The 144,179-nt window shown below is 43.3% G+C and overlaps 3 protein-coding genes and 11 non-coding genes across 14 annotated transcripts; 3 read left to right on the forward strand and 11 right to left on the reverse strand.

Moving 5' to 3' along the window:
• Positions 1-19,510: 19,510 nt before the first annotated feature.
• LOC133442072 (zinc finger protein OZF-like) lies at positions 19,511-29,462 on the reverse strand. The gene is made up of 2 exons (XM_061719982.1): positions 29,274-29,462; positions 19,511-21,200 (listed from the first exon to the last, which is right to left on the reverse strand). The coding sequence occupies exons 1-2, from the start codon at positions 29,436-29,438 to the stop codon at positions 19,992-19,994; spliced, it is 1,374 nt and encodes a 457-aa protein (XP_061575966.1). The 5' UTR covers positions 29,439-29,462; the 3' UTR covers positions 19,511-19,991.
• Positions 29,463-33,504: 4,042 nt separating this feature from the next.
• On the forward strand, positions 33,505-52,075 carry LOC133442067 (gastrula zinc finger protein XlCGF26.1-like). Its single transcript, XM_061719976.1, has 2 exons — positions 33,505-33,761; positions 49,733-52,075. The coding sequence occupies exons 1-2, from the start codon at positions 33,597-33,599 to the stop codon at positions 51,107-51,109; spliced, it is 1,542 nt and encodes a 513-aa protein (XP_061575960.1). The 5' UTR covers positions 33,505-33,596; the 3' UTR covers positions 51,110-52,075.
• An 8,006-nt stretch (positions 52,076-60,081) lies between these two features.
• Positions 60,082-60,155, reverse strand: trnan-guu (transfer RNA asparagine (anticodon GUU)). Its single transcript has one exon. It is a non-coding gene; the product is annotated as a tRNA-Asn (tRNA).
• A 766-nt stretch (positions 60,156-60,921) lies between these two features.
• trnan-guu (transfer RNA asparagine (anticodon GUU)) lies at positions 60,922-60,995 on the reverse strand. Its single transcript has one exon. It is a non-coding gene; the product is annotated as a tRNA-Asn (tRNA).
• A 766-nt stretch (positions 60,996-61,761) lies between these two features.
• On the reverse strand, positions 61,762-61,835 carry trnan-guu (transfer RNA asparagine (anticodon GUU)). Its single transcript has one exon. It is a non-coding gene; the product is annotated as a tRNA-Asn (tRNA).
• Positions 61,836-62,601: 766 nt separating this feature from the next.
• trnan-guu (transfer RNA asparagine (anticodon GUU)) lies at positions 62,602-62,675 on the reverse strand. Its single transcript has one exon. It is a non-coding gene; the product is annotated as a tRNA-Asn (tRNA).
• Positions 62,676-63,441: 766 nt separating this feature from the next.
• On the reverse strand, positions 63,442-63,515 carry trnan-guu (transfer RNA asparagine (anticodon GUU)). Its single transcript has one exon. It is a non-coding gene; the product is annotated as a tRNA-Asn (tRNA).
• A 766-nt stretch (positions 63,516-64,281) lies between these two features.
• Positions 64,282-64,355, reverse strand: trnan-guu (transfer RNA asparagine (anticodon GUU)). Its single transcript has one exon. It is a non-coding gene; the product is annotated as a tRNA-Asn (tRNA).
• Positions 64,356-65,122: 767 nt separating this feature from the next.
• Positions 65,123-65,196, reverse strand: trnan-guu (transfer RNA asparagine (anticodon GUU)). Its single transcript has one exon. It is a non-coding gene; the product is annotated as a tRNA-Asn (tRNA).
• Positions 65,197-65,962: 766 nt separating this feature from the next.
• Positions 65,963-66,036, reverse strand: trnan-guu (transfer RNA asparagine (anticodon GUU)). Its single transcript has one exon. It is a non-coding gene; the product is annotated as a tRNA-Asn (tRNA).
• Positions 66,037-66,802: 766 nt separating this feature from the next.
• Positions 66,803-66,876, reverse strand: trnan-guu (transfer RNA asparagine (anticodon GUU)). The gene has a single exon. It is a non-coding gene; the product is annotated as a tRNA-Asn (tRNA).
• Positions 66,877-74,518: 7,642 nt separating this feature from the next.
• Positions 74,519-92,879, forward strand: LOC133442585 (zinc finger protein 431-like). Its single transcript, XM_061720592.1, has 2 exons — positions 74,519-75,034; positions 91,167-92,879. The coding sequence occupies exons 1-2, from the start codon at positions 74,519-74,521 to the stop codon at positions 92,709-92,711; spliced, it is 2,061 nt and encodes a 686-aa protein (XP_061576576.1). The 3' UTR covers positions 92,712-92,879.
• A 14,507-nt stretch (positions 92,880-107,386) lies between these two features.
• Positions 107,387-107,459, reverse strand: trnat-cgu (transfer RNA threonine (anticodon CGU)). Its single transcript has one exon. It is a non-coding gene; the product is annotated as a tRNA-Thr (tRNA).
• A 3,181-nt stretch (positions 107,460-110,640) lies between these two features.
• trnal-uaa (transfer RNA leucine (anticodon UAA)) lies at positions 110,641-110,742 on the forward strand. Its single transcript is given in 2 exon segments — positions 110,641-110,678; positions 110,697-110,742. It is a non-coding gene; the product is annotated as a tRNA-Leu (tRNA).
• The last annotated feature ends 33,437 nt before the right edge of the window (positions 110,743-144,179 follow it).

A 144,179-nucleotide genomic window follows, 5' to 3' on the forward strand; every position in this document is an offset into this window, starting at 1 on the left:
CGCTCCTGCACCGCACTGAGGAAAAATATTCTACAGAGCGAGTTGGGATGCAGCGGCGCAGTCAGAAGAGCAGTGAAATACGAGCCAGTCACAATTTGTCTTACTGAACTTATTGTATTTTTTTTCATAATCATTTTTCATTTTCTCCTGTTCAAATCCAATTACTCGGGTCGCGGTGGGGCAGGGCTGATCTCCGCAATTTGAAGCCCGATATAGAGGGAATGCGCAGGATGTCACAGATGCAACTTCACAGCGGGTTTCGCCAACTGAGTGGCAGAAAGACTGAGTGGCAGAAAGACTGAGTGTCAGCGTAAACTTTCAGTTTGAGCAACTGGAAAACATCTAAAATGGGAAAGAGCTGCTGTGCGATCGACTGTACTCATAGATTTAGCAAGAAATCTGAGTTATCGTTTTACAGACTGCTGAAAAATAAGCTTAAGAGAGACAAATGGATCGCTGCAATTCACAGAAACAACTGGATTCCAGGCACCGAAACGTGGATTTGTGTTTCCCATTTTGTATCAGGTAATGTTGGATTTTTGGGTAGCTAACATTAAACGGTCATATCATAGAGTTCGGTGTCCTCATCACTTTAATTTCGCCAACAAATCCTGCCTTGAAGTAGGTCAAGCGTCAAGACTTTTGTATGCCTTCAAGCTTTGCTTCGTGTGTTTTCCCAGCGTAGAAATTAAGTACATATAAATATCAGGAAACTCGATTCGTGGCCAAATATTAATGTCCATGGACCACTGGTTCTTAGGGTAACTGTCCGGGTCACTGTCAAGTCCAACTGCCCTTAATTTAAGCCGATAATCGGCTGTTATCCCGTCTTTTCCACAGTTTCCCCTACTAGTTGCAGCTGATTTTGCCACTGCGAGTAAGGGGGCGTGGTCCAGTGAGGAAATTACGTCAATGCAGACCCTCTATAATAATTGTTAAAAAAAAAAAAAAAAAAAAAGGTTGCTACTTCGCGGATTTCACTTATCACAGGTTCTTTTTGGAATGTAACCTCCGCGAAAAATGAGGGATCACTGTACTGGATGAATCAAGCTGAATGGGATTTCACAGCAAACCATGTGACCTCACCACTCCAGACCAGGCCGGTGCAGAGTGAGGTCCATGGGTGATGCCCATGGGGGTTCCTCAGGGTTGCTAGTCTGATACTGTACCAACGGACCACCATGGTCAGGTCCAGGTTGGTCTAGAGCAGGGGTCTTCAACCCGGGGTCCGCGACCCCTAGGGGGGCTGCGGAGGTATTGCAGGGGGTCCTCCAACTTAAAAAGAAATAAAGGCAATTATAACCAAAATAATTGCTGAGAGTTAAAAATAATATATAGTTTCATCAACCATAAAAACATGTAGGCTAATAACCCAGTCAGGAATTGGTTAATAAGGTGATATAATCAGAATAAAACACATTCAAAAGTTATTATAAGCCAGTCTTAAAACTTGACACATTAAAAAAAGGGAAAAAAATAAGAATTACAAGCAGGGGTCCCTGCTCTGTTTTTCTCTCATCCAAGGTTCCCTGGAGTAAAAAACATTGAAGACCCCTGAGATCCATCTAGGGATCCAAGTATAAAGTTTAGCCAGGCCACAAGCAGTAGCTACCTCTGTGTATGGAAGAAGCGTGCTACATGGGCTCACCTGTACACAGCCTCAAGCCTTTTATTATTTTAATATTGCTGATCATGGCTTACAGTTTAAGAAAACTCAAATATCCTATCTCAAAAAATGTGAATATTCTGGGAATATTAATCTTAAACTGTAAGCCATAATCAACAATATTAAAATAATAAAAGGCTTGCAATATTTCAGTTGATTTGTAATGAATCCAGAATGTATGACATTTTTGTTTTTTTAATTGCATTACAGAAAATAAAGAACTTCATCACAATATTCTAATTTTCTGAGACAGTCCTGTATTTTCAATTAAAACAAATTCACTTCAACCAAAAGAAAGTTTTTTCAATCAAAGAAAAGAAGTGTTTGAATGCAAAGAAATACTTGAGACTGAAAAAAATGCATTTGAAAACTTTTTTTCTTTAATTGGAAATGTTTTCTTTGATAGAAGTGAAGTTTTTTTTAGTTTGAAGGAACTTTTTTGATTGAAGTAGTGTTGTTTTGTGTTTGGGCCATATTATGGGTAGGACATTTGTGTCTCTATCATTTAATCAAAAAAGAAGTTGCTTAAAAAAGAACATTTTCACTCAAAAAAAATCACTTCAATCAAAAAAACTTTCAATAAAAAGTGTTCAAATATTTTTTTGCATTCAAACACTTTTTTTCTTTGATTGAAAGTTTTTTTTATTGAATTGATTTTTTTTTTATTGAAAATATTTTATTTGATTGAAGCCATCTATTTTTTTTTATTGAATTATGAAGACATAACTCTACCTCCATAGGAGACTGACTCACTTGTGGAGTCGGCCCCTGGTGGTCTGTGGAGGAACTGCACCTGTCTTTACCTCCTGGACTGAGTCAGACCAGCAGATTGAAGGTTTCTCCTAGAAAAGTCTCTCAGAAAGCCGTTAATCTGGGATGTGTTTACTTTAAATCCTACATGAAGACAAGAGTTTGCTTTTTAGTTATTTTTCAGACTGGGAGAAATTATAAAATGTTAACTTTCATGTGTTTCTGTAATTCAAATCTTTTACTGTGACATCTACACAAAAGCTGTGTTCAAACCTTTCCACATAAATTAATTTGAATTTCAAATAAAAAAAAAAAAAATGAAAAACCTCCTGATGAAGTTCTGTTCCTGCAGGAAACGCCTCGCATTGAGGGCGCCTCTCTGCCGCCACCGTGTGGAGGAAGTCTGTCACTACACGTAATTCTTTGTAGTAACCCTCTATGGCCTCTGGAGGGCAGTGTAGAGAAACGATTATAGGTTTGTTTTGTTCACTTCATCGTTTGTGACTCATTTCAAACATTAAGCACTTAAAAGACAGTTTATGACTGTTAAATGTTCCACAGAAAGACAATTAAGCTAAGGATCAGTAAATCCTCCACATTTCATCACATGAATGAGCACCTTTGTGACTCAAACACTTAGTGTTGTAGCCAATTTAGAGTTCTGCTGTGTGTGTATGTATGTGTGGGTGGAGGTTGTCATTACATCACCTGCGCACCTGTGGGCATGGGAGGTAATTGCCAATCAGAGGTTAAGTAAGGGAGACACAGGTGATCAGATGGGGAATTAGGAGCTGGAAGCCACACAGTTTTTCAACCGTGCACAGAGTTTGTGTGGGTCCGTATTGTTGTGCTATCACCAGCAGCTTATTAGTTTGTTGTTTTTGATACTACACCGGCTCGTCAGCACCCAGGTTTTTGTAGGTGTTTTTTGAGGCTTCACATGCAAAATAAAGTGTTGAACGCAGCTCCCTGTCGGACCACTTCTTTCAGAACCAGCATGAGTTGGAAATGGCTTCAAATTCCCTGTTATGGCATTTTTTGTGGATAGATTGCCATAACATTTTGTTGAAAAACTCAGCTTCATTTAGTTTTTTGATCCGCTACACCCAAGGAAAGCTCTGCGCTCAGGTGCGTGCCAGCTGATTCCACTCAATTGGAGACGGAGACAAGAGACAGCCTGTGCAAACCAACGCCGAAGACTCATGGTAGGACAAAATCTGAATTGTTAAAGGCTGTGTGGAAGAGATTGGCCTTCTCACAAAAAGGATACAGGTAAATCCTGCTACACATCTGAATAAAATCTTCGACAGTTCTGCTAAATCAAAGCAAAATGAGTAACGTGGGCGCAGCTGTCAATCAAAGTGTACCGGAAAATGAACACGGTAAAAGACCTGTCAAACTCTCAGTTAAAGCGTTGGAAACAAAAATTATATCATACCAAAAGGAAAGGTACGGAAGAGTATTAGGGCCACTTAAAAAAAATAAAAAGAATTCTGAGAAAAAAGTCAGAATTCTGACTTTAATCTCAGAATTCTGACTTTAATCTCAGAATTCTGACTTTTTTTTTTTTTTTACTTTTTTTTTTTTTTTTTGGGGCAGGGCCACATATAAACACACAAACCATGCTCACAACCACACTCACGCTCACACTTACGGGCAATTTAGAATCACCAATTAACCTAATATGCATGTTTTTGGACTGTGGGAGGAAGCCGGAGTACCCGGAGAGAACCCACGCAAGCACGGGGAGAACATGCAAACTCCACACAGAAAGGCCCCTGCCGGGCCTGGGAGTCGAACCGGGGACCTTCTTGCTGTGAGGCAACAGTGCTAACCACTAAGCCACCGTGCTGCCCCAAAAAAAAAAAAAAAAAAGTAAAAAAAAAAAAAAAAAAGTCAGAATTCTGACTTTAATCTCAGAATTCTGAGATTAAAGTCAGAATTCTGAGATTAAAGTCAGAATTCTGACTTTTTTCTCAGAATTCTGACTTTTTTTTTTTTTTTTTTTTCTGAGAAAAAAGTCAGAATTCTGACTTTAATCTCAGAATTCTGAGAAAAAAGTCAGAATTCTGACTTTTTTCTCAGAATTCTGACTTTTTTTTTTTTTTTTTTTCTTCTGAGAAAAAAGTCAGAATTCTGACTTTTTTCTCAGAATTCTGACTTTTTTCTCAGAATTCTGAGATTAAAGTCAGAATTCTGAGATTAAAGTCAGAATTCTGAGAATAAAGTCAGAATTCTGACTTTTTTCTCGGAATTATTTTTATTATTTTTTAAGTGGCCCAGAATTCTGACTTTTTTCTCAGAATTCTGAGATTAAAGTCAGAATTCTGACTTTTTTCTCAGAATTCTTTTTTTTTTTTTTTTAAGTGGCCCTAATACTCTTCCGTAGAAAGGAATTCCAGATTAAAGAAACTCTGCAAAATAGCAAACGAAGTTGAGCAACTAATGCTTTCAAAGCAAAATGTGTCGGAGGTGCACACTAAGTGTGAAATGTTTTTAACTTTGTGTGTGGAAACCAAAGAACTGCATGAATCATTGAAACCATTGCTACCTGAGGATGAAGTGTTAAAACAAGATAAATGGTTTCAAGCAAGAATGAACAGCATAAAGAAATAGTACAAAAAATGGAAGACTGGTTGCTAGATAAAAAGGAACAATATGATGATGACGATGGGGGTGATGATGATGATGGTGATGATGGTGGAGGTGATGATGATGATGTACAAAATCTAAATGTGGTCAATGATGATGCTGTACCAAAAAGCTATGTGGTCACTGATGATATTGGTCCAAATGACAGCATTTCTAATGTTGGTGGTAAAACATGCACATCAGCTGGCCGCTCCAGCCACAGGTCGTCAAGGTCTTCAACCTCTTCTGCATGTTTAAAGGCTGAGGCTGAGAGGGCTGCTCTCTGTGCTAAGGCAGCTGCCCTCAAAGACAAACATGAGCTGGAGGCGCAGGAGGAGCAAATCAGACAGAAAAAGGAACTGCTTGAATTGCAAAGCCAAATTGCTGCTCAGACTGCAAAGGTTACTGTTCTTAAGTACAGATGTTCTGATGTCCAGAGCTCCAGAGCACATTCGGATGGAATGAACTCGTATCTGGAAGGTTCAAAATGTAAATCTTCTCTCAGACCCTCTGCTGTGGAATTTGTTCCACATATTACAAAGTATCAATTCAATCATCCACCAACAGGAGGCACCAACACCGCAGTGCTAATGGAGGCACAGCCTAAAGTCTCCAAGTATCAATTCCATCATCCACCAACAGGAGGCACCAACACTGCAGTGCTAATGGAGGCACAGCCTAAAGTTTCAAACTATCAGTTCGATCAATCACCTATAGATGGCAACAAAGCAGCCACAACACTGGGTGCACGACCCAAGGAAACCTTTTCTCAACATGTTGGACCAAAAGCTAACACTTTGAATCCCAAATCAAGCATGCTTCAAGGATTTCAGGAAAATTATCATGCCACGCATCCTAAACAAGAACCTATGCAGTGCACTGGCTTGATGCAAGCTAACGTGGACCAAGGAGATCTTTTTACAATCATGCAACAGCAAAATTATATAACAGCTCTGTTAGTGCAGCAACAGTCTTCATTATCCTCACCTCCAAGAGGTTTACCAACTTTTGATGGAGACCCTCTTGAGTACAACACATTTATCAGAGCATTTGAGCATGGAGTGGAAGGAAAGGCTGCTAGCAGCATAGACTGCTTATACTTTTTGGAGCAGTACACCAAAGGACAACCTAAAGAGCTGGTCAAGAGCTGTCAACACATGCCACCTGACAGGGGATATCAAAGAGCAAAGACCCTTTTACAAGAACGCTTTGGAAATGAGCAAAAAATAGCCACTGCATATATGGATAAAGCTCTTGGATGGCCACTGATAAAATCAGAGGACGTCAAGGCTTTGCAAGCTTATGCCTTATTTCTACGCGTTTGCTGTAATGCTATGGAGGATATAAGCTACATGTCAGAGATGAATATGCCATCAAACATGCGTGCTATAATCCTCAAACTACCATACAAACTGAGGGAAAATGGAGAAGCACTGCTTATGAGCTACAGGAGAGGCATCGTCCAGCAGGTTTCAGTGATATTGTCAACTTCATTGAGAGACAAGTGGCTATTGTTTCTCATCCACTGTTTGGAAACATTCAGGACACAGGTATCTCACCACCAAGGCATAAAGGTGGAAACAAGGTCTTTCAGATTCACACTAAGGGAAAGGGAAGCAGTTTTGCTACCACCGTGGCACCTGTCAATTCTGAAACTGTGACTCAAATGCAAAGGGAGAAAAACTCACCTGATAAGCTAACAAAGTGTTTTGTTTGCTGTGTGAAGAGGATCACAAACTGGAGTCGTGTCCCAGAATGGAAAATAAGTTGCATCGAGAGAAAATTGACTTCTTAAGAGAGAAAGGTGTGTGCTTTGGGTGTTTATCAGTTGGACATATGAGCAAAGACTGTCAAAGGCGTCTGTCTTGCAAAGTGTGTAACCTGAAGCATCCTACCATTCTCCACATCCATTCAAAGGAAAGAAAACACAAATTAGAGGACACACAGCAAGAAACATCAGTGAAGAGCCATGCAGTTTCTCCAAAGACATGTGGCCATATAAGGGCCGGAGCACAGGATTGTGTCTTGGCAATTGTGCCCGTACACATCAAGGCTAAGAAAGGCAGCAAAATGCTAACCACCTATGCATTCTTAGATCCTGGCAGCAACGCCACTTTCTGCTCCGAGCGACTCATGAGGGAGCTAAAGGTCAGAGGAAGGAATGCCAAATTTCTGTTGAGAACAATGAACCAAGAAAAATTTGTTGGCAGTCATGTCATCTCAGGACTGGAGATAGCTGCACTCAATAGCAACAACTACTTTGACGTGTACACACAGTATAAGATGCCTGTGACCCGTGACAACATTCCATGGCAAGAAGAGTTAAGTGCTTGGCCACATTTAAACTCTGTAGAGATTCCTGTTATCGATGCTGATGTGGAATTATTAATTGGGACTAATGCTCCAAAACTAATGGAACCATGGCAAGTGGTAAACAGCAATGGTGAAGGACCATATGCTGTCAAAACTACTGGGCTGGGTTATCAATGGACCACTCAGAGGAGTCAGTTTTGAGAGTGCTAACAGCATCGAAGAAAGAAAAGAAAAGAAACGACAGGAACAACAAGAGGTGCTGAAAAAGGCCAAGCAGCAGTATGAGAGAAAAAAGAACAGAGAGGAGCTGAAGAGGCAGAGAGGGGAAGATACTTGGATTCTCCCTGAAGTCAACCAGAGGTTGAAGCAGATAGAGGATGAGGGATCTATTAAGAAGAAAAAGAAGAAAGAGAAGAAATCAAAAAAGAAAAAGGAGAAGAGGAAGGCCAAGAAGAAGAAAACGACAGGAGAGGCCATAAATGGCTCGAGTGACATTTCAGAAGACTCTGCAGAGGAATGGGTTGAGGCTCAGCCTCAGACACAGTCAACTAAAGCATGGCAAATTCCAGAGGCGTCCAAACCTTCAGCAAACCCCCTCACCACAGCCCAGAATCAGCAGAGGGACGAATGAATGACTTTTGACTTCCTTGTTATGAAAACCACTTCAACTGCAGAGAAGCGGGCTGAGAAAGAACGACAGAAAGAGGAAGAGAGAGCCAAGGCTCAGGCCATTGATCAGGCTGAGTTGCACAAACTGGAGCTTAACCCATACTGGAAAGATGGAGGAGCAACAACGGTGACCAAAGGACAAGAGGAGCTTTGTCGCAGGGGACATTGTTCTTGTTGTGGACTCTACTGCCCCTCGTGGATCCTGGTTGTTGGGGAAGGTATTGCGGACCTTTCCTGACACACAAGGACTGGTGCGGTCTGTTATGACCAAATTCAACATTCTGGAGCGACCGGTCACGAAGATCTGTCTTCTGCTGGAAGCTGACTAGAGACTGATGTAAAAGAATTATCCCAACCTTGGGGTTACCTCTGACTATGGGAACATACTGTACCTGGCATTACCATTATTGATTGAATTACGCTTGCGCTATTGATTTGTCATTGGCTCCAGTATATCTATGATATTGAATTGTTATGTTATTATACAGTAACAATTCAATATTATTTACTTAGTTTGATATTTTATTTCACTTTTCACATCAATCAAACCCTTCAAAGTCTTCATCTTCTTTTAAAGAATTTAAAAAAAAAACACCGGGTCGCCGCACATAAACCTGCCTCAGCCACTCGATCATCTCTTCATCCATCCAGCCCTTTTCATTTGCCTTTATAATGACTCCGGCTGGAAAAGTCTCTTTAGGCAACGTTTTTCTTTTAAAAATCACCATAGGCTCCAATTTCTGTCCATCAGCGTGGCAGGCAAGCACAACAGTAAATGACGACTTCTCATACCCCGTTGTGTGGATCCCGACCGCGGTGGTCCCGGTCCGCTCCCCGTCCGCTCCCCCGCGCTGGACCCGGTCCGCTCCCCGTCCGCTCCCGGTCCGCTCCCCGTCCGCTCCCGGTCCGCTCCCCCGCGCTGGACCCGGTCCGCTCCCCCGCGCTGGACCCGGTCCGCTCCCCATCCGCTCCCGGTCCGCTCCCCGTCTGCTCCCCCGCACTGGACCCGGTCCGCTCCCCCGTGGTGATCCCCGTTAACTCCACCGTGTGATTCCGGGATGTGGAACGTGAGCGGCACCTCGTCCATGTCGGGGATGTGTCGGCTGCAGAATGAGCGAAAGCTCTCCATCTTTTTTCTCCATCTTGGTGCTGCTGCTGCGCTGGCGCCGTTTCATGAAGCAAAAGCACCAGGACAGACCTCCAAATGAAAATGTTCAATTTTCATTTCTTCCGCCAGCGCTACTGCTTTCAGTCGGACTCAGCCGCAACTCACGGGTGCTTCACACGCCCCCTTCTCCCTTTACCGTTCTGATGGTGACTCCGCCTCACATTACCGTAATACAGGTAATAGAAACGGCGCACCGTTTCATAGGGCGCGCGGCACATTTTAGAAAAAAAAAAAGAATTTTATGTGCGCCTTATGGTCGCAAAAATACGGTAATCCCAGACTGTCCACAACACAATCCCAGATTCCCCAATTTAAATAGTACCATAAATGAGTCCATGGCAATTGAAAAGAGGAAAAAATGATTGAGTCTCACCAGCGTGATTCTGTCCCTAAAGCAGGTACAACACTGAAGAGCTTCTGTATTATATATGTATTATTATATATTATATATGTCGACCTACGGAGTGAAACTGTGGAACAGCCTGAACATGGAGCTAAAACAAAGTCAAAACATATCACAATTTAAAAAAAAGATACAAAGAAACTTTTTATTCAAAATACAGATGCAAATAAACATGTAGATATGAACATTTATTAATATATGTAGATATATAGACTTATATTATGGATATTGTAAAGAACCCAGTTACATTTTGGATTGCCTTTTTATATATTGAGTGTTCAGATCTTGTTATTGAGAGCTTATTTTGAAACTTGCATGTTTTAAGTTGGTTTCCTGCTATTTTGTGTGTTGAGTCAAATACTTTTATTTTGAAAGGGCTGCGCGACGCAGTTGCAAAGGGTGACGCAATAGGATGTGCGAGCACCAGAGAGAGAAACGGCGCGTGCTTTCACAGTTACAAAGCAAAACCACGCATTTGTTATTGTTTGTCTTTGAGACTCAATATAGTTTAACACCCCCCGAAGAGGCATAAGGTTAGTAACTTTGGTTGTGTTTTTTTTGTTTATAAAATGAACACGTTTTTGGAGAAGAAAGCTTTTTATAATTGAATGGTTTGTTTTGTTTACACTCCTCTTACTCCTTTTTGTGTGCAAACGAATTGATAATTATTATGAGCATATTCTTACAGTATGGACAAACGTGTTTCATGATAGTGTATTTACATTATTTAAAAGGTTAAAAGAAGGTATTTCATTACTTGATTTAAAAACAGCTGTTATGGTAAATTTAATTCAGTATATAAGATGATGTTGTATAATTCATGTGCCTTAATTGTTTGACCTTTAACTGCAGTAATTAATAATGGTTTTGGAATTTAAAAATACTGTAAAAGACTTTCAAATACTTTTTGTTTTATTATTTACCTGTGGAGCCTATGTGATTGAGTGACAGTATTGCTCTTTATAAGTATGTCAAATAGTAACTGAGCTTGTGGTTTGTTTCACTTTTTCTGACAGTTCTCACGTTGGTTTATGGGTTTAAATAAATTCATTACCATCAGTCAAAGACTTGACCATCTTTCGGCGGGGACCGTTACAGTGAGAACTTCACCTTCATCTGCTGCAACACACTGCCTACGGATTCTACGGCACGGCACACAAGACAGTGAGTTGCAAAGGCTGAGTGTTGGTCAAAAGAACTATTAAAGAATGTTACACTCAAGATGGATGACATAACGGAACAAATAAAAGAGCTACAAATGGAAGTAGAAGAGAGCAGAGACTTACTGGCTAACGCAAATGATGAATGTATCACAACTCAAGAATTAAAGGGCACAATTGAGTGTAACGAAAAGCAACTGGCCGAGCTCCAACTTAATGTGGATGGAACAGATCAGTTGACAATACCAATATCAACTCAAGAATTAAAGGGCACAATGGAGTGCCCACTTCATTTGGATGAAACACATGATTTGCCAATGACACTGCAGCGTTCTGTACGTCCTAAAGTCCTTACGGAGAAAATGCTCGCCTATCAAACAGAGGACCTGAAAAAAAAGGAGAACAAACTGCTTAGCACCTATGAACAGTGGAAAATGCTAATAAGAACGGCCAGAGAAAATTTGAAAAATGATATGCCAGAAGAGGATTTGACTACATTAGCAGACCTACTTGACAAAAGAAAAGAACTCATGAGAAAATATGATGAGATCAGAGCACGTGTCAGTCCATCTACTAATCTGAGGTGCAAAATAGATGCGTGTGAAGCTGTAACCAGAGACATTATAAAAATCATCTTTGAACGGATAACAGAAGTGAATGGCGATTTTGATGCACAGCGTGAAAGAGAAGCTCTTCATCAGCTTCTTATTCCCACCTACGCTTACTCCATATATGGTACTGCCTCACTGCAAAGTACCTCCCCGTCACACCCAGAATCCACCTTATCTGCCAAAAGAGCAGAAGCAGCCGCAGAGCTTGCAGCAAATGAGACTAAATTTAAATTAATGCAAGAAGAAAGAAAGCAAAAAGAAAAGATCAGAATATTGGAAGAACAACACCAGAGGGAGTTGGAGATACAAAAATCTCAATTGGAGAGTCTTCAGGTAGAAAGAGACATTGAAACCTCTCGTGCCAGACTGGAAGTCTACGAGCGAGAAATGAAGCAGGACATGGTTAGACTGCCTATGCAACAGAGCAACACACAGGTGTCGTCTACCCCCCTTGTAAGAAACAGAAAGCCCTCTGCTATCACCCCATCGCCCCTTAGTGATGTGTACCTTTTACCCCGAGCAGTCCAGGAAACGGTTAGACTGCCTATGCAACAGAGCAACACACAGGCGTCATCTACTCCCCCTGTGCAAAACAGAAACCCCTCCACTGCTACCCCATTGCCTGCCATTAGTACCTCATCGCCTCTTAGTGATGTTTATTATTTAGCCCAAGCAGTCCAAGACAGCATAGCTACTAACAGACTACCAATGCCAGAACCCACCGTGTTTAATGGAGACCCCATTCTCTTCATTGAATGGAAAGCATCATTCATCTCACTGATAGACCGAAAAGCTCTCGCTGCAGCAGATAAACTTTATTATTTAAAGAAATATGTCACTGGCCCTGCTCACAAATGCCTTGAAGGTACCTTTTTTAGAAATGATGATGAGGCATACAGAGATGCATGGAAGAAGCTCAACCAACGATACGGTCAGCCATTTGTTGTCCAAAGAGCTTTCAGAGATAAGCTATCGCAATGGCCCAAAATACAGTCTAAGGATGTTGAAGGGTTAAGAGCATTTGCTGACTTCTTAAACGCCTGTCTACAAGCCATGCCCCATGTGAAGGGCCTAGAAATATTAAGTGACTGCGAAGAAAATCAGAAATTGCTGCAGAAGGTTCCTGAATGGGTTGCAGTACGTTGGAATCGCCAGGTCTCAGAAGCTCTTATGGAGGGCCAAGAGTTTCCCACCTTTGAAGAATTCACAAAGTTTGTGTCCAGAGAAGCCGAAATAGTTTGCAACCCAGTAACATCCCTACATGCGCTCCACTCAATTGACTCTCCTCATGAGAAAAGAACCTCAAAGGAAATAAAAGGAAGCAAGTCTGTTTTCAACACCCAAACCGCAGTGACTAGTGATAATGAACAAACAGCAAACATTGAAAACCCAAGGCAACCTTTCCCCTGCAGATGGTGCAAAAGTGATGATCATCAACTTCACAATTGCTCAGAATTCATAAAAGTCTCCCTTGATGACAGACGGAAGTACATGAAGGATAATGGATTGTGTTACGGATGTGTAAAGTCAGGCCACAGCGTAAAGGCATGCCGTTACCGGCACACTTGTGACGTGTGTAAGGGAAGACACCCTACTTGTCTCCACGACGAAAACTTCAGAAAGGGTGAAAATAGAGAAAGGCCTACATTCACTTCTACTGCAGCTAGCTGTGCTTCAAATGAGACCACGTCAGCTATGGCACTCAATGTCACCAGAGTGGGTAAGTCACACAGCACTTCTATGATAGTCCCTGTATGGGTGTCCTCTGCTAAAAATCCACAGAATGAACAGTTGGTCTACGCATTATTAGACACTCAAAGTGACAGCACTTTCATTGACAAAGACGTAAGCAACAAGTTACAAGCGGACACTTACCCTGTAAAACTGAAACTTACCACTATGCTTGGAGAGAGCAAGGTCATGAAATGTGAGAGTGTATCTGGTCTCCGTGTGAGGGGCTACACTTCATCTGTGCACATTGATCTTCCTCCTTCATACACCAAGGATTGCATTCCTGTAAACCGCGATCACATACCCATTCATGACACAGCAATGCAATGGCCACACCTAACAGCTATCGCAGATCAGATGCCACCTCTTCTCGGATGTGATGTAGGACTCTTAATTGGATACAACTGTCCAAGAACGCTGGCACCCAGACAAGTGTTGTCAGGAAAAGACAACGAGCCCTATGCCATTTTAACTGATTTGGGATGGAGTATTGTGGGCTGCTCAACGCCATGCCTTGACGAGACAGCTTCTCGTTTGTGTCACAGAGTCACTGTGAAAGAACTTCCCCCACTGACACCGATGGATGTGTTAAGCGTCCTAGAGTCAGACTTCAAGGATATCAAAACGGATGACAAGACTGTTTCACAAGAAGATCTCGTTTTCCTGCACAAACTCGAAAATGGTATTAAGAAAAACGAAACGGGACATTATGAGATGCCGTTACCATTTAAACAATGGCCCCACTTACCTGATAGCAAAAAGCTAGCTGAAATCAGACTTGATCACCTGCAACGGAAGTTCTGCAAAAACGAGAAATATAAGAAAGATTACACTGCTTACATGAGAGAGATCATAGACAGAGGAGATGTTGAAGAAGTATATGAGGAGGAAATCAAGCTGTTAAACAAAGGAATGCAGTTACCACAGTGCAACAAACTACGCCACCTCAATGTCTTTCTTGACGGAGACCGTATCCTCAAGGTGGGAGGAAGACTTCACTATGCATCCCTCCCTGATTCATTCAAGCACCCAATAATTATCCCTAAAGATCATCATGTGACAAAGTTGATAATAGCTCACAACCATGAAAAGACAAAGCATCTAGGAAGAAAACAGCACAAACGTTATGGCCTACTCTTTACCTGTTTCTGCTCACGGGCTGTCCACATAGAAATGCTGGAGGATATGACCACTGATGCCTTCATTAACAGCCTACAATGCTTCATTTCCTTACGAGGTGCAGTCCGTCAAATCCAGTGTGATCAAGGCACCAATTTTGTTGGTGCAAAGAATGAATTCAAAGCAGCTCTACGAGAACTTGACACACAGAGACTGAGTACATTTCTGTCACAATCCCAGTGTGACTTTGTCATGAATGGCATCCACTCCAGTCATGCAGGTGGTGTGTGGGAGCGCCAAATAAGAACAATCAGAAGTGTTCTGGACTCCACTCTATCACTTGCCCACGACAGACTCAACGACGCTTCATTACGGACTCTACTCTATGAAGCCATGGCCATAATCAACAGCCGACCCCTCACCATCGACAACCTGAACAGTCCCGACAGTCTACAATCACTTACCCCCAATCATCTGATCCACATGAAGTCCAACATCGCTTTACCTCCACCTGGTACCATCCCCAGAGAAGACCTTTACGCAACAAAAAGATGGCGCAGGGTACAGTACCTAGCAGAGCAGTTCTGGGGCCGCTGGAAGCGTGAGTATCTACAGAACATTATCGCCAGACAGCGCTGGCACTCTCCAGTGAGGAACTTACAAATAGGTGATATATTGATGGATGCAGATGAATTGTCACCTAGAAGCGAATGGAAACTCGCAAGGGTCTTAGAGACTGTTATCAGTAAAGATGGACTGATAAGGAAAGTGAAAATCTCGGTAGGAGATAAGGGACTAAATAAGAATGGTGAACGTCTAGGAAACTACACCGTGTTGGAACGTCCAGTGCAGAAATTAGTTCTGTTGTTAGAAGCTTCTTAAGCCCATCACAGTGAAAGGACACTATTGCTTCAGTGTAAAAATTATTCATGTTTACTTTGTTATGAAAACTTTGATAATTTTGGTGGGAGTGTAAAGAACCCAGTTACATTTTGGATTGCCTTTTTATATATTGAGTGTTCAGATCTTGTTATTGAGAGCTTATTTTGAAACTTGCATGTTTTAAGTTGGTTTCCTGCTATTTTGTGTGTTGAGTCAAATACTTTTATTTTGAAAGGGCTGCGCGACGCAGTTGCAAAGGGTGACGCAATAGGATGTGCGAGCACCAGAGAGAGAAACGGCGCGTGCTTTCACAGTTACAAAGCAAAACCACGCATTTGTTATTGTTTGTCTTTGAGACTCAATATAGTTTAACACCCCCCGAAGAGGCATAAGGTTAGTAACTTTGGTTGTGTTTTTTTTGTTTATAAAATGAACACGTTTTTGGAGAAGAAAGCTTTTTATAATTGAATGGTTTGTTTTGTTTACACTCCTCTTACTCCTTTTTGTGTGCAAACGAATTGATAATTATTATGAGCATATTCTTACAGTATGGACAAACGTGTTTCATGATAGTGTATTTACATTATTTAAAAGGTTAAAAGAAGGTATTTCATTACTTGATTTAAAAACAGCTGTTATGGTAAATTTAATTCAGTATATAAGATGATGTTGTATAATTCATGTGCCTTAATTGTTTGACCTTTAACTGCAGTAATTAATAATGGTTTTGGAATTTAAAAATACTGTAAAAGACTTTCAAATACTTTTTGTTTTATTATTTACCTGTGGAGCCTATGTGATTGAGTGACAGTATTGCTCTTTATAAGTATGTCAAATAGTAACTGAGCTTGTGGTTTGTTTCACTTTTTCTGACAGTTCTCACGTTGGTTTATGGGTTTAAATAAATTCATTACCATCAGTCAAAGACTTGACCATCTTTCGGCGGGGACCGTTACAGATATAGATATGTTAGTATGGAAGCAATTATTAGAAACTAGAAGACATACAAGACACTGATAATCTCCCTCGATCTGGGGCTCCGTGCAAGATCTCACCCCGTGGGGTAAAAATGATCACAAGAACGGTAAGTAAAGATCCCAGAACCACACGGGGACCTAGTGAATGACCTGCAGAGAGCTGGGACCAGAGTAACAAAGGAACCATCAGTAACCAGGGGTGGAAAGTAACGAATTACATTTACTCACGTTACTGTAATTGAGTACTTTTTATAAGTAATTTGTAATTTTCTAAGTAGTTTTTGAAATGTGTAATTTTTACTTTTACTCAAGTACATTTTGACCCAAGTATTTTACTTCGCTACATTTGAACCCCCTCACGTTACTGAGTACAAAATGTATGGTGAAAAAATTAAATGCGGGCGGAAACCCCTGTGTTCCGGAAGTGAACGTGAAAGTGCGTGGCCTTGCCTTCTGCGCACTCTGTTGGATCTACGCGTTTGAAGATGGATGTTGCTGATATGGAGATCAAGGAGGAGGAAGGGCCCGACGAGAATTCAAATTCTGGAGCGGAAAGCCACAAAAACCCTTGGCCAAACTTGGAAGACTTATTCGCGTTCAAACACACAAATGGCAACATTATAATGCAGTGTAAAATGTGCCTGCCCGGCAGAACAGAGCTTTCAGCATTCAAGACATCTACATCTAATACGAAATCATGTGGTGGTAAGTGAGCGCATGTGTTTTTGTTTCTTAGATCCCAAACGGTTTATTTGTTGTTTTGTTTTAAAATCCCAGATAACACAGTGCTGCCAACTATCCCAGAAACGTATGCGTGAGATTTGGCGGGGGCGGGTGGGCTGTTTTATTAATTATTAATTGTTTATTCATTTCATTAAATTAATTTTTTGCCTTCCATCAACACATGACCAGATGTCTTTTTCATCACCTGGTAACTTCACAACTTCGTTGAGCATTGTCGCGCATAACGGGACCTGTCACAGACGTCATGCTCATCAAACCGCTGCTTCACCAGCTGACCGAGAGGTCCGAGTTAATGAGAACCGAGCCGCGGCTTCACAAGGCTCAGCCAGCCTCTGTAGCACTGGTAGCTGTTAGCACAGAGCTCAGAGCTTCTGTGAGCTAAGATGCTTTCACCACACGTGAAAATGATCCGTCGTTTGAGTTTTCACTCAGGTCCAAACAGTTGATCAGTGAGTGTCACGTTGTCATGGCAGCTGACCGGAAAAAGAGGCGTTTCTCAGATAAGGAGAGAGAGAGAGAGAGAGAGATTTTTTTTTTTGATTTTTACAAAAACACTATTTACATTCGGAAACTTACAGACGTTTCACATTAAAGTGTTTATGCATAAAACGTTTAAAATAGATTAAAATAAATAAATAAATAAATAATAAAATAAAAACTGTGCAAGTAGCAGCTCATTGTTCGTCACAGAACATAAAACATCCTCCCAACACCAACAATCTCTAAAATCATCAGAGAGATCTGTTACCTATACGTAGGGCTCCATCAGTCAATGTTAGGGGCAGGGTAGGGTGTTAGGGTAGTATAATTATAGTATAATTAGTATTGAGATGAACTTTTGTTATTAACCAAATACTTATTTTCCACTATAATTTGCAAATATATTCTTTAAAAATCAGACAATGTGATTTTCAGTTGTTTTTTTTTCATCATTCTTACTCTGTGATGAAAATTACAGGTCTCTTTTATCTTTTTAAGTGGGAGAATTTGCACAACTGGGGCCTCATATACAGAGTGCGTGGATTTCAACGTTGGTCCGTGCGTGGAATTCTTGCATATGCAAAAAAGAATTCAGATGTTCAAAACTGTGCATACGCCCAAATCCATGCACGTTTCTTTGAACATCACAATCAACGTGGAGTCGAGTGCACATGCAGTTCTGTGAAGAGTTGTGGGTTTATTATGTCCATAAAGTTTTGTGAATGTTAATATTTAGCGTTAGTGCATCATTACACTCTTTTTTTTTTCTTGTTTGTAATTTAAGAACCGACACCAGAACTTAAGTTGGTGGGACGAAAAACAGCTCCTTGTTCCGTTTTACTGTCATGCATATGATAAACTAACGGGTTAAGCCCAATGTACACGTGTATTGAGTCTCATAGTTTGCATTGTGGATGTTCGTGATCACCTCTGTATAACAGTGTGATCAACATAAACTCATATTTAAAACATGAAGCATCACGATCGGATTCCTCCACTCGGATTGTTGCAGCCGCAGGAGGAGAGACCGGAAACACTTTCTATAGTCCTGCAGCCGACTCCATATAAGACTCTGAAAAGTAGCCCAAACAATCAATAAAAACTTTATTCATATATTGCTGATTAACATCAGTTTGTACCAACCAACCTTTCAGTGACATGTTAGTTTTATTTTAAAAAGACAGCTTTAGAGAACCGGTTCTTTTTTTTTTACCTTGTCTGCACACATATTAATGGTTGATACCATGACGTGTGTGTGTGTGTGTGTGTGTGTGTGTGTGTGTGTGTGTGTGTGTGTGTGTGTGTGTATACGTGCGTGTGTGTGTGTGTGTGTGTGTGTGTAGGAGCCAAAACAGCATTTATGTTTTTGTTAAAGGAATATTTATGATTTCACCACTTCCCATATTTTTGGTTCTAGTTTATTGATTTGTTTTGGCAGTTTGGCTACTGATTGGCAGTCTGGCCACTGAGTGACAGCTTGGCCACACCCATGGTAATTGTGGGTGTGGTGCCAGTTGACAAAGGGAAGTGGAAAATGTTTGTCAGACAATGGAGTCTGAGCTTAAGTTGAGAAGCAAACACAGTTTCTTAACCACAACTCACCGTAGAATCTCACCATTGCATTCCCATACATTTTCTTTCTTTCCCATAAACAAGAACATACACTTTGTGCTGGCTTAAGAATTTTTGTAGGGTATTTTTTTTAGTTTATTTTTACACAATGACTGGCTGCATGGTAGATCTGGATCTACAACCAAGGTGGCTATATTAAAGAAAATAGCCAGAACAGTGTGTATGTATTTGTGTGTGTGTGTACGTATATGTTTGTGTGGCTGTGTATGTGTGTGTGTGTATATGAATATGACTTAAGTGGCTGTATGTGTGCGTGTACACGTGTATGTGTGTGTGTGTATGTGTAGCTATGTGTGCGTATGTGTACATGTATGAATACATATATATATATATATATATATGTGTGTGTGTGTATGTGTGCTTGAGAGAGTGTGTGTGTATATATCTATGTGGCTATGTGTATGTATGTGTGTGGGTATGGGAGTGTGTGTGTGGGTATGAGTGTGCGTGTGTGTGTGTGTGTGTGTGTGTGTGTGTGTGTGTGTGTGTGTGTGTGTGTGTGTAAAAATCCTATCAAATTTCCACCTGAAGTGTATCTATAGTGGGGGAGCAACCCCGCCACCCGCGAAACCAGGGGCCGACCAGGAAGAACCCGGAACCCAGGCCACCGGCCACCCCACAGAGGGGAGAAGTAGGACGGAGGCAACCCACCGCCAGCGAGGTCCCCCATTCTGTATCTCAATATGGTGTAACAATAAATTTGTGCTTTTTGCAGATATATGGATTTTGTCCATCCATCCATTTCCATCCACTTGATGTGGGACTGGTTAGCGGGGGCAGCAGTCTGAGCAGAGATGTCCAGACTTCCCTCACCCCACACATTTCCTCCAGCTCTTCTGGAGGGATCCAGAGACGTTCCCAGGTCAGCCAAAAGACATTCCCTCCGGTGTGTCCTGGATCTTCTCCTGGTGGGACATGCCAGGAACACCTTCCCAGGAGGTGTTCAGGGGGCATCATATGTTAGTCTTTCAAGTTTTGGTATGATGATGTCTGATTATTTTGCTTTTTGTGCTGAGGTGTTTTTTGCAATTCCACACTTCATACTGATCACATCTTTAGAGTTTATCACTCGTGTGAGTATGTTGGTGCTTCTTTAGCTGACTTGATGTGGTAAAAGCTGCATCACACTGTTCACATCTGAACGGTTTATCTCCAGTGTGAATACGTTGGTGAGTCCTTAGACTATCTCGTCTGGTAAAAGCTGCCCAACACTGATCACATCTGAACGGTTTATCTCCAGTGTGAATACGTTGGTGAGTCATTAGATTACCTGATGTGGTAAAAGCTGCTCCACACTGATCACATCTGAACGGTTTATCTCCAGTGTGAATACGTTGGTGAGTAATTAGATGACCTGATGTGGTAAAAGCTGCTCCACACTGATCACATCTGAACGGTTTATCTCCAGTGTGAATACGTTGGTGAGTAATTAGATGACCTGATGTGGTAAAAGCTGCCTCACACTGATCACATCTGAACGGTTTATCTCCTCTGTGAATACGTTGGTGAGTAATTAGATGACCTGATGTGGTAAAAGCTGCTCCACACTGATCACATCTGAACGGCTTATCTCCAGTGTGAATACGTTGGTGAGTCCTTAAATCACTTGATGTGGTAAAAGCTGCTCCACACTGTTCACATCTGAACGGTTTATCTCCAGTGTGAATACGTTGGTGAGTCCTTAGATTACCTTGTTGGGTAAAAGCTGCTCCACACTGATCACAAGTGAACGGTTTATCTCCAGTGTGAATACGTTGGTGTATCTTTAGCTTTCCTGACTCAGTAAAAGCTGCTCCACACTGATCACAAGTGAACGGTTTATCTCCATTGTGAATACGTTGGTGAATTTTTAGATGATCTTGTCTGGTAAAAGCTGCTCCACACTGATCACATCTGAACGGTTTATCTCCAGTGTGAATACGTTGGTGAATCTTTAGTTTACTTTTAGTGATAAAAGCTGCTCCACACAGATCACAAGTGAACGGTTTATCTCCAGTGTGAATACGTTGGTGAATCTTTAGTTTACTTTTAGTGATAAAAGCTGCTCCACACAGATCACAAGTGAACGGTTTATCTCCAGTGTGAATACGTTGGTGAATCTTTAGTTTACTTTTAGTGATAAAAGCTGCTCCACACAGATCACAAGTGAACGGTTTATCTCCAGTGTGAATCATCTTATGTATTCTCAGACCTGATGAAGTGGTGAGGACTTTCTTGCAGTGATCACAGCGATAACTTGTGGGTCTCTCTTTGCCTTTATGTTTCTGTAAGGACAGAGAAGAAGAATTAAATCATCTTGTTGGCTCACTCTCAAAAGCTTTTCAGTTTCTATAAAATGCTGTATGTCTAAAGTGCTGTTCTTGACAGCCAGAGACCTTCAGATGAAACATCTCAGTACGTCAAATCAAGTGTAAATGGTTAAAGCTACTAACACGGAAACCATCAAAATATTTCATTAATAGGGATGGGTATTGATAAGATCTTCCAACCATTTTTCATTCTGCTTAACGATTCGGTTTTTATCGATTTCCTTATCAATTCTCATTTGGGAAAAAAGAGACAACAAAATTTGATTAGCATCAACAATATAAAATAAATATTCTCCTATAGAAATGAACAAATACAACATGCATCATTATCTGGCAATCCCACGATTCCAAAATGTTTCTAAAAGAAAAAATAAATAAATAAATAAAATTGTCCTTTTGGCAGTGCTGTTCTTGACAGCCAGAGACCTTCCTGCACTGTGTAGTGTTGCTGTAGCTTTTGCAGGATGGGTAAAATCTCACCATAGGTCGCACTTTTGTCACTGGAGACTGCCAGTGTAAAGGTGTAATGCTTTTGCATGAGCAGCACAAACTCCTCTGCTCTTCTTAAGTCCTCATTTTATCAAGGAGCGGCATGTGTTTGGGTGGCTCTGAGGGGTAACATACACAACTTCAATGCTTATTTACTATTGTGCTTTTCATTTGATCATGATCTAATAATTTACATGCAAACATTTCTAAGTTGTCTGCAATATGAAGTATCTTACTGAGCATGTTTTGCTTCTCCTTAAGGACCACTTTTGCCAGTCCCACACTTTTGCCAGTGTGGGACGTCTTCATCCATACAAATCATCAAGCGAATTCTTGCTTGCCAGTTGGAAATTGCAGTGCAGTTATACAGCTCCCTGTCCTCGTATAGATTTAATGTTGACCAGTTTAATGTTTTTTTGGTTTTTTATTAAGTTACTAAATTACTTTATTAAAGGAGCTTGAGGCCCGATTGTGGCAGGATTTATGAAAAAAAATCTGTATACATTTTAAGTTTTCTAGTAATAATTTCAGATGAAGCGTTCCAAACCCAAAAGAATGAGCCCTCTAGTGTATCTCTCCTTTGCCTTGAACAGGCTGTGTGCTGCAAAATGTGCTGCAATTCGGTCCCAAATTTCCCGCGCTGGGCTGCGGATGTGACGTCACATGACGCTGCATGTGCGTTCTCCCCGTTCTCCCGTGCCGGCTTCACTGTTGGCTGCAGTACCCCCAACGGCCGTCGTGGTGAAGGGTGGCGCTAGAGAGTCTCAATTCTTAAAAGGAGCCCCAAGCTCCTTTAAGTAATATTTGTTCTCTAGACTTGTAAAGTCTAGAACTATTTCTTCAAATTTTTGACCGTCACTGCCAAGCTTAAAAAAAAACCACTGAAGGAAGTCATGAGGAACCTTTTGGGGTGAAGTTTGCCAGAAACTTTGGAATTTCAAGATTCCACCAACAGGGCAAGGAAAGAAAACACCCTACGGTCAGCGTTTTTAGATACAACCCCATTATTATCACTGGATGATTAATGTTTGTTTAACCCTTTTTGACGTAGCATATAACAAGTCCATCTAAGCATATTTTTACATTTTTGCATAGGATACTGCCATTTTATTGAGTATTTTTATTTCCTATACATCAAAACAACCCATATAAGCCAATCTTTAATAATCTGTATGTTACAAGTCCATACTAACTAAATAAATTGTCAAAAAGTGCAAACAAATACCAAAAAAACTTTAATCGTTTTTTAATTTTACACATATTTTTCTAAATACAGAAATCCCATAGCTAGATCCTTCAAAATTGTCAATGGAAAAAAGTAACACAGAAGCCTTTCAAACCACAGGAAATTTATTTGGAATGAATTCATACTTTAGTTTCTGAGATATATCATTTTACATATCGCGTTTAGATATCGCGTCTTCATCTGGCACTGAATTCAGCTTCGCTCACTGTAAACCGTTTTGCGCACACAGACTTTGGTGGATCCATAATATGTTTGTTTGTGGGCTTGTATAGTGAGTATATAGTGCGTGTATGGTGTGTGTGGGTTGTAGCTGAATAATCTTTCGTGAAAATCTCTGATAAAAAGCATGAACAAGAACGCAAATTCAAACCAACTAGTTTCCCAGGGGAATGACGTCACCTCCCTTTTCGTGGAAAGTGGCGCTAAAAAAATGCTGTGAAAAAATACAACCTGGTAAAACGCTCACAACGTGATGATGTACTGTATGTGTTAACTTATGTCAACGTAGGACGTGCTGTGAACACGGCATGTTATTTCCTCCCTGGTCCCCGAGGAGGAGTTATGGGGAGGGAAAAGGACTCGGGAGGTATTGTCGAGGGGTCCTACCTAACGTGACAGCCCAATGTCTGTTTGGTTGGTCTTGCTGGCTTCACCACCATCAGAAGAGTTGACTGATGCAGGAGATGGAGCAGGTGGCAGATCAATGCTGAATAACAGGATTTACATAGCGACTTTGCCCTAAATCATGTTTCACAAATATAACCAGCAGACTCCTTTGCCACTCCTGCTGTTGTGTTTGTTGAACGCAAATAACTTCTTTATGTGTTTCTTAAGTTGTGACCCGAGTGTCATGTTATACAAAGGTCTGTCATTTTAGTAGGCAGTTGCAGTTGACAGCTCTGCAATATGCTGATTTATGACTTTGTGGATGAGAACCTACATTAGACCTGACGTGGGGTTAAAGGTATTCATCACTCACTCACTCACTCACTCATCTTCTTCCGCTTATCCGTTCTCGGGTCGCGGGGGCAGCAGCCTCAGCAGGGATGCCCAGACTTCCTTCACCCCAGACACTTCCTCCAGCTCTTCCGGGGGGAGTCCGAGGCGTTCCCAGGCCAGCCGAGAGACATAGTCTCTCTAGCGTGTCCTGGGTCTTCCCCGGGGTCTCCTCCCGGTGGGACATGCCCGGAACACCTCCCTAGGGAGGCGTCCGGAAGGCATCCGGTACAGATGCCCAAGCCACCTCAGCTGACTCCTCTCAATGTGAAGGAGCAGCGGCTCGACTCCGAGCTCCTCCCGGGTGACCGAACTCCTCACCCTATCTCTAAGGGAGCGTCCAGCCACCCTGCGGAGGAAACTCATCTTGGCCGCTTGTATCCGCGATCTTGTCCTTTCGGTCACTACCCAAAGTTCATGACCATAGTTGAGGGTAGGTGCGTAGATTGACCGGTAAATCGAGAGCTTCGCCTTTCGACTCAGCTCCCTCTTCACCACGACGGTCCGGTACATCGGCCACATAACTGCGGACGCTGCACCAATCCGTCTGTCAATCTCACGCTCCATCGTTCCCTCACTCGTGAACAAGATCCCGAGATACTTGAACTCCTCCACCTGAGACAGGACTTCTCCACCCACCCACAAAGTCGATCATTGACCTCCGGCCTAGGGTGTCCTGGTGCCACGTGCACTGATGGACACCCTTATGCCTGAACATGGTGTTCGTTATGGACAAGCTGCGACTAGCACAGAAGTCCAACAACAAAACACCGCTCAGGTTCAGATCGGGGAGGCGGTTCCTCCCAATCACGCCTCTCCAGGTATCACTGTCATTGCCCACGTGAGCGTTGAAGTCCCCCAGTAGAACCATGGAGTCCCCAGTTGGAGCACTATCAAGTACTCCTCACAGGGACCCCAAGAAGGCCGGGTACTCCGCACTGCTGTTCGGCCCGTAGGCACAAACAACAGTGAGAGACCTTTTCCCGACCCGAAGGCGCAGGGAAGCGACCCTCTCGTTCACCGGGGTGAACTCCAACACATGGCGACTGAGCTGAGGGGCTATTAATAAGCCCACACCAGCCCGCCGCCTCTCACCCTGGGCAACTCCAGAGTAGTGGAGGGTCCAGCCCCCTTCAAGGAGCTGGGTTCCAGAGCCCAAGCCATGTGTGGAGGTGAGCCCGACTATCTCTAGCCGGTATCTCTCAACCTCCCGCACAAGCTCCGGCTCCTTCCCCCCCAGCAGGGTGACATTCCATGTCCCCACTGTGAGGGTTTTGGTCCAGGGACTGGGTCGTTGAGGCACCCCGCCACGACTGCTACCCAGCCCACATTGCACCAGCCTCTCACGGCCCTTCCTGCGGCTGGTGGGCCTACAGGAAGGCGGGCCCACGTCGCCGTTTCGGGCTGAGCCCGGCCGGGTCCCACGGGCAAAGACCCGGCCACCAGGCGCTCGCCAACGAGCCCCAACCCCAGGCCTGGCTTCAGGGCGAGGCCCCCGGTGACGCCGATCTGGGCGACGTTACGGTCCTTGATTTAACTTTATCCATGTTTGGCTTGTGAACCGCTCTTAGTCTGGCCCGTCACCCAGGACCTGTTTGCCATGGGAGACCCTACCAGGGGCGTAAGTGCCCCCGACAACATAGCTCCTAGGATCACTCGGGCACAAAAACCCCTCCACCACAGTAAGGTGGTGGTTCAAGGAGGGGGGGGTTAAAGGTTAAAGGTATTATCCATGATTTTGGAGAGCTAGCAAGATTTGAAAGTGTCACCTCCTCTAAGCCCCGCCCCCTCCTCCCTCTCCCAGCTTTAATCCTGTAAAAACTCTAACCAATCCGTTTCATTCGGTCCGAATGAAACGGATTGGTCCAGGACCAGAGGCTTGGCAGTGGGGGGGGGGGACCAATCAGATGCTCGCTTCCAGCCTGACGTGTCCACTTCCCACGGGTCCTCCTGGGCTCACAGTGTCCCAGTGTATGCCACGGACCCCCAGTATGTAGTTATTATGTAGTTATTTCCAGAGCGGTTCGGTCCCGCTGTGTGTGAGAGTGGGGTGCAGAGCGTCGGTCCGGGCTGCTGCTGCAGGACTCTCCGCCCAGCAGCAGCAGCCCGCGGGGACACGTGAAGCCGCACTGAAGAGCCGCAGCAGCTCCGACTCGGAAGCAGTATGGGGGTCCGTGTGGATGGAGGGGTCTCCATCCCGGCGAGAGTGGAGAGCGCCGGTGCGGCTGGCGGAGCGCTGCGGTGCCGTGCAGGCTCTGTTGCCACAGCTACGCCGTAGGGCTACGCCGTAGGGTACGCCGTAGGGTACGCCGTAGCCTACGCCGTAGGGTACGCCGTAGCCTACGCCGTAGGGTACGCCGTAGCCGTGGCTCTAGAGCCTGCAGCGCACCGCCAGCCGCTCTCCGCTCTCTGCTCTCCACTCTCGCCGGGATGGAGACACCGGTGGGCAGGATGCACGTTTGGGTGGGCACAGCCCCCCCCCTGCCCCCCCTAAAACCGGCCTCGCTTACAGGTGAAGGAGACATGGGGTAGTTTTGTTGAAAATGTGCTGTCCAAAATGTCCTGGAAAACTGGACTCCTGCAAATGCGCGTTGCCCAAAGTTTGTGGGGGCGTGGCTTTGGACGGAGCGCTGATGGGAGGGGGAGGAGGGGGCGGGGCTTAGAGGAGGTGCCACTTTCAAATCTTGCTAGCTCTCCAAAATCAGTGATAATACCTTTCAGTGTAACCTCAGAGTTTTTTTCAGGGCAGCCCAACAGCCCACCCCACACCATTCAGTGTAAAAAGGACAGGTGACAACATAGATTCCAGCATTAAAAGTAGGATATTTACCAATTTAAGAAGAATTATAAATGGTAATGGCTTTACTTTTACTTGGTATATTAATAGTAGTAGGTGGCCTTTGAATAGTGAAATAAATGTGTAATGCCTTATTGAGGATTCATGTACTCATTATTATCTGTCAAGTATGATGGAAATTTACTAATGCGCTTTATGAAAATAAGTCAATTTACTTGTATTAGTTTACAGCGCAGTCTTGCCACATCCAATATGGCGGCGACGTTGACGTACGGCTCAGGCTCGATGGGGCGGATAGTATATATGTCTATGCTCTTGTCGGCAGCGCATTCATTCAACAGGGTTTTTCCTGCATACAAAATTAGGAGGCGGCTGCCTCCGCCTAATTTCGTGCCGCCCCCAGCTCTCAAAACTCTCGTCATGAAAACTGTTATTTTCTGGCAGGCGTTGGATTCACTGGATGGATGTTATTTTGACTGCAGTTGCAGCATTGCGCCGCTATGGGGGCGCTGTATCAACGACACAGCACCAGCAGAAGAAGACGAAATCTCCAGAATTATTTGCTGTGTTTTTCCGCTATTTGTTGTATTAAAAATCGTCGTCCTGGTTTTCCCTGGCTGTTCAAACAGGTAAATATTGTTTCTTTTGCATCCTAGCATGTCTTGTTCTTATATTCTGTATATATATACACAGTACTTTTAAAGGCGACCTCGCGACCAGGAGAAGCAAGAGTGCAGGTGAAACAGGTCCGACAATTAACGTTACAGGCAGTTAAAAAGTAATAAATCATGTTACTGACGAGATGCAGCAATTTTGTCAGGGCTGAAAGTAGTGCACAAATATGTGTTGAAGGTGATAGCGAGGGTCAGAGTGCAGGACGGGACGAGCTGGAGAGGCGAGGGGAACATTAAGGCTGATTTATGGTTCTGCGTTAAATCGACGCAGAGCCTACGGCGTACGGTACGCTGCGTCGCGCACCGTACGCCGTAGGCTCTGCGTTGGTGTCACGCAGAACCATAAATCAGCTTTCAGTCAGTTTCCAAGTCATTAGGAGCATCTCAACGCGAAGCCAACGTGTACGTGATTTAAACATGACTTTTTAATCATCTTTATAGATTTTCTCAAAAACACAGAGCCAGTGTGTTTGACAAACTGTGGCTGAACCAAATTACCTGCTCAGGCAAACTGAGGAAGGTTTGGTCTGTTATTTATGCCAAAAGCACTGTGACCCCCATGCAGCAGGCAATATCATTATTTATGTCTGTATCAAAATAAATACAAAAATACTTAATGCATGAATTGTTTTGTTTAAGGTGAAGACACCTCTGCACAGCAGACTGAAGGAGAGACACTTGGATGTCTGTTGTAAGGAGGCCATGGATGGACCAGACCAGGACCAGGACTAGACCAGGACCATCCATGGACCAGACCAGGACCAGGACCATCCATGGACCAGACCAGGACCAGACCAGGACCAGGACCAGGACCAGACCAGGACCATTCATGGACCAGACCAAAGTTGTACAATTGGCAGTTTGTTTGTTTTTTTTACTTTTTAATTTTGGTAAGATTGAGTTCTTATATTTGTATTTATATTTTTATGTTAATAAAATAATGCTTTAACATGATAATTGTCATTTGTTTTTTTACATATAATTTACATTCTTTGTAAATTGATTTCTTGGGAAAAAGGGGCAGATTGAATAAGATGCTTCTTCTTTCTGCTCTCTTTCGTTCAGAATTTAGGAAGGTTTTTGTTTATATTAAATTGTTTGTTTTATTTTATCAATTAATGAAATAAAGAATAAATAAATACATTTTTTATCATATTAGAACTCCCAAAATACAAAATATCTTGTAAAAAGTGTTTGCTTGAGCCAGTTGAAGGCACGGTATACCCGCACGCGTGTGCACGTGACCAGGATGGTGCCACCTCTGCCTCAATTAGAGCTGGAAAAACCCTGTCCAAGCCCGGTTTTTGGCCCTTATTGATTGCCATACATTTTAACGGCGTTCACGGACAGCAGAAAACGAAGGTTTTTACGCAACAAAAGTGTGCTTTTAACTTTAGATTGTGTGTTTTAACTTTAGATTGTGTGTTTTAACTTTAGATTGTGTGTTTTAACTTTAGTTTGTAGATTGTATGTTTTAACTTTAGTTTGTGTGTTTTAACTTTAGATTGTGTGTTTTAACTTTAGATTGTGTGTTTTAACTTTAGATTATGTGTTTTAACTTTAGATTGTGTGTTTTAAATTTAGATTGTGTGTTTTAACTTTAGATTGTGTGTTCCAACACCATAAAACTCCACCAGAACCAGCAGCATCTCCAACTGCTGCGTCCGTCTCGCCGCCACATTCACATATTCAGACGGAAACACGTTTAAAAGTCTCCGAGGAAGATCACGTGTTTGTGTTTTCTGCGGTTCCGTTCAAAGTTACGGACACGGAATCAAATAAAGTGTTTGGATCAGAATTAGCAGAACCTGGACCTGAACACTGACCTGCAGACCAGCAGAGGAAGATCCCGCTTTGGTCCTGATGCTGGACTCCTGGTCCTGGTTCTGATCCCGGTCCATCTCCGAGTCCTGGTTCTGATCCCGGTCCATCTCCTGGTCCTGGTTCTGATCCCGGTCCATCTCCGAGTCCTGGTTCTGATCCCGGTCCATCTCCGAGTCCTGGTTCTGATCCTGGTCCATCTCCGAGTCCTGGTTCTGCTTCGTTCTCGTTTAGTTCTGATCCTGCAGATCTTCAATCTAAAAGTTCGGCCCAATCCCAATCTCCACCCTCGCAGACTCGTAGATTTACGTGCGCGCTCCCGCACCTTGCGTAAGGGCTTAAGGCTGTCCCATTCCTCAAGTGGTTAAGTGCGCGAGGGCTCCCGGCAGCCATTTTGAGCCCTTACTGCCCCCTTCCCGCAAGTCAGCATCCCAGCACACTCTGGGAAAGGGAATTACCCACAGTTCATTGCGTTGTGACATGAAAGGAGGTTACCAGGGAGAATGTAAACAAAACAGGGGGCGGAGGAAAAGGAACCATGTGCGACTGCGAGAAGAAAGTTCACCTGTAAATATAAATACATATCACTGGTGATTTAAATTCAGAAACTGTTGTCCCGTGATGATTTTTCAACGGCCCTATTATTTCCTTTACAAACAAGGAGCGACCAACAAACATATTATTTAACTATTGTTCTTTGGTTTAAATATATATATATATATATATATATATATATATATATATATATATATTTATATATATATATATATATATATATATATATATATATATATATATTTATATATATATATATATATATATATATATATATATATATATATATATATATATAAAAATTTTAAAAAAAATATATATATATATATATTTTTTATTTTTTATTTTTTTTTCTCTTTTCTTTTTTTTGAGCATGTTCGAAATAAAGTTTTTCATTCACTCATTCATTCATTCAAACGGAGGAAAGAAATCCAAAAAAAGGACAAATGACGTTTTGGACTTTCTTCAACACTAAAGACAGGAAAAGAGGCTGAGGGAGCTGGATGAAAAGGAGGAGGAGAGGGAAAGGAAGAGGGATGACCAGTTATCTAAGTTAATTGACATTTGTGGGAAGATGGAGGACAAAATGTTGTTTTCTTCATCATTTTTTTATTCATAATTTGAGGTTCAATTTCATTTGTTTTCATTTTATATTAGACCAGTGTTTCTCAATCCTGGTCCTCGAGTACCACTGTCCTGCATGTTTTAGATGCTACCCTGCTTCAGCACACCGTGATAAAAGTACCTGTGTCATCAACAGAGCTGTGCAGACCTTGGTGACAAGCTGATGAGGACCTTTAATTAGAATCAGGTGTGTTGGTGCAGGGAAACATCTAAAACATGCAGGACAGGGAACACGAGGACCAGGATTGAGAAGCACTGTATTAGACAAATCCTCAGTTGACCTGCTGGTGTTGAATAAACAAGACTTGCTTTTCTTTGATCTGAGTACAGTGTTTGAATTAAGATTTCCTTTGTTAACAGAAATGCATACATGTAAATACTAGCAAGATAGTTTTAGATCCAACACAAACAAGTCAGGCAGTAATTTGGTTATTCATTTATTTATGACCACAAAATTTAAACAATTTCAGCAAGTTGAACAAAAACGTTGCAGTAAATAGTAATAATATAACCGAAATATTTAGCTCAGGTTACCATCAATTTATACGCTCTCTTACAAAAATGAAATGACATCATGCTGAAAAATGGAAAGTAATATTAGATGGTCATAACCAGAGGTGGCAAATCCGGCTTCAGAAAGTAAAAGTCCTGCCATATATTTGTTCTGTCCATTCACTAAAACCAGGTGAGTTCACTAATTAGCTCATCTACCTGGCTGAAGAGCTGTGCTGATTAGAATCAGCTGGTTGAGTGAATGTGCAGAACAAATACATGGTAGGACTTTTACTTTCTGAAGCCGGATTTGCCACCTCTGGTCATAACACAGCTGGAATATTTAACTCAGTTTACACGCACTTACAAAAAAGAAATTACTCTGCGATTGATCCTGGCATACTGGATGTGCTGGTATGGGTAGATTGAAAGAAAGACAATGTTAACAAGGAAATACATATTGTACTGTGCGCATGTTTAAATTGTGTTCTTTGTTGAATTTTATGCTCCTTTATATAGGCTACCACTTTGTTTTCAAACATCCGGATGATCATTCCCAAACTTATAATACTGGTAGGTAACATTTTGATCTGACTAGGAATTTTGTAAATTGAAATTTTAAATAAAGTTTATTGAAAAAAAACCCCCAAAAAACAGACGTTTTTATCTGACTTGTTTCCGGTTTCTGCTAAGTGTGTCCCATTCCTATTTATAGCATTTGGAGCCCTCACACCCTCGCACACTTGATCATGTGACGCTGACGTCACTGAAAGTCTGTGAGGGCTCAGGGTTTGAGGGTTTAGGGTGGAGTTTGGGATTGGGCCTTCGTCTGCAAAAACTGTGATGACGCAACCCGGAACCACGTGACCTCTTTTAAAAACTTTATTAGCAAATGTTGCTAAACAAACACCAACAAGGTTTACAATAGTGTGGAACAAACATACAATGATGGAGTAAATTATACAAATATCTAGAATGAATAAAATGTAACGTCATTACATTTGATTCAAACCTATTAAGTGGATTCCTCTCCCTTTCAGGCGCTGGGCTCCGCCGGCAGCTGCAGGAGAGCCGTCACAGCGACACCAAGTGGCAGGAAAGTGACACTACATCAACAACAAAAAACTCTTTCTTTTTATTTCAGTTCAAGACAAAAGATAATCAAAGCAGAAAAAACATTTCTTCAGCAACGCTATCACTCACATGCACTTAATTTAAATACAGAGGCTCTAAGCAGAACTAAAGAACCCAGAGCGTCTTCATGTGGCGGGCGGCCGATTCGGAGAAATGTCGCCATCTGCTGGACAAATAAATGAACCGCAAAAACAAACGGAGGATGAAGGAGTGTATTACAATAGAAATATGTATGGAACAAAAGAAAAATGTCATTGTGAGCTGTATATACAGAACACCAGGGTCTAATATAGACACATTTAAAGACTGGATAGAAGAACATTTAACAAAAACAAGACATATAGTCATGTTTATCTGTGGAGATCTCAATATTGATCTTCTAAATCCAAATAATTATAGAATGACCGAGGAATTTATTAATACATTATATAGTATTAGTATATATCCCAAAATCACCAGACCAAGCCCGATCACGTCCCATTGTGCCACATTAATTGATAATATATTTACAAATGACATAGACAATAATACAGTGGGAGGAATATTAATAAATGACAACAGTGATCACCTTCCGGTCTTTATAGTTTATAACAGCAACTATGGGAGAAACAAGCAGAACAACAAACCACAACATAGAAGAGTTAGGACAGAAGAGTCTATGGTTGCACTTAAAAACGATCTAATAGCACATCATTGGGAATTAATATATAAAGAAAATGATATTTATAAAGCATATGATGAATATTTAAGAACATTTAAATCACTATATGATACAAATTGTCCAATTAAACAATATAGTAGAAAGCTAAAGTATAACGATAATCAGTGGATGTCAAAGGGACTGCAAAAGAACTGCAAAAAGAAAAATACATTATAGAGAGAATTCCTAAAACACAGAACAATTGAAGCAGAAAATAAATATAAGAAATATAAAAATAAGCTAACTAATATTATGAAAAATCGTAAGAAAGAATATTATAACACCCGCCACATGAAGACGCTCTGGGTTCTTTAGTTCTGCTTAGAGCCTCTGTATTTAAATTAAGTGCATGTGAGTGATAGCGTTGCTGAAGAAATGTTTTTTCTGCTTTGATTATCTTTTGTCTTAAACTGACATAAAAAGAAAGAGTTTTTGTTGTTGATGTAATGTCACTTTCCTGCCACTTGATGTCGCTGTGACGGCTCTCCTGCAGCTGCCGGCGGAGCCCAGCGCCTGAAAGGGAGAGGAATCCACTTAATAGGTTTGAATCAAATGTAATGACGTTACATTTTATTCATACTAGATATTTGTATAATTTACTCCATCATTGTATGTTTGTTCCACACTATTGTAAACCTTGTTGGTGTTTGTTTAGCAACATTTGCTAATAAAGTTTTTAAAAGAGGTCACGTGGTTCCGGGTTGCGTCATCACAGTTTTTGCAGACGAACTTTTAGATTGAAGATCTGCAGGATCAGAATTAAACGAGAACGAAGCAGAACCAGGACTCGGAGATGGACCGGGATCAGAACCAGGACTAGGAGATGGACCGGGATCAGAACCAGGACTCGGAGATGAACCGGGATCAGAACCAGGACTCGGAGATGGACCGGGATCAGAACCAGGACTCGGAGATGGACCGGGATCAGAACCAGGACCAGGAGTCCAGCATCAGGACCAAAGCGGGATCTTCCTCTGCTGGTCTGCAGGTCAGTGTTCAGGTCCAGGTTCTGCTGATTCTGATCCAAACACTTTATTTGATTCCGTGTCCGTAACTTTGAACGGAACCGCAGAAAACACAAACACGTGATCTTCCTCGGAGACTTTTAAACGTGTTTCTGTCTGAATATGTGAATGTGGCGGCGACACGGACGCAGCAGTTGGAGATGCTGCTGGTTCTGGTGGAGTTTTATTGTGGTGTTGGAACACACAATCTAAAGTTAAAACACACAATCTAAAGTTAAAACACATAATCTAAAGTTAAAACACACGATCTAAAGTTAAAACACATGATCTAAAGTTAAAACACACAATCTAAAGTTAAAACACACAATCTAAAGTTAAAACACATAATCTAAAGTCTCCACCAACTCGTGAGTGTCTGCAGTTCTGGAAACATCTGGTTGGTTCTACAACCGAGTAGCAGCAACATCTCCAGAGCAGCGGGGTTTGTTGGAGCTCCTATCCCGGGAGGGAGACGCCGCCGGCGGGTTAAAGTGGGATGGAGACGCCATTATGAGCAGAAAACCCGCCGTAAAAGGCCGCGTTTTAAACGAGTGGCTTAAAAACCGGGTTTCTGCTGTCCATGAACGCCGCTAAAAGTATGGCGAGCCATAACGGCCAAAAACTGAATGAACGCGCTGCCGACATAAGCATAGACATATAAACGTAGACGCCCCATGGAGCTGCTGCGATACGTCAATGTCGCCGCCATATTGGATGTGGCAAGACTGCACTGTAAACTAATACAAGTAAATTGACTTATTTTCATAAAGCGCCTTTCTACAAAGAAATGTATGTTTTACGTCTCATTTATTCATTCACACACGCACTAATATACTTGAGAAACAGTTAAGACACCAAATATAATATATTTAATTTTTTCAGATGGCAAAAATAAGAACTTTATTGATCCCACATAGGAGTAATTCATGTTATATCAGCTATAGAGAACAAGGTAGTGCCGAAAAACAATATATATCCCCCCTCATAAAAATAATAACAAATATTACAATAACAAATAACACATTTTCAAATTTTCAAATGACAAAATAACTTATTTGAACCATTTTTCATACAATAAAATAACTGAAAAAATCTTAAAAATGGTTCAAATATGTTGTTGATGAGAAAATCTGTTTCTCTTTTTTTCTTATTTTTACGAGGGGGGATATATAGGCTATATATTGTTTTTCGGCACTACCTTGTTCTCTACAGCTGATATAACATGAATTACTCCTATGTGGGATCAATAAAGTTCTTATTTTTGCCATTGAGAAAATTAAATATATTATATTTGGTGTCTAACTGTTTCCCAAGTATATTAGTGCGTATGTGAATGAATAAATGAGACGTAAAGCGTAAATTTCTCTGTAGAAAGGCTTTATGAAAATGAGTCCATTTACTTGTATTAGTTTACAGCGCAGTCTTGCCACATTCAATATGGCGACGTCGTTGACGTACGGCTCAGCGCTCGATTGGGCGTCTACGTATATATGTTTATGTACAAAAGGGTGTAAAAAGCGCCGTTTTGAGCACAAAAAACGCTGTAAAAAGCGCAGTTTTCTACGAGTGGCTTAAAAAGCAGCGTTCATGAACGCGTGTAAAAAAACTGCATTTTGTACAACTATGACGTGCGTAAAATACACTGTTTTTGTTCAAACTTAAGATCCCTCCCCCTCTGTATTTTCCAGCCACTAACAGTGAACTGTTAGGAGCCAATGAGAACGAATCAGAGCAGACCACACCAATGTCTGTGTGGTTGGTTGAGGGAGAGATACGGCGGTACAGAACTCTGCTCTGTCAGTTCAGTAACCTGGTGGTGGAGGGAAACTTATCACACCTGGCAACCAGGTATCTGTGTGTCCAAGCTTCACTTATCAGACCTGGCAACCAGGTATCTGTGTGTCCAAGCTTCACTTATCAGACCTGGCAACCAGGTATATGTGTGTCCAAGCTTCACTTATCACACCTGGCAACCAGGTATCTGTGTGTCCAAGCTTCACTTATCACACCTGGCAACCAGGTATCTGTGTGTCCAAGCTTCACTTATCACACCTGGCAACCAGGTATCTGTGTGTCCAAGCGTCATCCACATCGTCAGATCGTAGGTTTTCTATGTAGGTAAGGTCTGTCTAGGTAATGTGTTATGACATTTTTTACTCTTTACAATTAATTTCATAAAATTGGTATTAAAAAAAGTATAGTTAAGTAACCGGTCTCAGGAGACCAGAGCTCAGTGCAGGGCCCTCCCGGGGTTGGTAGAGGATGGCAATGCCCAGGACTGTCACTTAGGTAGGAGCACGGGGTGGTAAAAATGGGAAAAAAACCGGGATAAAAATATTATTTAAAAAAAAAAAAAAAAAAGTAACCAGTCTCAAAGTGAAAGTATCAGTACCAATGCTGATATTTTTTTGAAAGGTACCAGCCCTACATATGACCTGTACACGGTTAGTTGGTGAACTACAGAGAGGATTTTAACAGGTATCAGACACCGAGGTGTCAGAGGGCGGGACTGCATGTCAGTATGTAGCGCTGGAAGATCTGGCCTACGAACATGAAAAGAAGAGAAAAATAAGGCGCAGACGAGCACAAAAAATACAAGAACAATGGTTCACAATGATTCCAGTGAGATACTTCAAATTAATAACTAGATTAAGCTGAAGATGAGAAATGATCAGCTCTTGCAAATATCTCGGAGCTAGTTTATTTAGGATATTTATACACAAGTAATAACATTTTGAATTTGATTCAAAATGGGGTTTTACAGGGAGTCTATGGAGGGATGCTAACTCAGGAAAGATATGGTCTCTTGCTGATTCCTGTCAGCATCCGTGCTGCTGCATTTTGGATCAACTGGAGGATATTCAGAAAATTACTGACATCCTGCTAATGGGTTGGTTGGTGATAGGAAGCTTTATTTATTGTGTTTATTTGTAAATATATGATGAAAATAGATTTTGGGTGACAAACTTTAATTCCTTGTTCTGTGATAATTTTTCTGTTTGTTCATAACAGCTACACGTATCACATACAATAACTTTCTCAGAATGAAGGAAGAAGCCTTATTTGTTGGAAATATTTCCTCTATGAGGTAGAGTGTTACAATTTCTCACTACCAGAAACCCAAGACCTTCTGATCTTTCCCACACAGAAATGCCCCACGGTGAAACTAAACTTCACACGTGCGCTCTGGTCATTCAACCGGGAAATTTAGAAGGGCCTTGTTTTCGGTTGTCGAGAAGCATGTCATAACGATCCAGCAATGTGGATACAGCAGTAGACAAATGAGAAGATAAACAAAAACACTTAAGTTAATAAACACCACTATGACGGGATCAGCAGTCCAGCTCACAGCGTAAACTAACTTTTAAAGTGTATTACTAAGTTTTCCCAGACACCAAAAACAGCCTCTTACGTGAATCTTTGCATTTGAAGAAAGAAAGGGTGGTAAGTCAGCGTTCCTCGGGGAACAGCTGGGTGTTTACGCTCAGCAGGCGATCCTGATAAAGCGGCTATCACTCCCTCCTGTGTCCTTGCTGCGGATGAGGGGATAGCGGCTGGATGATGGGATAGCAGCTGGGCACAGCACTTGGCTTCCTTCAACTTCGGATCGGCGTCGCGTTCACGTCGAGGCAATGCAGGGTCCCTAGTTCGGCTTTCTGGGCTCGGAACTGCGTGGGTCGCTCGTGCAGCGCTGCAAAACGGACGCTCCTTCGTTCACGAAGGAGAAAGCCGGCCCTTGGCTGGCTCCCTGGTGCTACAGCAGAGACCTGTGGGTGAGAAGGAAGAAGCAGAAAAGGAGAGAAGAGGCCGGAGAGAGGGGGGTCTTCTCTTTTATAGCTGCATACAGGAAGTTGATACCCCTTCCTGCAGCTTGGGGTCCTTGTCCAAGTGTGGTGCCTTATCACCAAGAGGGTCACATATGCAAATCCTGGTGTCCATGGGGTTTTTCCGTTCTCCAGACCACGCTGGAGGTGTCGTAAACTCACCATGAGGCAGGGATCATGAGACTTTAGCTTGGCTTCGGCCCTTTACTGGTCCAAAATAAATGTTCACCCAATCATAAATGTCATGAATTCATAACCATATGGACGGTGGTCCAACATCCCCCCTTAGATTTGACGGCGGGAATGCAGGGTCTGGTTGCCAAATCTACCAACAGTGCAACAGTCCATGTGATGCAGTCCTGGTTGGCAGAGGGGCACAGTACTTAAAAGTTCAGAGGTTAGCATAGCGCTGGAGGCTTTGTCTGGGCAGAGGTGAGGCACGTCTGGGCAGACGGAAATACGCTATGCTATACGAGACTAGGGTATAAAACATAACAATAAACATAAAACATATAAAAAACGATAAGGGATTCGACTATGCAGTTCAGTGTCATTACTAGCAGAATGAGGTAGATAAAGACAAAAAGAAGGGAGGTTAGTTAGGTTACGGACCCTCGATACGTAACTGCCAAAAGCAGACCAGGCTCAGTGGGTGTTCACTACGTGTTAATCCCTTGGCAGAGCGGTGCTGAGGAAGGAAACGGATCGGAGGGGGTCCATCCTGTAACAGAACCGACCTCGGGTAACGGAAGAAGAAAGTCTTATTCCCTAACACTTTAATCATTCTGCGATTAATTGCTAGACCCGGAAAAACAAAAACAGAACAAATGAAATAAAATTGTGAGTGTAGGCCTGAGCTTTACTTCCCTAACACTCCAAGATCCCTGCCCCCCCTTTTTTAGGGGTGGGGGGATTTGCACTTCTGGGTCAGAAGTTGTCAGTCAGCTGCAGACGATTCATGCAGCTCGTTCAGTGCTCTGGCCAACAGGGTATATATGGCACCCCCCCGGCCTGCTGATCTACGACGTCTGCGCCGTCTCTTGGGCTGTACCCTTGGCTGTACCCCTTGGGCGTCAGCACCGGGGTGGAGCACCTCTCGGTGACTCTGTGGACCGTTCTCAGAATCTACAGTGGGACGTCTCTGTGTTTCCCACGCCAGCTCAGCGTACCTGCGGATTCCCCGCATGTTGAGATCCCGCCTCCTGCTGCAGTAAAGAGTTACCTTACATCGCACGCTTTCATGGAGGTTGTGGAGGAAGAGAGACTTAAAATGACTATCCTCTTCCAAACCTGGAGCGTTCCGTCCCTGGAAAAACGCAGCTTTCATACGCCAGTAATAATCTTTGGGGGTTTCTGACTCCTGGTGCTTAATTGAAGAAGCAGCCAGAGTAGCTGACGCCCAGTCGGTTTCAGAAAAATACTCCTCTAACAAAGCCTGACGGAGTGCTTCATAACAGTCTCTGGTTTTAGCTGGAAGGGATCTTATGAAAACACGAACGCTCCTGGCTGTGGTTTTCCAAAGAAGCTTTACCTTTTCTCTAGAGGATGCATGAGGTAAATCCCTGAGGCAATCCTGGATCTCATCGAGATAATTCTCAATATTTGACCCTGGATCATCCGCGTCGAAGTGTTCTATGTCATTGGCCAGGGACTCAAGGTCACGGAGACGCAAGCCTTGTCTATGTGGCGGGCCAGGGTCGTCTGGTCCACCAGAACATTCCTGATACAACCGGTCCCTATGCCGAGAAGAATAATTAGTTCTTGTCTGGTGTGGAACAGGTAGGTCGGAGTGGGGGTTTAAACCACCTGACACAACTTTTTGTCCATCAGGGAAAGGTTCCTGGAAATTTGGATTTACGGCCTTCAGATTATGAGGCTGGCCGCATTTCGGACTCAGCACCTCATCTTGAACACGCGGAGCAGTGGGCCTGAGGGTGAACGGGGGGGCACGCTTTAAGTCTGACCCCCCTTTCCTCATTTTGCACCTCGGTGGCTGCACTTTCATTTCATCCCAGGTGATAAGGTCTGGAACGGTGTCAGTAGCGTTTGGGCTACTGGCTGTCCCCCTGGGCTCAGACAGGATAAGCAGGTTAACTGCTGGATCCTTTCTCTGGCCCCCTGCTGGCTGTGGGTCAGTGTGAGATTGGTCACGCCTTTCATCACACTGCTGCAAATTGTTAATGATCGGGACACTCAAGAGTTGATCTACTTTAATTTCTGATTCGAGCCGTGGCTCGCGGTTCACATGCTTGTTCTCAACCCAGTGTGGCTCCATTTTCTCGGAGCTTCGAGTGGACCCGTTACAGGAGTCCAGTGACTGCTCATGGAGGTCCAGCGACTGCTGGCGGAGGTCTAATGACTTCTCACGGAGGCTAAGTGCTTGCTCACGGAGCAGCCATGACTTTTCATGGCGTTCCTCCACGTGGCTGAACTTATGTGACTGGAGCTGGGTTTTGCAACTAAGCACATCAGAGAAGAATGCTTCTCTGGAAGAACTCTTAATTAAAGAGATCAACTCCTGTATCCTATCACCCGCGTTACGTTCATAATTATGGACGTTATTCACCTCCTCTGAGGTGCATCGACTAGTTTCTCGGATTCATGCTTGAGCCTCTCTTAACAGGCTTTTCAAGCGTTCGATCTCTTCCTGCGCATCGCAGTGCACCAACACTTCCCCCTCGTATTTTTGTCGCCACCTGTGTTTGTTTTCCCCAGCCTGGAGTTCTGCCTTACGTTGCCATAGCAACGCCAGTTTACCCAGAACGTTGGCTACACAGGCTTTTTTATACGGTTTCTTGGCGAAGCTAGTGAGCTCTGCTATCCTCCCTTCGCAGGTCTGGAGGTCATAGTTATTTATTATGCTCAGCTCATCTCTGGGTATTTCCATAATACGTGCAATTACTTCTTGAGTGTCGGTAAAAGTGACGCTGGGGGAAGCCTCGGCCCCCCCTTCATGGTTACCTGGGCTACTCGTCGCGCGTCTGGCCAGGGGCCCGGGACGGAAGGGAATCTGGCGAAAAGCTTCCTATTCAAACGGAACTTGCCTGACGGTCCTTCTAGTCAACCTCTGGTCACCTCTGCTGGCTCTGCGTCCAAATGCGATGAGTTTCCTGCCTTATACACCACACGCAGTTCACGAACCGGACACCAGTGTTTCGCTTGCGACTCTGCCAAGAGATTAACATTCAGTAATGAAGTAGATTCACGTTATCACCCAGATTAGGAGGAATGAGACAATAAATGAAGCATGAGAGACTGAGCCAACTCTGATATGTGCCTCAAAGCAGTTGGGTTCTTGGTTATCATAAAAGGAATCGAGATAACCTTGGAAGCAAAAAAAATTAAAATAAAAGAATCAATAAGGTGGATTGAAATTTAAATGCCACCGAAATTAAGGATTTAATTTAACAAACACAATAGAAATGAATCCGAAAGATTAATAACTCACATGGGGTAATCCCGACAAAGTTCTATTAATAGAATTTAAAGAACTTGAAGCAAAACCAACCATTAACTTCAGTGAAGCAGTAGCCTTAGCTTCAGTGAAGTAAGGTTGCAGAGGACAATTAATCAAACAGCTTAATAAAAGTAGTGATCAAAATAAAAGTTCAAGTTAATACACTTAAAGAACTTAAAGCAACCAACCCTTAGTGAAGCGAGGTTGCCATTAACAGGTTTTAAAATAACCGTAGGAATCAGATAATGAGAGGGGAAGAAAAATAAAAATATTTTCTTTCCCGATCAAAATTTCTCTGTGGTTGGTGGTCCAACACCAACCACAGATAAGCAGAGGAATATGGGTAGATGTTATATTTTGAATGTATTATCATGTTTAAAATGTGGTTTTTATAGTGTAAAAATAACCGTGCTTCATGCTGTAAAGTCCAAGGCTGACACCAGTATTTATGTGAACCTGTCATTTCCACAAGCTTTGCACATGGTCAGAGGCAGGAGTAGATTTTGTTAACACCAATGAAAACCAGAGCGTGCCCCTCCCTGGTACACCATAGAGAGTTCCCTGTGTAAACCACTTCAACCTATTCACTCGGTTACAACTAAATTGCCAGTTAAAGAGCAGACTCACCCAATTTTGTTTCATATGCAACGGCTATGGAGGAGCAGGGCTCCAGAATAACTTTTTCAACTAGGAGCAAGAGTACTCTTTACTGAAAATTTTAGGAGCACCAGCACAAAATTAGGAGCATCTATATCGACACAACATATTCATAATTCTGTCTATATGAACTGCATTACTGATAATTTAGCAATAATCACAGAAAGTTTACAGTAATAGCAATGTACTGCTTTTTCATTGCATCAGCAATAACACCAATGAACTGTGCACATGCTGTGTCGTTGCAGTAAGTGGGATTTATTTGAACAGTTTTATCAGGCCCCTGAATTTTGTGGATGGCAACTCCTCCTTGGCGATATGTACGGAAGTGTATTCCATTCACTTGAGAAAAAAAAAATCTGCTCTGTTTTTCTGAATTAAAGAGATAATAATCTCAGAATTCTGAGAAAAGTTTTAATGAAAAAAAAATCTGCTGTTTTTCTGAATTAACGAGATAATTCTGAGAAAAGTTTTAATGAAAAAATAAATCTGCTCTGTTTTTCTGAATTAACCAGATACCTCACAACATGCAAGAAGCACACTTGAGAGCTCGATTTCATGGAAGCAAACCTGTCCCGCCTGTCCAGTTTAATCCAGTTTTATTTTGCTTTTGGTTTGAAACATTGGGAGATAGTCTTATCTTTAAGTTATATATATGGTATTGTTATTAGTTTGTCGACTCAGGACTCTGCGGTTGTTCAGACGGAAAGCTATTTTTTTTCCATTAAAATCACGGTGACAGAGTCACCCCTTCTATTATACATCTGGATCAAACAGGTTTCATTAAAGGTAGACATTCTTCTACTAATACTCGTAGATTACTTAATATTATAGATTATTCGAATTTCAACAAACTGGAAACTACTATTATATCTTTAGATGCTGAAAAAGCATTCGATCGGGTAATCTGAAAGTTTCTATTGGCAACTTTACATAGATTTTGATTTTGCGAATCTTTTATTGACTGGATAAAAATATTATATAGCACGCCTATATTATATAGGCACGTGTAAGGACAAATGATCAAATCTCCTTAAGCTTTAACTTGGAAGGAGGCACTAGGCAAGGTTGCCTTCTCTCTCCCTCACTATTTGCAATATTTATTGAACCTTTAGCTGCAGCTATTAGACAAAATCAAAATATCATATGTCTACAATGCAAAATATAAGAGTACAAAATAAGTCTTTATGCGGATGACGTACTCCTCTTCCTCCAGAATTCACAAACTTCACGATCATAGACAATTGCACTTATAAAGGGATTTTCATCTCTGTCTGACTATTCTATTAATTGGTCTAAATCCACTGTTCTGTGTGTTAACTGCAAGTTTAGAAATATAGCCAATACTAAATTACAAGCGGGGCGCTGTGGCTAGGGCGGTGAGAATGCGGTATGGAAGGGTCCTGCCATGGAGGATTTGGGCCTCCATTGGCAGGACAACAAAATTTAATAATTTATTAATATTATGTTTTACAAAGATGATGATTATTATTATTATTGTGTATAGTATATAATATTATTATTATTATTATTAGTATAGATATTGGATAGGTGAATGGATGAATGAATGGGATGCCTGGGTCTCTGGGTTGATTGCTGCTCGTGTTTTGGTCGGCTCCGTGTCGGTTTTGTCGGTTCTGTGTTTTGTTTGTGGTTTTTGCAGATTTCCAGTGCTTGACGTGTGCCTCCTGGTGTTCCTGCTTCCTGGATTGGCAGTGGATGTCACCCCCCCCCCCCCCCCCCCAATAAAAAAAAAATCACTGGGTTTGTATGTGTATATTTATGTATGTGTATGCATATGCATGCCCTGAGAAGGGTTGCAGGTATATGTAATTTTGACCCACACCGTCACCATGCCGCATCCATATTGCTAAACCCCAAGCTATGACAGAGGAATTAAGGTGCTGGGTGACTTGTGCCAGGGTGGCACTTTTGTGTCTTTTAAAAATTTGAGACTTTCACATTACCTCAGCATCAGTTTTGGTGTCATCTACAAATTAGACATCCCCTTGTCCAAACATTTGGTTCCCCCTCTACACCACCCGTCACTGCAGATGCCCTCTCTGACATGATTAAGGTGTTTGGATTAGGGCATGAGGCATCGCGTTTCTACTCAATGTTCTTACACCGCTCAAATAATTCAAAAATTTACAGAGGAGGCATGGAATCGGCTGTTAAGAAATGTCAAAAAGATGTCCAGAGATCTTAAAACCAGGCTTATCCAATTCAAGATTCTGAATAGGATCTACTGCAGGGGTCTCCAACTCTGGTCCTGGAGAGCACCTATCCAGCATGTTTTAGATCTTTCCCTGCTTCATCACACTATGATACATGAGCTGTGTCAACAACATAACTGTCGAGACGACCATTGATTGGAATCAGGTGTGTTCATGCAGCGAGACATCTAAAACATGCTGGATAGGTGCTCTCCAGGACCGGAGTTGGAGACCCCTGGTCTACTGGACACCGTCTAAATTATATAGGGTTAAGCTGAGGGCCAGCCCTCTTTGTTGTAGATGCCGGGGGACAGAGGGGACTCTGCTGCACATGCTATGGGACTGCCCTAAAATTCAGAAATACATATTGAACATATTGTAAACTACAAAATCCCCTTCTCCCCAAATCTAATTATCTTGGGTGACCCTTCATCTCTCCAAGGCATCTGCCCTTCAGATGCTGAGTGGATCCAGACAGTCCTTATGCTGGAGTGCAAACTTAAGCTACTTTCACATAGAACGCGGCAACACCGCCGGGGTGGCGCAGACTCGGCGCAGGTGGGAGCATAGTCGGTGGCGAGTGGGCGCAGGTTCAGCGAAGAGCAGCGCGCATATTCATATATACCCTGCGCCTTTGCGCGGAGGCAGCACATATACAATGAATTGGAAAGGCGGCGGCCGCCGCCGCTGTGCGCCCTCTATGTGAAAGTAGCTTAATCATATGTGAATGGAAGGCCTCGGAAGCTCCCTCTGTCAGTCTCTGGTCTAGCCAGATCGGTCACTTGGCAGCTTTGGAAAAGCTGACATTCAGATTTATGAACAATGTAGACCTATATATGTCAAAAAGGAATAAGTGGATAACCTATATTGAGAGATTAGACAGAAGTCTAATTCATACATAACCCTTCAACCTTGTGTACCATTGCCATAAATGTTAACAATTTCTTTTTTTCTTTTTTTTTCTTTGTTTACCTTGTCTGCACACATATTAATGATTGATACCATGACGCTAGAAACCAAAGGCATATATATGTGCATTATTACTATATTTAATATATATATATATATATATATATATATATATATATATTATTTTTTTTTTTTTGGGGGGGGTGACGACATCCACTGCCAATCCAGGAAGCAGGAACACACGGAGACACACGTCAAGCACTGGAAATCTGCAACAAAAAAACCACAAACAAAACACGAAACCGGCACGGAGCCAACCAAAGCACGAACAGCAATCGACCCAAATCTTGAGATCTGATCGCAGTCTGAGCTAAGCTACCGCTACCGCTACCTAACCCCAAAAACTACAGAGCAAGCATGCAGGTGAACAAGCCAGTGTGTATGTCTATGTGTGTGTATGCGTGTATGTATATGACCGTGCGTGCGTGCGTGCGTGCGCGTGTACATGTCTTTGTGGCTATGTGTCTGTGTGGTGTGCGTGAGTGTGTATATGTCTATGTAGCTATGTGTATGTATGCGTGTGTGTGTGTGTGTGTGTAATAAACCAAACAAATGTTAACAATCTCAATTTTATTTATTTTATTTATTATTATTATTATTATTATTATTATTTATCTGTTTGTTTTTCACATATTACTAAATATATATAACTAAATTATAAACTTTTTTCATTCTATCTTTCATTGGATTTAGAATTGAGCTGATGTAATTTCCTAAGGGGTTGCTCTTTCTGTTAGTGTGATGTTGATCTTTGCTGTGATAACGATGATAATATAATGAAATGATAATTAAAAAAAAGAAACACCAATGAAAAGTTTAGAACTACGAACATTTCAGCAACACAAAGTGAGGAAATTTTCCTCTGCTGATTTTACCCATGAATTTATTCTGCTCATGTTTCATGAAGGAGACCCACTGAGTTCATAAACGTTTATGATCAATTCGATTTTTTTTTTTTTTTGTGGAAATTCTGGTTATCAAGAACAGTGATATATCCAGGTTAAGCAAAACACATTTATTTCTAATGCATGCAAAAGGAAAGTGTGAGGTTAATCAAACTTTTGAACTAGTTTATCCTTATGAAACTATCACACACTCTGTTAACAGATGTCAGGACAGCCACTTCCTGAGTATACTCAGGGGGTCGACTGTCCTGGGGACAGCTGTCCCATTGTCTTTTAGGGTTAACTAAAGGTTAGCTTGGACCATCTGTTCAAAACCTCCAACAGAGTTCCTGTTTTGTCCTGAAAGCATTTGACCCATGTGAACCATTGCTTTTGAAAACGTAAGCTTCTGCATACCACAGATTAGTTCCTCTTTAACTGAAATGTCACATGTGTGACCTTTTTAACCCCGATGTCTGTTCCTTCGTATGTTTCCTGTTTTCTTCCAATTGTCCATTGTCCACTGTCTACAGTTGACAATCCTTATATGGTCATTTCCTGTTTCCCATTCTAAATAAAAAGCTCATGCAGGAGGAAAATCTTTGGGAGAAGAGCTGAGGAGTTCTCCATAAAGGCCTTGTGCCCTGCACTCCTCTGCTTTCTCCCCCTTCTGCAGAAATACGTTAAACTCATTCCAACAGTCTCTGTGTCTTTCCTCGTTATGAATTTATGTAATGTTGATTCGGGACCCAACAGAAAGGGTCACAGGGTGTACGGAGAATAAAGGGAGGCTCTTTGTGCGTCTATGTTATGTTATATAGAGTTAGATTACACATGTCTGTCTGAGACAGAATGTCCTTGGGGTGTCACGTAACCCTGCATTTTATCACTATCTTTGTTGTCAGATTATGAGCATTCTATTCTTCAGCAGGGGCAGACTATACCCAGTAAATCTACCAAAGAAGTTTCTCTTCTGTGCTCACGGAACAGCTGCTTCTGTCCTGTATGATCAACATGACTAATCTGAAGTGGTTACATAGGTGTCATTGGTAAATTTCCATCATACTTTACAGATAATAATGGGTACATTAATCCTCAATATAGCATTAGACATTCATTTCACTATTCAAAGGCCACCTACAACTATTAGTGTACCAAGTAAAAGTAAAGCCATTACCATTTATAATTCTTCTTAAATTGGTAAATATCCTACTTTTAATGCTGGAATCTATGTTGTCACCTGTCCTTTTTACACTGAATGGTGAGGGGTGGGGTGTTGGGCTGCCCTGAAAAAATTCACCTCTGAAGTTACACTTAACCCCAAGTCAGGTCTAATGTAAACAAAACTAACACAGGGTGGTGGGTCGGGGGAGTGATTCATTAATGACAAGACAGTGATGTCTGCAAGGTTCTCATCCACAAAGTCATAAATCAGCATATTGCAGAGCTGTCAACTGCAACTGCCTACTAAAATGACAGACCTTTATATAACATGACACTCGGGTCACAACTTAAGAAACACATAAAGAAGTTATTTGCGTTCAACAAACACAACAGCAAGAGTGGCAAAGGAGTCTGCTGGTTATATTTGTGCTTTGTGCAACATGATTTGGGGCAAAGTCGCTATGTAAATCCTGTTATTCAGCATTGATCTGCCACCTGCTCCATCTCCTGCATCAGTCAACTCTTCTGATGGTGGTGAAGCCAGCAAGACCAACCAAACAGACAGTGGGCTGTCACGTTAGGTAGGACCCCTCGATAACGCCTCCCGAGTCGTTTTCCCTCCTCATAACTCCTCCTCAGGGACCAGGGAGGAAATAACACGCCTTGCATTTACATTGCCCAATTACATTGCCTGTTAACCCTATAATTCTCTTTAATTCTTTTTGCCTGTTAAACAGGAAGAGTTTCTCTTGCATATCTTGCATTTAGTGTGTCCCAGTGTTCTGTCTTGATCCATTAAATCGTTTTGAAAAATCACATAATAATCCAGTAAAATTGAGCACACAGAAATCTTCATAATTGACATGGCGGTATATTTATCGATCCGGTACGTGTTCACAGCCCGTCCTACGTTGACATAAGTTAGCACATACAGGACATCATCACGTTGTGAGCGTGTCACCAGGTTGTATTTTTTCACAGTATTTTTACAACGCCACTTCCCGCGAAAAGGGAGGTGACGTCATTCCCCTGGGAAACTAGTTGGTTTGAATTTGCGTTCTTGTTTGTGCTTTTTATCAGAGATTTTCACAAAAGATTACTCAGCTACAACCCACACACACCATACGAGCAGTACATACTCACTATACAAGCTCACACACAAACATATTATGGATCCACCAAAGTCAGTGTGCGCGAAACGGTATACAGTGAGCAAAGCTGAATTCAGTGCCAGATGAAGACGCGATATGTAAAATGATATATCTCAGAAACTAAAGTATGAATTAATTCAAAATAAATTTCCTGTCGTTTGAAAGGCTTCTGTGTTACTTTCTTACATTGACAATTTTGAGGGATCTAACTATGGGATTTCTGTATTTGGAGAAATATGTGTAAAAAAAAAAACGATTTACGTTTTTTTGGTAGGTATTTGCACTTTTTGGCAATTTTGTTTAGTTAGTATGGTCTTGCAACATACAGATTATTAAAATTAGCTTATATGGGTTGTTTTGATGTATAGGAAATAAAAAATACTCAATAAAATGGCAGTATCCTATGCAAAAATGTAAAAATATGCTTAGATGGACTTGTTCTATGGTAGGTCAAAAAGGGTTAAACAAACATTAATCATCCAGTGATAATAATGGGGTTGTATCTAAAAACGCTGACTGTGGGGTGTGTTTTTTCCTTGCCCTGTTGGTGGAATCTTGAAATTCCAAAGTTTCTGGCAAATTTCACCCCAAAAGGTTCCTCATGACTTCCTTCAGTGGTTTTTTTTAGGCTTGGCAGTGACGGTCAAAAGTTTGAAGAAATAGTTCTAGACGTTAAAAAAGAGAACAAATATTACTTTAAAAAAAACACAAAAAACTTAAAAACCATTAAACTGGTCAACAATATATCTATACGAGAAAAAGTGGTCCTTAAGGTGAAGCAAAACGTGCTCAGTAAGATACTTTACATTGCAGGCAACATAGAAATGTTTACATGTAAATTATTAGATCATGATCAAATGAAAAGCACAACGGTACATAAGAATTTAAGTTGTGTATGTTACCCCTCAGAGCCACCAAACACATGCCGCTCCTTGATAAAATGAGGACTTAAGAAGAGCATAGGAGTTTGTGCTGCTTATACAAAAGCACTACACCTTTACACTGGCAGTCTCCAGTGACAAAAGTGCGACCTATGGTGAGATTTTACCCATCCTGCAAAAGCTACAGCAACACTACACCGTGCAGGAAGAGGACTCTGCCTTGGTTGTATTTGTCACTGGGTCACTGGCTTTATTTTTGACTGCTCAGTTCATATATCTTTTTTAAAAAGGACAATTTTATTTATTTATTTATTTATTTATTTATTTATTTATTTATTTATTTTAGAAACATTTTGGAATCATGGAATTGCCAGAGAATGATGCATGTTGTATTTGTTCATTTCTATTGGAGAATATTTATTTTATATTGGTGATGCTAATCCACTTTTTGTTGTCTTTTTTTTCCCAAATGAGAATTGATAAGGGAATCAATAAAAACCGAATCGTTAAGCAGAATGAAAAAAGGTTGGAGGATCTTATCAATACCCATCCCTATTAATGAACTATTTTGAGGGTTTTCGTGTTAGTAGCTTTAACCATTTACACTTTTGACTTGACGTACTGAGATGTTTCATCTGAAGGTCTCTGGCTGTCAAGAACAGCACTTTAGACATACAGCATTTTATAGAAACTGAAAAGCTTTTGAGAGTGAGCCAACAAGATGATTTAATTCTTCTTCTTTGTCCTTACAGAAACATAAAGGCAAAGAGAGACCCACAAGTTATCGTTGTGATCACTGCAAGAAAGTCCTCACCACTTCATCAGGTCTGAGAAAACATAAGATGATTCACACTGGAGATAAACCGTTCACCTGTGATCAGTGTGGAGCAGCTTTTACTGAGTCAGGAACGCTAAGCACTCATCAACGTATTCACACTGGAGATAAACCGTTCAGATGTGATCAGTGTGGAGCAGCTTTTACCCAACGAGGTCATCTAATGACTCACCAACGTATTCACACTGGAGATAAACCGTTCACTTGTGATCAGTGTGGAGCAGCTTTTACCAGACGAGATAGTCTAAGGATTCACCAACGTATTCACACTGGAGATAAACCGTTCAGATGTGATCAGTGTGGAGCAGCTTTTACTCAGTCAGGACAACTAAGCACTCACCAACGTATTCACACTGGAGATAAACCGTTCAGATGTGATCAGTGTGGAGCAGCTTTTACTGAGTCAGGACAGCTAAGCACTCACCAACGTATTCACACTGGACATAAACCGTTCAGATGTGATCAGTGTGGAGCAGCTTTTACCCAACGAGGTCATCTAATGACTCACCAACGTATTCACACTGGAGATAAACCATTCACTTGTGATCAGTGTGGAGCAGCTTTTACCACATCAAGTGATTTAAGGACTCACCAGCGTATTCACACTGGAGATAAACCGTTCAGATGTGATCAGTGTGGAGCAGCTTTTACTCAGTCAGGACAGCTAAGCACTCACCAACGTATTCACACTGGAGATAAACCGTTCAGATGTGATCAGTGTGGAGCAGCTTTTACTGAGTCAGGACAGCTAAGCACTCACCAACGTATTCACACTGGAGATAAACCGTTCAGATGTGATCATTGTGGAGCAGCTTTTACCCAACAAGTTACTCTAAGGACTCACCAACGTATTCACACTGGAGATAAACCGTTCAGATGTGATCAGTGTGGAGCAGCTTTTACTGAGTCAAGTACTTTAAGGAATCACAAACGTGTTCACACTGGAGATAAACCGTTCAGATGTGATCAGTGTGGAGCAGCTTTTACTCTGTCAGGTAATCTAAGGACTCACCAACGTATTCACACTGGAGATAAACCGTTCAGATGTGATCAGTGTGGAGCAGCTTTTACCCAACAAGGTAATCTAAGGACTCACCAACGTACTCACACTGGAGATAAACCGTTCAGATGTGATCAGTGTGGAGCAGCTTTTACTCTGTCAGTTAATCTAAGGACTCACCAACGTATTCACACTGGAGATAAACCGTTCAGATGTGATCAGTGTGGATCAGCTTTTACCAGATCAAATCAGCTAAAGAGACACCAACGTACTCACACGAGTGATAAACTCTAAAGATGTGATCAGTATGAAGTGTGTAATTGCAAAAAACACCTCAGCACAGCAAAAAAGCAAAATAATCAGACAACATACCGAAACTTGAAAGACTAACATATGATGCCCCCTGGACACCTCCTGGGAAGGTGTTTCTGGCATGTCCCACCCTGTGTGGGGTGAGGGAAGTCTGTACATCTCTGCTCAGACTGCTGCCCCCGCTAAACAGTCCCACATCAAGTGGATGAAGATGGATGGATGGACAAAATCCATATATCTGCAAAAAGCACAACTTTATTGTTACACCATACTGAGCTACAGAATGTAATCTAACTATAGCATGAACTATTCCACAAATACTGCATTAGCACATCTCTAACATCTCTGCCTTCCTCCTCTTCACCCCGAGCCACTGCCACCACTGGCTGAAGTGGTGCTGCTGCAGGTACATCCTATGATGTTTCATAAGTCTTTCCATGACTTTCACACAGATTATGCAGTGGACAGGAAGTCATCACCATTCATTTCACCAGTCGGACATCACAGAAGGCAACCTGCTGAATTCATCTTCCACAACCACTCGTGCTCCGTTGACTTTGTGCTTAAACGCAGACTGTTCTGCTGTCAGTCGTCCAGTGTCATGGAATGGTTTCAAGAGCCAGTCCTGCAAAGGATAAGTAGAGTCTCCAAGAAGGAAATACCCAGCAGTCACTGTATATTCCTGATGTGAGCTAGGAAGATGTTCCTCCGACTGGCTAACTCCTGTTTATGTATTATATATGTAATCAACCATTTGTCCTTGAGAGCTGAACTTTCAGGATCGATTCCTCGAATGCTTTGCTAAATTTGCCCCTTTTTAACATTTCTTGATATTTTGATGTTAAATCTACTGTTTTTGGCAATTTCTGTACATTCAATAAATTTCAGTACCCTTTTACCTGAAGTCTCCATTAACACCAAACTTTGCACAATAAATGTTTTGGATTGTACTTGTCAAGGCTAACAGGTTTGAGGACGATTTGTCAAAAAAACTTAATCGTACAGGAATATATCATGTTTCATATCATATTTATTAAAAAGATCATAACAGTGTTAACGTATGGATATTTAGTAAAATCCATGAATAGCAAATAAAAAACGTCAGATGTTCAAAAAGTGATTTAAACGTTGAAAAGTTGCGGTCCTTCACACACACATCAACGCTGGTGTACACACATTTCTGAGGTTTTGTCCATTGGCGACACTCATTGGTGATGCAGTGAAGTCCAGAATATGAGGAAACATGACGTCAACAATAAGATAACGACCACACGTGAAGGACACGACAGTCCCCACAACACCAGGTAAGTTACACACGAGTGGAACTGTAACAATCTCACAATCAACCATGTGAACATATAAAGCTAGGAGCACAAAGATGTAACCTGTCAATCAGAATGTCAGTCTTGGTTCTGTTAAACTACTTTCACATAGAATGCGGCAACACCGCCGGGGTGGCGCAGACTCGGCGCAGAGCAGCGCGCATATTCGTTGCAAATTGCTTGGCTATCGAAAAAAGGTTATTCCTGTCTGGAATGGTTTTCCCATTCATTGTGTATGTGCTCCCGCTGCGCAAGGGCGCAGGGCTTTGCACCGAGGTCAGCGGCGTGCAACAGGGCGTACGCCGCCGGGTTGCCGCCGGGTTGCTGCCGAGTTGCCGCGGCAGCAAGACGGCCCAAGCTGCCGCTGCGAATTGAAAAATGTTTAATCTCACCGTGCCGTCACCCTGTGACGACATCTCGGCGGTGTCCAATAGGAGAGAAGGTGCTGGAGGGAGAAAAAAACTTTTTTTCTGTGTGACGAGCTGTGGGATGAGACTGCAGGCCTATCGGACAAAAACGGACAAAAGTGGAGAGAAATCTCCCAGAATTTGGACATACCTGGTGTCTTTAAAAGTGGTAGAAATGTGATTATTTTGCTCTTTTAACAATAAAATGTTAATTTAAAATAAAATATAGCATTTCCATGCCTCATATCAGGATCAATTGAATTATTTATCAATATATGGTTATGAAACTTTTTTTCGGTCGCCAGGCAACTTGCAACAAATATGTACGCGATGCGCGCAGGCGCGCCCTGCTCTCCTCCCTGCTCTGCGCCGTCTCTGTGCCGAGTCTGCGCCCATCCCGGCGGTGTGCGCGGCGCAAACCGCGTTCTAGCTGAAAGCCGCTTTGCACCCTTGCTGCCGCAGCAACCCGTGCGTCCACCAAGCGTGCGTCCACTTGCGCCCTATGCCGCAACGCAAACTCGACGGCGTGCGCCCTAATGCGCGCCGAGCACGGCAACAGACCATGTGCCCTTGAGCGGAGGTGCAGCTACCCCTGTGCGCCCTCTATGTCAAAGCAGCTTTAGAGGAACCTGCTGATGCAGGATCAGTAGCGAGTCTTCAGGGACCACGTAGACCTGCTGGTCCAGGACTAAGACTGGACCATCAGCTGGTTCAGGTACCAAGAGGATCCTTCTGGATCTCTGCCCTGAACTGGACCAGCTGCTCTGGTTCAGACCAACATGATGATTTCAGTTGGAGCTGCTGACAGGTCGGACATCTGTCGCCATGACGACCGTATGGGACGACTACTGGAGATAAAAGCCAGATCCTAAAACATCAATAACTATGTCTGAGCAGACATACATTAAAGAACCGTTTCTCTAAAGTTGTCTTTTAAATTAAAACTAACATGTCACTGAAAGGTTGGTTGGTACAAACTGATGTGAATCAGCAATATATGAATAAAGTTTTATTGAATGTTTGGGCTACTTTCAGAGTCTTATATTGAGTCGGCTGCAGGACTATAGAAAGTGTTAGACCGGTCTCTCCTCCTGCGGCTGCAACAATACGAGTGGAGGAATCCGATCGTTATGCTTTATGTTTTAAACATGAGTTTATGTTGTTCACACTGTTACACAGAGGTGATCACGGACATCCACAATGCCAACTATGAGACTCAATACACGTGTACATTAGGGCTGTGTTAAAAAAAAATCGATTTTCCAATTCTAAATCGATTCTCATATTAATTCCTAAAAATCGATTCTTATGTCTAAACATCGATTTTTTATTTTTTATTATTTTTTATTTTTTTTCCATCATTACATTTTTACCCGGTGAACTTTAATCCCAGTAGTTGGACACACAGTTTGTCATGAAACTTCTGAAAAATGCCAGGTGCTTCATGGCAATATGTGTGCGTGGTGGCAGAATAATTTGATAAGCTAAAATGATTTGTTTACTGCATGAACTGTTGCAATTTTTCTCTTTTTTTGCACTTTAAATGGATATTGAAAGGCCTGTTTGAGTTATTTATTTCTTAGTTATTTCACAATAATTATTGTGAAATTATTATTTCACTAATTATTTTACAGTCATATAATTCAGGCAACAGCTCAAAAAAACATTTTAAGTAACACTAAGCCAAATCAATATCGAATCGGATCGAATCAAATCGTGATAATCGATTCTGAATCTTAAGAATCGTAATCGAATCGATTCTTGACATTTGAATCGATACCCAGCCCTAGTGTACATTGGGCTTAATCCGTTAGTATATCATACGCATGACAGTAAAACGGAACAAGGAGCTGTTTTTCGTCCCACCAACTTAAGTTCTGGTGTCGGTTCTTAAATTACAAACAAGAAAAAAAAGAGTGTAATGATGCACTCACGCTAAATATTAACATTCACAAAACTTTATGGACATAATAAACCCACAACTCTTCACAGAACTGCATGTGCACTCGACTCCACGTTGATTGTGATGTTCAAAGAAACGTGTGTGGATTTGGGCGTATGCACAGTTTTGAACATCTGATTTATTTATTTTTTTTTCGTACGCAAGAATTCCACGCACGGACCAATGTAGAAATCCACGCACTCTTTGTAAATGAGGTCCCAGTTGTGCAAATTCTCCCACTTAAAAAGATAAAAGAGACCTGTAATTTTCATCACAGAGACAGAATGACGAAAAAAAAAACAACTTAAAATCACATTGTCTGATTTTTGAATGAATTATAGTGGAAAGTAATTATTTGGTCGATAACAAAAGTTCATCTCAATACTAATTATACTATACTTATACTATACTAATACTTTTACCCTTTGTTGGCAAAGACAGAGGTCAAACGTTTTCTGTAAGTCTTCACAAGGTTTCACACACTGTTGCTGGTATTTTGGTCTGTTCCTCCATGCAGATCTCCTCTAGAGCAGTGATTGGTCCGTTCCTCCATGATCTCCTCTAGAGCAGTAATGTTTTGGGGCTGTCGCTGGGCAACACAGACTTTCAACTCCCTCCAAAGATTTTCTATGGGGTTGAGATCTGGAGACTGGCTAGGCCACTCCAGGACCTTGAAATGTTTCTTACGAAGCCACTCCTTCGTTGCCCGGGCGATGTGTTTGGATCATTGTCCTGCTGAAAGACCCAGCCACATTTCATCTTCCAACATACATACTAACATACGTTCCAACATACTACTGATGGAAGGAGGTTTTCACTCTAAATCTCACCATATATGGCCCCATTCATTGTTTTCCTTACACGGATCAGTCGTCCTGATGCTTTTGCAGAAAAACATCCCCAAAGCATGATGTTTCCACCCCAGTGCTTCACAGTAGGTATTTGGATGCAACTCACCTTTCTTTCTCCAAACACGACAAGTTGTTTTTCTACCATAAAGTTCTATTTTGGTTTCATCTGACCATATAACATTCTCCCAATCCTCTTCTGCATCATCCAAATGTTTTCTAGCAAACTTCAGACGGGCCTGGACATGTACTGGCTTCAGCAGGGGGAACGGCTGGCCCTGCAGGATCTGAGTCCCTGATCGTAGTGTGTTACTGATGGTTCCTTTGTTACTCTGGTCCCAGCTCTCTGCAGGTCATTCACTAGGTCTTCGTGTGGTTCTGGGATCTTTACTCACCGTTCTGGTGATCATTTTTACCCCACGGTGTGAGATCTTGCACGGAGCCCCAGATGGAGGGAGATTATCAGTGGTCTTGTATTTGTTCTATTTTCTAATAATTGCTTCCACAGTTGATTTCTTCACACCAAGCTGCTTACCTATTGCAGATTCATTCTTCCCAGCCTGGTGCAGGTCTACAATTTTGTTTCTCACGTCCTTTGACAGCCAGAAATCTTGCTTGTTTGTAGGTGACCAAATTCTTGTTTTACTGAGGAATTTACCAATTAATTCAGTAAAAATACTACAATGTGATTTCCTGGATTCTTTCCCCCCATTCTGTCTCTCATGGTTCAAGTGTACCTATGATGAAAATTACAGGCCTCTTATCTTTTTAAGGGGGAGAACTTGCACAATTTGCTAAATGCTTTTTTGGCCCAGCAGTCTTTGCAGCCCTGAGGTTTTTCCGGCAGGCTATTCCACAGACTTGGGCCGTAGTAATGAAATGATTGTGATCGTGTTGCTGCTGGAGCAGCAGACGACTGTGTCATTAAGTTCACCTAACCTCTGACTCACTATGATGATGGAGGAAATTTGACTCGGTTACCTGCGGAATCAGAGCAGGAAGAGGCAGTACTGCTTTTTGGACCCACTACCAGGCTACAGCAGCTTCCACCACCAGGCCTCAGCAGGAGCCGCAACTATTCGGTCAGTGTCGTTTAATTTGTTTTAACATTGCTAAATATCAGGATGCCACCAAAAAAGCCAGCAATCACAGACGAGGAAGTAGAGGAAATAAAGAAATCTTTAAACCTCTTGTAAGAAGAAATAGCAAACATCTCCAAACAACTAAAAGTTATAATAAACTTGATGGAAGAAATTGATGAATTAAAAAGAAAGAAATGCTGAAAAGGATAAAGTGATATCCATGTTAGAATGCCTGTTGTCAGAACTTGAACAATACTCCAGGATGAATGACCTGATTGTCAGTGGACTGGACACAAAGCCTCGCTCATATGCCAGGGACGTATCGAGAGACGAAGAAGTCACCAAACCAAGGAGGGCCAGTGGGGGGGGGGGGGGTATCTTGTTTTCATTCCTCCAGGGAGATTGTGACAGGAGCTGCCTGCCAGGCTGCTTTGTGAAGGTCAGATTATAGAATCAACAATTGTATTGAAAAAAGTCTCTGGTTCATCAATGGCGACTCCAAACAGACAAATGTGTGGTCAATTCCCGCCAAGCCGAGCTTCCAACTTCTCCAAGGTCTTTTCCATCTTGCCAATGAGCTCAAAAACCGCCGCTAGCCTGCGATTCTGCTCAAGAATTGCATCCAGCTTGCGGTTTTGCTCCCCCAATGTTAAAGTCTGAGTGTTGGTCGCAGAGCTTATCCCCTCAGCCACGTCGGGCAGCTCTGAAAGGGCCAGAATAGCTGTTGACGACTTGCGCATTTGTCGATATACCAGGAATCCACCAACTCCAAAAAGCAAAAATCCTGTTATCATTAATCCAATTATGAAGGCATCTTCAACATCCTCGATGGACAGAATCGACAGGCACATGATCCTCCAATGCTTCCACGAGTCCATCATGTATCCGGCAAAAAATGTCCCATCGGGACAGGAGGGCTCTCTTGTCCCCTGACTTCTCATCGCAAAAATTTGGTCAATTGTGCTGAGAGACTAGTTAACCAATTCCATGATTGTAGAGAGTTTCGGAGGAGTGAAAAAAAAGGCTCTAAAAAGACAAGACAGGACAAAACGCAGCAACAGGGCAGATAGGGAGGGAGAGGGAGCAGAAAAGCGTCCGCCTTCACAGAGAGCCGGAAGAATACAATACAATAATAGCAGTCTCTGAAACTTGGCTAAGCGAAGAACAAACCGCCTTGGCTGAATTAGAAGGTTATGAAATGTCGAGAAGAAAGTCGAAATGTTCAGATTAATGTTGAAATAGAATTTTGAGAAAAAAGTCGAAATGTTGAGATTAATTTTGAAATACAATTTCAAGAATAACGTAGACATTTCTTGAATAAAGTTGAAATTTCGTCAATAAAGTCGAAATTTTGAGAATAAAGTTGAAATACATTTCGACTTTTTTCTCGAAGTGCATAATGAAAAAAATACGGAGCCATGACTTATTAATACGTGGCCACGCATTATTTTATTTTTTTCAAATGTCACCAAAGGGGCTCCGTAAAAAAAATCTTCCGCTACATAGTTTCTGTCATGTGTTATTTAAAACTCATAAGTAACTAATGTTTGAATTATATATATTTATCTACGATGTTTCTTTTGTGCTCCTTAAGTACATTGGCTGTAATGTGAAAGACTATATATCATAATCAGAAAAAGGTTTATTGCCAAGTACGTTAGTTTATTTCCCCAAGCTGTTGCTCTGATGAACTCTCATAACTCATAGAGTCTCAGAGAATCAATCCCCGTGCAATATGCTGTAACAATGCACCTCCCAATAATCTAATCATATCTACCTCATTCTGCTGCACCTCTCACTTTAAAAAATATTAGAGTCTATATATGTTATTAAGAGTGTAGGAGCCATTTCTATGTGGGTGTGTGTGTGTAAGGTACCAAATTGGGCCAGTAGGTGTCCTTACTGTCTCAGTTGTAAATGTTATATAGGTGAGAGTTTTCAATCAGGTGTCAGGTGTTGCTAGACCGAGGAGCATATAGTTTTTCGACAGTTACGCTCTGCTCTGCTCTGCTCCGCTCCGCTCTGTCACTTTTGTATGGTAGTGGTGAAACGGTGATCAATAAAAGAACATCAATAAAGATGTGAAGCTGTAAGTCCTTTGTTTCACTAGACACAAAGAAGAAGAGAGCAGCCTGACACTCCTCCCTCTGTCTTCCAGTGAGGATGCAGGGTGCTCCCCCTTCACCAGCCTCTCCCTTTCACTTAAAGTGTGTGCTATTCAGGGTTGTTCCCAAAACTCCTTGTTACTCAGAGTAGCGTCACCGTAGCACTCCCGTGCTATCGGCCACAGAAAGGACACATTATTGCTGGAACAACAGAATCTGTTTCACCCCCAAGGGGGCAGTCACACCAGACTTGTATGCAGTGTTGTGCATGAACGCGTTCATTGAACACGTTCATTTCTGTGAGAACGTTGAACTGAACGCAATGTATTTACAAATAAAGAACTTGAACGTGAACTTGTTCATTCTGCAGATCATGAACGGGAATTTGAACTGTTCAGATTATGTGAGTTGCAGCTTCACTGTTTTGGTCCAATTATTACAGAATAATCCTTCTCATTTCACCAGCGGGCGGCACATTTAAAAGGCTCAACGAGCCCGGTGCCATCTTTATGAATGTAGGCTGATTTATGGTTCCGCGTTACACCAACGCGGAACCTACGGCGTAGGGTACGCGGCGTGCGGACCGTATGGTTTGCGTCGCCACGTACCTTACGCCATAGTCTTCGCCGTCGATTTAACGCGGAACCATAAATCAGCCTTGACAGGTGAAGAGAGACCTTGCAGACGCAGCGTCAGCGAGCCGTCAGATGATGATCCGCTTATCATTATCTGCGGGAATTTTATACATCGTCTCCCAAAGAGTCTGACGGTAGGAAACTAACCTTTCTGTGCAAATTATGTCCACCTGCGCTGAGAAAACAAGTCTGAACGTCTGCCTCGTCAACTTCACATTTGAAACGTCATGTGGAGTTAAAGCATCCGGCCAGTGGGAGAAAATATCTGCGTTTCATTCTTACTTCTCACCTAAAAATATTGAAATGAACTGAATTTGAACTAGTTCAAAATGAAAATGGTGAACTATGAACGTGAACTGTTCATTTTTAAACTATGTGAACTGAACTTTGAACTAGTTCATGAGAAGTATGAACTTGCACAACACTGCTTGTATGGTCGGTTTTAAAGGGACAAGAGTTCATTTGGCTGGAAAGTCCTTTTTGTTTGTGGAGGTGGGAATGCACAGTGGTGCTCTTTTTACGAGGTGAAATCCCCTGTGCATTTGGCAAAAAAAGGGCAATATCTGATAGCCTAGTTTTGTTCTCAAGGTTGACAAAGGCCCAAATCAATGCACGTCCCTGGGTGGGCTTGAACCACCAACCTTTCGGTTAACAGCCGAACGCGCTAACCGCTTGCGCCACAGAGACCTAGGGCTGTTGTGCTTTTTGAGTGGGTGTGGGCATACAGGTAACTCCGCCCTTACTTTACTTCACATTCGTTTGGTGACCATTTACAAATTACAGCATCTTCAGGTGTCAGTAAGCATTTCCGTACAAAGAGTTGGAGCACTTTAAAAACAATCTAATTCTCTGAACTATTGACTTTGTGCTGTTGTTTGAATTCATCTGAATCTTAAGAACCCAACGGAGCCTAAGCCCCAACCAATGCCTGCTATTCCACCCAGGAAGAAGGCGAGGACCACCTAGCACAGATGCTTACTTCAGCTATGGCGAGACTGCCCACCCAAGCTGTCGATCAGCCAGCCAAGAAGGAGAAGAGAGCGGCCTGACAGTTCTCCCTCTGTCTTCCAGTGAGGATGCAAGGTGCTCCCCATTCACCAGCATCTCCCTTTCACTTAAAGTGTGCGCAATTCAGGGATGTTCCCCAAACTCCTTGTTACTCAGAGTAGCGTCACCGTAGCACTCCTTGTTATCGGCCACAGAAAGGACACATTATTGATGGAACAACAGAATCTGTTTCACCCCCATGGGGGCAGTCACACCAGACTTGTATGATCGGCTTTAAAGGGACAAGAGTTCATTTGCCTGGAAAGTCCTGTTTGTTTGTGGAGGTGTGAATGACCCAGTGGTGCTCTATTTACCAGGTGAAATCCCCTGTACATTAGTCAAAAAAAGGGGAATATCTGATAATCTAGTTTTGTTCTGAAGGTTGACAAAGGCCCAAATCAATGCACGTCCCTGGGTGGGCTTGAACCACCAACCTTTCGGTTAACAGCCGAACACGCTAACCGATTGCGCCACAGAGACCTAGGGCTGCCAGGCTTTTTGGGTGGGCGTGCCCATATAGGTAACTCCGCCCTCACTTTACTTCACATTCGTTTGGTGACCATTTACAAATTACAGCATCTTCAGGTGTCAGTAAGCATTTCCGTACAAAGAGTTGGAGAACTTTAAAAACAATCTAATTCTCTGAACTATTGACTTTGTGCTGTTGTTTGAATTCATCTGAATTTTAAGAACCCAACGGAGCCTAAGCCCCAACCAATGCCTGCTATTCCATCCAGGCAGGAGGTGAGGACCACCTAGCACAGACGCTTACTTCAGCTATGGCGAGACTGCCCACCCAAGCTGTCGATCAGCCAGCCTAGAAGAAAAAGAGAGCGGCCTGACAGTCCTCCCTCTGTCTTCCAGTGAGGATGCAGGGTGCTCCCCATTCACCAGCCTCTCCCTTTCACTTAAAGTGTGCGCAATTCAGGGATGTTCCCCAAACTCCTTGTTACTCAGAGTAGCCTCACCGTAGCACTCCTGTGCTATCGGCCACAGAAAGGACACATTATTGCTGGAACAACAGAATCTGTTTCACCCCCAAGGGGACAGACACACCGGACTTGTATGATCGGTTTTAAAGGGACAAGAGTTCATTTGGCTAGAAAGTCTTGTTTGTTTGTGGAGGTGTGAATGCACAGTGGTGGTCTTTTTACAAGGTGAAACCCCCTGTACATTTGGCAAAAAAAGGGCAATATCTGGTAGCCTAGTTTTGTTCTCAAGCTTGACAAAGGCCCAAATCAACGCACGTCCCTGGGTGGGCTTGAACCACCAACCTTTCGGTTAACAGCCTAACGCGCTAACCGATTGCGCCACAGAGACCTAGGGCTGTTGTGCTTTTTGAGTGGGTGTGGCCATACAGGTAACTCCGCCCTTACTTTACTTCACATTCGTTTGGTGACCATTTACAAATTACAGCATCTTCAGGTGTCAGTAAGCATTTCCGTACAAAGAGTTGGAGCACTTTAAAAACAATCTAATTCTCTGAACTATTGACTTTGTGCTGTTGTTTGAATTCATCTGAATCTTAAGAACCCAACGGAGCCTAAGCCCCAACCAATGCCTGCTATTCCACCCAGGAAGAAGGCGAGGACCACCTAGCACAGATGCTTACTTCAGCTATGGCGAGACTGCCCACCCAAGCTGTCGATCAGCCAGCCAAGAAGGAGAAGAGAGCGGCCTGACAGTTCTCCCTCTGTCTTCCAGTGAGGATGCAAGGTGCTCCCCATTCACCAGCATCTCCCTTTCACTTAAAGTGTGCGCAATTCAGGGATGTTCCCCAAACTCCTTGTTACTCAGAGTAGCGTCACCGTAGCACTCCTTGTTATCGGCCACAGAAAGGACACATTATTGATGGAACAACAGAATCTGTTTCACCCCCATGGGGGCAGTCACACCAGACTTGTATGATCGGCTTTAAAGGGACAAGAGTTCATTTGCCTGGAAAGTCCTGTTTGTTTTTGGAGGTGTGAATGACCCAGTGGTGCTCTATTTACCAGGTGAAATCCCCTGTACATTAGTCAAAAAAAGGGGAATATCTGATAATCTAGTTTTGTTCTGAAGGTTGACAAAGGCCCAAATCAATGCACGTCCCTGGGTGGGCTTGAACCACCAACCTTTCGGTTAACAGCCGAACACGCTAACCGATTGCGCCACAGAGACCTAGGGCTGCCAGGCTTTTTAGGTGGGCGTGGCCATATAGGTAACTCCGCCCTCACTTTACTTCACATTCGTTTGGTGACCATTTACAAATTACAGCAACTTCAGGTGTCAGTAAGCATTTCCGTACAAAGAGTTGGAGAACTTTAAAAACAATCTAATTCTCTGAACTATTGACTTTGTGCTGTTGATTTGAATTCATCTGAATTTTAAGAACCCAACGGAGCCTAAGCCCCAACCAATGCCTGCTATTCCATCCAGGCAGGAGGTGAGGACCACCTAGCACAGACGCTTACTTCAGCTATGGCGAGACTGCCCACCCAAGCTGTCGATCAGCCAGCCTAGAAGAAAAAGAGAGCGGCCTGACAGTCCTCCCTCTGTCTTCCAGTGAGGATGCAGGGTGCTCCCCATTCACCAGCCTCTCCCTTTCACTTAAAGTGTGCGCAATTCAGGGATGTTCCCCAAAATCCTTGTTACTCAGAGTAGCCTCACCGTAGCACTCCTGTGCTATCGGCCACAGAAAGGACACATTATTGCTGGAACAACAGAATCTGTTTCACCCCCAAGGGGACAGACACACCGGACTTGTATGATCGGTTTTAAAGGGACAAGAGTTCATTTGGCTAGAAAGTCTTGTTTGTTTGTGGAGGTGTGAATGCACAGTGGTGGTCTTTTTACAAGGTGAAACCCCCTGTACATTTGCCAAAAAAGGGCAATATCTGGTAGCCTAGTTTTGTTCTCAAGCTTGACAAAGGCCCAAATCAACGCACGTCCCTGGGTGGGCTTGAACCACCAACCTTTCGGTTAACAGCCGAACGCGCTAACCGATTGCACCACAGAGACCTAGGGCTGTTGTGCTTTTTGAGTGGGTGTGGCCATACAGGTAACTCCGCCCTTACTTTACTTCACATTCGTTTGGTGACCATTTACAAATTACAGCATCTTCAGGTGTCAGTAAGCATTTCCGTACAAAGAGTTGGAGCACTTTAAAAACAATCTAATTCTCTGAACTATTGACTTTGTGCTGTTGTTTGAATTCATCTGAATCTTAAGAACCCAACGGAGCCTAAGCCCCAACCAATGCCTGCTATTCCACCCAGGAAGAAGGCGAGGACCACCTAGCACAGATGCTTACTTCAGCTATGGCGAGACTGCCCACCCAAGCTGTCGATCAGCCAGCCAAGAAGGAGAAGAGAGCAGCCTGACAGTTCTCCCTCTGTCTTCCAGTGAGGATGCAAGGTGCTCCCCATTCACCAGCATCTCCCTTTCACTTAAAGTGTGCGCAATTCAGGGATGTTCCCCAAACTCCTTGTTACTCAGAGTAGCGTCACCGTAGCACTCCTTGTTATCGGCCACAGAAAGGACACATTATTGATGGAACAACAGAATCTGTTTCACCCCCATGGGGGCAGTCACACCAGACTTGTATGATCGGCTTTAAAGGGACAAGAGTTCATTTGCCTGGAAAGTCCTGTTTGTTTTTGGAGGTGTGAATGACCCAGTGGTGCTCTATTTACCAGGTGAAATCCCCTGTACATTAGTCAAAAAAAGGGGAATATCTGATAATCTAGTTTTGTTCTGAAGGTTGACAAAGGCCCAAATCAATGCACGTCCCTGGGTGGGCTTGAACCACCAACCTTTCGGTTAACAGCCGAACACGCTAACCGATTGCGCCACAGAGACCTAGGGCTGCCAGGCTTTTTAGGTGGGCGTGGCCATATAGGTAACTCCGCCCTCACTTTACTTCACATTCGTTTGGTGACCATTTACAAATTACAGCAACTTCAGGTGTCAGTAAGCATTTCCGTACAAAGAGTTGGAGAACTTTAAAAACAATCTAATTCTCTGAACTATTGACTTTGTGCTGTTGATTTGAATTCATCTGAATTTTAAGAACCCAACGGAGCCTAAGCCCCAACCAATGCCTGCTATTCCATCCAGGCAGGAGGTGAGGACCACCTAGCACAGACGCTTACTTCAGCTATGGCGAGACTGCCCACCCAAGCTGTCGATCAGCCAGCCTAGAAGAAAAAGAGAGCGGCCTGACAGTCCTCCCTCTGTCTTCCAGTGAGGATGCAGGGTGCTCCCCATTCACCAGCCTCTCCCTTTCACTTAAAGTGTGCGCAATTCAGGGATGTTCCCCAAACTCCTTGTTACTCAGAGTAGCGTCACCGTAGCACTCCTTGTTATCGGCCACAGAAAGGACACATTATTGATGGAACAACAGAATCTGTTTCACCCCCATGGGGGCAGTCACACCAGACTTGTATGATCGGCTTTAAAGGGACAAGAGTTCATTTGCCTGGAAAGTCCTGTTTGTTTTTGGAGGTGTGAATGACCCAGTGGTGCTCTATTTACCAGGTGAAATCCCCTGTACATTAGTCAAAAAAAGGGGAATATCTGATAATCTAGTTTTGTTCTGAAGGTTGACAAAGGCCCAAATCAATGCACGTCCCTGGGTGGGCTTGAACCACCAACCTTTCGGTTAACAGCCGAACACGCTAACCGATTGCGCCACAGAGACCTAGGGCCGCCAGGCTTTTTAGGTGGGCGTGGCCATATAGGTAACTCCGCCCTCACTTTACTTCACATTCGTTTGGTGACCATTTACAAATTACAGCAACTTCAGGTGTCAGTAAGCATTTCCGTACAAAGAGTTGGAGAACTTTAAAAACAATCTAATTCTCTGAACTATTGACTTTGTGCTGTTGATTTGAATTCATCTGAATTTTAAGAACCCAACGGAGCCTAAGCCCCAACCAATGCCTGCTATTCCATCCAGGCAGGAGGTGAGGACCACCTAGCACAGACGCTTACTTCAGCTATGGCGAGACTGCCCACCCAAGCTGTCGATCAGCCAGCCTAGAAGAAAAAGAGAGCGGCCTGACAGTCCTCCCTCTGTCTTCCAGTGAGGATGCAGGGTGCTCCCCATTCACCAGCCTCTCCCTTTCACTTAAAGTGTGCGCAATTCAGGGATGTTCCCCAAAATCCTTGTTACTCAGAGTAGCCTCACCGTAGCACTCCTGTGCTATCGGCCACAGAAAGGACACATTATTGCTGGAACAACAGAATCTGTTTCACCCCCAAGGGGACAGACACACCGGACTTGTATGATCGGTTTTAAAGGGACAAGAGTTCATTTGGCTAGAAAGTCTTGTTTGTTTGTGGAGGTGTGAATGCACAGTGGTGGTCTTTTTACAAGGTGAAACCCCCTGTACATTTGCCAAAAAAGGGCAATATCTGGTAGCCTAGTTTTGTTCTCAAGCTTGACAAAGGCCCAAATCAACGCACGTCCCTGGGTGGGCTTGAACCACCAACCTTTCGGTTAACAGCCGAACGCGCTAACCGATTGCGCCAAAGAGACCTAGCGATGCCATGCTTTTTGAGTGGGTGTGGCCATACAGGTAACTCCGCCCTCACTTTACTTCACATTCGTTTGGTGACCATTTACAAATTACAGCATCTTCAGGTGTCAGTAAGCATTTCCGTACAAAGAGTTGGAGCACTTCAAAAACAATATAATTCTCTGAACTATTGACTTTGTGCTGTTGTTTGAATTAATCTGAATTTTAAGAACCCAACGGAGCCTAAGCCCCAACCAATGCCTGCTATTCCATCCAGGCAGGAGGTGAGGACCACCTAGCACAGACGCTTACTTCAGCTATGGCGAGACTGCCCACCCAAGCTGTCGATCAGCCAGCCTAGAAGAAAAAGAGAGCGGCCTGACAGTCCTCCCTCTGTCTTCCAGTGAGGATGCAGGGTGCTCCCCATTCACCAGCCTCTCCCTTTCACTTAAAGTGTGCGCAATTCAGGGATGTTCCCCAAACTCCTTGTTACTCAGAGTAGCCTCACCGTAGCACTCCTGTGCTATCGGCCACAGAAAGGACACATTATTGCTGGAACAACAGAATCTGTTTCACCCCCAAGGGGACAGACACACCGGACTTGTATGATCGGTTTTAAAGGGACAAGAGTTCATTTGGCTAGAAAGTCTTGTTTGTTTGTGGAGGTGTGAATGCACAGTGGTGGTCTTTTTACAAGGTGAAACCCCCTGTACATTTGGCAAAAAAAGGGCAATATCTGGTAGCCTAGTTTTGTTCTCAAGCTTGACAAAGGCCCAAATCAACGCACGTCCCTGGGTGGGCTTGAACCACCAACCTTTCAGTTAACAGCCGAACGCGCTAACCGATTGCGCCACAGAGACCTAGGGATGCCATGCTTTTTGAGTGGGTGTGGCCATACAGGTAACTCCGCCCTCACTTTACTTCACATTTGTTTGGTGACCATTTACAAATTACAGCATCTTCAGGTGTCAGTAAGCATTTCCGTACAAAGAGTTGGAGCACTTCAAAAACAATATAATTCTCTGAACTATTGACTTTGTGCTGTTGATTTGAATTCATCTGAATTTTAAGAACCCAACGGAGCCTAAGCCCCCAACCGCGGATCAACAGCAACCGTCAGTAAGCCGTTGGTCCCGGTGAAGCTGCAGTCTGTCTGCGGCGAGCAGGACTGACACACCGGGTCAGAGCGGATTTGGTCATGATGTTTAAACTGTGTTTTGTGATTAATAAGCACGGTTTTTAATTATTTTGCGTTGGACCGATGTAGCAGATAAAATCATTTGGACCATCCAGCTCCTCAACCATCAGTTATGTCTTTCAAATGAGCAGTTCAGGTAAAAACGGCAGTCAAATCAGCAAAAAAGTCAGTTTCTTGGATGAAATATATTAATTTCTTATCAAATAAGTTTGTTAGTGCACAGCTATGCTCATGTACGCATGTGAGTGAGTGTAAGTTTGGTGTACACGAAAGTACAATCTGCATTGAGGGTTCTCGCTTCGGGAATCCCAGTCTGTTATTGGCCTCGGCAGCGTCGCTGCTCATTTGCATAAAGTTGAGATTTTTCAACTTGAAATTGACACTCTGCTCCCGCTGCCTCTCAACACGCGTTTTCATAGAAACTGAACGGCAGCCGGCTGCCTATGTGACGCCTTCAGTGTGAATGCAGGGTTACAATCATACCTGCCTCACTCACCTCCCAGCTCCGCCTCCTCATGTCACTATGGTTTCTCCTTCCACACCTGCAATCAGCCCTGCTGCTGCTTAAGCCTTCCACTCCCAGCCAGTCGCTGCCAGATTGTTCTGTTGTCATGCCTGACTTTCCAGCGGTTTTCCCCGGACTGATCACCTGTTGCTGACCCTGCCTGTCTCCGACCTGGTAATCACCTCAGCCTTCTGTCCTGACCCCACCACAGCACTCCTCAGATTCTGAGGTAACCACCACACTCACAGCTGACTTTAACAGACAAAAACATTGTACGGTGTTGCAGAAGATCTACATGATCGAGAAGCAAACAGCATTCTTAATATCGTGTTGATTGTGGCTGCTTCCGGTTTTATTTGTTTACAACGGTCTTTTTCTTGTTCATTTCCTCCTCACGAGGATGTCCAGGGTCTTGATGGCTGGCCGGGATTTCAGCACAGGATTCTGTCTCAGTGGTAAGAGCTCCGGAGCTGATCCGGAGTCTGTACTGGCGTTCGTCTTCTAGTGAAACATCTGGAGCCTGATGTCAACCTGTCTCTGTTTGTCCAGGTTTAGCCGTCGGCAGAAGAGGTGGGAGGGGACTGTGCTGGAGCAGGAACCGGCATTGTCCTGCTTCGGCTGGCCAACGTTCCCCTTCCTCCAGCAGAAGGGCTGTCCCTGGTCCAGGGGGGGCAAGGGCAGCCCTTTGGATACTGGCCAGAGGAGCAGCCAGGACCCTCCTCCAGGGGTCCTCTTCCTCCTCCTCCAACTCCAGGGGTTCTGCCTCCTCCTCCTACACAGTCCATGTCCAGGACCATGGCCTACAGGAGGAGGAAGGCAGCTGAAGCTGCAGCCGCCGCTGCAGAAGCAGGTCCAGCACCAACAGCAGCAAAAACATGCAAGCCCAGTAAGCAGTGTACGTGCTCCCAGTGAGGCTTGCCGAAAACAATGGAAACGGGACACACTCGCATTGGGGGAACGTCGTACTGCGCTGCTGTTGGTAACAAGTGAGGTTTTGTATATAAATGTATATAGTTTTATTTTTATAATTTGTATATAGTTTGTTTTTTGTAAATAAATGTATATATTTGTTTATCATCTGTGTATAGTTTGTCTTTTTTATTTGAATAAATGTGGCTTATTTCTCTTTCAACTTTTAAGCTTTGTCTCGTTTCCTGTTAAATTATGCATATATAGTTTGATTATCCACTTGGAGTGATTGTTAATTATATGACTGGAACAGACAAGATCGAAAAAAAACCCTCAGGGAATACCTTTAATTATAAATAAATACTAACGATAACTGGAGTAAGTAGCCAAAACACAAAGGTTAGGAAGGCGAAAAAACCAAATGAGAATGACTCAGTGGAAGGTGGAGCTAGTTTATTTTTGGGGCTTTAAGTATCCAGAAAGGACAGACTCTTGGCAGGTCCACGTATTTGAAGAGAAAGACATTTAATATATAAACCATATTAAGGTATAAACCATATTATGGTCTTATAAAGAATTCTAGAATGCGTTTTCCTCCAACAGAGGTCCAACCTTCCTCCTCCGTTTGTTGTTGCGGTTCATTTATTCGTCCAGCAGATGGCGACATTTCCCCGAATCGGCCGCCCACCACATGAAGACGCTCTGGGTTCTTTAGTTCTGCTTAGAGCCTCTGTATTTAAATTAAGTGCATGTGAGTGATAGCTGCTGAAGAATTTTTTTTCTGCTTTGATTATCTTCTGTCTTAAACTGAAATAAAAAGGAAGAGTTTTTAATTGTTGATGTAATGTCACTTTCCGGCCACTTGATGTCGCTGTGACGGCTCTCCTGCAGCTGCCGGCGGAGCCCAGCGCCTGAAAGGGAGAGGAATCCACTTAATAAAATAATAAAATCAAATGTAATGCCATTACATTTTATTCATACTAGATATTTGTATAATTTACTCCATCATTGTATGTTTGTTCCACACAATTGTAAACCTTGTTGGTGTTTGTTTAGCAACATTTGCTAATAAAGTTTTTAAAAGAGGTCACGTGGTTCCGGGTTGCGTCATCACAGTTTTTGCAGACGAACTTTTAGATTGAAGATCTGCAGGATCAGAACTAAACGAGAACGAAGCAGAACCAGGACTCGGAGATGGACCGGGATCAGAACCAGGACTCGGAGATGGACCGGGATCAGAACCAGGACTCGGAGATGGACCGGGATCAGAACCAGGACCAGGAGTCCAGCATCAGGACCAAAGCGGGATCTTCCTCTGCTGGTCTGCAGGTCAGTGTTCAGGTCCAGGTTCTGCTGATTCTGATCCAAACACTTTATTTGATTCCGTGTCCGTAACTTTGAACGGAACCGCAAAAAACACAAACACGTGATCTTCCTCGGAGACTTTTAAACGTGTTTCCGTCTGAATATGTGAATGTGGCGGCGACACGGACGCAGCAGTTGGAGATGCTGCTGGTTCTGGTGGAGTTTTATTGTGGTGTTGGAACACACAATCTAAAGTTAAAACACACAATCTAAAGTTAAAACACATAATCTAAAGTTAAAACACACAATCTAAAGATAAAGCACACAATCTAAAGTTAAAACACACAATCTAAAGTTAAAACACACAGTCTAAAGTTAAAACACACAATCTAAAGTTAAAACACACAATCTAAAGTTAAAACACACTATCTAAAGTTAAAACACATAATCTAAAGTTAAAACACATAATCTAAAGTTAAAACACATAATCTAAAGTCTCCACCAACTCGTGAGTGTCTGCAGTTCTGGAAACATCTGGTTGGTTCTACAACCGAGTAGCAGCAACATCTCCAGAGCAGCGGGGTTTGTTGGAGCTCCTATCCCGGGAGGGAGACGCCGCCGGCGGGTTAAAGTCGGAGGAAGATGCCATTATGAGCAGAAAACCCGCCGTAAAAGGCCGCGTTTTAAACGAGTGGCGTAAAAACCGGCGTTTTCCGCTGTCCATGAACGCCACTAAAAGATATGGCAAGCCATAAGGGCCAAAAACCGGGCTTGAATGAATGCGCTGCCAAACAAAAGTATAGACATATAAACGTAGACGCTCCATGGAGCTGCTGCGATACGTCAACATCGCCTCCATATTGGATATGGCAAGACTGCACTGTAAACTAATTTAAGTAAATTGACTTATTTTCATAAAGTGCCTTTCTACAAAGAAATGTACGTTTTACGTCTCATTGATTAATTCACAGACGCACTAATATACTTGGGAAACAGTTAGGCACCAAATATAATATATTTAATTTTCTCAGATGGCAAAAATAAGAACTTTATTGATCCCACATAGGAGTAATTCATGTTATATCAGCTATAGAGAACAAGGTAGTGCCGAAAAACAATATCCCCCCTAACAAAAATAATAAAAGTAGTGAAACATATTTTCTCATCAAAAAAACAAATTTAACATTTTTCAAATAACAAAATAACATATTTGAACCATTTTTTAGACAATAAAATAACATTTGAACCATTTTTCAGACAATAAAATAACTTAAAAAATCTGAAAAATGGTTCAAATATGTTATTTTGTTACTTGAAAAATTTAAAATATGTTTATGTAAAATATGCTTTGTTGATGAGAAAACATGTTTCTCTATTTTTATTATTTTTGTGAGGGGGGATATATATATATATTGTTTTTCGGCACTACCTTGTTCTCTATAGCTGATATAACATGAATTACTCCTATGTGGGATCAATAAAGTTCTTATTTTTGCCATTGAGAAAATTAAATATATTATATTTGGTGTCTAACTGTTTCCCAAGTATATTAGTGCGTGTGTGAATGAATAAATGAGACGTAAAACATACATTTCTTTGTAGGAAGGCGCATTATGAAAATAAGTCAATTTACTTGTATTAGTTTACAGCGCAGCGCAGTCTTGCCACATCCAATATAGCGACGTCGTTGACGTACGGCTCAGCGCTCGAGTGGGCGTCTGCATATATATGTCTATGAACAAATGGGTGTAAAAAGCGCCGTTTTGAGCACAACAAACGCTGTAAAAAGCAGCGTTTTCCACGAGTGGCTTAAAAAGCAGCGTTCATGAAGGCGGGTAAAGAACAGCGTTTTATAAAACTATGACGTGCGTAAAATACGCCGTTTTCGTTCAAAGTTAAGATCACACCTGGCAACCAGGTATCTGTGTGTCCAAGCTTCACTTATCACATCTTGCAACCAGGTATCTGTGTGTCCAAGCTTCACTTATCACACCTGGCAACCAGGTATCTGTGTGTCCAAGCTTCACTTATCACACCTGGCAACCAGGTATCTGTGTGCCCAAGCTTCACTTATCACACCTGGCAACCAGGTATCTGTGTGTCCAAGCTTCACTTATCACACCTGGCAACCAGGTATCTGGTACTTCAAATTACAGTTTTTTCTGAATGCTTAAGTACATTTTTTGTAACATTGGCTATTTTTGCTAAACTCTACACACAAATGAGAAAACCTTTCACCAAATTATCAAAACGTTATAGTTCTCTTGCAAAAGCAAACACAGCTTGATTAACTCTTCACACCTTAGTAAAAATGGTGTTTTCATATCAGACAGTAAACACATGCCATCATTTACTAAGCACATAATGTGCCAACTACACACTGATGGTATGAATACAAAACACATCTGGCTTTTTTCTTTTTCTGTGCACAAGGTAGACTAGGTCAGTTTGAGGTCATACTTTTGTCATAGTTCTGTAAACACACAGGGATCCAAACTTCAAGTATTGGTGTTTATTCACACTCGTCAAAACAAAGACACAGCACAGAACACAAAATAATACATTCACAAAAAAAAGACAATCAGCCTCATGCCGTCACTCTGGGTCCGGCCACAAAATCTCATCCACATCACATGCGATGTCCTCCAGTCCAAGGCACCGGGGAAAATACCTCCTTGCATGCCGTATCCAGGCCTGACATGATGCCTGATGCCAATCGGTTTTACAGTAAGAATGGAGAGTATGGGGGGAGGTTGAGTGCCATGAAGAGTGGGTGATCGGTAAACCAGTTGCGGACCAAAGCAGCCCTATGGAAACTAACATTGTCCCATATGATGACATATCGGGTCTGCTCTGGCCCTTCTTCTTCCCCCTCCTCGTCCTCCTCTTGCTCCTCCTTGTCCTCTTCCTCTAACTTCCTCTAAACCTCTCGCTTCTTCACCTCCACGTCCTCTTCCTCCAACTCCTTCACCTCCACGTCCTCTCCCTCTCGCTTCTTCACCTCCACGTCCTCTTCCTCCAACTCCTTCACCTCCACGTCCTCTTCCTCGGCCTCCTCTTATTCTTACTCTTCTTGCTCCTTCCATTGTACTCCACACAGACAGCTTACCTGTGGCTTATTTATAGTGCTTAGGCTGATTGCAAAGTGAACTAATTCTCTAAAATTGTTTTCACATGTGAAGGTGTGCCAGACAGTTGGCAAAATAGTGTAAATAATAGCCATACATGTGTATAATTTTGCTAGGAGTGTTTTGGAAATTTGGCAATTGAGTGTAAGCAGCGAATTGTGCCTACCGTTTTGCAAAGTGTGTGTTACAAAATTACAAACTGAGTGCAAAGCAGTATTTGTGCTTTTAGTTTGGCTAACTCAGTGAGTGGTTTTGCTATATGTATTAATAGTTTTAGAAATTGTGCTACAAGAACATGATTAGCGCCTAAGCTTTCAGAAAAAACTGTAATAACTAGATTAAGCTGAAGATGAGAAATGATCAGCTCTTGCAAATATCTCGGAGCTAGTTTATTTAGGATATTCATACACAAATAATAACATTTTGAATTTGATTCAAAATGGGGTTTTACGGGGAGTCTATGGAGCGATGCTAACTCAGGAAAGATGTGGTCTCTTGCTGATTCCTGTCAGCATTCGTGCTGCTGTATTTTGGTTCAACTGGAGGATATTCAGAAAATTACTGACATCCTGCTAATGGGTTTGTTGGTGATGGGAAGGTTTATTTATTGTGTTTATTTGTAAATATATGGTGAAAATAGATTTTTTGGGCTCTAGTGGCCCTTTATTGAGATGCAGACTGGAAAGGGGTAGAGAGAGAGAACGGGGAAGACACGCAGCAAAGGTGCGCGGGCTGGATTCGGACCCACGACCGCTGCAGGAGGAGGACTGTAGCCTCAGTATATGAGCCGCCGCTTAAACCACTGCGCCACCGAGCGGTGAAAATAGATTTTGACAAACCTTAAGTCCTTGTTCTGTGATCATTTTTCTGTTTGTTCACAACAGCTACACGTATCACATACAATAACTTTCTCAGAATGAAGAAAGAAGCCTTATTTGTTTGAAATATTTCCCCTATGAGGTAGAGTGTTACACAAGGTACTCCGGGCATCAGATGTGGAGCTTCCTCGACGTCTCCTTGGTGAGGTTTTCTAAGCTCGTCCCACTGGGAGGAGACCCAGGACCAATGGAGGGAATCTGTCTCTCAAATGTCCTGGAATGTCTTGGGTTGCCCTTAGATGAGCTTGACAAATGGTGCTTTTCCACTAGTGTCTACTCAGCGCTTCTACCCGCCACGCCCCCGTCTTGCGCTTTTCCACTACGGGCCGAGGCGGGTGGAGCCGTGCCAAGCAGATACCTTTTCTGTATCTTTTCTGCTGAGGTTCTAAGCGTCCAGAGCCGGCACTATTTCTGACGTCATCACAGTACTACATACTGGGATTGAAATGGTGTAATTTCCTCTGCACCTGGCGCATGCGCACGCAGCGACAGGCAGCGAGAGTTTTGTGGCGTCTTTGTCTCCTGTCTTTGCCTTGTCTCAGGTGTTTTTTTAACTGTTTTTAGTGCTGCTATTCCGAAATGGATATTTTATACATTGTCCTGTCGTGGATTTTATCATGCGTGCTGCTTGCCCGCGACACGAACCAGGCAGCCAACCGAGACAGAATCCAGTACAGCAGAGAGCTGTTGTTTCAGCTGAACCCAGCGAGCCTGCCGAGCGGAGCAGATGTAGCAAAGCTATCGGACTTCATACAAAGAGACTTTAACGAAACCTGTCACTCGACAAGGGAAAGGAAAAGGAGAAAACGAGGAAAACGCGGAGGGGTCCGACTTCGTTTAAGGAAGCAGCGCCTGACCCGGATCCCCTTGCCTTCCATGATTCTGGGGAATGTGCAGTCGCTCAGAAACAAGGTGGACGAGCTCCAGGGGAACGTCCGGTTCCAGAAGGACTACGGGGAATGCTGTGTCCTGGCCTTAACGGAGACCTGGCTGACCGACCGTGACCAGAACCATGACCTGCTCATTGACGGCTTTGGGCCTCCCGTCCGGCTGGACCGGCAGGCCGAAGCAACGGGAAAAACTCTCGGCGGTGGGGTATGTTTGTATCTCAACAGACGATACTGTAACTCTGTGACTGTGAGAGAAAGTATCTGCACCTCGGACATTGAACTTCTGTCTGTGTCACTACGTCCCTATTATCTGCCACGTGAGTTCCCCCAAATCTTCTTAACAGTTGTGTACATTCACCCGAAGGCAAATGCCGCCACTGCTTCTGGTGTGATCTTTGATGTGGTGCAAAAACTGCAGTCGATTTCTCCTGATGCGCCAAACTTTATTCTGGGAGATTTTAATCATGTCTCCTTGAAAAAGACATTGAGAAACTTTTACCAGTATGTCTCCTGTCCAACCAGGCGGGGTAAGACACTGGACCTTTGCTATGGTTCAGTGAAAGATGCCTATAAATCAGTTCCACTTCCCCCATTGGGCTCCGCAGACCATAACTGCGTGCATCTATTGCCCACATACCAAACTGTCTTGAAGAGGGAGAAGGTACAAACCAAGGAAATAAAAGACTGGACCGAGGAATCTGTTATGTGCCTTCAGGAGTGTTATGATTGCACAGACTGGAACGTGTTTAAAGAATCCTGTGGTGATGACTTGGATGAATTGACTGATGTAATTTGTTCATATGTGACTTTTTGTAGAGACATGATCATTCCCTGTAAACAAGTCAAAATCTACCCAAATAACAAACCATGGGTAAATAAGTCCGTAAAAGACTGTATACAGAAGAAGAAAAATGCTTTTAAGCAAGGAGTCGCCTCTGACTTACATATGGCCACTAAGGAGTTGAAAACTGAAATTTTAAAAGCTAAACAGAGATACAAGTCCAAACTTGAAGATAAGATGGCCGCAAATAACCTTGGCTCAGCTTGGTCCTGCATGAAAACAATTGCGGGCATCCAGAGTCAAGGGAATAACAGCCATGTTTCCTTAGAGGGTTTTAAGTCTGATTGTGAGCTTGCCAATGCTCTTAATTGCTTTTACACTCGTTTTGATAACACAGATTTTAGTTTGAAGGTTCAGGAACTTCAAAACAAACTTAGGAACAACCAGCATTTTAACATCACATGTAGAGATGTTGAAAAGGTTTTTTACAAAACAAAAGTCAACAAAAGTCAAGGCCCAGATAATATATGTGGACGCTTGATTAAATCTTGTACAAAAGAGCTGAGTCCCATATTCCACTACATTTTTAATAAATCCCTGCAGACACAATATGTCCCAAAGGTCTGGAAGGATGCTATAGTGGTCCCAGTACCTAAATCTAGTGGCCCCAAAATTTTTAATGATTTTAGACCAGTTGCTTTGACCTCAATTTTAATGAAAAACTTTGAGAAACTGGTAAGGTCAGAGATCTTAAAAATTACTAAAAATGCTCTTGACCCCATGCAGTTCGCCTACAGGCAACACAGGGGAGTAGAGGATGCCACAACCACCTTGCTCCACCTGCTCTTTAAGCATCTGGAGGGAAGGGGATCTCATGCTCGAATTCTTTTTATTGACTTTTCATCTGCTTTTAATACCATCCAACCACACATTTTAGCCAAGCGCCTTTTAGAACAATTCAATTTTAATTCTAATCTTGTGGGCTGGATTTTGGATTTTTTAACTAACAGGACACAGAGAGTAAGGGTGAACGGGGTTCTGTCTGGTCAGCTTCATAGCTCCACAGGCTCCCCACAAGGATGCGTCCTCTCTCCACTTCTGTTCATTCTTTACACAAACATGTGCCAGAGCAAATATCAAAACAGGACTATTATTAAGTATGCAGATGATTCCGTTATTGTTAGTCTGCTCCAAAGGAATGAAAGAGGCCATGGCCCTATAGTTGATGACTTTGTGCAGTGGTGTGAAGAGTCACATCTTCAAATTAACATATCGAAAACAAAGGAAATGTTAATTGATTTTAGCAAACAAATCCACACATATGATGCCACAACCATAAGAGGTCAGTTAGTGGAATGTGTGGAATCCTACAAATATCTTGGGACTATTATTGATTTTAAACTGAACTTTCAAGAAAACTGTGAAACTGTGTGTAAAAAAGGACAACAGCGTCTGCACTGTCTGAGAAAACTGTCTTACTGGAATGTTGACAGAACCATGATGATTCTTTTTTATCGTGCCTTTATTGAGTCTATTTTATCTTTTTCTTTGGTGTCATGGTTTGGAAGCCTTTCTATTAAAAACAAGAAGGCATTGAATCAAATTGTGAAATGGTCAAGTAAGCTGATAGGTGAGCCACAGCTGAACCCTTCTTCCCTGTACACCAGGCAGTTACAGCGGATAGCCACGACCATTTTAAATGATAGTTTACACCCTTTGCACAGTGAATTTCAGTTTCTCCCCTCTGGACGGAGGTTGTCAGTCCCATTTTGTAAAACTAAACGTTATAAAAACAGCTTTGTTCCAGCTGCAGTAACACTGATGAACAAGCTGTAGTTTGCACAAAAGTTGCACAAGTCACTTTTCGGAGCACGAGGTATTTTACAATGTTTTTATATTGCTCTTATCCATTCCTAACTTGGAGGAAATTTTGCTCTTGGTGTTTTAATTCTTTTTTAGCCTCATGTCTTTTATCTCTTATATTTATTTCATGAACTGCAGCACTTTTTGTCGAGCCGAAGCTGTCTCTTGTTTTATGTGTATGTGTTTTTCTTAAATGTCTTGTTCCTGAACTGATTGTATGTTTTCTGTTGCTTGTTTTAACTCTCGACTGCAAAACCAGTTTACCCTTGGGTATCAATAAAGTAACCTGAACCTGACCTTTAACTGGTGTGATATTGGCCCTGAGCAGCCATTTATAATGTAACAGTTTGCACTTATTATTTATGGTTTGGGTTTGGGCAAGAAGACATGTCTTCTCCCAGTCCTCTACAGAGATGTTTACCTGAAGATCATTCTTCCAAGCAGATAGATATGCATGAGATTTTTCTTTGGAACCTGACAGTAATATTTTGTAGAACATGGACAACTGGCCTCTATCATGTAAATGTTTTACTGTGAGCTGCTCGATTTTGGACAGTGAGGGTACCAAAGTGGTTTTAATTTGGGAATAAAGGAAGCTTCTGATTTGTAGATACTTAAATAAGTGTTTTCTTGGAAGGTCATATTTATCTATTAACTGCTGAAATGACATTAGAGTACCTTCACTATACAGGTCTGCAATTTTGCTTAGCCCTTTGTCCATCCATTGCTTGAATCCTGCATCACGCCTCCCTGGTTTGAAACTATCATTTCCCCAAATAGGTGTGAAACATGACAGTTTGGTAGTTTCATTTAAGAAGATATGGGCCTTGTGGCAGATTGATATAGTGTTTTTAAGAAACGGATTATGTGTATGTTTTATAAGCTTTTTTTATTTGCGAAGAGTAAAGATATAAGTACAGTGGGAGTTCCCATGTGTTATTTTCTATGTCTATCCTATTGTTTGTTGGTGGGAAGTGTCATTATCAGTAGAGCGATCCTGTAATGGGTCTGGCACACAGTTAAAATCACCGCCAATTATATATTGTCTAGAGTATGATGATAAGGAAAGAAAGAGGTTCTGATAGAAAACAGGACCATCACTATTAGGACCATGTATGCATATTAAATTAATCTGGAAGACACTATGGTACCACTAAGTATAATTTACCTCCCTGATGGGTCTATGTATTTTTGAACAAGCTGAAAAGGGACCGTTTTATGAATCAATATCATGACCCCCCGAGCTTGAGAAGTAAAGCAGGCTGAATAAACTTGCCCTGGCCATCTTTTTTTAACCCTGCTGATGTCACTTTGTGTCAGATGAGTTTCTTGTAGGAAGATTATATTCGATTTCATTTGCTTTATTCTACCAAGTACCTGCTTAAGTTTAACCAATTTGTTTAGTCCTCCTGTATTCCAGCAAGAGATTTTTAACTCTGAACTATTCATCTAACAATAATAGTATCACTTGTTTGCTTGGCTGTGTATTAGGATAGCATGACTGGAAAAGATAAAAATCAGAAATAAAAACAAAGCCCTGAGAACTTGACCCCTCCCATGAACCCCTCTTGCATTTCCCCAATCGAAGCGCAAGTGAAAAAACCCCTGAGTAATTAACTTTGGTTATGCAAAACACTTGATCCACACGATGTGGAGCAACGTAATGTAAACATTGACCCATTCTAATAGGCTCGCTAACTTATTGGAGATAGGCAGACCTTAAGCTCAACTAACAGTAAAGCGAAAGAGGGAAGGAAAAAATAAATAAATTCAATTGAATCAGTCCCCTGTCATACATAATATGTTTCTGTTACAATAATAACAGACAGAGAGAGGGCCACAGAGACTAAAATATCTCTGAAGTCCGGGTAGGTGAGGTGCCCGTATTTAAAACTTAAAGTCATTGTAGCAGGGTGGATGCTACGGGGGCCCGCCCGAAGGATGGAGAGACACGGAGTTTCGTGCAGACCCTCTTTATTTACCCAGTTCACCAACACCACACACAGTGCCGAAGCACACACAGCTCCTCAGCAGCAGCTCCATCGGCCCCTTTGCTGCTGTCCAGCTCTGCCTTATGAAGGCTGGCAGAGTGGAGAGGCTGATTGGGCCCACCTGTGCCCTAATCAGCCTGAATGGCTGCAGCTCCTCCACCCTGCCACACACCCCCAACGCCAAACTCGTGCCGGGGTCTGTCCGGCCGAGCCTACTCTCCCCCCGCCCCTCTCGGCGCGGGAGAGGAAGCCCGGAACCCTCCGGGCCTTCCTGGTCGGGGGGTCGTCCCCGGCGTCGGCCTGACCAGCGGAATGGTCGCGGGGGTCGCCCCCGGCGTCGGCCCGCCCGCCGTGGAAGACGCTCTCGGGGCCGGGCCCATGGTGGCCTCGGGCCAGACTGCATCCGCGGCCGTGGTGCGTCCAGGACCACCCCCTCCTCCATGACGCGGCCCTCCGCGGGCTGCTGGTCCGCCTCCAGGACCGCCTCTTCCCCCACACTCTGCTCTGGCCGCAGGTCCGGCCCCGTCTCCGCGGGACCCGCCGTCGCTGGCGGCTGCGCCTCCGCAGCCGCCTCCCCAGCCAACTCCCCCTCTGTCTCCGTCGCCGACTCCGTCCCAGGAGCAGTCGCCTGGCGGCCCACAGCGACTGCCTCACGGCCGGTCGGCTGCAGCGCCGCCAGCGCTGCCGCGGCGAACCTCAGACGGGGTGCAGGGATGGGGCGCTCCGCGGGTCCCCCCGCCTCGGGAGCCGTTGCTTGGCGGCCCGCAGCTTCTGCCTCCCGGCCTCTCAGCTGCGGCGCCGCCAGCTCCTCCCGCGTTGCTGCGGCGGCCCTCAGACGGGGTGCAGGGGTGGGTCGCCCCGCGGCCACCAGGGCTTCTATGGCGGCCAGCTGCCGCTCGCCCTGGTCCCGGAAGGCGGCCGCCATGCCCGCCATGGCCCGGGCGAGCGCGTCCAGGGCCCGCTCCGTGCCTCTCTCGTCCATTCTTCGGGCCCCACGTTGGGCGCCAGATGTAGCAGGGTGGATGCTACGGGGGCCCGCCCGAAGGATGGAGAGACACGGAGTTTCGTGCAGACCCTCTTTATTTACCCAGTTCACCAACACCACACACAGTGCCGAAGCACACACAGCTCCTCAGCAGCAGCTCCATCGGCCCCTTTGCTGCTGTCCAGCTCTGCCTTATGAAGGCTGGCAGAGTGGAGAGGCTGATTGGGCCCACCTGTGCCCTAATCAGCCTGAATGGCTGCAGCTCCTCCACCCTGCCACAGTCATTAAGATGCATAAATTGTCCACCACAGGAGTTCACAACTAAAGGCGCCCATATTGTAGATGGGGAGAGAAGACCAAAAAAAAAAAAGCTGGCAGATAGTTTCAAACGAAGGTCCTCAGTCTGTCACTGCAGTGATTTCACAGACATACCTTTAATGTTGGAGTCGGAATAAGGTGGGAAGAGGAAAGACACAGGAGATGCTTGGCTCAGCTCTCATGTCCCGGGGCTCTCGGGTCGCGGGGATCCCTGTGGAGCAGCCTGCAGCCCCCGGAGATGTTCCTCTGCTTCTGCAACGGATTTGAAGATCCGGCGCTGCCCGTCATGTAGGGCTGGGCGATATCTCGAGGATAGCCGATGTATCTCGGCTTCTACTCTGTGCGATGTACAAAATGACTCTATCGTACATATTCGAATATAAATTTTCACGCATTTTGCTTTTAGCCGCAGGCATTAAATTACAGGCTTTTCTCTCTCTCTCGTCTCTTCTCTCCTTCTCTGAGACATAAAACAAGCGCACCCTGTTACACATGTCAGTCACGTGTTGTCGTGTGTGCATTATCATTGGCCCCCGACCAGCTGCAGGTGTCGGCGCTGCTGTCCGGTCCGCCGCTCACTTCCACCGCTTTAACTTTCTCAAACTCGGCCTGTTTGCGCCGTGAGCTCAACCGCGCGGTTGCTACGCGCGGCGGACTCTTTTCAAAGCTAACCGGCTTATTAAAGACGGGAGGGGATGTTTTCTCCTCGCACGACGCGAACGGCTCTGAGGAGCCGCTCAGTGCGACACGCGCAGCCAAGCCTTTAGGCTGATTTATGGTCCCGCGTTACACCAACGCAGAGCCCACGGCGTAAGTGCGCATCGCCGCGTACCTTACACCGTACCCTACGCCGTACCCTACGCCGTAGGTTCTGCGTCGATTTAACGCGGAACCATAATTCAGGCTTTTCTCTTCCATAGCTGAGAAACGTCACCTAGTGTTGCTTAAATGTGGCCACATGAAATCAATCACTATCATTGAAACAAAGTCAAACAAGACTATATGACGTCATATTTCTAACAATAAGTGAAAGTGATGCAAAGTAAAGGAGGAGAGGATGAAACATTGCAGTCCCTACACCTACAATTAGTCTTAATATAAAGGTGCTCTAAAAGCCCTCCTGCTCAGAGCAGCTCATCCTGGTAAAACCAGGTAAACCCAGGTGAAACCTGGTCATCCTGGTAAAACCAGGACCAGAAGATGTTCTTAGCAGATGTTCTTCAGACGGGGAGTCAGAGATGCAACGTGCACTTTCTATTTTGAAATTACACTTTTTATGTTTGTGCCACTCACTGCTTAGTAACTGTTTAATAAATACAGTTTTGGTAAATTTGACTTATTCCCCGTTTTTGCAGGAAAGTTTAAAATGAGCATATATTAATGCAGTATGAACAAGAATGTTTTAATGTAGACATATAGAATCATCATACTGGTGTGAATGTAGGCATCAAAATGTTAATTCAAGGCTAAGGCAAAATATCGAGATATATATCGTGTATCGTGACATGGCCTAAAAATATCGAGATATTAATAAAAGGCCATATCGCCCAGCCCTACCGTCATGTGTGATCACCAGGTGAACCGGGTACAGCAACCCGTAGCGGATGTTCATGGATCGGAGTCGGACGTTAACCTCATCAAACTGCGCTGTTGCTGGCGGGTTTCAGCCGAAAGATCTGGGAAGAAACTGAACCTGCTAGTTTTCATACTGGACCTCTTTCTGTATCCTTGCTGCTCGCAGTGTCTTCTCCCGGTCCTTATAATTCAGAATCTTCATGATGATCGGTCTCGGAGCTGAGGACCGGTTGGAGTGAGCTTGGCCAACCTGGTGTGCTCGCCCAATGATGGGGGCGGAGGTGAAAGTGTCACCCAGCACCATAGGCAGCCAGTTCTCCAAAAAGCTGCACATGTCTGAACCCTCGGTTTTTTCGGGGAGACCGACTAGTCTCAAGTTGGAGCGTCTTCCTCGGTCTTCTTGGTCCTGTACTTTATTTCTCAGCAGCTCTGTTGTTCCCTCAAGTTGTTTAGCTTTTTGTTGAAGAGCAATTACCTCTTCTTCCATCTGTGAGACCCTCTCCTCCGCCTCCCCAATCCTCCTGGACTGTGAAAGTAACCCCTTTCATTCCGTTAACTGCTTCCAGCATGTCAACAGACTGTCTGGAGAATTCTTCCCTCAGTGTACGAATCGCGCCCAGTATGTCGCTGTTTGAGGGGGTTCCAGCATTAGCTTCGCCCTGACTCGCGTTAGCATCACTGCTAACACCGACTGCAGTGATGCCGGTCAAGATACTTTGTGGCGCCGTTTTTAATGTTTGTTGTCCAGGTTTAGAGTTTTTTGGCGGCATCCTTCCACTCCTTGCTTCAATAGGTCTTCGAAAGTTAGTTTGTTGAGATACCGGTCGCTTGTTCAGAGTTTTTCCAGAAAGTTAGCTGCGAGCCACGTTGCTGCGACTGGTCAGCAGCGCACCATAACCGGAAGTCCACAGGCACTTTGTTTTACTCTCAGCCGCTTGCGGCTCCAGCTGATTTCTCATCTGCGCCGACACGAACAAAGGGGTTGCACAATCGAATACGTCACAGCAGCTTCACCCCAACCCACCCACTTCTCCCCAGGCTGTGGAAAAACAAACGAGGACCAAGCGGGTAGAGGCGTGACAATGCGTGACGATGCGTGACGAGCCGAGTCAGGCTGAGTAGGTACTAGTGGAAAAGCGCCAAAAGTGGCTAGGAAGTCAAAAGTCTTGGCTTTCCTGCTTACGCTACTGCCCATGCGAACCAACCACGGATAAGCAGAGGAATATGGGTAGATGTTATATTTTGAATGTATTATCATGTTTAAAATGTGGTTTATAAGTATAGTGTAAAAATAACCGTGCTTCACGCTGTAAAGTCCAAGGCTGACACCAGTATTTATGTGAACCTGTCATTTCCAAAAGCTCTGCACATGGTCAGAGGCAGGAGTAGACTTTGTTAACACCAATGAAAAGTTTAGAACTATGGACATTTCAGCAACACAAAGTGAGGAAATTTTACTCTGCTGATTTTACCCATGAATCTATTCTGCTCATGTTTCATGAATGAGACCTACTGAGTTCATAAACGTTCATGGTCACTTTGATTTTTTTTTTGTCTTTGTTTTGTTTTTTCGTGGAAATTCTGGTTATCAAGAACAGTGAGACATCCAGGTTAAGCAAAACACATTTATTTCTAATGCATGCAAAAGGAAAGGGTCTCAGGGTGTACGGAGAATAAAGGTAGGCTCTTTGTGCATCTATGTTATATAGAGTTAGATTACACATGGTTTACTAGATTACACTAGGCTGGAGGTCAATGATCGACTTTGTTGTCGTTTCATCTGACCTTCGGCCGCATGTCTTGGACACTCGGGTGAAGAGAGGGGCTGAGCTGTCAACTGATCACCACCTGGTGGTGAGTTGGATGCGCTGGCGGAGGAGGAGGTTGGACAGACCGGGCAGACCCAAACGGATTGTGAGGGTCTGTTGGGAACGTCTGGCTGAGCCCTCTGTCAGGGACGTCTTCAACTCCCAGCTCCGAGAGAATTTCTCTCAGATCCCGGGGGAGGCGGAGGACGTCGAGTCCGAGCGGACCATGTTCTCTGCCTCCATTGTCGATGCGGCGGCTCGAAGTTGTGGTCGCAAGGTCTCCGGTGTCGTGGCGGTAATCCTAGAACCCGGTGGTGGACACCGGAAGTACAGGATGCCGTCAGACTGAAGAAGGAGTCCTACCGGGCTATGTTAGCCTGTGGGACTCCTGACGCAGTAGATGGGTATTAGCAGGCCAAGCGAGCCGCGGCTCGGGCGGTCCTGGAGGCAAAAACCCGGGTCTGGGAGGAGTTCGGGGAGGCCATGGAGGAAGACTTTCGGTCGGCCTCGAGGTAATTCTGGCGGACCGTTCGGCGCCTCAGAAAGGGGAAGCAGTACTCTGCCGGCCCCGTTTATGGTGTGGGTGGGGAGCTGTTGACTTCGACTGGGGACATTGTCGGGCGGTGGAAGGAATACTTCGAGGATCTCCTCGACCCGACTGACATGCTTTCCACTGAGGAAGCAGAGAGTGGGGACTCTGGGGCGTGCTCATCCATCACCCAAGCCGAGGTCACTGAGGTAGTTTGTAAGCTCCTCAGTGGCAGGGCACCGGGGGTGGATGAGATTCGCCCTGAGTACCTCAAGTCTCTGGGGGATCACACTTCTCAGCCTTCCCGGTAAAGTCTACGCCAAGGTACTGGAAAGGAGAATACGGCCGATAGTTGAACCTCGGATTCAGGAGGAACAATTCGGTGTTCGTCCCGGTCGTGGAACACTGGACCAGCTCTACACCCTCCGCAGGGTGCTCGAGGGTTCATGAGAATTTGCCCAACCAGTCTACATGTGCTTTGTGGATCTGGAGAAGGCATTTGACCGTGTCCCTCGTGCCATTCTGTGGGGGGTGCTCGGTGAGTATGGAGTCTGGGGCCCTCTATTAAGGGCTGTCCGGTCTCTGTATGATCGGAGCAGGAGTCTGGTTCGCATTGCCGGCAGTAGATCAGACTTGTTCCCGGTTCATGTTGGACTCCGGCAGGGCTGCCCTTTGTCACCGGTCCTGTTCATAATTTTTATGGACAGGATTTCTAGGCGCAGCCAGGGGCCGGAGCGGATCCGGTTTGGGAACCAGAGGATTTCGTCTCTGCTTTTTGCGGATGACGTTGTCCTGTTGGCTTCATCGGACCGGGACCTTCAGCATGTGCTGCGGCGGTTTGAGGCCGAGTGCGACGCGGCAGGGATGAGAATCAGCACCTCCAAAACCGAGGCCATGGTTCTCCACCGGGAAAGGGTGGCGTGCCTTCGCCGGGTGGGTGGAGAAGTCCTGCCTCAGGTTGAGGAGTTCAAGTATCTCGGGGTCTTGTTCACGAGTGAGGGAACGATGGAGCGGGATATTGACAGACAGATTGGTGCAGCGTCCGCAGTTATGCGGTTGATGTACTGGACCGTCGTGGTGAAGAAGGAGCTGAGTCGAAAGGCGAAGCTCTCGATTTACCAGTCAATCTAGGCACCTACCCTCACCTATGGTCATGAACCTTGGGTAGTGACTGAAAGGACGAAATCGCGGATACAAGCGGCCGAGATGAGTTTCCTCCGCAGGGTGGCTGGACGCTCCCTTAGAGATGAGTTTCCTCCGCAGGGTGGCTGGACGCTACCTTAGAGATAGGGTGAGGAGTTCAGAGTCGAGCCGCTACTCCTTCACATTGAGTTGAGTCAGCTGAAGTGGCTTGGGCATCTGTATCGGATGCCTCCTGGACGCCTCCCTAAGGAGCTGTTCCAGGCATGTCCCTCCTCCCTAGGGAGGTGTTCCAGGCATGTTCCACCGGGAGGAGACCCCGGGGAAGACCCAGGACACGCTGGAGAGACTATGTCTCTCGACTGGCTTGGGAACGCCTCGGAACTCCCCTGGAAGGAGCTGGAGGAAGTGTCTGGGGTGAGGGAAGTCTGGGCATCTCTGCTGGGGCTGCTGCCCCCGCAACCCGGGAACGGATAAGCAGCGAACGATGGATGGATGGATGGATGGATGGATGGATGGATGGATGGATGGATGGATGGATGGATGGATGGAAGGAGATTACACATGTCCGTCTGAGACAGAATGTCCTTGGGGTGTCGCGTAACCCTGCATTTTATCACTATCTTTGTTTTCAGATTATGAGCATCCTATGCCTCAGCAGGAGGCAGGGCCATACTATACCCAGTAAATCTACCAAATAAGTTTCTCTTCTCTGCTCACGGAACAGCTGCTTCTGTCCTGTGTGATCAACATGACTAATCTGAAGTGGTTACATAGGTATCATTGGTAAATTTCCATCATACTTTACAGATAATAATGATTAGATTAATCCTCAATATAGCATTAGACATTCATTTCACTATTTAAAAGGCCACCTCCTACTATTAATGTACCAAGTAAAAAAAAAAAGCCATTACCATTCATAATTCTTCCTAAATTGGTAAATATCCCACTTTTAATGTTGGAATCTATGTTGTCACCTATCCTTTTTACACTGAACTAACACAGGGTGGTGGGTCGGGGGAGGGATTCATTAATGACAAGACAGTGATGTCTACAAGGTTCTCATCCACAAAGTCATAAATCAGCATATTGCAGAGCTGTCAATTGCAACTGCCTACTAAAATGACAGACGTTTGTATAACATGACACTCGTGTCACAACTTAAGAAACACATAAAGAAGTTATTTGTGTTCAACAAACACAACAGCAGGAGTGGCAAAGGAGCCTGCTGGTTATATTTGTGCAACAGGATTTGGGGCTATGTAAATCCTGTTATTCAGCATTGATCTGCCACCTCCTCTATCTCCTGCATCAGTCAACTCTTCTGATGGTGGTGAAGCCAGCAAGACCAACCAAACAGACAGTGGGCTGTCACGTTAGGTAGGACCCCTCGATAATTCCTCCCGAGTCCTTTTCCCTCCCCATAACTCCTCCTCAGGGACCAGGGAGGAAATAACATGCCTTGCATTTACATTGCCCAACGCCTGTTAAGCCTTTAATTCTCTTTAATTCTTTTTACATGTTAAACAGGAAGAGTTCACTTGCATATCTTGCATTTAGTGTGTCCGTGTTCTTTTTTGATTCATTAAATCGTTTGTACAAATCACATAATAATCCAGTAAAATTGCGCACACAGAAATCTTCATTATTGACACAGCGGGTTATTTATCGATCTGGTACGTGTTCACAGCACGTCCTACGTTGACATAAGTTGACACATACAGTACATCATCACGTTGTCAGCGTGTCACCAGGTTGTATTTTTTCACAGTATTTTTTTAACGCCACTCCCCGCAAAAAAGGGAGGTGACGTCATTGAATGAATGAATGAACGAATGAATGAATTAATCTTTATTTCGGCTTGTACACACTTTTTTACAAAACAAGATGAAAAGGTAAAATAAACATTTCTTTTGCCGAAAAGGTGCAGGCTGAAGCCGTGGCTTACAGTGCCGACCCTTTTTATCTTATGATCAGCTTAAATATGAGACATTAGCATTACTCCGTGGAAACAAACAATATACAGTGGGGAGAACAAGTATTTGATACACTGCCGATTTTGCAGGTTTGCCCACTTGCAAAGCATGTAGAAGTCTGTAATTTTTATCATAGGTACTCTTCAACTGTGAGTGACAGAATCTAAAAAAAAAAATCCAGAAAAATCACATTGTATGATTTTTAAGTAATTAATTTGCATTGTATTGCATGACATACATATTTGATTACCTGTCAACCAGTAAGACTTCCGGCTCTCATAGACCTGTTAGTTCTTCTTTAAGAAGCCCTCCTGTTCTCCACTCATTACCTGTATTAACTGCACCTGTTTGAACTCGTTACCTGTATAAAAGACACCTGTCCACACACTCAATCAAACAAACTCCAACCTCTCCACAATGGCCAAGACCAGAGAGCTGTGTAAGGTCATCAGGGATAAAATTGTAGTCCTGCACAAGGCTGGGATGGACTACAGGACGATAGGCAAGCAGCTTGGTGAGAAGGCAACAACTGTTGGCACAATTATTAGAAAATGGAAGAAGTTCAAGATACGGTCAATCTCCCTCGGTCTGGGGCTCCATGCAAAATCTCACCTCGTGGGGCATCAATGATCACGAGGAAGGTGAGGGATCAGGCCAGAACTACACGGCAGGACCTGGTCAATGACCTGAAGAGAGCTGGGACCACAGTCTCAAAGAAAACCATTAGTAACACACTACGCCATCATGGATTAAAATCCTGCAGCGCACGCAAGGTCCCCCTGCTCAAGCCAGTGCATGTCAAGGCCCGTCTGAAGTTTGCCAATGACCATCTGGATGATCCAGAGGAGGAATGGGAGAAGGTCATGTGGTCTGATGAGATTAAAATAGAGCTTTTTGGTCTAAACTCCATTCGCCGTGTTTGGAGGAAGAAGAAGGATGAGTACAACCCCAAGAACACCATCCCAACCGTGAAGCATGGAGGTGGAAACATCATTCTTTGGGGATGCTCATGCTTTTGCTGCAAAGGGGACAGGACGACTGCACCGTATTGAGGGGAGGATGGATGGGGCCATGTATCGCAAGATCTTGGCCAACAACCTCCTTCCCTCAGTAAGAGCATTGAAGATGGGTCGTGGCTGGGTCTTCCAGCATGACAACGACCCGAAACACACAGCCAGGGCAACTAAGGAGTGGCTCCGTAAGAAGCATTTCAAGGTCCTGGAGTGGCCTAGCCAGTCTCCAAACCTGAACCCAATAGAAGATCTTTGGAGGGAGCTGAAAGTCTGTATTGCCCAGCGACAGCCCAGAAACCTGAAGGATCTGGAGAAGATCTGTATGGAGGAGTGGGCCAAAATCCCTGCTGCAGTGTGTGCAAACCTGGTCAAGAATTACAGGAAACGTCTGATCTCTGTAATTGCAAACAAAGGTTTCTGTACCAAATATTAAGTTCTGTTTTTCTGATGTATCAAATACTTATGTCATGCAATAAAATGCAAATTAATTACTTAAAAATCATACAATGTGATTTTCTGGATTTATTTTTAGATTCTGTCACTCACAGTTGAAGAGTACCTATGATAAAAATTACAGACTTCTACATGCTTTTCAAGTGGGAAAACCTGCAAAATCGGCAGTGTATCAAATACTTGTTCTCCCCACTGTATAAAGAAGACAAAAATAAGTAAGACAAAATATAAAATTGACATTTCACATTCTAGAATGTTTTTGATAATATACTTTAGAATTATAGTGTTTTATATTTATTTACTGTATTTTCTTTAAACATTTCCTTAAACTTGAAGATAGAGCTGCACATTTTTAGGTCGTTGTCACAACTATTCCAAATTTCTCTTAATTGATGTCCATCTCTTTTTAATATTTGTTCTTGCTGTCGTCATCTCAAACATTAGTTTCCCCTTCAGGTCATAGTTTCTTTTATTTGGAACAAATCCTGAATGCATTTTGGAAGCCGTTTCTGCTGGGCTGTAAAGGCAAATAGAACAGTTTTCTGCTTAGCTATATCATGGAATTTTAGAGTATTATATTTAATAACGAGGTTATTTGTTGGTTTATAATAGTCAGATCTATTAATTATCTTTAAAGCTCTTTTCTGTAACAGGAAAATAGGGTTTGTTTTATAGGTTTTACCCCATACCTCCACAAAATAAGTCATGTATGGAACTATGAGTGAGTTATACATCAAAAACTGTGCTCTTTGACAGAAAAAATAATTTGTTTTATTTAATTTAATTCCCCTTGGAAACTAGTAGAGTAGAGATTTTCAAGAAAGAATACTTGGCTACAACCCACACAAACACAGCATACGAGCAGTACATACTCACTATACAAGCCCACAAACAAACATATTATGGATCCACCAAAGTCTGTGTGCGTGAAACGGTTTACAGTGAGCAAATTCAGTGCCGAATGAAGACGCGATATCTAAACGTGTAAATGTAAAATGATATATCTCAAAAACTAAAGTATGAATTCATTCCGAATAAATTTCCTGTGGTTTGAAAGGCTTCTGTGTTACTTTTTTCCATTGAAAATTTTGAGGGATCTAGCTATGGGATTTCTGTATTTAGAAAATGATGTGTAAAATAAAAAAAAAACTATTTACGTTCTTTTGTCATTCCTCATGACTTCCTTCAGTGTTTTTTTTAAGCTTGGCAGTGACGGTCAAATGTTTGAAGAAATAGTTATAGACTTTACAAGTCTAGAAAACAAATATTACTTTAAAAAAAAAACAAAAAAAACTGGTCAACAATAAATCTATACGAGGACTCAGCTGTATAACTGCACTGTGAGATTTTACCCATCCTGCAAAAGCTACAGCAACACTACACCGTGCAGGAAGAGAACTCTGCCTTGATTGTATTTGTCACTGGCTCACTGGCTTTATTTTTGACTGCTCAGTTCATATTTCTTTTAAAAATGACAATTGTATTAATTAATTTATTATTTATTTATTTTTTCTTTTAGAAACATTTTGGAATCGTGGAATTGCTAGAGAATGATGCATGTTGTATTTGTTAATATATTGGTGATGCTAACCAACTTTTTGTTGTCTCTTTTTTCCCAAATGAGAATTGATAAAGGAATCGATAAAAACCGAATCGTTAAGCAGAATGAAAAATGGTTGAAAGATCTTATCAATACCCATCCCTATCAATGAACTATTTTGATGGTTTTCGTGTTAGTAGCTTTAACCATTTACACTTTTGATTTGACGTACTGAGATGTTTCATCTGAAGGTCTTTGGATGTCAATAACAGCACTTTAGACAGACAGCACTTTATAGAAACTGAAAAGCTTTTGAGAGTCAGCCAACAAGATGATTTAATTCTTCTTCTCTGTCCTTACAGAAACATAAAGGCAAAGAGAGACCCACAAGTTATCGTTGTGATCACTGCAAGAAAGTCCTCACCACTTCATCAGGTCTGAGAAAACATAAGATGATTCACACTGGAGATAAACCGTTCACTTGTGATCAGTGTGGAGCAGCTTTTACCAGACAAGATAATCTAAAGATTCACCAACGTATTCACACTGGAGATAAACCGTTCAGTTGTGATCAGTGTGGAGAAGCTTTTACCAGAGGAGATAATCTAAAGATTCACCAACGTATTCACACTGGAGATAAACCGTTCACTTGTGATCAGTGTGGAGCAGATTTTACCAGAGGAGAAAATCTAAAGATTCACCAACGTATTCACACTGGAGAAAAACCATTCACTTGTGATCAGTGTGGAGCAGCTTTTACCAGAGGAGAAAATCTAAAGATTCACCAACGTATTCACACTGGAGATAAACCATTCACTTGTGATCAGTGTGGAGCAGCTTTTACCAGATCAGGTTATCTAAATATTCACCAACGTATTCACACTGGAGATAAACCATTCACTTGTGATCAGTGTGGAGCAGCTTTTACCACATCAAGTCATCTAAAGATTCACCAACGTATTCACACTGGAGATAAACCGTTCAGATGTGATCAGTGTGGGGCAGCTTTTACCCAACAAGGCAATCTAATGACTCACCAACGTATTCACACTGGAGATAAACCGTTCAGATGTGATCAGTGTGGAGCAGCTTTTACCACATCAGGTAATCTAAGGACTCACCAACGTGTTCACACTGGAGATAAACCGTTCACTTGTGATCAGTGTGGAGCAGCTTTTACTGAGTCAGGAACGCTTATGATTCACCAACGTATTCACACTGGACATAAACCGTTCAGATGCGATCAGTGTGGGGCAGCTTTTACCACATCAGGTGGTCTAAAGATTCACCAACGTAATCACACTGGAGATAAACCGTTCAGATGCGATCAGTGTGGGGCAGCTTTTACCACATCAAGTGGTCTAAGAAATCACCAACGTATTCACACTGGAGATAAACCGTTCATATGTGATCAGTGTGGAGCAGCTTTTACTGAATCAGGTAGTCTAAAGATTCACCAACGTATTCACACTGGACATAAACCGTTCAGATGCGATCAGTGTGGGGCAGCTTTTACCACATCAGGTGGTCTAAAGATTCACCAACGTATTCACACTGGAGATAAACCGTTCAGATGTGATCAGTGTGGAGCAGCTTTTACCACATCAAGTGATTTAAGGACTCACCAACGTATTCACACTGGACATAAACCGTTCAGATGCGATCAGTGTGGGGCAGCTTTTACCACATCAGGTGGTCTAAAGATTCACCAACGTATTCACACTGGAGATAAACCGTTCCGATGTGATCAGTGTGGAGCAGCTTTTACTGCATCAGGTAATCTAATGACTCACCAACGTATTCACACTGGAGATAAACCGTTCAGATGTGTACAGTGTGGGGCAGCTTTTACCACATCAAGTAAGCTAAAGAGACACCAACGTACTCACACGAGTAATAAACTCTAAAGATGTGATCAATATGAAGTGTGGAATTGCAAAAAACACCTCAGCACAAAAAGCAAAATAATCAGACAACATCATACCAGAACTCGAAAGGCTATCATATGATGCCCCCTGGACACCTCCTGGGAAGGTGTTCCTGGCATGTCCCACCAGGAGAAGATCCAGGACACACCGGAGGGAATGTCTTTTGGCTGACCTTGGAACGTCACTGGATCCCTCCAGAAGAGCTGGAGGAAATGTGTGGGGTGAGGGAAGTCTGGACATCTCTGCTCAGACTGCTGCCCCCGCTAACCAGTCCCACATCAAGTGGATGAAGATGGGTGGATGGACAAAATCCATATATCTATCTAACTATAGCATTAACTATTCCACAAATACTGCATTAGTGCATCTCTAACATCTCTGCCTTCCTCCTCTCCCCCCCGAGCCACTGCCACCACTGGCTGAAGTGGTGCTGCTGCAGGTACATCCTAGGATGTTTCTTACGTCTTTCCATGACTTTCACACAGATTATACAGCGGACAGGAAGTCATCACCATTCATTTCACCAGTCGTACATCACAGAAGGCAACCTGCTGAATTTATCTTCTACAACCTGTCATGGTTTCCCAGTTGGGGATAGGTTTTTTCCATGATCACTCACTCTCCTCCCATCTGCACACCTGGTTACCATGATCATCAGTTCCCCTTTATATACCGGCCCATTTCCACATGTTAGATTGTCTAGCGTCATGCCTAGCTTTCCAGCATTCCTTATTCTGTCTGTTTCTGCCTGCCTGTGACTTTGCCTGATTCCCGGTTTATGGATTTTTGCCTTCCGCTTTGGATTTGACTGCCTGATCTGCCCGTCTGCCCGGTTTTTGACTCCTGCCTACCTCTGACCTGATTAAAGCCTCTTGGACTCTGATACTCCATTTGATGTTGTGCATTTGGGTTCTTTGTCTTTTGAGTAAAAAAGTATGAACCCAGCCAACATGGAGCCACCAGGAAAGAACGTGGATCTGTGGGAGCTCTTTTACGGTGACCAAGTGGTGTTCTACCACCAAAGGGTGAAGGTGACAGGGACACGTCACCAGCCCCAGCCTTTTGCTGTTCCCGAGGTGGTCCTGGACCTACCCCAGTCTCTTCCCCCTTTCTGGGGAACATGCCTGGCTCAAAATGGGCCCAGGAACTTCCAGCTTCAGGGGGAAAGACGGCCCCTGTTCCTGTTCCGGCGGTGGTCCTGTACGCATCGCCCCCTGTTCCTGCTCCGGTGGTGGTCCTGGACGCATCGCCCCCTGTTCCTGCTCCAGCGGTGGTCCTGTACGCCTCAGCTCCAGCTCCTGCTCCTGCTCCCGCTCCTTCTCCGGTGATGGTCCCAGAACCTCCTCAGCCAGCGCCGAGGACCCGGGTTCCCCCTCAGCCAGAACCGAGGACCCGGGTTCCCCCCGACCCGGCTCCTCGCATGCTGTCAGCTCCTAAGCCGGCTCCCCGTATCCTGCTTGCTACGTCCCCAGACAGACCTCCTGACCCGCCTGCTACGTCCCAGACCGACCTCCTGACCCGCTACCCCACCAAGACTAAACTGGTCACTATGGGAGACCAGGCCTTCTGCTCCGTTGCTGTGGATTGCCCTCCCCGCCCACCTGAGAGAACCACAGTCAATTGACTCTTTTAAGAGAGGACTTAAAACCCGCCTTTTCAGCAAATCATACGCCAGCTATGATCAATGATCTGCCAATTTTTTATTTTTTTTTCTTATGACTTTTTTTACCTTTTTCTTGTAACACTTTGAGATTCACCGAATGGAAAGTGCATTATAAATTAAATTCTTTATTATTATTATTATTATTATTATTATTATTATTATTATTATTATTATTATTATTATTATTATTATTATTATTATTAAGAAGATGTTCCTCCGACTGGCTAACTCCTGTGTGTATTATATGTGTAATCAACCATTTGTCCTTGAGAGCTGAACTTTCAGGATCGATTCCTTGAATGCTAAATATGCCCCTTTTAACATTTCTTGATATTTTGATGTTAAATCCACTGTTTTTGGCCATTTCTGTACATTTAATACATTTCAGTACCCTTTTACCTGAAGTCTCCATTAACACCAAACTTGGCACAATGAATTTTTTGGATTGTACTTGTCAAGTTTAGCAGGTTTGCAAGACCCATCTCTTTAATCAGGCTTTTAACTGACTCATTTAACTCTTTTTAATTTCTTATGCTCACCCTTATTTTTATTGGATCTTACTGCTCTGTTTTATATTTAGTTTATCCTTTTTATCATATTTTATTTTTGTTTAATCTCAATGTTTTATCTAAATATTTTAGTTGTTATTCATGGTCTATTTTATACATTTTACTGTCTTATTCCTTTAGTTTTTAATGTCTTGCTTTCTAGACATACTTTTAGGATTTTATGTTATGTTATACTTTTTTTTTTTAAACTCTATTAGTGTATCTTATCCTGCTTTCTTGTAGCTTTTAGCTCCAGTGTTTCCTCATGGGGAGCCTCCATGCTGGGAGTGACTCTGGCCTGCAGGGTCGTCCTGGGGCTCGTCCTGGGGGTGGTTCTGGGGGTCGTCCTGGGGTGGTTCTGGCCTGGATGGTTGTGGAGCTCTGCACCACGGCTTCACCGCAGTGGTGTGGACTCCTCTATCCGTCCGGGCCGGGATGGTCTCTGTGGCCCCCCCCCCCCCCCCCCTTGTAGCTGCGGGCTATGAGACCTCCTGGCGTGGACGGCTGCCTGTTACCGTTTCCTCACCTGGATCCTCTGTGCTTAGCCATGTCTGCACCGTGTGTCTGTGTGTGTGTCTGTGTGTGCGGGGAGGGGGGGATGGGGGCAGGGCATTAATACGTTTTATGTTTATTTGTTTTTTGTTAAGCACTTTGTATTACATTATTTGTATGAAAAGTGCTATATAAATAAAGTTTGATTTGATTTGAGGACGATTTGTCAAAAAACTTAATCGTACAGGAATATATCATTTTTCATATCATATTTATTAAAAAGATCATAACAGTGTTAACATATGGATATTTAGTAAAATCCATGAATAGCAAAAAAAAAAAAAAGCGTCAGATGTTCAGAAAGTTGGGGGGGGGGGACCTCCGTCCTACTTCTCCCCTCTGTGGGGTTGCTGGTGGCCTGGGTTCCGGGTTCTTCCTGGTCGGCCCCTGGTCTCGCGGGTGGCGGGGTTGCTCCCCCCCCTCCCCCACTATACATACACTTCAGGTGGAACTTTGATAGGATTTTTACACACACACACACACACACACACACACACACTCACTCACTCACTCACTCACTCACTCACTCACTCACTCACTCACTCACTCACTCACTCACTCACTCACTCATACCCACACACATACATACACATGTAGCCACATAGATATATACACCTACCTACACTCTCTCACACTCACTCTCTCTACATGTACACATACGCACACCTAGCCACACATACATATACACGTGTACACGCACACATACAGCTGTTGTGCAACTCAGGTAGCTTGGCTGATCAGTTATCGAAGGCTTATTAATAATTTTATTCAAGAATTATTAATAATTAATAAAGTTGACTATTTATCAAATTGAATGACCAATATGATAAATAAAATCCTCGGGGCACCACCCTAGGCCTTACTCCAGGGAAATGATAACTTAACAGCAGAATATCAGTCTCAAAGTAATTACTATACCCAGTTATTTAGTTGAAGGAGTGAGATCCGAACACACACTTCGTCACCCAGCCTTGGCGGCAGACATGCACAGAATAAACAGAGACGACTTTTTGCGATCAGAAATTTATTCACACTAGTGTCAAACAGTTGGTAAACAACACTCCGAATAATTTCTGATGGTTCAATTACACAAATAGAGACACAAAATCATAAGGGAAAAAGGAGGGGTTCTTCGGATCCTCCGGGCGGAGACTGGTGTGTGTGTGTGTGTGTGTGTGTGTGTGTGTGTGTGTGTGTGTGTGTGTGTGTGTGTGTGTGTGTGTGTGTGTGTGTGTGTGTGTGTGTGTGTGTGTGTGTGTGTGTGTGTGTGTGTGTGTGTGTGTGTGTGTGTGTGTGTGTGTGTGTGTGTGTGTGTGTGTGTGTGTGTGTGTGTGTGTGTGCGCGCGCGCAGCGTAAGCTGCGCGTCACGCGGTCTGGGGGCGGGTCACGCTGCGGTACATGAGCACGTTGCCAGAAGGGGCGTGCTACGTCGCGCTACGTGAACACGCCTCCCGGAAGGCGAACCACGGCAGTACAGCCGTGAGGGAAATGTGACGGAAAGCGCAGCAGATCACGGATAAAACAACGGTGAAACACCACGTGGATCTGCCGCGCAACCGGGTTTAGTGAAGAGAGGGGGGGGGGGGCGGAGGAGCGGGTCAGCGGACCACGCTCGGACGTCGCACCGACGTGCCTGCGGGATCTCCGACGCGTCACACAGATGCGCGGCTGCAGGTGGTCACACCGCAGCCGGGGGTTTGTGAGCTCTAACGGCCGGTTCGGTAGATCGGCCTCAGGTCCCACTCGAGCCGGGTCGGGAGTGAAACCCACCCGCTCCGAGATACAGTCGGGAGCCGCGGTCCGATCACTCGGCGGTGAAAGCTCACGTAAACAGGCGTACAGTACAATCAATACGTCACACAGTGCATAAACTCAATAAACAGGATCAAAACGACCGAAATAAACTTTAAACTAAATCTGCCCAGACACTAATTTGCCTCTTACTTTGCAGTAGATGGGAGAGCAGCCGCTCTGTTTGAGGAGGAGGAGGAGGGGGGTTGCGTCCAGCCCGTTGGTGCAGTTATAACGCTCCTTGCGCGCACCCGGGGGGGGGAACTCCGTCTCGCCCCGTCCGACTCTGGGGAAAGGAACACAGGCAGGATTGCAGGAACGACGACCCTTATTACCAGCGCTGGACGGTCTCCAGTGGTCCTTTGTGGCGGTCGGCGCCGGGCCCCGATGTCGGGATGCTCCGGGAAAGACCGTTTTACCGCGGTGGCGCCCACGGAGTCGGCTGGCAGGGTGCCTGGGGCAGATGCTGCGCTGGTTGGATGTGGGAGTCGGGCTAGGAAAAATTGCACCTCTGCCAGCAGGCAAAAAGGCCGGGCAGATGAAAAAGTGAAAAGGGAAAAATAAAAAGAGAAGAAAACTTGGAGCTAAACTCCAAGTTTTGGCCTGATGCCAAAAAAATGAGGAGTGGCAACGGAAAAACGGAAAAAGCAGAGAAACGAAGAAAAAGCAGAGAAGCATCAGGTGGTTGCTCCTTTTTGTAGTCTCTTGGGGGGTGGGACTGATCAGCAGGCAGTGCCCGCCACTCCCCCGGCCGGTTGAGGCCTGGCGTTCGGGCTCCGGGTGTCCGACCCCCCCAGGTGCCGTAAACCCCCGGGGAGTCTGTTCCCTGGCAGAAATTCTGCTGATTCACTGTTTTGACCCCCCTCTAGGTGACACACACAAATAGCCACACAGACATGTACATACACACGCACGTATACATATACATACACACACACACACACACACACACACACACACACACACACACACACACACACACACAGATATATCCACTGGCTTGTTCACCTGCATGCTTGCTCTGTAGTTTTTGGGGTTAGTTAGCGGTAGCTTAGCTCAGACCGTATTCGGATCTCGAGATTTGGGTCGATCGCTGCTCGTGTTTTGGTCGGCTCCGTGTCGGTTTTGTGTTTTGTCTGTGGTTTTTGTTGCAGATTTCCAGTGCTTGATGTGAGGCCTCCGTGTGTTCCTACTTCCTGGATTGGCAGTGGATGCCACCACCCCCCCCCCCCCCCCAAAAGAAGAAAAAAATCACTGGGTTTGTATGTGTATATGTATGTATGTGTATGCGTATGTATGCATATATATATGCATATATTGTGGCAGGATGAGGCTCGACTCCAGAGGTTGGTAAAACACGTCTTTATTCCGTGACAGCGGAATCCAACTGACCAAAAGAACTGTCAGTTGACAACTGTAAACAAACACACGTTGCTAAGCAACCAAATAAATGCTTGTGACCACGCCCCCTTCCATACAGTCCTGATGGGTGCGAGGTCCGTTATTGTGTCCGCCACAATATACTAAATATAGTAATAATGCACATATGTACGCCTCCGGTTTCTACCGGCATGGTATCAACCATTAATATGTGTGCAGACAAGGTTAAAAAAAAAAGTATATCATACGCATGACAGTAAAACGGAACAAGGAGCTGTTTTTCGTCCCACCGACTTAAGTTCTGGTGTCGGTTCTTAAATTACAAACAAGAAAAAAACAAGAGTGTAATGATGCACTAACGCTAAATATTAACATTCACAAAACTTTATGAACATAATAAACCCACAATTCTTCACAGAACTGCATGTGCACTCGACTCCACGTTGATTGTGATGTTCAAAGAAACGTGCATGGATTTGGGCGTAGGCACAGTTTTGAACATCTGAATTTTTTTTTTGCGTACGCAAGAATTCCAACCACGGACCAACGTTGAAATCCACGCACTCTTTGTAAATCAGGCCCCAGCCAGTTGTGCAAATTCTCTCACTTAAAAAGATGAAAGAGACCTGTAATTTTCATCACAGAGACAGAATGACGAAACAAAAACAACAGAAAATCACATTGTCTGATTTTTAAAGAATATATTTGCAAATTATAGTGGAAAATAAGTATTTGGTCAATAAAAAAAGTTAATCTCAATACTTATTATACTATACTTATACTATACTAATACTTATACCCTTTGTTGCCAATGACAGAGGTCAAACGTTTTCTATCAGTCTTCACAAGGTTTTCACACACTGTTGCTGGTATTTTGGCCCGTTCCTCCATGCAGATCTCCTCTAGAGCAGTGATTGGCCCGTTCCTCCATGCAGATCTGTGGATCATCAAGAATGATTTCCTTGACTGGTGCAGTAAGTCTTATCTTCAAATGAACATTTCTAAAACAAAAGACATGATCATTGACTTTCGTAAAAACAATGCTCCCAACCAAGAGGCTACAGTTTTACAGGGTCAGGCAGTGGAGTGTGTCAGCACATATAAATATCTGGGAACTGTCATCGACAACAAACTGAACTTTGAGGAAAACTGTCAAGCTGTGTACAAAAAGGGACGCCAGCGCCTGTTTTGTTTGAGAAAACTGTCTTCTTTTAACATTTCCAGGACCATGCTCATCTTGTTTTATCGTGCTTTTATAGAATCGGTTTTATCTTTCTGTCTTGCTTCATGGTTTGGAAATGCGTCCCTTAAAAACAAAAACTGCTTAAACCAAATTGTGAAATGGTCGAGCAAGCTGATTGGAGAGTCTCAGCTTCAGCCAGAAACCCTGTTTTCTAAGCAGTTACAGAGGATAGCTGGCTCCATTTTAAAAGACAACTCCCACCCCCTTAAATGTGAGTTTCAGCTGCTCCCATCAGGTCGGAGGTTCAGGGTACCTGCTGGCAAAACGAAACGCTACAGAAATAGCTTTGTACCAGCAGCCATCAGTGCCATGAATAAGTGAGGGAACTGCAACATAACTTTGTATTTATGTTTTGTATTGTTTCCTTTATCTTGTTTTTATGAAAAGGCACATTTTTTTTATCCTTTTGCTTGGTTTTAATATTTTGTGTTTTTAGTCTACTGATGTTTTAACTTATTTTGATTCTTATCTTGGGGCCGTCCTTCTTGTTCTTTGTTCTTTTAGCCAAAGCTGTTGTCACTTTATATTATCCTGTGTTGTTGAGTGTATGGTTTTAGATTGTATGATGAGGCACTCACTGTGAACCAAATTTACCCAAGGGTACTATAATAAATCTATCTATCTATCTATCTATCTATCTATCTCCTCTAGAGCAGTGATGTTTTGGGGCTGTCGCTGGGCAACACAGACTTTCAACTCCCTCCAAAGATTTTTTATGGGATTGAGATCTGGAGACTGGCTAGGCCACTCCAGGACCTTGAAATGCTTCTTACGGAGCCACTCCTTAGTTGCCCTGGCTGTGTGTTTCGGGTCGTTGTCATGCTGGAAGACCCAGCCACGACCCATCTTCAATGCTCTTACTGAGGGAAGGAGGTTGTTGGCCAAGATCTTGCGATACATGGCCCCATCCATCCTCCCCTCAATACGGTGCAGTCGTCCTGTCCCCTTTGCAGCAAAAGCATGAGCATCCCCAAAGAATGATGTTTCCACCTCCATGCTTCACGGTTGGGATGGTGAGATCTTGCACGGAGCCCCAGATCCAGGGAGATTATCAGTGGTCTTGTATTTGTTCTATTTTCTAATCATTGCTTCCACAGTTGATTTCTTCACACCAAGATGCTTACCTATTGCAGATTCATTCTTCCCAGTCTGGTGCAGGTCTACAATTTTGTTTCTCACGTCCTTTGACAGCCAGATATCTTGCTTGTTTGTAGGTGACCAAATTCTTATTTTTCTGAGGAATTTATCAATTAATTCAGTAAAAATCCTAAAATGTGATTTCCTGGATTCTTTCCCCCCATTATGTCTCTCATGGTTCAAGTGTATTACAGGCCTCTTATCTTTTTAAGTGGGAGAACTTGCACAATTGGCTAAATGCTTTTTTGCTCCAGCAGTCTTTGCAGCCCTGAGGTTTTTCCGGCAGGCTATTCCACAGATTTGGGCCGTAGTAATGAAATGATTGTGATCGTGTTGCTGCTGGAGCAGCAGACGCCTGTGTCATTAAGTTCACCTAACCTCTGACTCACTATGATGATGGAGGAAATTTGACTCGGTTACCTGCAGAATCAGAGCAGGAAGAGGCAGTACTGCTTTTTGGACCCACTACCTGGCTACAGCAGCTTCCACCACCAGGCCTCAGCAGGAGCTGCAACTATTGGGTCAGTGTTGTTTCATTTGTTTTAACATTGTTAAACATCAGGATGCCACCAAAAAAGCCAGCAATCACAGACGAGGGAGTAGAGGAAATAAAGAAATCTTTAAACTTCTTGTAAGAAGAAATAGCAAACATCTCCAAACAACTTAAAGTGATAATAAACTTGATGGAAGAAATTAAGGAATTAAAAAGAAAAAATGCTGAAAAGGATAAAGTGATATCCATGTTAGAATGCCGGGTGTCAGAACTTGAACAATACTCCAGGATGAATGACCTGATTGTCAGTGGACTGGACACAAAGCCTCGCTCATATGCCAGGGCCGTATCGAGAGATGAAGAAGTCACCAAGCCTGACTTGGACTCACTGGAGCAGCAGGTGATCACATTCCTGGATAGAAAAGGGATAACTGTGGACAGCAATGATATTGAGGCCTGTCATCCTCTCCCCTGGAGAGATAAAAACCACAAACCCGGCATTATTATTCGACTGGTAAATAGAAAGCAGAAAACAGCACTGCTCAAGCAGGGGCGGAAACTGAGAGGAACAAATGTTTATTTGAACGAACACTTAACAAAGAAAAATGCAGACATTGCCCGACAAGCACGGTTTTTACGGAAGCAGAACAAGATCCAATCAATATGGACATCCAACTGCAAAGTATTTATAAAACTCAACGGAACACCTGAGGAATCCAAAGTGCTGCTCATCAAAGACATCATGGAGCTGGAAAAGTTCAAGAAATGACAATTCAAAGGACACACAAGCAAAATATCTGTCACTCCTGAAACTCACAGCCCATGAGAAGCCCTGACACAAACCATTCACTCCCAACTGATGTCATGAGACAAAGTATCACTGAATGTGAGGCCCTTGGACTTAAAACATCTAGATTCACAGACTACAGGGGTCATGACATTGAAAATGATATTGATCCTGAGAATAGTATTTACATTAACATACAGAACCATTGTGAATACTATACTGAAGAACAGTTTGGGAACAACTTTAGAGAGGAGGCGAGATCTCAATCATATATTTCAATAGAAGAAGTTTAAATTAAAATCTGTCAAAAATCAAACATAGTTTAGAACAGTTAAAGGACTAATTTCACAATAATAGCAGTCTCTGAAACTTGGCTAAGCGAAGAACAAACCGCCTTGGCTGAAATAGAAGGTTATGAAATGTATCATATTAATAGAAAACAGAAAAAAGGTGGAGTGGCAATATACATTGATAAAACCTACAGAAGTAAAGCTATGATAGCATGTAACAACTATGTAATGGAATGTATCACAGTATTAATAGAAATGGAGAAATCTAAAAATGTACTACTAAGCTGTGTCCATAGACGGATTACCGCATGGGCAAAGTGGGCGTGTGCCCAGGGCCCTGGAGCCAATGGGGGCCCTCGGCTTTCAAACATTTTTTTTTTTTTTTTATGTGTAAATTAAAATAAATTTACAAGTCATAGGGCCCAATGATAGGGCCCCGTTTTGTGTGATACGTTCATATATAATCGTAAATTGTAGGCTATAATTACGATAAAATGTGCATTGTGCGGCCAGTGTAGACTAATTCTTACTTTACAACTGTCCTGAACGCATCAGGGCCGTGAGCCAACGCTGATTGGCTGGAAAGCCTGATTTATGGTTCCGCGTTAAATCGACGCAGAGCTTCCGCGCATCGCCGCGTAACCTACACCGTAGGCGCTGCGTTGGTGTAACGCGGAACCATAAATCAGCCTTAACAGTTAGAACCAATTTGCCGACTCGGCAAATTTGCGGCCACGAAGGAGATGAGCGCTAAACTTTAAATGAGGACTAAGCATGTACAAGTTTTATGGAAGAGTCAACTACCATTGGTGAGTCAGTGTAACCTTCATAAATAATTTCTTTATCAGAATGTTTTGTAGCCTTGACCAGCTGCCTATTTTAATGTGCTTGTGTTGTTGTCAACTAGACCGCCGAGTCTATTCTCTGTTATAGAGCTCAGAAATGATGTTATAGACCGCTGTGTCTTTATCTATCTAAATAGATTGTGTAATGTTGTTTTTTGTATTTAAACTGTATCAAAGATGGAACTGAGTCAGTCCGTGACTGAGTCTTCAGCGCCGTGTGATTGGCAGCTGTCAGACCTGTGTGTGTGTGTGTGTGTGTGTGTGTGTGTGTGTGTGTGTGTGTGTGTGTGTGTGTGTGTGTGTGTGTGTGTGTGTGTGTGTGTGTGTGTGTGTGTGTGTGTGTGTGTGTGTGTGTGTGTGTGTGTTTGTGTGTTCTTCTGAACAAGTTTGTGACTTCACTCTGCTTTCTGCAGAATAGGCCTTGGCTCAATAAAAGTGAGAATAAATGTTGTTTGATGGATAGGATGAGGTGTTGTTGAACGTTAAAATGACTATCATAAGGGCCCATCGAGAATGCTCTGCCCCCTCTGTACTGAGACCCCGCTCCGCCATCCACAATCACACGGTGTGATTGTGGATTCTCTGCGCCATTGTGTGACCAAACTGAGTGATTGGGGAGGGCATGCACCGTGCACGTAGGATATTATTGTAGGTAGGGGCCCATAGCGAGTTTGTGTCCAGGGCCCGTGGTCATGATAATCCGTCCTTGGCTGTGTCTACAGAATACCAGGATCTTGTGTTGAAATATTCAAAGAGAAGCTATCGGTTATATATGAAAAAATAAACTGAGTGACTTTGCACCCAGGGTACAAATAGCAAGCCCCCATCAGCTGAGCTATTCACACCCTTTTGACAAATGAAAAACAAATGCGTTGCCCATGTGCATGTGCACCAACGTGTCTGCACTGGAAGGAGCAATTTCATTTCAAATTTCAATTTTCATTCGTTTACATTTCACTGCCCTGTGATGAAGAAAGAACGAAGAAAACCATTCTGAAACGGCATTCAGAGGTAACGTTACATTTTGTATTTGTACGGAAGAGTATCAGGGCCACGCAGGAGAAATATTATTTGACAGGGGAAGAATTCTTTTTATTGTGCACTGTGAGAAAAAAGTTGAAATGTCAAAAAAAAATGGCGAAATGTCAAAATTAATGTTGAAAAATAATTTTGAGAAAAAAGTCGAAATGTAGAGAATAAAGTTGAAATACATGTCAACCTTTTTCTTGACATTTCTTCTTTTTTCTCGAAGTGCATAATGAAAAAAATACGGAGCCATGAGTTATTAATGCGTGGCCACGCATCATTTTATTTTTTTCAAATGTCACCAAAGGGGCTCCGTAAAAGAAAAATCTTCCGCTACATAGTTTCTGCCGTGTGTTATATTTAAAACTCATAAGTAACTAATGTTTGAATTATATATATTTATCTACGATGTTTCTTTTGTGCTCCTTAAGTACATTGGCTGTAATGTGAAAGAGTATATATCATAGTCAGCAAAAAGGTTTATTGCCAAGTACGTTACTGTACGTTACTTAGTTTGTTTCCCCAAGCTGTTGCTCTGATGAACTCTCATAACTCATAGTCTCAGAGAATCAATCACCGTGTAATATTCTGTAACAACGCACCTCCCAATAATCTAATCATATCTACCTCATTCTGCTGCACCTCTCACTTTTTAAAAATGGTATATATGTTATTAAGAGCTGTCATTACCATGTCGACCTCAGTACTGCTGCACCTTTCTCTTTTTTAATTGTATATATGTTAATAAGTGCCACATTTGATAATTTACTGTACATTTGTTTATTTACTGTTTGCTACTTTTTAAATCTGGGTACAGTGACCGAAATAACTGGAGTCAAATTCCTTGTCAGGCAACGCTCAAACTTGGCCAACAAAGCTGATTCTGATTCTAAATCTGGACATACGAGGAATTTGTTTTGGCATAGTTGTTGCAACAGATTTTTCTAAATATGGAGATATGGACCCGTAGTTTTTTTAGCAGTATAAACAATATCAAAACATGTAATGGAATTAGCAGTATATGAGATACTATAGTACATCAGGGGTGGCCAATTCTGGTCCTCGTGGGCCCCTGTCCAGCATGTTTTAGATGTTACCCTGCTTCAACACACCTGATTTTAATTACTAGTCATCATTAGCTTGTCATAAAGGTCTGGGGCCTGTACTACGAAGCGGGATTTGGGGTTAGCGAGGTAACTTCAGGTTTAACCCTGGGTTTTCAGGACTACGACGGTGGTTCTCTTCTTACCGGGGTACATCGCCATGGTAACTTATGCTGAACAGCTAACCTGCTCCGGAGCAGGTTATGTTCGAGATACAGATCGCCGGGTATAAAAGCACCGCCCACTGACCAATCAGCTCTCTTGGAAAATGGCATGCCCTTTCGAAGAGAATCCAGTGGAGCTCGGTGCGCGGATCGTGAGAGGAAGCTCCGAAGAGAACGCGTATTCAGGGACGCCAAAACCCCTTTGCTTTCCCTGATGAGTACCTGTATGAACGATCCAAAAAAAAAAGGAAAAAAAGAAAAAAGAGGTGGAGGAGAAAATAAAAAATAAATCAATCAATGAATAAATAAAACAAATCATCACCCAAAATCCGATGTACAGTCAATCCAAAACTAATACCAATTAAATAAATAAATCAAGAAGAAATCAAAAAGAAGATGCATTTGTAAGGGGATAGCAAAAAAGGGATTTTCAATTTCGTCCCTCGAACATTCTGAGAAGTCACTTTAAAATACTAAATACCCCCCTCCTGAAAAAATAAAAAATAAAATAAAATAAATAAAAAAACCCAATTCTTTGGTACAGCATCAGCACAAGTTATCGGTCAACAACAATAGTTATAGAACCAATATATACAGGACTGTCTCAGAAAATTTGAATATTTTGATTTTCTGTAATGCAAACACAAAAACAAAAAAATGTCATACATTCTGGATTCATTACATATCAACTGAAATATTGCAAGCCTTTTATTATTTTAATATTGCTGATCATGGTTTACAGTTTAAGATTAAGATTCCCAGAATATTCAAATATATGTTTATATCCCTATGAACTTACGCATTTATACAGTCAGCGATCTTTTGCCAGCTGTCTTTCCTGCATTTTGCAGCTGCAACTGTGTTGCTTTTTGCCTGTATTATATGCCTATACTCATCATATTTCCGTAAAATTATTGTTTGCTCTTAGCTACTGAAATAAGCGGCTCTGACAGCGGACTTCTCCATGCTTGCGATTGGTCATGCGCTGAAAACACCGCCCCTTTTATGTGCACGCGCTCATATCCAGATTGGAGAAACCTGGGTTGATATACCGAGTTGATAACCACCGTCGTGTGACCGCTTAGCGTGATTGCAATTGTCCGGGTTAGTGAATCTGGATAAGGAAAAGATATCCTGGGTATGTTGAACTTGCTTCGTAGTACAGGCCCCTGGACAGCTCTATTGATGACACAGGTACTTGTATCACGGTGTGTTGAAGCAGGGAAACATCTAAAACATGCTGGGTAGGGGCTCTCGAGGACCAGGATTGGTCACCCCTGAAGTAGATGAAACAGCGGTCTAACAATATACAAGTGATCACAGTGCAAGTTTCCAAAGTGTGAGCTGAGCATCAATGTGATAGAAAAGTAGCATGCTTAAAATACAATGACCATTTGAACGTTTTCTACACTAATGACCTCTCAGTAAATATATATATATTTTTTTTGTTTTAAGAGTTCTTATGCTGACTAAACTTAAACAAGAGTTTAAAGTTTAAACAGAAGTCTTTAATTCGGTATGTGTGCAGCAGTAAGGATGGCAGATAATCAAGACAGTTTAGAAGGTGAAGGTGAAGACTTGACCCAAACATGTAGAAGAGTCTTTGGTTTTAAACTTACGTCATGAGTTTAAAGGCTCTGCTGGGAGTTGAACCCAGGATCTCCTGTTTACGAGACAGGCGCTTTGACCACTAAGCCACAGGGCCTTCAACTGAAGAACCAGGTATGTAGAGAGATGTCGTGCTTTTACACAAGTACCTACTCAGCGCGTTTCCACTCTCCACGTCCCCGTTTTGAGCTTTTAAACTACGGTCCAAGGCGGGTTGAGGCATGCAGAGCAGATACTTTTTCTGTATCTATTCTGCTGAGGTTCTAAGCGTGCTGAGTCGGCCCTGGATCTGACGTCATCACACTACACGCCACCGATTGGTCGTGGGGCGGGGCCACCAAATGTACCAACAGCGCCCTCTGCTGTTTATATTGAAACGTAAACATTTTGCTTAAAGGAGCCGTCTGTAAGAAATGGCCAAAACTGGTACTGCAGTCACTTTCAAAATATTGTTGAGCGGCGTGTACCCTCCCCCTCCTCCCCCCGACCAGAGGTTGCCAGGTAGGCTGCAGAATGCAGCAGGAACGTAGGCTGCCATGGCTGCCATAATTAGAGCCGAGCTGGCAACCCGGATGCCGAAACAATACTGACTTGGTGATTGGGAGATAGGTGGAGGGTGGAGCTTCAGAAACAATACTGACTTGGTGATTGGGAGATAGGTGGAGGGTGGAGCTTCAGAAACAATACTGACTTGGTGATTGGGAGATAGGTGGAGGGTGGAGCTTCAGGCCAAAACAAAAAATGACAACATAAACATCAGTTGAGGGCTGCAACTCCTCTTTTTAAACTGGAATATCCTGGCTTGAGTGCTGTTGTCAGTGACATAAGTATTTGAAATGAACATGATTTTTAAATGTCTGTTGACATATCGGGGTCATTTTATGATTCGTTTTATTATTGCTCTTACATACAGCTCCTTTAACATTCTGCTGAGTATTCCATGTGCAAAAAGCAACATAGGGTGTGTCCATGCCATAGTAAAAAGTATATACTAAAAAGTATACTTAAATTTGGCACACTTTTGAGTAAATGTCAGTAGTGTGCATTAATTCGGACGTACTATTAAGAGCGCACACGGCACTTCCTGCCGTGAATCATCTTACAGGCTCCACATAGATGAGAATTAGAAAGGTTATGGCAGCTTTATTTCTATTTTCTTTCTTCAACACACATGTATTTATATTTAGTTTTACACTCTAAAAACCATAAAAAGACATTATTTGTTGCACTTATGTCTTGCTGTCACCTGAATGAAATGATGTTAACAGACTTATTAAGACATGATAGTAAAAACTTAGAAAAATATGTTTTCCATGTTCAGAGTTTTATATTTGGTAAACTTGTATTTGTTTAAATGAAATGTAACGTTAGTCAAAGGAAGCCAATGTTGGTTGGACTGATTTCAGCCACAGTAAGAAGTTATTCAGTAAATGAGCTCTACAGCTCATATATTGGACGACCACACATTCAGTCTGTCCACTGTTGTCTGTCAGACTCTCTGAGTTCATTAACAGCGTCTGGAGGACATTTCTGAACCTATCAGCTGTTTAAGCTCCTCGTACGTTTCCATTAGAAGCTGTTGTTCACTCGGTGAAACATCAGCAACACTCGTCCTCCATTTCTGAATCAGGACATCTGGGACCGACCTCACGGTCTGCTTAAGACAGACGTCAACGTGCACGTACCAGGATTAGTTCAACCTGGCTTCACATAGCTGCACCTCCTAGTCCAGGGGCCTGTACTACGAAGCGGGATTTGGGGTTAGCGAGGTAACTTCAGGTTTAACCCTGGGTTTTCAGGACTACGACGGTGGTTCACTTCTTACCGGGGTACATCGCCATGGTAACTTATGCTGAACAGCTAACCTGCTCCGGAGCAGGTTATGTTCGAGATACAGATCGCCGGGTGTAAAAGCACCGCCCACTGACCAATCAGCTCTCTTGGAAAATGGCATGCCCTTTCGAAGAGAATCCAGTGGAGCTTGGTGCGCGGATCGTGAGAGGATCCCTCCGAAGAGAACGCGTATTCAGGGACCCTCCTGTCTTCTTCTTGTCATTTTTTTTTTCTGTTTGCTGCAAGTAATGTCAATGCTATTTCATTGTGCTTTTGTATACTGATATCATCCTAAAACAGAGAGTGATAGAAACACTAAAGCCTTGTACTTGTTGTACTTCTAAGATATGAAAGTGAGCCTACTTACCGCTTTGAATTATGTTTTTATATTTATTTTTTATTTGCTCCCATGTGCGTTTCACTCCTACAATTGTCATACACGCCATACGAATACATCTAAGCAACACATGCATTTAACAGAATAGACAACTGTAATTATAGTCAGATCTACTTATGCCCTAATGATGGGGCAGTGATGTTTATATCCCTATGAACTTACGCATTTATACAGTCAGCGATCTTTTGCCAGCTGTCTTTCCTGCATTTTGCAGCTGCAACTGTGTTGCTTTTTGCCTGTATTATATGCCTATACTCGTCATATTTCCGTAAAATTATTGTTTGCTCTTCGCTACTGAAATGAGCGGCTCTGACAGCGGACTTCTCCATGCTTGCGATTGGTCATGCGCTGAAAACACCGCCCCTTTTATGTGCACGCGCTCATATCCAGATTGGAGAAACCTGGGTTGATATACCGAGTTGATAACCACCGTCGTGTGACCACTTAGCGTGATTGCAATTGTCCGGGTTAGTGAATCTGGATAAGGAAAAGATATCCTGGGTATGTTGAACTTGCTTCGTAGTACAGGCCCCTGGATCGTCTTCCTACAGCGGAATCATCCAGGATGAACTCAGGAGGATATGTAAAGCCTTTCTCACACATCCTGCACTTCTTCTTTCTACTTTCATGCAACAGACCTCCCAACTGTCCCAGAAAAACTACATCAAGATGATCAACAATGAAACTAATCTAACCGTGGAAAACATTTGAAAAAGCAGCAGAGAAAAGCAGCTGGAGATGACTTTGGAGGTCTGGAATACAATATGTAATCCTGGATCAATCTGGGAACTTTATATTGATGATGATGATGATGATGATGATGATGATGATGATGATGATGATCCATAAAACGACAAACAAATGTATATTTGTCAATATTTCATTTTTGAGTTGTCTTAGGGGAAGAGGTGGTTACTTTAAACCAGTTTCTTCTATTTCACATCTCTCCGTGGGTAAAACTGGTAAAACAATGTTTAAATCATCTCTGGAAACCCTGATCGTCATGTAAAATTTAATTAATAACTTTGTGAGGTATTGTATAGTTGTAGTCAGAATGGCCGAGTGGTTTAAGGCGCCAGACTTAAGGATGTACCTCACAGAGTATTCTGGTCTCCCAAGGGAGGCGTGGGTTCAAATCCCACTTCTGACAATTTCATGCTGCTTTCATGCTGCTTTGACCAACAAAGCTCTCTTTCTGTTTACCAACAACGCCACCGTGGGTTAGGGCCCCATAAATCAAAATTTGTACCCACATCTACTCAAAGGGGATTTTACTACATCCTGACATGAGTGGAACATGGTGTACAACACTTTTTTTATTTATTATTTATTTATTATTAACGTTAGTATGTGAGGCCCCGGTTGTTTTTAGAGAAATCCCCATGATGACGAGGTAAGTGAGGGGTTACGGAGGCCCTGTGGCTTAGTTGGTCAAAGCACCTGTCTAGTAAACATCAAATCCCAGTAGAGCCTCTAAACTCAACTGTCTTTGGATGAGACCATGCCACGTTCAAAGTCTCTTAAATCACTGTACTTCACCATTCTTGGTTTGAACCACAGCAGATTCTCTTGACCATGTCAATGTGCCTAAATACATTGAGTTACTGCCATGTGATTGGCTGGTTAATGCAAGCCATTAAATATCAAATTTTTCGCCAGGCCTAGCTTGCGTGCAAAATTTGGGGCACGTTTTAGGGGGCAAAAAGGCCCTCATTTTGTCGGAAGAAGGAAAACAAAAAAACAAGGAAAATTCCTACAGATACAATAGGGCCTTCGCACTGTCAGTGCTCAGGCCCTAATAAGGAGGAGGTTTTTTATATAAATGTATATAGTTTTTTTTTTATAATTTGTATACAGTTACTTTGTATATAAATGTATATATTTGTTTATCATGTGTGTATTGTTCTTTTTGTATTAATAAATGTGGCTTGTTTCTCTTTCAACTTTGAAGCTTTGTCTCGTTCCTTGTTAAATTATACATATATAGTTTGATTATCCACTTTAACTGATTGTTAATTACATGACTGGAACAGATAAGATCACATTGAAAAAACCTCAGGGAATACCTTTAATTATACATAAATACCAACAATAACTGGAGTAAGTAGCCAAAACACAAAGGTTAGGAAGGCGACAAAACCAAATGACCAGAATGACTCAGTGGAAGGTGGAGCTGGTTTATTTTTGGGGCTTTAAGTTTCCAGAAAGGACAGACTCTCGGCAGGTAAGTTGTCTACTTGTTCTCCAAGTCCACGTATCTGAAAGAGAAAGACATTTAATATAAACCATATTACGGTATAAACCATATTATGGTTTTATAAAGAATTCTATAAATGCGTTTTCCTCCAACTGAGGTCCAACCTTCCTCCTCCGTTTGTTGTTGCGGTTCATTTATTCGTCCAGCAGATGGCGATATTTCCCCGAATCACCGCCCGCCACATGAAGACGCTGTGGGTTCTTTAGTTCTGCTTAAGCCTCTGTATTTAAATTAAGTGCATGTGAGTGATAGCGTTGCTGAAGAAATGTTTTTTCTGCTTTGATTATCTTCTGTCTTAAACTGAAATAAAAAGGAAGAGTTTTTTGTTGTTGATGTAATGTCACTTTCCTGCCACTTGATGTCGCAGTGACGGCTCTCCTGCAGCTGCCGGCGGAGCCCAGCGCCTGAAAGGGAGAGGAATCCACTTAATAGGTTTGAATCAAATGTAGGCCTAATGACGTTACATTTTATTCATACTAGATATTTGTATAATTTACTCCATCATTGTATGTTTGTTCCACACTATTGTAAACCTTGTTGGTGTTTGTTTAGCAACATTTGCTAATAAAGTTTTTAAACAGGTCACGTGGTTCCGGGTTGCGTCATCACAGTTTTTGCAGACGAAGGCCCAATCCCAAACTCCACCCTAAACCCTCAAGCCCTGAGCCCTCACAGACTTTCAGTGACGTCAGCGTCACGTGATCAAGTGTGCGAGGGTGTGTGGGCTCCAAATGGTATAAATAGGAATGGGACACACTTAGCAGAAACCGGAAACAAGTCAGATTAAAAACGTCTGTTTTTTTGTTTTTTTTTCAATAAACTTTATTTAAAATTTCAATTTACAAAATTCCTAGTCAGATCAAAATGTTACCTACCGGTATTATAAGTTTGGGAATGATCATCCGGATGTTTGAAAACAAAGTGGTAGCCTATATAAAGGCGCATAAAATTCAACAAAGAACACAATTTAAACATGCGCACAATAAAATATGTATTTCCTTGTTAACATTGTATTTCTTTCAATCTACCCATACCAGCACATCCAGTATGCCAGGCTCAATCGCCCAGTAATTTCTTTTTTGTAAGCGCGTGTAAACTGAGTTAAATATTCCAGTGTTATGACCATCTAATATTACTTTCCATTTTTCAGCATGATGTCATTTCATTTTTGTAAGAGAGCGTATAAATTGATGGTAACCTGAGCTAAATATTACAGTTATATTATTACTATTTACTGCAACGTTTTTGTTCAACTTGCTGAAATTGTTTAAATTTTGTGGTCATAAATAAATGAATAACCAAATAACTGCCTGACTTGTTTGTGTTGGATCTAAAACTATCTTGCTAGTATTTACATGTATGCATTTCTGTTAACAAAGGAAATCTTAATCAAACACTGTGTTTATTCAACACCAATCCTGGTCCTCGTGTTCCCTGTCCTGCATGTTTTAGATGTTTCCCTGCACCAACACACCTGATTCTAATTAATGGTCCTCATTAGCTTGTCACCAAGGTCTGCACAGCTCTGTTGATGACACACGTACTTTTATCACGGTGTGCTGAAGCAGGGTAGCATCTAAAACATGCAGGACTGGGGCTCATGAGGACCAGGATTGAAAAACACTGGTCTAATATAAAATGAAAACAAATGAAATTGAACCTCAAATTATGAATGAAAAAATGATGAAGAAAACTACATTTTGTCCTCCATCTTCCCACAAATGTCAATTAACTTAGATAACTGGTCATCCCTCTCCCTTTCCCTCTCCTCCTCCTTTTCATCCAGCTCCCTCAGCCTCTTTTCCTGTCTTTGGTGTTGAAGAAAGTCCAAAACGTCATTTGTCCTTTTTTTGGATTTCTTTCCTCCGTTTGAATGAATGAATGAGTGAATGAAAAACTTTATTTCGAACATGCTCAAAAAAAAGAAAAGAGAGAAAAAAAAATAATATATATATATATATATATATATATATATATATATATATATATATATATATATATATATTTAAACCAAAGAACAATAGTTAAATAATATGTTTGTTGGTCGCTCCCTGTTTGTAAAGGAAATAATAGGGCCGTTGAAAAATCATCACGGGACAACAGTTTCTGAATTTAAATCACCAGTGGGATATGTATTTATACTTACAGGTGAACTTTCTTCTCGCAGTCGCACATGTTCCTTTTCCTCCGCCCCCTGTTTTGTTTACATTCTCCCTGGTAACCTCCTTTCATGTCACAACGCAATGAACTGTGGGTAATTCCCTTTCCCAGAGTGTGCTGGGATGCTGACTTGCGGGAAGGGGGCAGTAAGGGCTGAAAATGGCTGCCGGGAGCCCTCGCGCACTTAACCACTTGAGGAATGGGACAGCCTTAAGCCCTTACGCAAGGTGCGGGAGCGCGCACGTAAGTCTACGAGTCTGCGAGGGTGGAGATTGGGATTGGGCCTTCTTTTAGATTGAAGATCTGCAGGATAAGAACTAAACGAGAACGAAGCAGAACCAGGACTCGGAGATGGACCGGGATCAGAACCAGGACTCGGAGATGGACCGGGATCAGAACCAGGACTCGGAGATGGACCGGGATCAGAACCAGGACTCGGAGATGGACCGGGATCAGAACCAGGACCAGGAGTCCAGCATCAGGACCAAAGCGGGATCTTCCTCTGCTGGTCTGCAGGTCAGTGTTCAGGTCCAGGTTCTGCTGATTCTGATCCAAACACTTTATTTGATTCCGTGTCCGTAACTTTGAACGGAACCAGAAAACACAAACACGTGATCTTCCTCGGAGACTTTTAAACGTGTTTCCGTCTGAATATGTGAATGTGGCGGCGACACGGACGCAGCAGTTGGAGATGCTGCTGGTTCTGGTGGAGTTTTATTGTGGTGTTGGAACACACAATCTAAAGTTAAAACACACAATCTAAAGTTAAAACACACAATCTAAAGTTAAAACACACAATCTACAGTTACAAGGGCGAAACTTTAGTTTCAGAGGTGGGGGTGGGGGTGGGGGGGGGGGGGGGGGGGGGGGCACAAGTAGGATGGCTTTGGCTTTGTAAGACTATGTGTGTGTGAGAATGTGAACGATCAAACGATTTTAATATGCATTTACTTTTTTAGACACTTTTTAACTTTTTTTTTGCCCGTTTTGGGAAAATGCTGGATCTGAATTCTTGGCCAGGCTTGATTTTTCATTTTCAAAAGCTTGGGCACAGAAAAAACATAGGATTCAATTGACTCCTTGTTTATAATGGAGCCAAGGAAATTCACAGTACCACTTCTCTTGATCTTAAGGTTTTGTTGCTGAGATGCTGTTCTACAATCACTTTTGGGCTAACATGTTTGGGTTCCTGCCTGCCTGCACTTCTTCACTTGCGCCGGTTTGGTTTGGATAAATTGTTCTTTTTAAGAGTAGCTTTAATGCAAAGTACTTTGTGTGTGTGTGTGTGTGTGTGTGTGTGTGTGTGTGTGTGTGTGTGTGTGTGTGTGTGTGTGTGTGTGTGTGTGTGTGTGTGTCGGGGGAGGTACAGTATTATAGTGTTGGTTCTCTCTCTCTCACTCACTCACTATTTTTATATTTAACATCTTAGCTAGCTAGCAACAATAGTGTATAAAGTAACGTTGAGTAATATTTGGCTACTCATCTCTGCACAGCCTACCTGCAATACAGCAGTGCTGCTGCTTTTTTGTCCCGCTGCAAAAATGGATTTTAAACTGAGCTGCCGGCTCCTCTTCATTTCTGCGCCGCGTCCTGGCTGTCTTGTCTGTGAAGGCTGATTTAAGGCTGAATTATGGTTCTGCGTCAAAACGACGCCGTGCCTACGGCGTGTGGTTTTTGTACACGCAGAGGACACGCCGTCACATGCGCCGTCTCTGACGTTTTTTTTTTTTTTTTTTTTTTTTTTTTTTTTTTTTTTTTTTTTTTTTTCCCCACTTCTTTATTTCAAATTGTCAACAGAACATTATAAAACAAACAAAACATACATAGAAATACTTGATGCCAGGGGAAGTCACAGACAGAAATTATAGATCAGTTCAAAAATATTTTATACCTAGTGCATAACTCAGAGGTTCGGATGGCTTTACTATTTTTAGAATATTGGATTGTTGAAATGTATTGTTTGAATTCATTTTTAAAGGCCGGGAAAGATGGTATGTGATTAGAGAATTTTGATTTGTGAATATGAAATTTTGCAAGTAACAGAATTAAATTGATGATGTAGTATTTATTTGCTTTGCTAGAGGTGTAAGAAATAAATCCAAACAATACATTGTCATATGAGAGGGAGAAATCAGAGTCAATATGATGTGAAATTAATGAGCAGATATCTTGCCAAAAAATACACGAGACGGGACAAGACCAAAATAAATGACATAAATCTTCTGCAGACAGTTTACAGAATGAGCAGACCACATCAATGTCCTTTTTGTATCTCTGTAAAAAAACTTTGCAAGGATAAAAACGATGAATCATTTTCAGAGTCACCTCTTTAACCTTGTTGATGATCAGATATTTAGAGGGCAAACACCATATTTTCTTCCAGTTCAGATCTGAAGTTAAGTTATTCCAGTAAGAGACTGCATTTGGAACAGAGACTACTTCTCTTTGAAATAAGGCACGTATATCACAGTTGTTATTGCTCTTTTTAGAGGAGAAACATATCTGACCAACACTAGTAACAGCAGGATCCAATGGAAGTAAAGACAGTTCAGATGAATTCTTAAGAAGCATTAAGACACCAGAAGGTATAGCATCAAAAACTATAGCGTATTCCTTTGGTGGTATAGGAATACTATACTTGTCTAGGAGTTCTGAGTATGACATTAAAGTGCCGTTTGGATTGAGGAGCTGCTTAACCAGATAAATTCCATGGACGAACCAGTTTTCCAAGAACAATGATTTGTGTTTATATAATATGTCTCTATTGTTCCAAATGTAGTATCTGTGGGGGGAGAAGTTGTGTTTATAGATTAAAGACCAGGAAAGGAGCATTTGTTTATGGAAATTAGATAATTTTAAGGGGATTTTTTCAGGTTTATAATTGCAAAGTAAAACAAAATTAAGGCCTCCAAGTTTTGAAAATAAGTAGTTGGGAATAAAATTCCAGATGGAAGTTGGGTTTCTAAGGAACTGTTTAATCCAATTTATTTTGAAAGTATTGTTAAGGGTGAAAAAATCAAGAAAGTTCAGGCCACCATGTTCATAGGAGTTCATTAAGACTGATTTTCTAATGTAGTGTATTCTGTTTTTCCACACAAAATGATAAAGTATGTTATCAATGGCTCTAGAGGTCTGTTTATTCACATCGAGAGATAAAGCTGCATAAGTCAATCGGGATATGCCCTCTGCCTTGGTTAGTAGAATTCTTCCTCTAATGGATAAGTCTCTTTGTAGCCAAGAGTTTAGTTTTTTCTGTATCTTTCCTATGGTAGGGCTGAAGTTCAAAGAGCATCTAGTGTCTTGATTTTTGTTAATAACAATACCGAGGTAAGTGACAGAATCTTTCACAGGAATGTTAGAGATAGAGGAAACATCACAATTTTTGAGGGCCAGCAGCTCACACTTATTAACGTTTAAACAGAGCCCAGAGGCATTGGAAAACATCTGAATTAAATTAATGGCTACTGAAACCTGTGAAGCATCTTTTAAAAATAAGGTGGTATCGTCAGCCAGCTGACTAATAATAATATCGTTTTCAGCTATTGTGATTCCTTTCAAGGGGCTGAGCTTAATGTAATCAGAGAGTAATTGAGCACAAATCAGAAACAAGTACGGCGAGACCGGACATCCTTGTCTGACTCCGCGCTTTAAATCAAATCTGGGAGAGGTGCCTGCATACAGTTTAATTGAACAATTTGCGTTATTATACATGGTCTTAATGGCGGCACAAAAGTAAGGGCCAAAACCAAAATTTTCCAAGGCCTGAAATATAAAGTTGTGTTCGATTGTATCAAACGCCTTGCGGAAATCTAGAAACAAAATTAAACTATCATCATCGCAAAGATCGGCGTAGTCAATAAGGTCGAGAACAAGCCTGATGTTATTAGATATATGTCTATGTCTCATAAACCCAATTTGGGTTTCATCGATAATGTAGTCCAACACAGTTTTTATTCTGTTGGCAAAAATCTGAGCCAGGATTTTGTAGTCACCGTTAAGAAGGCAGATTGGTCGCCAGTTATCAATACAAAGCGCGTCTTTTCCAGGTTTTGGAATTAGGGTTAAAAGGCCTTGAGATAAAGTGGGAGGGAGAGTTTGATTTTTAATGCTTTCTATAAACACACCATGGAGGAAGGGGGCTAATTTTTCTGCAAAAGAAATATAAAACTCAGAAGTTAAGCCGTCGACTCCGGGAGATTTATTAAGCTTTAGGTGTTTAATGGCAAACAGGACTTCGTCTGGAGTTATAGGGCTATCACAGAGCTTTTTTTGGTCATTCTTGATTAATTTTGTTTCAGTGAGATATCCAAAGAAGTTGTTAGCATCGGCTTCACTATACTGTGACTCATATAAATTTCTATAAAATGTGGAACAGTAATTAGCAATTGTTTTGGGGTCGTCAGTAGTAATTCCATTGATAGTGAGTTTTCGAATAGAATTGCTTTTACCACGAGATCTTTCTAATTGAAAGAAATATGCAGAATTTTGTTCCCCTTCCTCCAACCATTTCCTCCTTGACCTCACAAAAGCTCCCTCCGCTTTCATCCTGTATATTTCATTTAATTTATTTTGCTGTAAGATTAAATCCTGTATGTCATTTTCTGATAAATTTTCAGGTAAAATTTGCGAGAGAGCAGTTATTCTAGAAATTACATTTGTCTCCTCAATTTTTCTAGATTTGGATAATAAGGACCCATACTCTCTTAAATACTTAGCTACCTCAAATTTAAAAAGTTCCCAGTTTCTGCAAAAGCATTTATCATTTAAAGCCTTGTTCCAGAAAAAGTTTATCAATGTTTGGACCTTCTTAATTACTGAATCGTGTTTCAAAACAGAATTATTAAGTTTCCAATAAGCGCCTCTAAATGTGTGAATTGTGCTAGATTTAACAGAGATACATAACGACACAGCTCTATGGTCAGTTAGAGGAGTTGTTATTATATTAACAGAAAGGTTATTCTCATCTAAACAATCAGAAACTAACCAATAATCTATGCGTGACATTGAAGTGCAAGCCTTATTATTCCATGTATAAAGTTTAACGTTAGGATTTTTTTTCCTCCATATATCTACCAAATGGAATTTTTGCATGAATAGTAATAGATGAGAAGCTGAGGAATTGTTTGTACTTGGAGGCCACCTATCTATAGAACCATTCAGAGCAACGTTGAAGTCACCACCCACAAGAAAAATAGCATATGGGTATTTTGATAACCAGTGTAAAAAACGAGAATCTAGGGCATCAAACAAATAGTCATTTTCAGGTTTTGAGTTATACCCATATAAATTGGCAAGAAGGAGAATGTTGCTGTCAATGTTCAGTATTAGTATTACATATCGACCATCAGGGTCGCTTTCTGAGTGCAAGATAACACCATCAAAGTTATTCTTTAAGATAGCGACCCCTGCTGATCTTTCTGAGCCATGCGAGAACCATATGTTATTTCCCCACTGAGTTTTCCAAAAAGAAGCATCATTAACCACCGTATGTGATTCTTGAAAAAAACAAAAATCAGATTTCTGCTGTTTTGCAAATAAAAATAAAGCTTTACGCTTAACATTCTCTCTTAATCCCCTGGCATTGAGAGAAAAGACTGATAAAGACAGTGAAAGAAGTGTTGTAATCAAAGTGAACAATTTCCACCCCTTAATAAACAATAGGTCTGACTAACCAGGAACAATATAACAAAAATATAAAAATATAACCTTATATTCCCAGGCACTAGTGCTGTAAACGAGACTGTACCTATAAACAGTGTGTGTGTGCATAGAAAGAGCACAAACATCCATCAGGAAAATCTTGATGTGATCTGATCTCCATCCGAGCAGGTGCAGAGTGCAGGTGCAGCAGGATGAGCTTCAAACGGAGACAGCAGCAAGATGACTATCAAGGAGGTCTTGACGTGTCCATCTGAGCAGAATCAGAATGTATTTCTTGTGGAGACACCGGTGGGCGTATCTCCTTCCCCTCTATTATCACACGATTCCCAGCAAAGTGTGCCTTCTTTCCTTCTTTTCTGGCAGCATCGATCAAGGGCCAAAGTTTTTCTCGCAGTGCTTTGTCAGTAGCAGTAAGATCCTCCGTGAATCTCAGCTTGTTCTCTGTGAGAAAGCTGCAGTTTTTGGCCGTTTTCCACACCAGGTCACGCGATGATCTGTTGGCAAAGCGGATGATGGTCGTCCTCGGTCTCCTTTGCTTGTCGTCATATCGACCCAGACGATGTGTGATGTCAATATCTTCTTTAATCTTAGCCCGGGTCTCCCCGACAACAGCACAGCAAATGTCGGCAACTTTGGCTTTGATATTTTCTTGTCTGTCTTCGGGGATACCGTGGAGCCTTAGGTTCCATCTTCGCTGGTATCTTTCTGCCTCGTTGACTTTCAATTCAACCTCCGACAGCCTCAGGGTGTTACTTTTACATATGGACTTCACCGCTTTCATGTCAGTTTTCAGGGTTTCGACCTCCGTGAACACAAAGTCAATTGATTTTTTCAGAGCGTCGATGCTGACAGTATTATTGTTGATCATGCTCTCCAGATTATCGGAGCGCTCATTGATAAGGCCAGCAATATTTCTCTGTAACTCAGAAAGGGTTAAGTCGCCTTTCATCTTCTTCCCATCTGGTTTGGAAGGAGTATCAGGGTCGGACTCAGGAAAAGATGACAGCTCCGGGCTCTGGCTGCGACTGCAGGTGTTGGAGCCAGTATAATCATGCTCGGTTAGAGCGTGGGCGGCAGCGGTCGCAGAACAAGCCGGAGCACTAGTGGTCTTAGCAGTTGCCATCATACCTTTGGGTGAAACTTTCGTCGTATTCTTGGAGGGGAGTATTTTCTCTTTTTCTTTGCGTTTAACCCCGTGCTCCGTCCGGAACATGGTGAAAGCAGCCCAGAATTGAAGGACGTCGGTCTAGTCCGTCGGCTTATTTGATGTTAGCCGCCGCCGTTAGCTTTTTGATGAACTCGACGGACTTCGGTGTAAAAGCAGCGTTGGTGAAGCACTTCCTCAGTCAAATGGAGCAGGGAGATATAAAAAGGTCTTACAAAAAAGTCATGACTTGAAAGTTGTTCAAAAATAAGATAAAAAAGGGTGAAAACTGAAAACTCGACTCAGCCACGTACCTTCACGTCTGTACGGGCCGCCATCTTGCGCAGCCCCCCGCGCCGTCTCTGACGTGCACCTCCCGAAAATTGTAACTACGCGTCGAGGAGACGCCGACCACACGCAGACCGAGAGGGCTGTGATTGGTTCGTTTGAAAGCGAAGCATTTCCGGTTTCCGGTTTGAATCAGTAGTGAACTTCCAGGGCTTTTTTCTTCGTTTATATGTGATTTTTTTAGTTTTTGTTTTTTGCACAATAGTTGTCCTTATTTCTTTGATTTACTGTGACCGGAAAAAGTCGGATAAACCATTCAGAAAAAGATCGCTAACTAGTGGCCGCGGGGGGTACTGCACCGCGACCAAATGGAGAGACGGAGAACTCTGAACGATTCGTGACGGTGTCGCGGGTGCGCCGTGTGCTCTGCGTGTGTGTGACGCAGAACCATACCCGCACCTTTATGGTTCCGCGTTAAATCGACGCATCCTAAGGCGCACTGTACGTTGCGCGTCGCCGCGTACCGTACGCCGTATGCCCTGCGTCGATTTAACGCGGAACCATAAATCAGCCTTGAGCAGCACTGAGGGGAGGAGGAAGGAGGGAGAGCGGGGCTGCCGTCAGTACCTTCGCACAGAGTGTCTTGATGATTCGCAATTACAGGCTGAGCCTACCGTTAGTTTTTAAACTGTAAAAAGTGGGGGGGGCAAAAACCTGATTTTGGAAAGTGGGGGGGACATGTCCCCCCTGTCCCCAGTGGAAATTGCGCCCATGTACAGTTAAAACACATAATCTAAAGTTAAAACACACAATCTAAAGTTAAAACACATAATCTAAAGTTAAAACACATAATCTAAAGTTAAAACACACAATCTAAAGTTAAAACACACAATCTAAAGTTAAAACACATAATCTAAAGTCTCCACCAACTCGTGAGTGTCTGCAGTTCTGGAAACATCTGGTTGGTTCTACAACCGAGTAGCAGCAACATCTCCAGAGCAGCGGGGTTTGTTGGAGCTCCTATCCCGGGAGGGAGACGCCGCCGGCGGGTTAAAGTCGGAGGGAGACGCCATTATGAGCAGAAACCCCGCCGTAAAAGGCCGCGTTTTAAACGAGTAGTGTAAAAAAGGGATGTAGACGGGTAATAAGGAACGATCAGATCCACAGGAGCTCTGTTTTTTTTTTCAACAATATATTTATTGGCTTTTTTCATAAAATATACAGAACAGACATCCATAAAAACCCTCCCTCCCATCCCCAATAACACAACATTCTCAGTCAAAATGTTAAATAAAGAATACAGTTATTGTAGCCACGAGACCACAAATCAACGATAACTCAGTTACTTGCTCTTAAACTTAAACTTAAACAAGGACTTAAACCTTAAACTAAATAGCTGCTGCTGCCTGGCGTCCTCTATGGACTTAAGAAATATCAGTGGATACCCAGTTAAAGGGACTAAATAAGTGCATTAATATGTTATGCTGCGGTACTGTGTTATGTTATTGTAGAGAACGTGACAGTATGTACTTTATTATTGTGTGTGTGTGCGTGCACGCGGGAAGAGCGTTAACGGTCCGTTTGGTTCCAACGGGAGCCCGCGGGAGCGCGCATCGGCAGTTAAGACTGAAAACAGCTGAGATTGAGAACAGCTGAGAGGAGTTGACGTCGTGTCGAGCAGAGAACTGTTGGTCCTTTAAGTTGTGGTTTCATGTCGATAAGTAACGTTGCTTATCGACATAAAGAGGAAGACACTTCCTAAAGATTGTACTGTCTCATATACAGTAGTTTCGTCGGGGCATTCTGACTAGTTAAGTTGGACTAGTCAGCCAGTTAGCTGCGTTAGCTCATGCTAACGCATCCTTCCTGCTCACGGCTGAAACTCCGACGTCGGACAATCTGTGAAAGTCCTCCTGTCCTGAGGACCGGACCACCTGCCTGCCGACTGCCTTCATCAGCCTGCCACGCCCCCTTCTCATCCCGCACGGACCGCGGACATCTCCCCCCTCCCCTTCGACTGAACAGCAGCGGGGCTCGGACGCCCCTCCCCCTGCTCACCCCTCCCGTCTGTGTTCAGGACTCTGCATCCCTGTCAACTCCATCTCACAGAGCTCCACCCCCGGGCAACATGTCGACATTAGAATAGGATTAAATAGGGTTAATTCGGCATTGTATATTTACATAAGGTTTAGATTAGATAAATCAATTTGTGTGTTGTTTCTGTTGCACTAATAATAAGAAATTATCTATTTGGAATTTGTATATATTTTGTGTGAGATTAAATTAGTGATTATTGTTTAACCCTTGCCCTCCCCATTCACTTTAGTTCCTTTAACTGGGTATCCACTTAGTAGTATTTCTTAAGTCCATAGAGGACGCCAGGCAGCAGCAGCTATTTAGTTTAAGGTTTAAGTCCTTGTTTAAGTTTAAGTTTAAGTTCAAGTAACTGAGCTATTGTTGATTGTGGCCTCGTCGCTACAGTTATGTACATATACACATACACACAAGCCTGCATATACATACATGCATACACATATGCACATATACTCATATATACATATACATGGGGAAATTAAATTGAAGAAATAAATAATAAAGGAAGAAATAAATGAATGAATACAAATTAAAAAAAAAATAAAAGTAAAAATAAAATATATTTAAATTAAATAAATCGTAATTATCAGTCATCATTCTGTTTTTCTCTTACAACCAAGTTATTATTTGCACCTGAGTTACCTTGGCTGGAGTACACTTTCACAAGTATAACCAGACTGAAAATAAAAGTACAATTACAATTATCCACTCACAAGCATCTTACATCCTCACGTCACTCATAAATTGTAAGAAAAGCGTCCACATCTCATAAAAACTCTTGACTTTACCTCTTACTATGTAAGTACGTTTTTCCAATGCCAAACTGCTAGACATCTCCTTAATCCATTGATTACAATTAGGTCCCACAATATCCTTCCATTTCAATGCAATTACGCGTTTTGCCTGTAACAAGCAGAAATTAATAAGTCTCTTTTCTGTCGTACCTGCTGGAAAATCTTCAGGGTATATGTAGTAAACATATTTTGGCTTCAACAGGAATAACGCTTTCTGTTAGTTTAGAAACCAGTTCGAGAACCTCCTTCCAGAACACTTGGAGCTTACGACAGCTCCATGCAATGAAACAACGTTCCTATTTCTTCATTACATTTAGTGCAATTGTCAGGAATACTGGGATGGAAATGGTGTAATTTAACTGGTGTGATATTGGTCCTGAGCAGCCATTTATAATGTAACAGTTTGCACTTAGTATTTATGGTTTGGGTTTGGGCAAGAAAACATGTCTTCTCCCAGTCCTCTACAGAGATGTTGACCTGAAGATCATTCTTCCAAGCAGATAGATATGCATGAGAGTTTTCTTTGGAACCTGACAGTAATATTTTGTAGAACATGGACAACTGGCCTCTATCATGTAAATGTTTTACTGTGAGCTGCTCAATGTTGGACAGTGAGGGTACCAAAGTGGTTTTAATTTGGGAATAAATGAAGCTTCTGATTTGTAGATACTTAAAGTGTTTTCTTGGAAGGTCATATTTATCTATTAACTGCTGAAATGACATTAGAGTACCTTCACTATACAAGTCTGCAGTTTTGCTTAGCCCTTTGTCCATCCATTGCTTGAATCCTGCATCACACCTCCCTGGTTTGAAACTATCATTTCCCCAAATAGGTGTGAAACATGACAGTTTGGTAGTTTCATTTAAGAAGATATGGGCCTCGTGCCAGATTGATATAGTGTTTTTAAGAAATGGATTATGTGTATGTTTTATAAGCTTTTTTATTTGTGAAGAGTAAATATATAAGTACAGTGGGAGTTCCAATGTGTTATTTTCTATCTCTATCCTATTGTTTGTTGGTGGGAAGTGTCATTATCAGTAGAGCGATCCTGTAATGGGTCTGGCACACAGTTAAAATCACTGCCAATTATGTACCAATTATATTGTCCAGAGTATGATGATAAGGAAAGAAAGAGGTTCTGATAGAAAACAGGATCATCACTATTAGGACCATGTATGCATATTAAATTAATCTGGAGAGACACTATGGTACCACTAAGTATAATCTACCTCCCTGATGGGTCTATGTATTTTGGAACCAGCTGAAAAGGGACCGTTTTATGAATCAATATCATGACCCCCCGAGCTTGAGAAGTAAAGCAGGCTGAATAAACTTGCCCTGGCCATCTTTTTTTAACCCTGCTGATGTCACTTTGTGTCAGATAAGTTTCTTGTAGGAAGATTATATTCGATTTCATTTGCTTTATTCTACCAAGTACCTGCTTAAGTTTAGCCAATTTGTTTAGTCCTCTTGTATTCCAGCTAGAGATTTTTAACTCTGAACATCTAACAATAATAGTATCACTTGTTTGCTTGGCTGTGTATTAGGATAGCATGACTGGAAAAGATAAAAATTACAAATAAAAACAAAGCCCTGAGAACTTGACCCCTCCCATGAACCCCTCTTACACTTCCCCAATCGAAGCGCAAGTGAAAAAACCCTGAGTAATTAACTTTGGTTATGCAAAACACTTGATCCACGCGATGTGGCGCAACGTAGTGTAAACATTGACCCATTCTAATAGGCTCGCTAACTTATTGGAGATAGACAGACCTTAAGCGCAACTAACAGTAAAGTGAAAGAGGGAAGGAAAAAATAAATACATTAAATTAAATCGGGATTTGGACTGTTTTTATTTCAGGGGGGATGCCATCCCCCCTGAAATAATGTCCAGTATGTCGCTGTTTGAGGGGGTTCCAGCATTAGCTTCGCCCTGACTCGCGTTAGCATCATTGCTAACACCGAGTGCAGTGATGCCGGTCGAGATACTTTGTGGCGCCGTTTTTTATGTTTGTTGTCCAGGTTTAGAGTTTTTTGGCGGCATCCTTCCACTCCTTGCTTCAACAGGTCTTCTAAAGTTAGTTTGTTGAAATAACGGTCGCTTGTTCAGAGTTTTTCCAGAAAGTTAGCTGCGAGCCACGTTGCTGCGACTGGTCAGCAGCGCACCATAACCGGAAGTCCACAGGCACTCTGTTTTACTCTCAGCCGCTCGCGGCTCCAGCTGATTTCTCATCTGCACCGACACGAACAAAGGGGTTGCGCAATCAAGTACGTCACAGCAGCTTCACCCCAACCCGCCCACTTCTACCCTGGCTGTGGAAAAACAAACGAGGACCAAGCGTGTGGAGCCGGGACGATGCGTGACGAGCCGAGTCGGGCTGAGTAGGTACTAGTGGAAAAGCGCCAAAAGTGGCTAGGAAGTCAAAAGTCTTGGCTTTCCTGCTTAGGCTACTGCCCATGTGAACCAACCACAGAGGAATATGGGTAGATATTATATTTTGTCTATATTTTGTATTATCATGTTTAAAATGTGGCTTATAAGTATAGTGTAAAAATAACTGTGTTTCACCCTGTAAAGTCCAAGACAAGGCATAAATACACCAGTATTTATGTGAACCTGCCATTTCCAAAAGCTCTGCACATGGTCAGAGGCAGGAGTAGATTTTGTTAACACCAATGAAAAGTTTGGAACTACGAACATTTCTGTTAGGTTTAAATCAACATAAAACCCAGCTCTTGACCAAAGAATAACACCAAAGACTTTTGGAATGATTTTCAAGGCGCTTTCTGCAGAAGGGGAAACAAAAGCTGTCTCCCAATTCAGGGGCTGCGTCCTTCTGAGGACGCGGTTTTCGTAGGCCACGCCTTCGAAGACCGCGAAGGCCGTACCGAAGGCTGGACGGACGCTAGTGAAATGAGACGGTCTAGCCTGTGGGGGATTTCCTGGTTGCGTCAGCTCTGTTCCCGCCTTTGTATAAGTATAATTGTAAAATATATTATAATTGTATTATTATTAAAATACAATTATTTATATATATATATATATATATATATATATATATATAAAGAAAAGTCTCTTGCCGTCATGCCCGAAACCGAACAGGATGTCGGCCATTTTGAATTAGTCGTGTCATTTTGGCGAAATTTATGCCATTCCTTCGAAAGTTAATTCAGCCCGAACCGTAACGTGCCCCCAAGTGTGTTATACATCAAAATGTGCGTCTCCCTCCTGCGACCACACGCATTACTTTTCTCTTTCAAAAGCGTTACCGTGGCGACGCTAGACGCCAAAAAGCGTGCCCACCCTTCATCTGATTGGTTCGACAGAAAAAACTTTGCGCCTCAAGCCCCATAATACGGTTTGACGTACATGAACGAAAATCGGTACACACCTGTATCATGTCGCAACTTAAAGAAAAGTCTCTTGGCGCCATGGCCGAAACCAAACAGGAAGTCGGCCATTTTGAACATTCTGAATTAATTGCGTAATTTTGGAGCAATATATGCCATTCCTTCGAGAGTTAATTCAGCCCGAACCGTATCGTGAACCCAGATGTGTTATACATCAAAATGTGCGTCTCCATCCTGCGACTACACGCATTACTTTTCTCTTTGAAAAGTGTTACCGTGGCGACGCTAGACGCCAACAAGCGCACCCCCCCTTCATCTGATTGGTCCATATTTGATAGTTCCCCAAAAGGCACCAAATTTGGCATGCAAGCCAGGGCTGGCGATAAATTTGATATTTCATGGTTTGCATTAATGGGCGTGGCAAAATGGCTCAACAGCGCCCCCCGGAAAACTTTGTGCCTCAAGCCCCACAATACGGTTTGACGTACATGCACGAAAATCGCTACACACCTGTATCAGTACACAACTTAAAGAAAAGTCTCTTGGAGCCATGGCCGAAACCGAACAGGATGTCGGCCATTTTGAATAAATTGTGTCATCTTGGCGAAATTTATGCCATTCCTTCGGCAGTTAATTCAGCCCGAACCGTAATGTGCACCCAGGTGTGTTATACATCAAAATGTGCGTCTACATCCTGCGACTACACGCATTACTTTTCTCTTTCAAAAGTGTTACCGTGGTGACGCTAGATGCCAAAAGGCGCGCCCCCCCTTCATGTGATTGGTCCATATTTGATAGTTCTCCAAAAGTCACCAAATTTTGCATGCAAGCCAGACTTGGCGATAAATTTGATATTTCATGGTTTGCATTAATGGGCGTGGCCTAACGGCTCAACAGCGCCCCCTAGAATACTTTTATCTGCCATAACTTTTGAATGGTTTGACATAGGAAGTCGTGGGTGGTGTCATGGGACTCTGTAATGAGTTCTTAAGCTTCGTTGGTCTTAATTAGCCCCGCCCCTTCTTCTGATTGGTTGTCCCGATTTTCTGCTATAACTTTGGAATGGTTTGACATAGAGAGTCCCGCTTCCTGATTCAAACGTCTGCTGGCCCCGCCCCCCGACCAATCAGTGGCGAGTAGAGTGATGACGGCCCCGCCCCCTGACCAATCAGTGGCGAGTAGGGTGATGACGGCCCCGCCCCCCGACCAATCAGTGGCGAGTAGGGTGATGACGGCCCCGCCCCCCGACCAATCAGTGGCGAGTAGGGTGATGACGGCCCCGCCCCCCGACCGATCAGTGGCGCGGAGGATTGTGCCGGCCCCGCTCCCCGACCAATCAGCTGCCTGTAATATGGTGACATCAGAAATAGACCCGTGCTCAGCCCGGTTAGAACCCCGGTAGAATGGTTACAGAAAAAGTAATAAAATAGTAGTGTTTTACTAATATTTATACCTTACAAATATTTAAAAAATTAGGAAAAAAAAGTTCCAGACATTTTATCACTGTGTTGGTCCCTCCTAAGCCAGTAAGTCGAAGGGAAAGGGAAAGCTGAGACATAGCTCAGCCACAGCATTGCGGTCTTTGGTTCCAGAAGTCGAGAGTTCGAGCCTGGCTGAGTGACAAAATTTTTTGTCAGCAATTTTTGTATTTTTTTTACATCAAAATGTGAGTCTACATCCTGCGACACCACGCATTACTTTTCTCTTTCAAAAGGGGTTACCGTGGCAACGCTAGATGCGAAAAAGCGCTCGTCCCCTTCATCTGATTGGTCCATATTTGATAGTTCCCTAAAAGGCACCAAATTTTGCATGCAAGCCAGGCCTGGTGATAAATTTGATATTTCCTGGTTTGCATTAATGGGCGTTGCCTAACGGCTCAACAGCGCCCCCTAGAATACTTTTCTCTGCCATAACTTTTGAATGGTTTGACATAAAGAGTCGTGGGTGGTGTCATGGGACTTGATATTGAGTCCTTGACCATAATTGGCCTGAATTAGCCCCGCCCCTTCTTCTGATTGGTTGTCCCGATTTTCTGCCATAACTTTTGAATGGTTTGACACAGAGAGTCGTGGGTGGTGTCATCAGACTCTGTATGGAGTCCTTGACCTTCATTGGCCTGAATTAGCCCCGCCCCTTCTTCTGATTGGTTGTTCCTTTTTTCTGCTATAACTTTTGAATGGTTTGACATAGAGAGTCGTGGGTGGTGTCATTTCTGATATGCTTATGGGGGGCGGTGGAAGTGAGTGCGAGGGCCCGTTCATCGCTGCTTGCAGCTTTAATTATCATTATTATTAGGGCCCGAGCACTTACAGTGTGAAGCCCCTATTGTATCTTCTTCTTATTGTTCTGACGAAAGGAGGGCCTTTTTGCCCCCCTAAATGTGCCCAAAAAGTCACCAAATTTTGCACGCAAGCCAGTCCTGGCAAAAATTTTTATATTTAATGGTTTGCATTAATGGGCGTGGCAAAATGGCTCAACAGCGCACCCCAGAAAACTTTGTGCCTCAAGCCCCACAATACGGTTTGACGTACACGCACGGAAATCGGTACACACCTGTATCATGGTGCAACTTAAAGAAAAATCTCTTGGCGCCATGGCCGTAACCGAACAGGAAGTCGGCCATTTTGAATAAATCGTGTCGTTTTGGCGACAATTTATGCCATTCCTTCGGCAGTTAATACGGGTCGAACCGTAATGTGCACCCAGGTGTGTTATACATCAAAATGTGCGTCTCCATCCTCCGACGCCATGCATTACTTTTCTCTTTCAAAAGCGTTACAGTGGTGACGCTAGACGCCAAAAAGCACGCCCACCCTTCATCTGATTGGTTCAGACAGAAAAAACTTTGCGCCTCAAGCCCCATAATACGGTTTGACGTACATGAACGAAAATCGGTACACACCTGTATCATGTCGCAACTTAAAGAAAAGTCTCTTGGTGGCATGGCCGAAACCGAACAGGAAGTCGGCCATTTTGAACATTCTGAATTAATCGCGTAATTTTGGAGCAATACATGCCATTCCTTCGAGAATTAATACGGCCCAAACCGTATCGTGAACCCAGATGTGTTATACATCAAAATGTGCGTCTCCATCTTGCGACTACGCGCATTACTTTTCTCTTTCAAAAGTGTTACCGTGGCGACGCTAGACGCCAACAAGCGCACCCCCCCTTCATCTGATTGGTCCATATTTGATAGTTCCCCAAAAGGCACCAAATTTGGCATGCAAGCCAGGCGATAAATTTGATATTTCATGGTTTGCATTAATGGGCGTGGCAAAATGGCTCAACAGCGCCCCCCGGAAAACTTTTCTCTGCCATAACATTTGAATGGTTTGACATAGAGAGTTGTGGGTCGTGTCATCAGACTCTGTATTGAGTCCTTGAGCTTCATTGGCCTGAATTAGCCCCGCCCTTCTTCTGATTGGTTGTCCCTATTTTCTGCTATAACTTTTGAATGGTTTGACATAGAGAGTCGTGGGTGGTGTCGTCAGATTCTGTATGGAGTCCTTGACCTTCATTGGCCTGAATCAGCCCCGCCCCTTCTTCTGATTGGTTTTCCCGATTTTCTACTATAACTTTTGAATGGTTTGACATAGAGAGTCGTGGGTGGTGTCATCGGACTCGGTATTGAGTCCTTGGCCATAATTGGTGAAAATTAGTCCCGCCCCTCTTCTGATTGGTCGATATTTGATAGTTCCTATTTTCTGCCATAACCTTTGAATGGTTTGACATAAAAAGTCGTGGGTGGTGTCATCAGACTTAGTTTTGAGTCCTTGACCTTAATTGGTGCAAATTGCATGCGCGAGGGCCCGTTCATCGCTGCTTGCAGCTTTAATTCTCATTGCTCCTTTCTGAAGAATTCTTCGCGTTATTAGGGCCCGAGCACCTTCAGTGCGAAGGCCCTATTGTATTTGCAGGAATTTTTATTATTATTATTATTATTTTTCTTCTGACAAAGTGATGGCCTTTTTGCCCCCTTTAACATGCCCAAAAAGTCACCAAATTTTGCACCCAAGTCAGGCCTGGCGAAAAATTTGATATTTAATGGTTTGAATTAATGGGCGTGGCAAAATGGCTCAACAGCGCCCCCTTGAAAACTTTGTGCCTCAAGCCCCACGATACGGTTTGACGTACATGCACGAAGATCGGTACACACCTGTATCATGGCGCAACTGAAAGAAAAGTCTCTTGGCGTCATGCCCGAAACCGAACAGGAAGTCGGCCATTTTGAATTAGTCGTGTCATTTTGGCGAAATTTATGCCATTCCTTCGAAAGTTAATTCAGCCCGAACTGTAACGTGCACCCAGGTGTGTTATACATCAAAATGTGCGTCTCCATCCTCCGACACCACGCATTACTTTTCTCTTTCAAAAGCGTTACCGTGGCGACGCTAGACGCCAAAAAGCGTGCCCACCCTTCATCTGATTGGTTCAGACAGAAAAAACTTTGCGCCTCAAGCCCCATAATACGCTTTGACGTACATGAACGAAAATCGGTACACACCTGTATCATGTCGCAACTTAAAGAAAAGTCTCTTGGCGCCATGGCCGAAACCGAACAGGAAGTCGGCCATTTTGAACATTCTGAATTAATCGCGTAATTTTGGAGCAATATGAGCCATTCCTTCGAGAGTTAATTCGGCCCGAACCGTATCGTGAACCCAGATGTGTTATACATCAAAATATGTGTCTCCATCCTGCGACTACACGCATTAGTTTTCTCTTTCGAAAGTGTTACCGTGGCGACGCTAGACGCCAACAAGCGCACCCCCCCTTCATCTGATTGGTCCATATTTGATAGTTCCCCAAAAGGCACCAAATTTGGCATGCAAGTCAGGCCTGGCGATAAATTTGATATTTCATGGTTTGCATTAATGGGCGTGGCAAAATGGCTCAACAGCGCCCCCCTGAAAACTTTGTGCCTCAAGCCCCACAATACGGTTTGACGTACATGCACGAAAATCGCTACACACCTGTATCATGGCACAACTTAAAGAAAAGTCTCTTGGAGCCATGGCCGAAACCGAACAGGATGTCGGCCATTTTGAATAAATTGTGTCATTTTGGCGAAATTTATGCCATTCCTTCGGCAGTTAATTCAGCCCGAACCGTAACGTGCACCCAGGTGTGTTATACATCAAAATGTGCGTCTACATCCTGCGACACCACGCATTACTTTTCTCTTTCAAAAGTGTTACCGTGGCGACGCTAGACGCCAAAAGGCGCGCCCCACCTTCATGTGATTGGTCCATATTTGATAGTTCTCCAAAAGTCACCAAATTTTGCATGCAAGCCAGACTTGGCGATAAATTTGATATTTCATGGTTTGCATTAATGGGCGTGGCCTAACGGTTCAACAGCGCCCCCTAGAATACTTTTATCTGCCATAACTTTTGAATGGTTTGACATAGGAAGTTGTGGGTGGTGTCATGGGACTCTGTAATGAGTCCTTAAGCTTCGTTGGCCTTAATTAGTCCCGCCCCTTCTTCTGATTGGTTGTCCCTTTTTTCTGCTATAACTTTTTAATGGTTTGACTCCCGCTTCCTGATTCAAACGTCTGCCGGCCCCGCCCCCCGACCAATCAGTGGCGAGTAGGGTGATGACGGCCCCGCCCCCCGACCAATCAGTGGCGAGTAGGGTGATGACGGCCCCGCCCCCCGACCGATCAGCTGTTGTAATGTGGTGACGTCAGAAATAGTCCCGTGCTCAGCCCGGTTAGAACCTCGGTAGAATTGGTTACAGAAAGAGTAATAAATAAAATAGTAGTGTTTTACTAATATTTATACCTTACAAATTTTCAAAAAATTAGGAAAAAAAGTTCCAGACATATTATTGCTATGTTGGTCTCTCCTAAGCCAGTAAGTCAAAGCGAAAGGAATGGCTGAGACATAGCTCACCCAGAGCATATCCGTCTTTGGTGCCAGAGGTCGGGAGTTCGAGCCTGGCTAAATGCCGAAATTTTTGTCAGCAATTTTTTTTTTTTTTTTTTTACATCAACATGTGCGTCTCTGTCCTGCGACGACGCACATTACTTTTCTCTTTCAAAAGTGTTACCGTGGCGACGCTAGACGCGAAAAAGCGCGCCTCCCCTTCATCTGATCGGTCCATATTTGATAGTTCTCCAAAAGTCACCAAATTTTGCATGCAGGCCAGGCCTGGTGATAAATTTGATATTTCATGGTTTGCATTAATGGGCGTTGCCTAACGGCTCAACAGCGCCCCCTAGAATACTTTTCTCTGCCATAACTTTTGAAAGGTTTGACATAAAGAGTCGTGGGTGGTGTCATGGGACTCGGTATGGAGTCCTTGACCATAATTGGTGAAAATTAGCCCCGCCCCTTCTTCTGATTGGTCGTCCCGATTTTCTGCTATAACTTTTGAATGGTTTGACATAGAGAGTCGTGGGTGGTGTCATCAGATTCTGTATGGAGTCCTTGACCTTCATTGGCATGAATTAGCCCCGCCCCTTCTTCTGATTGGTTGTCCCTTTTTTCTGCTATATCTTTTGAATGGTTTGACATAGGAGGTCGTGGGTGGTGTCATTTCTGATATGCTTATGGGGGCGGTGGCCGTGAGTGCGAGGGCCCGTTCATCGCTGCTTGCAGCTTTAATTATTATTATTATTTTTCTGACAAAAGGAAGGCCTTTTTCCCCCCCTAAACGTGCCCAAAAAGTCACCAAATTTTGCATTCAAGGCAGGCCTGGCGAAAAATTTTATATTTAATGGTTTGCATTAATGGGCGTGGCAAAATGGCTCAACAGCGCCCCCTTGAAAACTTTGTGCCTCAAGCCCCACGATACGGTTTGACGTACATGCACGAAAATCGGTACACACCTGTATCATGTGGCAACTTAAAGAAAAGTCTCTTGGCGTCATGCCCGAAACCGAACATGAAGTCGGCCATTTTGAATTAATTGTGTAATTTTGGCGCAATTTATGCCCTTCCTTCGGCAGTTAATACGGCCCGAACCGTAACGTGCCCCCAAGTGTGTTATACATCAAAATGTGCGTCTCCATCCTCCGACACCACGCATTACTTTTCTCTTTCAAAAGGGTTACCGTGGCGATGCTAGACGCCAAAAAGCGCGCCCACCCTTCATCTGATTGGTTCAGACCGAAAAAACTTTGCGCCTCAAGCCCCATAATACGCTTTGACGTACATGAACGAAAATCGGTACACACCTGTATCATGTCGCAACTTAAAGAAAAGTCTCTTGGCGCCATGGCCGAAACCGAACAGGAAGTCGGCCATTTTGAACATTCTGAATTAATCGCGTAATTTTGGAGCAATATATGCCATTCCTTCGAGAATTAATACGGCCCGAACCGTAACGTGCACCCAGATGTGTTATACATCAAAATGTGCGTCTACTTCCTGCGACTACACGCATTACTTTTCTCTTTCAAAAGTGTTACCGTGGCAACGCTAGACGCCAAAAGGCGCGCCCCCCCTTCATGTGATTTGCCATATTTGATAGTTCTCCAAAAGTCACCAAATTTTGCATGCAAGTCAGACTTGGCGATAAATTTGATATTTCATGGTTTTCATTAATGGGCGTGGCCTAACAGCTCAACAGCGCCCCCTAGAATAATTTTATCTGCCATAACTTTTGAATGGTTTGACATAGGAAGTTGTGGGTGGTGTCATGGGACTCTGTAATGAGTCCTTAAGCTTAGTTGGCCTTAATTAGCCCCGCCCCTTCTTCTGATTGGTTGTCCCGATTTTCTGCTATAACTTTGGAATGGTTTGACATAGAGAGTCGTGGGTGGTGTCATCAGATTCTGTATGGAGTCCTTGACCTTCATTGGCCTGAATTAGCCCCGACCCTTCTTCTGATTGGTTGTCCCTTTTTTCTGCTATAACTTTTGAATGGTTTGACATAGGAAGTCGTGGGTGGTGTCGTTTCTGATATGCTTATGGGGGGCGGTGGCCGTGAGTGCGAGGGCCCGTTCATCGCTGCTTGCAGCTTTAATTATTATTATTATTTTCCTGACAAAAGGAAGGCCTTTTTGCCCCCCTAAACGTGCCCAAAAAGTCACCAAATTTTGCACCCAAGTCAGGCCTGGCGAAAAATTTGATATTTAATGGTTTGCATTAATGGGCGTGGTAAAATGGCTCAACAGCGCCCCCTTGAAAACTTTGTGCCTCAAGCCCCACGATACGGTTTGACGTACATGCACGAAAATCGGTGCACACCTGTATCATGGGGCAACTTAAAGAAAAGTCTCTTGGCGTCATGCCCGAAACCGAACAGGATGTCGGCCATTCTGAATTAATCGTGTCATTTTGGCGAAATTTATGCCATTCCTTCGAAAGTTAATTCAGCCCGAACCGTAACGTGCCCCCAAGTGTGTTATACATCAAAATGTGCGTCTCCATCCTGCGACACCACGCATTACTTTTCTCTTTCATAAGCGTTACCGTGGCGACGCTAGACGCCAAAAAGCGCGCCCACCCTTCATCTGATTGGTTCAGACAGAAAAAACTTTGCGCCTCAAGCCCCATAATACGTTTTGACGTACATGAACGAAAATCGGTACACACCTGTATCATGTCGCAACTAAAAGAAAAGTCTCTTGGCGCCATGGCCGAAACCGAACAGGAAGTCGGCCATTTTGAACATTCTGAATTAATTGCGTAATTTTGGAGCAATATATGCCATTCCTTCGAGAGTTAATTCAGCCTGAATCGTATCGTGAACCCAGATGTGTTATACATCAAAATGTGCGTCTCCATCCTGCGACTACATGCATTACTTTTGTCTTTGAAAAGTGTTACCGTGGCGACGCTAGACGCCAACAAGCGCACCCCCCCTTCATCTGATTGGTCCATATTTGATAGTTCCCCAAAAGGCACCAAATTTGGCATGCAAGCCAGGCCTGGAGATAAATTAGATATTTCATGGTTTGCATTAATGGGCGTGGCAAAATGGCTCAACAGCGCCCCCCGGAAAACTTTGTGCCTCAAGCCCCACAATACGGTTTGATGTACATGCACGAGAATCGCTACACACCTGTATCATGGCACAACTTAAAGAAAAGTCTCTTGGAGCCATGGCCGAAACCGAACAGGATGTCGGCCATTTTGAATAAATTGTGTCATTTTGGCGAAATTTATGCCATTCCTTCGGCAGTTAATTCAGCACGAACCGTAACGTGCACCCAAGTGTGTTATACATCAAAATGTGCGTCTACATCCTGCGACTACACGCATTACTTTTCTCTTTCAAAAGTGTTACCGTGGCGACACTAGACGCGAAAAAGCGCACCCGCCCTTCATCTGATTGGTCCATATTTGATAGTTCTCCAAAAGTCACCAAAATTTGCATGCAAGCCAGGCCTGGCGATAAATGTGATATTTCATGGTTTGCATTAATGGGCGTGGCCTAACGGCTCAACAGCGCCCCCTAGAATACTTTTCTCTGCCATAACTTTTGAATGGTTTCACATAGAGAGTCGTGGGTGGTGTCATGGGACTCTGTAATGAGTCCTTAAGCTTCGTTGGCCTTAATTAGCCCCGCCCCTTCTTCTGATTGGTTGTCCCGATGATCTGCTATAACTTTTGAATGGTTTGACATAGAGAGTCGTGGGTGGTGTCATCAGATTCTTTATGGAGTCCTTGACCTTCATTGGCCTGAATTAGCCCCGCCCTTTCTTCTGATTGGTTGTCCTTTTTTTATAATAAAATTGCCGCAAGCCGCCAGTCGCTCTCGCGCTGACTCCCGCTTCCTGATTCAAACGTCTGCCGGCCCCGCCCCCTGACCAATCAGTGGCGAGTAGGGTGATGACGGCCCCGCCCCCCGACCAATCAGTGGCGAGTAGGGTGATGACGGCCCCGCCCCCGACCAATCAGTGGCGAGTAGCGGATGACGGCCCCGCCCCCCGACCAATCAGTGGCGAGTAGAGTGATGACGGCCCCGCCCCCCGACCAATCAGTGGCGAGTAGGGTGATGACGGCCCCGCCCCCCGACCAATCAGTGGCGAGCAGGGTGATGAAGGCCCCGCCCCCCGACCAATCAGCTCCCTGTAATGTGGTGACCTCAGAAATATTCCCGGCTCAGCCCGGTTACAACCTTGGCAGAATGGTTACAGAAAAAGTAATAATTAAAATAGTAGGGATTTACTAATATTTATAACTTACAAATATTTTAAAAATTAGGAAAAAAAAGTTCCAGACATTTTATCGCTATGTTGGTCTGTCCTAAGCCAGTAGGTCAAATGAAAGGAATAGCTGAGACTTAGCTCAGCCAGATTATTGCGGTCTTTGCTGCCAGAGGTCGAGAGTTCAAGGCTGGCAATATGTGAAATTTTTGGTCCATTTGATAGTTCTCCAAAAGTCACCAAAATTTGCATGCAAGCCAGGCCTGGTGATAAATTTGATATTTAATGGTTTGCATTAATGGGCGTGGCCTAACGGCTCAACAGCGCCCCCTAGAATACTTTTCTCTGCCATAACTTTTGAATGGTTTCACATAGAGAGTCGTGGGTGGTGTCATGGGACTCTGTAATGAGTCCTTAAGCTTCGTTGGCCTTAATTAGCCCCGCCCCTTCTTCTGATTGGTTGTCCCGATTTTCTGCTATAACTTTTGAATGGTTTGACATAGAGAGTCGTGGGTGGTGTCATCAGATTCTTTATGGAGTCCTTGACCTTCATTGGCCTGAATTAGCCCCGCCCCTTCTTCTGATTGGTTGTCCTTTTTTTATAATAAAATTGCCGCAAGCCGCCAGTCGCTCTCGCGCTGACTCCCGCTTCCTGATTCAAACGTCTGCCGGCCCCGCCCCCTGACCAATCAGTGGCGAGTAGGGTGATGACGGCCCCGCCCCCCGACCAATCAGTGGCGAGTAGGGTGATGACGGCCCCGCCCCCGACCAATCAGTGGCGAGTAGCGGATGACGGCCCCGCCCCCCGACCAATCAGTGGCGAGTAGAGTGATGACGGCCCCGCCCCCCGACCAATCAGTGGCGAGTAGGGTGATGACGGCCCCGCCCCCCGACCAATCAGTGGCGAGCAGGGTGATGACGGCCCCGCCCCCCGACCAATCAGCTCCCTGTAATGTGGTGACCTCAGAAATATTCCCGGCTCAGCCCGGTTACAACCTTGGCAGAATGGTTACAGAAAAAGTAATAATTAAAATAGTAGGGATTTACTAATATTTATAACTTACAAATATTTTAAAAATTGGGAAAAAAAAGTTCCAGACGTTTTATCGCTATGTTGGTCTGTCCTAAGCCAGTAGGTCAAATGAAAGGAATAGCTGAGACTTAGCTCAGCCAGATTATTGCGGTCTTTGCTGCCAGAGGTCGAGAGTTCAAGGCTGGCAATATGCCGAAATTTTTGTTTTACATTAAAATGTTCGTCTCTGTCCTGGGACGACGCACATTACTTTTCTCTTTCAAAAGTGTTACTGTGGCGACGCTAGACGCGAAAAAGTGCTCGTCCCCTTCATCTGATTGGTCCATTTGATAGTTCTCCAAAAGTCACCAAATTTTGCATGCAAGCCAGGCCTGGCGATAGGCTACATATGATATTTCATGGTTTGCATTAATGGGCGTGGCCTAACGGCTCAACAGCGCCCCCTAGAATACTTTTCTCTGCCATAACCTTTGAATGGTTTGACATAAAGAGTCGTGGGTGGTGTCATGGGACTCGGTATTGAGTCCTTAACCTTCATTGGCCTGAATTAGCCCCGCCCCTTCTTCTGATTGGTTGTCCCGATTTTCTGCTATAACTTTTGAATGGTTTGACATAGAGAGTCGTGGGTGGTGTCATCAGACTCTGTATGGAGTCCTTGACCTTCATTGGCCTGAATTAGCCCCTCCCCTTCTTCTGATTGGTTGTTCCTTTTTTCTGCTATAACTTTTGAATGGTTTGACATAGAGAGTCGTGGGTGGTGTCATTTCTGATATGCTTATGGGGGGCGGTGGACGTGAGTGCGAGGGCCCGTTCATCGCTGCTTGCAGCTTTAATTAGGGCCCGAGCACCTTCAGTGCGAAGGCCCTATTGTATTTGCAGGAATTTTTATTATTATTATTATTATTTTTCTTCTGACAAAGTGATGGCCTTTTTGCCCCCCTTAACATGCCCAAAAAGTCACCAAATTTTGCACCCAAGTCAGGCCTGGCGAAAAATTTGATATTTAATGGTTTGAATTAATGGGCGTGGCAAAATGGCTCAACAGCGCCCCCTTGAAAACTTTGTGCCTCAAGCCCCACGATACGGTTTGACGTACATGCACGAAGATCGGTACACACCTGTATCATGGCGCAACTGAAAGAAAAGTCTCTTGGCGTCATGCCCGAAACCGAACAGGAAGTCGGCCATTTTGAATTAGTCGTGTCATTTTGGCGAAATTTATGCCATTCCTTCGAAAGTTAATTCAGCCCGAACTGTAACGTGCACCCAGGTGTGTTATACATCAAAATGTGCGTCTCCATCCTCCGACACCACGCATTACTTTTCTCTTTCAAAAGCGTTACCGTGGCGACGCTAGACGCCAAAAAGCGTGCCCACCCTTCATCTGATTGGTTCAGACAGAAAAAACTTTGCGCCTCAAGCCCCATAATACGCTTTGACGTACATGAACGAAAATCGGTACACACCTGTATCATGTCGCAACTTAAAGAAAAGTCTCTTGGCGCCATGGCCGAAACCGAACAGGAAGTCGGCCATTTTGAACATTCTGAATTAATCGCGTAATTTTGGAGCAATATGAGCCATTCCTTCGAGAGTTAATTCGGCCCGAACCGTATCGTGAACCCAGATGTGTTATACATCAAAATATGTGTCTCCATCCTGCGACTACACGCATTAGTTTTCTCTTTCGAAAGTGTTACCGTGGCGACGCTAGACGCCAACAAGCGCACCCCCCCTTCATCTGATTGGTCCATATTTGATAGTTCCCCAAAAGGCACCAAATTTGGCATGCAAGTCAGGCCTGGCGATAAATTTGATATTTCATGGTTTGCATTAATGGGCGTGGCAAAATGGCTCAACAGCGCCCCCCTGAAAACTTTGTGCCTCAAGCCCCACAATACGGTTTGACGTACATGCACGAAAATCGCTACACACCTGTATCATGGCACAACTTAAAGAAAAGTCTCTTGGAGCCATGGCCGAAACCGAACAGGATGTCGGCCATTTTGAATAAATTGTGTCATTTTGGCGAAATTTATGCCATTCCTTCGGCAGTTAATTCAGCCCGAACCGTAACGTGCACCCAGGTGTGTTATACATCAAAATGTGCGTCTACATCCTGCGACACCACGCATTACTTTTCTCTTTCAAAAGTGTTACCGTGGCGACGCTAGACGCCAAAAGGCGCGCCCCACCTTCATGTGATTGGTCCATATTTGATAGTTCTCCAAAAGTCACCAAATTTTGCATGCAAGCCAGACTTGGCGATAAATTTGATATTTCATGGTTTGCATTAATGGGCGTGGCCTAACGGTTCAACAGCGCCCCCTAGAATACTTTTATCTGCCATAACTTTTGAATGGTTTGACATAGGAAGTTGTGGGTGGTGTCATGGGACTCTGTAATGAGTCCTTAAGCTTCGTTGGCCTTAATTAGTCCCGCCCCTTCTTCTGATTGGTTGTCCCTTTTTTCTGCTATAACTTTTTAATGGTTTGACTCCCGCTTCCTGATTCAAACGTCTGCCGGCCCCGCCCCCCGACCAATCAGTGGCGAGTAGGGTGATGACGGCCCCGCCCCCCGACCAATCAGTGGCGAGTAGGGTGATGACGGCCCCGCCCCCCGACCGATCAGCTGTTGTAATGTGGTGACGTCAGAAATAGTCCCGTGCTCAGCCCGGTTAGAACCTCGGTAGAATTGGTTACAGAAAGAGTAATAAATAAAATAGTAGTGTTTTACTAATATTTATACCTTACAAATTTTCAAAAAATTAGGAAAAAAAGTTCCAGACATATTATTGCTATGTTGGTCTCTCCTAAGCCAGTAAGTCAAAGCGAAAGGAATGGCTGAGACATAGCTCACCCAGAGCATATCCGTCTTTGGTGCCAGAGGTCGGGAGTTCGAGCCTGGCTAAATGCCGAAATTTTTGTCAGCAATTTTTTTTTTTTTTTTTTACATCAACATGTGCGTCTCTGTCCTGCGACGACGCACATTACTTTTCTCTTTCAAAAGTGTTACCGTGGCGACGCTAGACGCGAAAAAGCGCGCCTCCCCTTCATCTGATCGGTCCATATTTGATAGTTCTCCAAAAGTCACCAAATTTTGCATGCAGGCCAGGCCTGGTGATAAATTTGATATTTCATGGTTTGCATTAATGGGCGTTGCCTAACGGCTCAACAGCGCCCCCTAGAATACTTTTCTCTGCCATAACTTTTGAAAGGTTTGACATAAAGAGTCGTGGGTGGTGTCATGGGACTCGGTATGGAGTCCTTGACCATAATTGGTGAAAATTAGCCCCGCCCCTTCTTCTGATTGGTCGTCCCGATTTTCTGCTATAACTTTTGAATGGTTTGACATAGAGAGTCGTGGGTGGTGTCATCAGATTCTGTATGGAGTCCTTGACCTTCATTGGCATGAATTAGCCCCGCCCCTTCTTCTGATTGGTTGTCCCTTTTTTCTGCTATATCTTTTGAATGGTTTGACATAGGAGGTCGTGGGTGGTGTCATTTCTGATATGCTTATGGGGGCGGTGGCCGTGAGTGCGAGGGCCCGTTCATCGCTGCTTGCAGCTTTAATTATTATTATTATTTTTCTTCTGACAAAGTGATGGCCTTTTTGCCCCCCTTAACATGCCCAAAAAGTCACCAAATTTTGCACCCAAGTCAGGCCTGGCGAAAAATTTGATATTTAATGGTTTGCATTAATGGGCGTGGTAAAATGGCTCAACAGCGCCCCCTTGAAAACTTTGTGCCTCAAGCCCCACGATACGGTTTGACGTACATGCACGAAAATCGGTACACACCTGTATCAGTAAACAACTTAAAGAAAAGTCACTTGGCGACATGGCCGAAACCGAACAGGAAGTCGGCCATTTTGAATTAATCGTGTCACTTTGGCGCAATTTATGCCATTCCTTCGGCAGTTAATTCAGCCCGAACCGTAACGTGCACCCAGGTGTGTTATACATCAAAATGTGCGTCTCCATCCTGCGACTACACGCATTACTTTTCTCTTTCAAAAGTGTTACCGTGGCGACGCTAGACGGCAACAAGCGCACCGCCCCTTCATCTGATTGGTCCATATTTGATAGTTCCCCAAAAGGCACCAAATTTTGCATGCAAGCCAGGCCTGGCGATAAATTTGATATTTCATGGTTTGCATTTATGGGCGTGGCAAAATGGCTCAACAGCGCCCCCCGGAAAACTTTGTGCCTCAAGCCCCACAATACGTTTTGACGTACATGCACGAAAATCGCTACACACCTGTATCATGGCACAACTTAAAGAAAAGCTTCTTGGAGCCATGGCCGAAACCGAACAGGATGTCGGCCATTTTGAATAAATTGTGTCATTTTGGCAAAATTTATGCCATTCCTTCGGCAGTTAATTCAGCCCGAACCGTAACGTGCACCCAGGTGTGTTATACATCAAAATGTGCGTCTACATCCTGCAACACCATGCATTACTTTTCTCTTTCAAAAATGTTACCGTGGCGACGCTAGACGGCAAAAGGCGCGCCCCCTCTTCATGTGATTGGTCCATATTTGATAGTTCTCCAAAAGTCACCAAATTTCGCATGCAAGCCAGGCCTGGCGATAAATTTGATATTTCATGGTTTGCATTAATGGGCGTGGCAAACGGTTCAACAGCGCCCCCTAGAATACTTTTCTCTGCCATAACTTTTGAATGGTTTGACATAGAGAGTTGTGGGTGGTGTCATGGGACTCTGTAATGAGTCCTTAAGCTTCGTTTGCCTTAATTAGCCCCGCCCCTTCTTCTGATTGGTTGTCCCGATTTTCTGCCATAACTTTAGAATGGTTTGACATAGAGAGTCGTGGGTGGTGTCATCAGATTCTTTATGGAGTCCTTGACCTTCATTGGCCTGAATTAGCCCCGCCCCTTCTTCTGATTGGTTGTCCTTTTTTTATAATAAAATTGCCGCAAGCCGCCAGTCGCTCTCGCGCTGACTCCCGCTTCCTGATTCAAACGTCTGCCGGCCCCGCCCCCTGACCAATCAGTGGCGAGTAGGGTGATGACGGCCCCGCCCCCCGACCAATCAGTGGCGAGTAGGGTGATGACGGCCCCGCCCCCGACCAATCAGTGGCGAGTAGCGGATGACGGCCCCGCCCCCCGACCAATCAGTGGCGAGTAGAGTGATGACGGCCCCGCCCCCCGACCAATCAGTGGCGAGTAGGGTGATGACGGCCCCGCCCCCCGACCAATCAGTGGCGAGCAGGGTGATGACGGCCCCGCCCCCCGACCAATCAGCTCCCTGTAATGTGGTGACCTCAGAAATATTCCCGGCTCAGCCCGGTTACAACCTTGGCAGAATGGTTACAGAAAAAGTAATAATTAAAATAGTAGGGATTTACTAATATTTATAACTTACAAATATTTTAAAAATTAGGAAAAAAAAGTTCCAGACGTTTTATCGCTATGTTGGTCTGTCCTAAGCCAGTAGGTCAAATGAAAGGAATAGCTGAGACTTAGCTCAGCCAGATTATTGCGGTCTTTGCTGCCAGAGGTCGAGAGTTCAAGGCTGGCAATATGCCGAAATTTTTGTTTTACATTAAAATGTTCGTCTCTGTCCTGGGACGACGCACATTACTTTTCTCTTTCAAAAGTGTTACTGTGGCGACGCTAGACGCGAAAAAGTGCTCGTCCCCTTCATCTGATTGGTCCATTTGATAGTTCTCCAAAAGT

This window comes from Cololabis saira, chromosome 4, assembly GCF_033807715.1.
Source record: "Cololabis saira isolate AMF1-May2022 chromosome 4, fColSai1.1, whole genome shotgun sequence".
Taxonomy (NCBI): Eukaryota; Metazoa; Chordata; class Actinopteri; order Beloniformes; family Belonidae; genus Cololabis; species Cololabis saira.

Excerpts from the sequence above, each read along its gene's own strand:
- LOC133442585 (XM_061720592.1), top strand. The coding sequence starts at position 74,519 with ATGGATATTTTATACATTGTCCTGTCGTGGATTTTATCATGCGTGCTG. Across the intron at positions 75,035-91,166 it reads GAAAAACTCTCGGCGGTGGG|AAACATAAAGGCAAAGAGAG; the intron begins GTATGTTTGTAT and ends CTGTCCTTACAG.
- LOC133442072 (XM_061719982.1), bottom strand. The coding sequence starts at position 29,438 with ATGGACCGGGATCAGAACCAGGACTCGGAGATGGACCGGGATCAGAAC. Across the intron at positions 21,201-29,273 it reads CTTCCTCTGCTGGTCTGCAG|AAACATAAAGGCAAAGAGAG; the intron begins GTCAGTGTTCAG and ends CTGTCCTTACAG.
- LOC133442067 (XM_061719976.1), top strand. The coding sequence starts at position 33,597 with ATGGACCGGGATCAGAACCAGGACTCGGAGATGAACCGGGATCAGAAC. Across the intron at positions 33,762-49,732 it reads CTTCCTCTGCTGGTCTGCAG|AAACATAAAGGCAAAGAGAG; the intron begins GTCAGTGTTCAG and ends TTGTCCTTACAG.